The sequence below is a fragment of the Peromyscus eremicus genome, chromosome 7 (assembly GCF_949786415.1).
Source record: "Peromyscus eremicus chromosome 7, PerEre_H2_v1, whole genome shotgun sequence".
Lineage (NCBI taxonomy): Eukaryota > Metazoa > Chordata > Mammalia > Rodentia > Cricetidae > Peromyscus > Peromyscus eremicus.
Genome location: NC_081422.1, coordinates 20,255,922 through 20,393,278, shown reverse-complemented (window position 1 = coordinate 20,393,278; position 137,357 = coordinate 20,255,922). Strand labels below are relative to the sequence as shown.

The window sequence follows — 137,357 nt, the reverse complement described above, 5'->3', positions numbered from 1 at the left end:
TCGGAGTCTAATTGTCGTGCTAGAAACCCCATCCAATGACTGAGGGATCTGGATGCAGAGATCCATGGCTAGGCCCTAGGTGGAGCTCCAGGAGTCCAATTGGCGAGAAAGAAGAGGGTTTATATGAGCGAGAATTGTTGAGACCAAGGTTGGATAAAGCACAGGGACAAATAGCCAAAGGAACGGAAACACATGAAATATGAACCAATGGCTGAGGGGTCACCAACTGGATCAGGCCCTCTGAGTGGGTGAGACAGTTGATTGGCCTGATCTGTTTGGGAGGCATCCAGGCAGTGGGACCGGGTCCTGTGCTCATTGCATGAGTGGGCTGTTTGAAACCTGGGGCCTATGCAGAGTCACTTGGCTCGACCTGGGAGGAGGGGACTGGACCTGCCTGGACTGAGTCTACCAGGTTGATCTCAGTCTGTGGGGGAGGCTTTGCCCTGGAGGAGGTGGGAATGGGGGATGGGGTGGGGGGAAGGTGAAGGAGGCAGGAGGGGGGAGAACAAGGGAATCCGTGGATGATATGTAGAACCGAATTGTATTGTAAAATAAAATAAAATAAAATAATAATAATAATAATAATAATAATAATAATAATAATAAAAACAGCAGGCATTTATTATCCTACACTGCTTTAGGAGTTGGCCACACTCAGCCAGGGGATGACTGTCTAGAGCTAGGATTCTCTTGGGAACCTTTCCATTTATAATGCCCTGAGCCTGGGATGGGAAGACCTACCTACAAGTCTGGGGCTGGTACACTGAGGGTCCCTAGCACCTCTCCGTTCCGCAGTAGGGTCCCTCCTTATGGGCCTTCTAGCATATAACGACCTGGGTCCAAAAGTGCTTGTTTCAGGTGGAATTGTCAATTTCTTTTGTGATTACCTGCTCTTGGTGACCTGCTTCCTGGTCACCACATTACTTCTAGCATGCATTCCCGGGGACAGCGAGGAATGCTGTCTGGGATCCAAGAGCGGGACTACAGACCTCAGAATCAAAGGACATATAGGTTGTTTGGAAAGTTCAATGGGCCTCAGTTTCTTTCTGTGTTAAGTGCAAATAATAGTTTCTGATAGAGTTCTTTGGAGGGTGGGGAATAGCTGGGCTGAGGCAGGACTCGTCTGGTGAACACTGGCATACTGTCAAAGCAGAAGACAGAGCAAGACTAACTTTCAGATGGCATTATGCTGGACAGCTTTGAACCTGAAAACCATGGTTTTTTTGTTTGTTTGTTTTTTTCATTCACAGTGTTCTATTGAATAATCAGCCAAATCATAAAACTATTACTTCCCTCTTTAAAGTAACAGTAAAGTCACTTTGAGATAGAAATATTGCCATTTAGTAGTTTTGCTTTTCCCTGACCTTATCCTTGATCAAAATGAAGTGCTTACACTTATTGCCAAATCTCAATGGTGGACAGGCACCCATCAATTGAGTCCTTACAAGGAGAGGGGGTTAAGAGCCATAGAAAGTTGCCTTTGGCCTAGTTACCAAAAACAGTTGTATTTGTATAAGACAGGTCAAATTTTGTTCCATAGTCACTTTAATTGTCACACAGTTAATTTCATTAACTCTTGGTTTAGAAACATTAAAATAACAACAGTGTGACCCCGCTTAGAAAAATGTGGGGTGCTCAAGTACTGGAGTGTTGGGATGTGGCTGGACTTTGGGAAGGGCCTAGAACCGAAGACTAGTGGCAAGTGGCATTTTCTGATTCACACACTCTATATCCTCCCCCTGCTCCTTCCCTCCCTTCCTCTCCCCTCCCTCTTTCTCCCACTCTTCCCACTGTGTGGGGCATCTCCCTCCTGAGCTGATAGGCCTGCCCCACCATGTTCCTTTTCTGAGTCGGATCTCCATGCTTGCCCAGACTAAATGCTCACCCAGTACAATAGTATTGTCTGTCCGTCACAGACTTAGGATTTGTGGTGGGGGCTGTCTTACACAATATGTTGCTATGCTAGACTTGAGGGCAGGACTAGGTTTTGTTCATAGTTATCCTCAACATCAAGTCCACTGAGCAGTCCCTAGTAAGTCCTGAAGGCACAAGTCAATGTTTTTGTTGTTGTTTTGTTTTCTCTTCCTTCCTTGCTTGCTTCCTTCCTTCCTCCCTTCCTTCCTCCCTCCCTCCCTCCCTCCCTTCCTCCCTTCCTTTCTTCCTCTCTCTCTCTCTCTCTCTCTCTCTCTCTCTCTCTCTCTCTCTCTCTCTTTCTTTTATAATCATCACTTTTCCCAACTAACAAGGCCTTGAGATTCTTGAGCTAATTAGCAGGCCAGGTGAGATTGGATCTTTCAAACACATTGTGATCATTTGAAATCTAACCAAAGGGCCAATACTGATTTTTGCAAACAAACTTCTCCCATACAATTTCTCTTTTTTAGTGCAATATCCTCAAATGCATCCTATGTAATAATGGATTGGGGGGGGGAGGATATATAGAGACTATAAATGTATACGAATACGGAGAATATTGAAGCCTTAGCATTTACACACAGCCATTATATAGATTCATTGGTTTTTATCTAAATAATGCTTACATGGATTGAACAAAAACAGTGTATTACTTAGTATCTTCGGACCAGAGACACACAGGGGCTCCACTAACCTATTCATTTGAAATACTAGAGAAAGTAATTTGGGGGTGAGTTTCTGGAAGAAAATTGAAGGCAAGAGGAAATAAGCAGTGAGCAGTCAGAGTTCACCCTTTCCGGCGGGAATAGAAATCCATCTTGGCTTCATTTTTATCAAAGCTTTGCAGATTTTCCCAGCTGGATAGAAATGATAGAAGTGTATGCTCCCTCCCTCAGGCTAGCATTGAATGACCCCACCAAAGTCACAAACTACCCTGGCACATCAGAGGGCCAAATGTCCCAGGAAGCACCCACAAGTCCTTGGAGAAGCCCTGATTTCTTCCCTCATAGTGGATCATGTGAGCTTTTAGAGGGCATTCTCAGGCAGGGAGAACTGAAATCCTTGGCAACAATAAATCTGGGCTTTCCATCCTGAAGCCCAGGGCCTCCCACAGATGTCCTGAAGCTTATCTCTGCAGGCATCCCAGCAACACCCCTACCCTAGTCCCCAATCTCCACTTCTGCACCCCAGGCCTTGGCTTTACCATCAACTACTTTTTTTTGTCTGTTTCCAGGAAGGCTTTAAGCCAGGAGACTGACATGCACTGCTGACGTCTTGTTCTGTGCACATTCCAACTACCTTTCCAACTTGGTTATATAAACATCTCCTCGCTCAGGTTTATTTTCCAAGCCAGTGGGTTCCTAGCCATGGTGGTGTCACAACACACTGGGGTGTTGCAATGGGCTGTCAGTAACGGAAAAAGTCATTTGTTACTAACAATAGTTTGTCAGTCTGCAAAGGGCCTATTTATAAATATATAATTAAAGGGAAGTCAAGTTAATCCCTGTAAAATGCTACACTCTGTTGCTTTGAACATACTGTGAAAGCCCATGATTGTAGCGATGGCCACATTTTCAAAAAAGCAATTTTGAGTTTTTAAGGGAAACTACAAAACACGGTGCCTGCCTTTTATGAATGCTACACTTCAAAGCAAGTGTAGTAGTATCAAGGGCATAGTCATGGAGACCTGTTTGAGTCTACTCTTGACTAGCTGTGTAACCTCGAATGAGTTACTTGGTGTCTCTGTGTTCCTGCTCTGCAATACTGGGGATGACAGCATGTACCTTGTAGATTGCTGTGAGAATTGCACACACTCATGTGTGTGTGGGACTAGAACAGTGCCTGCACCCGGGAAAGGCTAGCTTTTGAGCGTTACCATTTGGAACAGTGAGACTTCCCCCTTCCATTTCTCCTGCTGTCTGATCAGTTTGTCTATCTTTGGGTGTGAAGAACAAATGCACATTTACTGTGTTTACTGCGTTGAGTCACACTGCACATGAACAGGTGGGCTTCCTCAGCCTGGGGTGCTTTTCTTTTGGGGATACTGAGAGCTCCTCACATCTCTCCCTTGGCTGTCTCCTGAAGTGTTCTGTGCTCCCGACTTTGGGGGAAAAAGACAGAAAAACAAAACCTGAAGACTCCCTCCACTGGCTCTCGGCTGTGTCTTGCTTCCTTTCTCCCTCCACAGCCATCACTTTTAGCTCTCCCTGTTTCTGGCCTGTTGCAGGTAGGGGTGAAGGGTAGAGTGAGCTCAGGTTGCCAAAGCTACAGCCCAGCTAGGGTGGGCAGAACTCTTTCTAACAAGTGCTATAAGCATGTGGTTCTGTGGGCTGATGACCTGGCCCATGTGCTGGGGATACTCCAGAAGAGGTTCAGATGGAAGGGGACAGTTGCCAAGACAACCCCCGCCCCAAGATGTGTGAAAGAGAAGAGGACCCAAATGAGGACTAGTGTGAGACACGCTCCTCTCAGACACGGGAAAGCCTCTTCCATGTTTCAACTTGCCATCTGAGAGGCAGCCATTTGTCGTCACCCAAAGCTGTAGGTCTCAGTCTGCCCACTTGACAGAGTCACTTCAGGGCCATCTCAAGGTACTGGCGTGAGGGCTGGGTGTCAGCTGCTCTCAGGTAACTCTCCTGTTTCAGAGATTTGAGGATAGAATATAGGCACTGTTTTAGTTGTTTTTCTATTGCTGTGATAAAAACCTTGATCAAAGCAAATGAAAGAAGAGTTTATTTTGGCTTGTATGGTTGGGAAGAAATGCTGGCGCTAGCGCGGGGGGCGGGGGGCACGGACAGTGGCAGGAGGTTGGTTGGTCACATTGTAACCATACTCTGGAAGTGTAGAGTGAACAGGAAGTAGGGCTGGATATAAAGCATCAAAGCCCACCCCTGGTAACACACTTCCTCCAGCAAAGCTCTGCCTCTTAAGGCACCTTGCCAAAAAAGCGTAACCATCTGAGGATCAAGTGTTCAAATGTGAGTCCATGGGAGATATTTCACATTCAAACCACAAGTACTCATGGAAATGCTGTGGGTACCCTAATTACCCCTTCCTCCCTGTTTCAAAAAGGGTGGGATACCTTCCAACATCCCTCCACCTCGGGAATATTCTAGTGCTCAGGTTCCTAAATATAAAAATGAAAACAGTTTAATGAATAGTACTTGTTCTAATGTTACCTGCTTTGTTTCCTTGGCAATATTGTCAAGGCCTGGCTTCAGGACCCCTCTTAAATGACCAAAGAACTCATATAGGTATTCACTAGCCACTCCTTTACAACAGGGCTTCAAGAAAGACGATAAAAGATCAACTATGTGAAACTTCTCTCTACTGCTTTTTCCACAGCTAGGAAGACTATGTGCTTGTGTTTTTTCTGAATGTATCGCTCACAGGCATATGAATTACTAAATATTAGTTGAGGAAAAAAATATTTGTCCTCAAGAAACAGAAAACAGAAGGGAAAAATACTTATTAGGAAGTGTGACCTCCAACACTCATAATTGATTTCTTTGCTGTAAATGAGACATTGCAAGATGTTTTTAGTTGCAAGATGTGGTCAGAAAGCACAGCATGTAGCACCCTGGCTAGAAATGCACAGCAAGGTTCCCTCTCAAAGCCTAGGGACAGGGGTTTGGGGGAGATAATCTGCATTTTAAGCAAACTTCCTAAAGTTTTTTTCTTGTTGTCATTGATAAAGATAATAAGAATTCATGTTATTGTAATAAATATATAATTTATTATTATTATTATTGTTTTATAGCCGATGCATGGTCTTTAGCATGAAACTGTAATTTGGAAGGCTGCTATCCAAACTAGGTGAAGGTGGATCTCCTATAGTAGATGCAAACTGGTGAGGAAGCAGCCTGGGTTCAGCAGGTGGCATGGACATCCAGAGGGTCCTCTTTGAGGCACTGTACCCAGCTGTGAGAGAGACTCCAAACAGCATGTCACCTCTGCTCTGGTTTCCAATGAACTGCTCCTCTGCTAACTTGTTCCGGTCCTTCTCTCCATCCACCTTGTCTCCTCTACCTGTGATGTCCTTGTTAGGGTCCTCTGTCCTCCTTATATTTCACTGTAATCTTTCTCCCCACAATCTTACATAGTCAGGGGCTTTGAGAATACATGCAGTTGGCAAACATAGTCATTGAAACAGTCAAATGTCTATGGTGTTGTGATGAGGCTGACTAACTTCTCAGACATTGCTTCTGGCTTGTGGAATAGTTAAGTGTTGCTACCACCACTTCCTTGCCTGTCCTCTGCAGCTGGAGTGGGCTTCACAAAAGTGTGTGGCTCTGCTCTGATTGTCTGAGTGTTGTGCAATATTTCTTTAACTATGCAAAGATGCGTTGCATTTGTTTATATTGTAGAGTATTTGCTTAACTATATTGCTGTGAGATGTTCTGTATGGCAAATGTGTTGCTAATTAGTCAATAAATAAAACACTGATTGGCCATTGGCTAGGCAGGAAGTGTAGGCGGGACAAGGAGGAGAATAAAGATGGGAAGTGGAAGGCTGAGTCAGAGAGACACCGCCAGCTGCCACAATGACAAACAGCATGTGAAGATGCCGGTAAGCCATGAGCTATGTGGCAAGGCATAGATTTATGGAAATGGATTAATTTAAGATATAAGAACAGTTAGCAAGAAGCTTGCCATGGCCATACAGTTTGTAAGCAATATAAGTCTCTGTGTTTACTTGGTCGGGTCTGAGGGGCTGTGGGACTGGCAGGTGAGAGAGATTTGTCCTGACTGTGGGCCAGGCAGGAAAACTCAAGCTACACTATATAAAGATGTGTTGTATATTTTTAACTATGTAAAGATGTGTTGCATTTATGTTGCAGAATATTTGTTTAACTATGCAAAGATGTGTTGTATTTGTTTAACTATGTAAAGATATGTTCTATTTATGTTGAGTAATATTTAACTATATAAAGATGTGTTGCATATGTTGCAGAACATTTGTTTAACTATGTGAAGGTGTGTTGTATTTGTTTATGTTGAGGAATATTTGTTTAACTATGTGAAGATGTGTTGCATTTGCTTAATTATGTAAAGATGTGTTGTTGTTTTACCTTGCCTGTCTAAGGCACTTGATTGGTCTAATAAAAAGCTGAATGGCCAATAGCAAGGGAGGAGGTATATAAGGAGAACTTCTGGGCAAGGAGAGTAAGGAGGAGGAGGAGGTTTGGCTGGAGGGAGAAAGAAAAGGAGATGCCAGGGAGACAGTGGGAGTTAGCCAGCCAGACACAAAGGAAGCAGGAAAGTAGGACATACATACAGAATGAAAGAAAGATAAAAAGCCCTGAGGCAAAACATAGATGAATAGAAACATAGAAACAGGTTAAATTAAGTTAAAAGAGCTAGTGGGATAAGCCTAAACTAAGGCTGAGCATTCATAATTAATAATAAGTCTCTGTGTCTTTATTTAGGAGCTGTTTGGTGGCCCAAAGAAAATTCCAATTACATCTGGGCTGCTCCCAAGTGCTGGTCTTGAGGTATATACTCAGTAAGTCTCTCCGTCCACATGTAGCTCCCATGAAAATATAACACTGATTAAACTTTGAGGCTAATACTTCAGGATTGTGTGTTATGTTTATTTCATCCTGGGAGAGAGGAAAGACAATAAACACATGTCTGTGTGAGTTTCAGGGCTACAATAAGCTGCCAAGGGAACCACAGATCAATCTGTGTCAGCTCACCCACAGAACTATTTCAGATCCAGCCATGAGTAAACTCTGTTGCACCAAGCAAGCCACAAAACTGATGCATCACCAGGAAGGACCATTGTGTCATCTGGTCAAGGGAATCCAGAGGCTCAACTTGATTTTCTCTGACTTTCACACTTTAAACAAGTGATAACTGAACGAAGTCCGGAGTCAGGAAGGGCACAGACCTGTAAATCCCATCAAGTTACTGTGTTCATCTCTAGTCATCGCACTGTCTCCTCTACTCAATCCTCAAGCCTCGGTGGAAGCTCATGGCGTGTGCAGTTATAGGACCTAGGATAGAATCTGGGGCCACATGCTTAGTGGAAACAGCTGATTTTCTTGACTGTACTGTAAAAGCCAACTGCTTTCCTCCATCCAAAGGCCTTTCTCAACTCACAAGAGTACCAGCAGGGTCTCCATTCCTCCCAAGACTTCTTCTCAAAGCTCATGCAAAGTGTTCCTTCCCAAGGCTGCTGGGAGCCTACTGTGGTTTTCACTGCTCCACAAGCAAGGAAAAGGCCATTGCCACATGATTCCACTGAACCTTGCACTTTGGCTCTTCCGAAGTAATATTGATTCCTCAGTGCACAATGGCCACGGGCCAGAGGCAGAAATCAGTGGGTATAACTGATGCTAGTGAGGTCTCTTCTGAAAAGGCAAGTTCTCTTCCCCATCATTCTTCCCTCACCTGCCGTCTGCTACAACACCTAGACAGTGGCAGCACAGAGCTTCTTGGTAGGCACAGCAGAGTGTTCCCTCACTCAGCAGTGTGCGCACTGGGTCATCTGGAGGTGGAAGTGAATCATCTCCTGCTGTCTCTTCACATCTAGTTGACTGACAGAAAAACAAGATTCCTAACACAAGCTGAGGTGAACTGAACACTTGCTTAGTGGGCAAAATAACTAAATCTCTAAACACCTTAGTTTTAAAATATATCTGCAAGACGACTTAAAAATAATGTCTAATTTGAAATGAGCAAATGCTTTGGGAGGGTGGACTTCCATCGGTCTGTGGCCTACTCATCCAAAGTCTTTGTCAGAGTTCGGCCAGGCAGGACTGGTTTGCTTACACTACAAATATGTACTATGAACTACTGATGAGCTTTCTGTTACAACAAATGTGGAGACAATCAACGGGAGAAAAGGTTCGTTTTGGCTTAGGTTGGAGTGGTTGCAGTCCATGATTGGTTAGCTGTGTTGCTACTGGCCTGTGGTAGGGGAGTCTATTATGGTGAAAAGACATGATCGAGGAGAACTGTGCACTTCCTGTTCAGGAAGTAGCTTGCTTGTTAGGAATCATGCTGCGGAAGGTTGATGGGCAGTCATAGAAGATTCAGAGACCAATTTAGGTGCTGCTGGAGGCTTTGATGGATTATACAAGGGAAGAAATGACAGATGCCAATGAGCAGAATGCCCGCATTATGGATTGATCAAGTTTGAGGAATGACAAGAAGGAAAAATGACTTCCTGGATTGAGAGAATGGTTATTTGCTGAGATAAGGACAGTAGAGAAAACACAGGGTGAGATTTGGGCATTTGAGTTACCAAGAGAAATTCTACTAGAAGTACTGAGTGGACCTGAATGTATATGGGTCGGAATGTCAGGGGAGGGAATTGAGGATACAGGTTTGGATATGTGTAGCAAAGAATGTGATGGTTTATCCTCACTGTCAATTTGAATAGACTTAGAATCACCTAGGAGACCAAGATACACCTCTTAGTGTGTGGTGAGGGTATTTACAGAAAGATTAACTGAGGGGGAAACACACATCCTGAGCCTGATCCCATGGGCTGGAGGCCTAATTGGTTCCTCTTCCTCCCATGATCAGGCTGTCATGATGCAAATAGCTTTCCTCTACAGCACACTTCACTGCCAATATGTATATATCTACTGCAAAGTCAGAATATTGCCTGGGGGAAATGGAGTAAAAAGAGAAGAGGCAACTTTCAAATTCTGGGGAATATTAATACTTGTAAATAAGAGGTACTTTCAAAGGAGAACAGAAAAAAGCAGACAAAGGGATCACAAAACCTGAGAGAGTGGTTCAAAGGGACCACAGGAAGTGATCAGATGCCATGGGAGAGAACCATGGGAAGTAAGTAATCAGATTCTAGGGCAGAAGACGATGTGTTCCTGTGAAGCTGATAATGTGGAGGTTGTTACGGCCTTGGAAGAAGAATAGCTGTAGGACATTAAATGTAGATGCCAGGGTTCCGTGAGCCTGGTGGGAAAATAAGTACACAAATAAAGCAGGTGTAAGGAGCTCTGCTGAGAGCATCTGTGGATGAAGGAAGAAGAGGATGGTAGCCTTGAGGTATTAGCTTGAAGGAAAGTGCTAGTTAAGACAGGTGACATTTGACCTTGCTTGAAACTTGGAATCACCCAGAAGAATCTAGAGGAAACCAAGCATCTAGTTGATAGAGTGAGACACAAAGATAATTGGATGCTGTAGATCATCAAATAGAAAAGAGTTTGGATATGTAGAAGACAGCTCTTCTTTTTATCAAAGAGAAGGAGACCAAGGATGACTCTGAGGAAAGATATGACAGTTCCTTCTGAAAGTGTCCAGTGGCATGGAGGAGGATGAGAGAGCATCTTCTAGGGATGAGAGGCCTGGTGACATGTGTAGGTATAAAACATTAAGTGGACATTTTCTACACCTGTAATGGAGAATGGGGTCAGAAAAATATAAAAGGTAGTTGTTAGGGTCTAGTTGGTGAGAGAACTGAGAATTCATAGGGGTTCCTGCTATGGGATGTTCTGTACGTTAAATGTGTTGCTCTGATTGGTTAATAAATAAAACACTGATTGGCCAGTAGCCAGGCAGGAAGTATAGGCGGGACAAGGAGAGAGGAGAATTCTGGGAAGTGGAAGGCAGAGGAGAGAGACGCTGCCAGCAGCCGCCATGACAAGGAAGATGTAAGGTATCAGTAAGCCACGAGCCACGTGGCAAAGTATAGATTTATAGAAATGGGTTAATTTAAGATAGAAGAACTAGATAACAAGAAGCCTGCTACAGCCATACAGTTTGTAAGCAATATAAGTCTCTGTGTGTTTTCTTGGTTGGGTCTGAGTGACTGTGGGCCAGGCAGGAAAACTCTAGCTACAGGTTCCCACCTTCTAAGTTGTGGCATTTCCCTAGCATTCCTTAGCTGCATGGGTGCAGATCTCAGAGCTGTGCAGTGAAATTTTGCCATGTGGGTGAGATGAAACCAAGCAGGGAAGGAAGGATTCTGGCAGAGTTGCAGTGGTGGGTCTGCCATTGACTCAGAATAAAAGATGATGGCATCACTAGATTGGATAACTTGTGTTGTACAACACAAAGGCAAAGGCAGATTGGGGTGGTTACAAGGTACAGGATGAGAGCATAATACTGGGCAGATGAGAGGGGTTAGGGATGCAGGCCCCAGGAGAAGGAAATGGAAGGAACTGTTTATCAGGAACCTAGAGGGAGGATGAGGTAGGGTTTGCTACAGTGAGTGAAAAGTGGAGAACAGAAGGGCAAGTACTACAAATGAGGGTTTATAGCATCTTTGCAGGAGGCAGAAAGGAATTCTGGGAAAGTGTCATGGTGGAATGTGTGAGCCTGCCATAGGTTTTAGGGGAAGATCACAAACAAGGGCTGAGAGTGTTGGGTCAGACTGGATCTTGGGATGAATGATGCAAAAAAACATGGGGATATACCTGCGCATGTGCAAAGCTTCCAGGCACTTCTCCTGGTACAACTTTCTATTGGTGTGACAAAATAACCTGAGGTGATTTAAAAGAAGAGAACTTGCCGGGCGGTGGTGGCGCACGCCTTTAATCCCAGCACTCAGGAGGCAGAGGCAGGGGGATCTCTGTGAGTTTGAGACCAGCCTGATCTACAGAGTGAGTTCCAGGACAGCCAGAGCTACACAGAGAAACCCTGTCTCAACCTCCTCACCCCCTCAAAAAAGGAAGAAGAGGAGGAGGATGGGGAAGAAGAAGGAGGAGGAGGAGGAGAAGGAGGAGGAGGAGGAGAAGAAGGAGAAGAAGAAGGAGGAGGAGGAGGAGGAGGAGAAGAGAAGAAGAAGAAGAAGAAGAAGAAGAAGAAGAAGAAGAAGAAGAAGAAGAAGAAGAAGAAGAAGAAGAAGGAAGAAGAAGAAGAAGAAGAAGAAGAGAAGAAGAAGAAGAAGAAGAAGAAGAAGAAGAAGAAGAAGAAGAAGAAGAAGAAGAAGAAGAAGAAGAAGAAGAATTTTATTATTTGAGCCCAGGGGCATTTGGTTCAGTTTCTTCGAGGTGAGGCAAATCAGAACATCATGGTAGAAGCACACAGGGAACGGACCCGCCCACCTTGTAGCTCTCAGGAAACAGAGGAAGGGCTAGGGATCCCACTGTCTCCTTCAATGGTCATTTGGAGATATCTTTTGACTTACTTTGCTCCCTATTACCTATTTTCAATACCCAGCCCCTACCTCCTCAAGAGTTACTTCCTCCCGATAGTGTCCCTAGCAGGGACTATGCCTTTAACCCATGCACTTTATGGGGGCATTTCAGATCCAAATTGTAACATTAGATACCTGACCCTGAAAGCTTTCTGTCCCATCTCACAATGCAAAATGCATTCAGCCCTTCTCCGAGAGTCACCGAAGTCTTAAAGTTTCTAGGATCACTCAAAATCCAACCCAAAGTATCCTTTGAGATGTAAAGCAGACTCTTAGCTTTGAACAACTGTAAATCTGTAAAAATAAGTTCCATACTTTCAACATACAATGGCACTGGGTAGACTCCTATTACAAAGAAGAGGAGTAGAATACCCATAGCACAGGACCAAACCCCAACAGGGAAACATCAGATTCTGTAGTGCCATGTCTAACATCCAGACCAAAGGGATTGTTTGTTTGTGCTGGGGGGTGCTCATGTATATAAAGAGGCCAGAGAAGGATGCCAAGTTTCCCCTTCTGTGCATCTTCCCTTTAGTCCCTTTGGTATAGATTAACAGAGAAAAACCCTCCTTAATAATAGTACACAACTGGTTCTTGGCTAATGCACAAAAGGGAACCAGACCAGAACAGAAATCCTCATCAGCTTATATGGTTTCATAGCCCCAAGTTACAATTTTGAGTTATTAAACTTGTTTCAAGGAGACAGATTCCAAGGCTTTGTTATTTGGAGTAATGGGGAGATTTACCATGTAAAATATTTGCCGTAGTTATCTCCAGACAGATCAGGGCTGCCTTTGCCAGGAGATGTTACCCAGGGTTGTCCTGTCTGCCTGACAGAATTATGCTCTTCCTGAGAAGAATGACATTGATTTATCATTCTTAGTTTCTTCTGTATTAACTTGAGTCATGATCTCTCATTGAATATGAAGTTCTTTTTTTTTTTTTTGAATAGTTGGGGTTTGTTGTTGTTGTTGTTTTGTGAGTGCTGGGGAGTTAAATCCTGGTTCTCATTCTTGGGCAGCAGATGCTTCACATGCTGAGCCACCTCCCCAAGGCTGTGGCCTGTGTTCCTGACACCTCTGTTACCCTGAACTGTCTGTCACAGCTGTGGCTTCACTCAGTTCCATGGATTACCTTCTCCCAGGCTGCCTGCAGGAAGCTTGACCCTGCCACATACTCTAGGATTCCTTGGTTTTTAAGAACTCTGCATGAACGCCTCCATTACCCCACAACTCACATTCAATTATGCTCCTAAAATCAGTACAACTGGATAATGCCAACTTGGACCACAGGCCCCATGCGTCCAGATGGCTGATTGTGCAGAGGCACATGCTTGGGGACCAGTGTCCTTCTCAAAGCAAAGGTTTATGAATGTATAATTTAAGCTTGGGCAGGTGGAGCTTGCTGATCCCTGAGATGCACTCAAACACATTTCCCTTCTCTCAGTGCAGAGTGCTTGGTTGCTTGGCTTCTTTTCAATAGTGTTAATTACTTCAGTAACCAGAATTTAACAAGCCATCATTTAGTTCAAATTGTGAGTTTTTCAAATACGTTTTGTTCATGATTTTTAGTGTAAATCTGGCTAGACATAGTCAGCAATATCCATGGCAGTGTTTGCATGCTGTGGTGCCTAGAATTTTCCTCCACCATGTAAACAAGTCCATCACCTTTTTAAACTAACCATTTTACAAAGTCTCATGGCACAGACAGAATATAGTCAGGCTCATTGCAGAGTGTCACAAACTTGACAATTAGTTCCATTCTCGACACTTGATCTCCTTCTGAAGCTTGATCAGTACAGACTTCCTCATCTGCATCTGTACTGGGGTTCTGGTTTTCTGGGCTCCCATCAGAACCATGTGTTAATATTTGCAGTATTTCAGGCTTTTTCTGACCTATTTTCCCAACCTTTCCCAAGTTCCTTCCACAAGTCTGTTTCAAAGAATTATGAACTTTATGCTCAATGCAGGCCATATTAATGCCCCATTTTCGGACTTCCTTTGTTTATGTTGGTCAGCTTTCTGTTGTTACATAACCATCTGAGATAAACAAAGGAAGAAAGTTTTTATTTTGGTACATACTTTCAGAGGTGTCATGACCATTTGTTTGGACTGTTCTGTGCCTGAGGCAAGGCTGAACATCCAAGAGCACATGATGGAGCAAAGCAGCTCATTTCATGACAGCCAGGAAACAGAGGTGGCAGGGGATGTATGCCAATGTTCCCTTCAATCACACCCCTACTTCCTAAGACTTCTATCAGATTTTTTTGGGGGGAGGTGCTGTTCTTTAAATAGTCACCACTTTGCAGCAGTTGGGAAGTCAAGCCTTTAACCTGTGACCCTTGGGGAGGCAAGGATGCAATCCAGTACAGACCTGTGCACTGGTAATAGGAGGCTGACCATATATTTTGAGAGAATTAGCCCTAATCTTCCTGTAGGCAAGTGAGAGGAAGGGTCGGGATTTGGCAAGAAGTTCACCGAGGCAGGCTAGATGCTAGCAAGTTCTGGTCCAAAGAGACTAGAGGTGGGTGGACTCTCGTCTTCCATTATTCCCAAGACCACCATTAGTATGGATGAGTCTCAGCACTCTAGATGTTGTCCGATCTGGGCAGATCTGGGAGCAATGAAAGTCACACCATGGGTTGCACATTCTGAACATTTCATGGCCCATTTATAAGGTAACTCATTCAGTCCCTTCATTCCAAACAGGATTTCCGACAGTCATATTAAAACATGCTATCTGACAAATACAGATGAAGGGCTTCAGAAATATGCTTACCCCTGCTTATTTTGATTTGTCCACAGTCCTCTCTAATCACATAAAATATATGCCTAGGCCAAATTTCACTTCCCTCCAAAAACTCCATCATGTCAGTCATCATTTCTTGTTTTGAATTTTGTCCTTATGTTCTAAATAATACACTTTGTTGTGTGAGCATATTTTGTTCTATCTTATTTTGCCTCACCAATTAAACCTTAGGCTCTTCCGGGATAGAGATTTGGCATATGAATTTTTAATGTCTGTAATATGTGCTAAGGCACTTGGGACCTGGTAAGCCCTCAATAATTGGAATTACACTTTAGTTTAACAGACACGCTCCTCTGCAATAGAGTGATTGACTACACGCTATAACTAAGCCTAATAATGAACTCTCTAGGGAAAACTCATGGGAGTATGAACAGTTTAAATTACAAGGTCAGATACAAGAAAGACACAAGATAAAATATATGAAAAGCAATAAACTAGCAATTTATATATTTTTCTCCCCACTTTAAGAAAGTGCATTAAAACAAACACAATGACAGGTTAATGTTGGAGTTTTGCTGAAAGCCAGATGCTACACAGATGGACCTTTCTGTACCCATGTAGGCTTCAGTGAAGTGCCAGGATTGTTCTGGTTCCTCTCTCGGTGGAAGCAGCTGTTGAGCCAGGAAACCACTAGAGTCTGGAACTAACTTTAGGGTACTTCTTTAAAATAGAGATCAAAGGATGTGGCTCAAGAGAATAAAAAATAAATACCAGAGATTCCATATTTGTCTGTTACCTATGAGTAGGGAAATGAAGGGGAGCATTTGGGAGATCCAAATAAGAGCCTTTAAATGATAAAAACAGAGGCCAATTCCCAGCTCGGCCTTGCCTTGATCCCATTGACTTTCCTCATTACCCAGTTGATGTCTCCCTGACACCCACACTGAAATGGCACTAAGCTGCTTCACTCTCTGCATTACTCTTGCGTTAGGGTGTTATACTTTTAATCTTTGTTCTGTGTTTACTTCGGTAGGATATAACTCCACCACCACTCCTAAAGTGACACACAGTGTTTTCAATATAAAGCTTTTATTTCAATGGGAAAAATATAGTTTTATAGTGAGAAAGGGATTGATTTCTGTTCAGGGATCAGATTCGGGGATCCTTTCTTGAGTAGTAGTTCTTTCTGGTACCTGGCTGTTTGTCTCAGACTAGTATTTCTATACTGTCACAGTAGGAATTGTCTTTCTGGTATATCATTAAAGCATACAAAGGAAGCATAGTATCGATTCATAAGATCATGCACATATTATTTTATATTAATAGAATGTAGCTTTCAGTTTGTGAGTTTTTTTTGGGGGGGAGGTGCTGTTCTTTAAATAGTCACCACTTTGCAGCAGGCACTGGTTTAAGGATACTCAGATGAATGAACTGTATTCTGGCTCTTCTGGATTTTATGAAGATTAAATCAAGTCTGGCATATCTCTGAAGACGCCATGTTCAGTGTATCACCTTCCCTGTGTGAAACATCCTCCCTTGGGAAGGGGCAGGGCAGCAGGAGTGGCCTGATATTTTGTCTAGGCTTAACGATTCATGAAATGGACACTATCTTGTATAGTAAGGGAGCCACAGTTCAGATCTGAGAAGCTTGACACCCAAAGAATTGAGGACCATTGAAGTCTAGGGCAGCCCTTAATCTCTTGCCTCAGAATATCTTGGACTGTCAGCTCAAGTCTCTAGCAGGGCAAAGCATCTTCCTCTTCCTTATCATTACCCAGTGCTCTGGACACTTAACAACTGCTTTGCCCAAGTCCCTTTGAACCTTCATAGAGCAACATATAATTGCTAGAAACTCTACCCTTTCTTCCTTTTCCTTCCTTTCTTTCTTCCAAGTTTTGCAAACCTGCCAAACTTGCCAGATAGGTATTTTTATTCTCCTTATCACAGGATGGGACAATTGAGTTCAAAAAGTGAAGGGCATGAATAGGAGAGTCATGCCAGGCACAGAAGCAGGAACTTTGACCTGGTTCTAGAACGATCACTTTGCAATTTTTTTTTTTTTTTTGACAGAGTATTGCTATGCAGCACAGGCTGACTCCAAACTTGAGATTCATTTGCTTCACCTCACCCCAAAGTATGTACCACATTGCAAGTATGTACCACAGTGCCTGTTAAAACCATGTTTAAACCAAAACCAAAACCAAAGCCAAGCAAAACTCCCCGATTGCTCACACGCTGCCTTTGTTCAGGGTTGCTCATCACAGAAGAGGAACTAAGATCTGCCCCAGCCCTACATGGTCCCGCTCAAGTCAGTGGAGCAAATTTTCAGCCAAGTTCTGAGCTCGGGTCCTTGATGCAGTTCAAGAGGAGAAGGAAAAAGATTTGGTTTCTTCCAGAAACTCAAACCATGTGGAGAAGGTGCAACAGCTAGGGCCATCTTGTTATGAATGATTGTTCGATTATGCTATTTCCTGCACTCATTCATTCATTTACTCAACAAGGTAGTCATCTGATAGAAAGGTACCAGCTAAAGGGAAGTTGGTTTTTGTTTGTTTGTTTTTTCTTCCCTGCAAGTTCCCTTACAGAGTCCAATATTCTTAGGAAGCAAGCACACAGAAACTTTTTTCTTTTTGTATACATTTTATTTGATTTTCCTACAATATATTTTGAACCCCCGTTTCAGAACCCACCTACCCACCTAATTTTCTTCTCCCACTCTCTTAAAACAAAAGCACCAAAACAAAAATTAGAAGACCAGTATGACAAAAAAGCCAAAACATTTTGAAACAAAAATTTCACAAAAATATACCACAGAGTTCGTTTTCTGTTGACCAACTACTCCTGGGTATGAGGCCTGGCCTGGAGCGTAGCTGATACACCCAGTGACACTCTTATTGGAGAAACTGATTGAGAGGCAGTCCTTAGCCGAGAGACAAGCAATCCAATACTGTATCTCCATGTGTTTCCTAATTAATAAATTACGCTAATGATGACTTTATTGTTGTCTTTGGCAGACACTGGGTAAAGTTTCTTTTAATCTGGTGGGTGATAAACTCATTATCAACCCCAGAAATTACACTAGATTGACCGGATATCTTGTTTCACAACACAAGCCTTCTGTACGGCACTGTCAATCATTTTTTACAGAAGTGTCTTAAACAGTTGTTCCTTGTTTCAATACATATTTTAATATTCAAACTCAGGAAACTTACGAAGTGTAATACAGCGTTAAGTCCTTTCACAAAATCCATTCTTTTTGCCTGAGTTAATGAATTCTGATATTAATAAAGTCGTGAGCAAGAGAAGCCACAGCCACCTGAAACTCCTGTAATTACAATGGAGAAAACCGGAACCATGTGACTTGATTTCCAAAATCCAGACTTCTTGGAACAAGCTCACTTGGATAGGAGCCAATCAGTCTCTCCACTGCAATTCTCCAACGCTTTGTGCAAATAGCGCTGGGGTGGAGGCAAGGAAGATTAACTTGGGGTATATTCGGTCTTTTCTTTCCTTTTTTCCTTTAAACTTTCCCCGGGCTTCTTCATTTACCCCTACACTTGGCTATGAGAAGATTCGTTTTCAAGTCTTGCCATCTTAGCAGTTTCCATACTTTCTAGTAAGGAAGATAGGATGCAGCAGGGAAAAGTAACATGTTGATAACCCTTGCTGACAGTCCCTTTTCATTTATGCCTTTAGTTGGGGTTCCTATCTAGGCTTTTCAGTTCACACTCCGCTCCAACCCATCGGACACTTTCAATCCTCAGTCCGGCGGCCCCAGCTTCTCCTCCGTGAACCAAAAAGCTTGCTGCTTTGAACAGAGGCCACACTTTACCCCGTTAGTTTCACGCACAAGCCTAACGCACAGAACTCCGGAGCTCACGCCCTGAGACCTTCCGTGGCCACCCGGTTCCCTCCACGCGCGACCCAGCGCCACGCAGCATCGCAGCCAGACCGCTTGCCCCCGAGGGCGCACGGCCGCTTCCGGGAGGTCGTCCACGCCGCTCCCCCGGCCGCCGGTCCCGCCCCGCTCGCCGCCCGCGCGTGCGCGCTTGCCGGCCCGCACGCGCCTGGGCGCGCGCGCTGGAGGGGCGGGGCCGCGCCGCTCGCAGGTTGTCCCCGCCCCCGGCCCGCGGCGTTCCGCTGTCGCCGTGGCAACCCGAGAGCGGCAACGGCGGAGGCGCGCGAGTCCGGCGCCGCCTCCCGGCCGCCCAGCAGTAGGCAGCGGCCGCCCGGCCCGCGCTGTCCCCGCCTCCCGGCCCGCCCTCGCCGGCCGGAGTGAGCGACCGCCAGTCCGCGGATCCCGGCTCCTGTCCGGGCGCGCGCAGCTAGCGGGCGCGACTATGCTAAGATGGTCCTGCAGGCGCGGAGCAAGCACCGGGACGCGGCTTCCAGGCCAGCCCGGCCGGCCCGCGCATCACCGCCGCCAGTGAGCGGGGCATCCGAGGTGGGCGCCGGGGAGCCGGGGCCGGAGCGCGCGCCGCCGTCGCCGGGGCGCAGAGGCGCGGCGGGCAGGAAGGGGCCCCGCGCGGAGACCGCTGCGCCCGCCCCGGACGGCCTCGCGGGCCGCCTGGCGGCCGGGCTGCGCTGGGCGCTGGGCCTGCGGCGCGGGCGCGGCCGGACCTGGAGCACGCTGCTGCTAGGTGAGCCAGTTAGCAGCCCTCTCCGACTTTACCCGGGACGCTCCTGCCTCCTCCCTGCTCCTCCCGCTCCTTCCGGGGGCCCAGCTCCGCTCACCCTCCGCCCCGCTGTCCGCCCGGGCTTTTAAATACATGGCCCGGAGATCGTGAGCTGCTGGGCTGGCGGCGGGCGGGCTGGTCCGCGCGGAGGAGACCGGGCTAAAGCCTGCAGGGACAGTCCATGCACTCTTTGCCTCTGGCGTGGCCGCTATCTCGGAGGATGGCTTGTTTAGGGATGGGAGCGATTCCTGGAGCTCGAAACACTCAGGTTCCTGTCTTAGAAAGTTGCCAAACTTATAATTAAATTTTAGCGTGCTTTTTTCCTTCTTGGCCACAAACCCTGAGGGTGGCACTTCGTGGTTCTGTTCACTTTCCAGGTTGTGTTGTGTTTTGGATGCCCTGCTGGCATCTCTCTTCCTTCTGTCCATGCACCAAATGGATGGGTTGTAACTGTCTAAAACAAATAAAGTTGAAGCATTCATGTGTGGACCGCCTTCTGGGTTCGTTTTCTGATTGACTTTGTCCGATAGGGCAAGTTTATTGAAGTTTGAATTAGCAGGCCTAATTTTTTCCAAATCCCTTATTAAGAGCCTATAATATTTTTGCCACAATAGGCTTTGCCTATTGAATTATTTAGTTACTGGTGATATTTTGTTACTATCTTTTCACTGTTCCTTAGTTGACATTTAAATGTTTGGGGGTGCTTCGAGCCTTGGAGTTTGGAGTTCGATGGGCCAGCCATACAGCAAAATCAGCCATCCTGTGGGGTAGCCTCTACCGCAGCCACTTAGGCACTGAAAGCCAGACATGATTCTGTGTTTGTGGGTTCAAGAAGGCTGACACTGTTACAAGGATATTTCCTCTTTTTATAGTTGGGCCAGGATTAGGCAAATGCATCATTTTCATCATGCCTCCCTTCAGTAGCTAGCTTGAGAACCTGGCTGGTGTACAGGTTAAATTCACCTTGGGGAGGCAGCGTGGTACAGTGGATGAGGTTGAAGGCATTCAGAGCTAGTGCACAGAGCTTGAGTTTGGTTTATGCCTCACTTTGAGAGCCTTCTCTGTTACGTGGATAGCCCATGCCCTACTTACTCAGGGATGTCCTGAGGAGCAAAACTAAAAATTCGGTGGGTGATGCAGGTTTGTGTCTAAATCACTTAGCAGCATCAGTTCCTATTGTAAAAGCAAGTGCACAATCCTGATTTCCGATCCCATGACAGAATAGATCTCCAGCTTTCATGAATGGCTAGGATAAACAACGATTGAAGTGAAGTAGTGGATGGATTGTTTTTATTTCAAGGAGAGACAATAATAGATTTTAAGTGATACTGCTTTTTTCATATTTTACGGTGAGTTTCCTTTGGATTTTCTTATATTGAATGGCTTTTATTTGGATTTAGCAGTGCCCTTGCAGACATACAGTTTTGTGCAATATAGCATTTCTCTTGATTTGCTCTTTTGACATTGTAAGTGGAAGTATGTTGAACCACAGTCTTAGGTTTTCCCTGGACAGAGGTCACCAGGCATGTGGAGTTTGGAGGGACACCACAGTCTTTGTCCTCTTGCTTGAACATCTGCCGTGAGGCCACACAGCACCTGGAGAGAAGGTTCTGGTGAACGATCAGACGTGCTGTGCTTGGTTCAGTTCTGGCCCTGTACCCTCAAGACTGCTACTCAAGCAGTAGTGATTCCTTTCTCCCACCATGTTGCCAAAGCATCAGGAAGGCTCTCATAGGGCAGAGGGATTCCAGCCATTTCTGTGTCTTCGCAAGCTGCTTCATTTCCTCTGACTTTACCTTCCCAGAGTGGGTGAACTTTGTATTTCAGTGTGGAACTTTAAAATGGCTCCTTTGTCTTCCGTGTTGAGAGGCATTGCATATCACTTGTTGCTTGAATTAACTGCAGTTGCTCGGCTTTATCAGCTATGTATTGGGCTATGACAAAGTAGCTTTATTACTGTTTAAGAATAAATATTCTTCACTTGAAACTCCATGATAGTGGTGCACGTTAGAACTGGTTAGTTTTTCTTCATGTGTGCTGGGCACTGATAAACCACTTAGCAAGGTTGCCTTCTCCACTGTTGAACAGTGGTGACCTTTTAGTAAGAATATATGCTTTTCTTATATATGGATGTTACTACTTATTCAGTGGTGACAAAGAGGTCTTGAAATGTTTATTTTTGGGAGTTTCAATCCGGTTGCTCCCAGCTACGGGAGGCAGTGGGGGAGGGAGAACCTTGAAACTATTTTTCAAACTTTACTGACCACAGTAAATAATATACATGGCTTCTAACGTGCTCCCACCTTGGAGAGTGCACCCTAGTACATAGGGTGTCTGCATAGATTTCCGTGTTCAGGCAGGAAACGTTAGTAATTGAGTTGTTTTCAGAGTCATGAATAGGTTTGAGAAACCTACAAAAGGTGTTAAGCCATTGAGGTACACTGAACAGTGGGAATGTACTCATCGGGGAGATGCGAGGCTTGGCGAACCAAGGCTTGGTCAGGAGGCATGTGTGCTTGGCTGTGCCGAGAGAGCCAAGGGTGCCCGAGAGGAGATCACAGTCTTCCCACACTCCAGCTTGTAGTGCCTTCCACTCTCAGATCTGCTGAAGCAACTATAGACTGGGGTCAAGGCAGAGAGGCGGAGAGTGGACACTAACTAGCAAAGGCCAGTTAGTATTACCTTTCAGTAAGGTTTTTTTTTTTTTTCTCCTCCTTTCCCTTTGTGCTGGTTGATTTCAGCTGTCAATTTGACATTACTTTAGAATTACCTGGGAAGAGAGTGTTAGGAATTATCTAGATCTGGTTGGCCAGTAGAGGATTATCTTGACCGTTGACTGAGGTAAGAAGACCCAGCCAGTTGTGGTCTGTGCCATTCCATCCCTAGGCAAGTATCCTGAACATTCTAAGAGCGGAGACGAATCTATGTGTTTGTTCTCTCTCTGCTCCCGACAATGAGTGTGGCGCTTTCCGTTCTTGAGTTGACTGCTCTGCAGTAATGGGCTATCGCCTAGGATCTGAAGCCACGTGGACCTCTCCCTCCCCTGTGCTGCGGTTTGTCAGGATATTTTATGATAGCAAGAGAACTGAACGAGGACTTCCTTACTGTCTCCTGCCTTTCTTTCCACGCCTGCTTCAAACTCCTTGGATTTCCGAGCCACATATTTAGCTTTTTGACATTGGTTTGGGCATGTGTAAGATGAGAGAGCTGGATTAGAACAGCGATTCTTTGTTTGTTTGTTTGTTTGTTTGTTTTTTGTTTTTGTTTTTTGAGACAGGGTCTCTCGGTGTAGCTTTGGAGCCTGTCCTGGATCTTGCTCTGTAGACCAGGCTGGCCTCCAATTCACAGAGATCTGCCTGGTTCTGCCTCCCGAGTGCTGGGATTAAAGGTGTGCATCATTACCACCCAGCTTAGAACAGAGGTTCTTAACCTGAGCTGCACACTGGCAGTATCAGAAAACTTGAAACATCCTGTGAACCACACATTAGACCACTTAATGCCTGGGAATGTGGAAGTGGGGAAGCACATTGGAGGAAGTGGATTTTAAATGCTGGGGATTGATTCCAGGGCTTCATGCATGCCAGGTAAGGCCTGTACAACCACTGAACTTTCTAGAAGCAGATTGGCAACTCTGGGAAATGGAATTCCTTCATGGCTGCAGCCTACAGAAACTGTAAATGTATACCCCTCCTTTTATTTAATTTTTTTTCATTTATTTACTCTCTCTCTCTCTCTCTCTCTCTGTGTGTGTGTGTGTGTGTGTGTGTGTGTGTGTGTGTGTGTGTGTGTAGGCACGTGCATGTGCGTGTGCTCGTGCATGTACATGTGCCACAGTGTTTGTATGTTAGAGGAAAACTTTCAGTAATCATTTCTTTCCTCCTGAGTGGGTGCCTGGGCCAGAGCTCAGGTTGTCAGGCCCGGTGGTAGGTACCTTTACCCACTCAGCCTTCTACTCTGCTCTGCCCACTTCTTTGAAATGGTCACATGAACTATCCAAATGCTACACTTTCTCTTAATCTCTGTAGTGTCTTCAGAACTGGAGCTGTCAGTCAGTTGCCACTGCTGGTACAGCTACAGCCTCAGAGTCGCCTGTATCCTGACCTTTGTCAAAAGAAGGAAGAAAGCTGTAGTAATGGGAGAGGGCTCTGGTCCAGGGGTGAAAGTGAGAAATATTCCTATTGAACATGCATACCAAACATGCTCGGGGTGCAAGACTGTAATGTAAGATGCCATTTGTAAATTATTAAGAAGGTAACTGTGGTGGTTTGATGTGTGTTGACACACACATACAGATGTGTGTGTCACTGGGGAGTGGTGCTACTTGATTAGATTAGGAGGTGTGGCCTTGTTGGAGGAAGTGTGTCACTGGGAGGTGGGCTTTGAGGTTTCAAAAACTTTAGCCTAGCCCAGTGTCTTTTTCTTCTGTGGATCCAGATGTAGAACTCTTAGCTCCCTCTCCAGCACCATGTCTGTGTGCCAACATGCTTCTGGTCATGTTGATAATGGACTAGCCCTCTGAAACGGTAAGCCAGCCCCAATTAAATGCGCTCCTTTATTAGTTGCCGTGGTCATGGTGTCTCTTCACAGCAATGGAACAGTGACTAAGACAGAAGTCATGTCACTCTCTTACACTTCAGACCCTCTTCCTGTGGCAGCTGCAGCGCAGTTGAGCCTCATGATGTTTTGTGTGGGACCATCCTGTGTTTTGAGGGACTGTTGTGTGCCTTGCAGGGGGATAAACAGAGTCCCAGGTTCTACCTACTAGAACCTAGTAGCACTTCCCCAGTGGTGGCACCCAGAATGCTTCCCAAGTACTGCCAAGTGTAAGGGGGAGGCAAACACCACTTTGGAACCGTTATCATCAAGGCATGGCTTATGAGAGCCTGGGATTAGCCAGGGACAGGGAGGAAGCCTGTGAAGGCAGAGTTGAGTCTGGGTACTGGGAACTGGGGTGGGCCAGCAGGAGGTGAGGTGGTGGAAGCTGACCTGCATTGGAAGCCTGTTGCTACTCTCCTCCAATGCCTCCCATTATTTCCTTATCTTTAAGATGGGGATGGTAGATGCTTTGGTTAGAGTACAAGAGTAAATGAGATAATACATGTAAAATAGTACGTCTGGTTCCTTTGTATTCCCCGATTTGAATGCCTGCTGTGCCAGGTGCATCCTGGGAAGAAGATGGACAAGAAACCTGTACTGCCTACCGTTGTGGAGTTTGCATTTGGGAAGTAAGGATAAGTGACTAGTTAGTTACACCTTGTAGTAAGTGCATTGGAGGAAAGGGAAGGGCTTCTGTGTTGGGGAACGTGAAGCAAAATGAACAAAGGAGATCCCAAAGCCGGGGAATATCCACTTTAGTAAAGCCAAGAAAGGCTTTGGGAAGGGGCCTTGTAGTTGACCTTCGCCAGAGGGTGGAGAAGCGGTGGCTTCTGTCTCAGAGCTGAGCCTGTGAGAGTTGTGTGGAGGATGAGAGGATGGGTTCTTGATGCAGCCAAGGGCATGGGGGAGGAAGGAGCAGGTCTCACCCTATGAGGGAGGAACGGTGGCCTGCGGACCAGATGTGGAATAGGAGTGAGTTTATATCTGTTGCAGTGGGAACCCCTGAGGAGTGTTGAATAAGACAGGGGCATGCTTACATTTTAATTCTGAGAAATCTGTGCTTGGAAAATAAAGCAGGCCCTACCCCCAAGGTGGGTCTTGTCCAGGACCCACAAGAGTCATTGGCATGAACAGAGGGCGTGGCTGTGGAAATGGCAGAGGAGGGAGTAGATTTCAGATGGATTTTTGTGGTAAAAACTGGTGGACCTTGGGGTGAATTGGCCTTGGTGTGAGGGGAAGCGGGGAGGTCTTCCTGGAGGAGACAAGAAGACTACAGATGAGGACCAGGGCAGGTTTGATGGAGAAGGGCAAGGATTGTATCTGAACACACGACTTGTGAGGTGTTTGTGGGGTACCCAGTTTGAAATGTCATGTTGATGATAGGACAAAAGAACGCTTGTGAGTGGAATAGAAAATAGTAAGTTTTCAGCAAACAGGTGGTTTTCGGCATCAGAGTAAGTGACTTCCTATTCCACAAATAGCATCTTATGCTGGGGGAGGGGTCTCTTGCCCTGCCCTGCTTTGTACCCAGTGCTGCAGATGAACTCATTTAACAGTAGACCTGGGTCTGACCATGGCATCGTAACTATTGTATTTATTAGAAGGGGGATCTGAGGTACATCGGAGCTTAGTAACTTAACTTATGCAAGGTCACCCCTGGAATTTTTAAGGTCAGGATTTGAACCCAAGTCCCATGTCTTCTGAGTTCATGTTCTTAGTTGTTATGCAGTGTTTCATCTAGTGAGCCTGTAGCAAGAGGACAAATGGAGCCTCGCAGTAGCCAGTTCTAAGAAGCTGCAGCAGTTTTCAAGTAACACGTGTGTGTTTCTCCTGTTGTTCGAATCTTAGATGGTCTTTTGATAAAAAATCCAGAGCCAGATATCAGGGTGAAAGCTGAAAGATCAGAGAAACAGAACAGCCAGCCACTAGTTCTTACTTCTACAAAATCCTTAGCCTAAAAAGAGTGAGTTCCTGTTTCCTCATGCCTTATATACCTTTCTCTGTCCTGCATATTACCTCCTGGGATTAAAGGCATGTGCTTCCCAAACAGAGGTATGAGATCTCCAGTGCTGGGGTTAAAGGTGTGTGCTACCACTGCCCGACCTCTATGTCTAATCTAGTGGCTGGCTGGCTGCTGATCCTCAGGCAAGTTTATTAGGGTACACAATACATTACCACATTCTCCCTTGTTTCTTTCTTCAGAAGGAAGGAAAAGGGATCTGATTGACAGATACCGGGATGAAGACTAGAAAGCAGGCAGGGTAGTGAGTGGTCTGTGACTGTAGAGAAGCTGAAGGGCCAAGCCCAGGGAGCCTTGTCTCCTGTGCTGATCTCAGGCAAGAACTTGGACCCAGCCAAGCAAGCAGCTGTGAACGTGTGCTGTGTTAATTACCGGAATCCCATCAAAGCCAGAGAAAAAGTCGGAAATTTGGGGTTTTGAAACCTTTTTTCTCCTTTCTAAACTAGGCTTCTGGTTAATTCTTAAGAATATTTATAATCACCTAAATATGCGTTGTTATTATCAAAAAAGGTGCTGTAAATAGGAAAGTCTCCGGGAATAAAGCGCTCGTGAGCACAGAAACTGCATACAGTCAGCTTATTCCAGTTCTTGTCAGTATAAGGCTGTGTTATTTACTTGTGATTTATTTTTTTGCTGATAGTAGGACATCAATACTGAAAGTAGATAGAATTTTAATTACACACACACACACACACACACACACACACACACTCTTAGCTCTTGCTAAAGTCTAGTCATTTAAAGCCTTATCCTACTAGATTGTATTAATAATCCTTAATGAGTGTAAAGGTGTATTAATGTCTCTTGTAAGTTTAATTAATGACATTTGCATTTCATAGACTACAAAGCTTACTATTTACATATTTGGTTATAAATCTATGTTGGGGGCTCATCTTTTGCCCCTAGCTATAATTTACCATCAGGACATTTCTAAGAAAGAATTTGTTAGTTTTCTTTAGTCCTTCATTCCATCCCTTACTAGTAATCAAAACTAGTAACAGTTACATCCATTTCAAGATCCCCACCTTTAATCCCATGAAGAAATCACTCCTCTGTGGGTGATCTTTTATAATGCAATCAAGAGTCATTTAGTAAGAGTATATTTTTAAAGTAGAATTAATTTTGAGACTACATCAGTATACAACAGTTGTGGAACGTGCTTTAAAAATACTTTTTATTTTCTCAGCATTATCATGATTGAATGAAAAAAGAAATAGAAGGAGGACGTGGCTGCTCCTAAGGGGTTGAGGTTTTTTATTATAGTTGTAGGGGAGAATACAGGCAGAGGCAGAGTCTGGGAGAGTCCACAGTGGACATGACCAACAGCCTAGACCTGGCTATTTGAGAAGAGGGAGGAAAGAGAGAGAGAGAGAAGGGACCAGGAGCAGTGGCCAAGAGGGCAAGAGGCCAAAAGGTAAATAAAATAGGGGCTCATAACAAAAATGGCTGGGTTATATAAGGAGAGCAGCTGGGGAAGTGTAGCCCAGCCCCTGGGCTGGAGAGTTCGTGGTAGGAGGTGGGATATACCAGCCAGGATGTTATAATAATTCAAATCTGCCCAATTATGTGACTGCCCCGCTCTCATTCTCACTCTATAGTAATCCTGGCTCTGGCTTTGTTAACATGCTTACACAAGCCTCATTGTGCTCTGTTGTTTTACTAGCTAAACGCTGTTTTTGGAAGACCTTGCTTTTCCATTCCTCACCCATCTTTGATGGCTACAGAAATGTCCTAAGTATGTATAACTTAAATGTTATTGTTGAGGATTTTACCTATGGGGACATCATTCTTGAGTTCCCTGCATGTGCTTTGGGCTTGAAGCTAATTATTTGTTAGTCATGTTGATCAAATTGTAAGGGTTCAGATCTGAAGGCTTACACAACAGTCAAATGCACATCAGTAAGAAGAGGACCTCACATGTCCTGAGTCCTGTTAATTCTTCTTTAGAGAGAACAGAAGTTTCTGTTTCCGCTCATTCTGAGAATCATTCTGGTTCCGTACCCTCAGGTCTCTTCATGTGCCCCCATTTTCATTTTGACTTCATAATTATTTTTTTAAAAATGAATAAATTCTGAATTTAAAAAATCATAGTTGGTTGTCTGGCAGTGCTATTAAGTAAGATAGTTAATAAATGTCATGATTTCTGAATCATTTAAGTTAAAAGATAAGCTAGATCTTGTGATACCCAGGGGCAGTTTGCAATTGGAAGGGGTTTCATTATCGTAACATTAGAGTGGCTTATCAGGAAATAAGCTTGTTAAAAATTGCTAAAGAAGCCGGGCGGTGGTGGCGCACGCCTTTAATCCCAGCACTTGGGAGGCAGAGCCAGGTGGATCTCTGTGAGTTCGAGGCCAGCCTGGGCTACCAAGTGAGTTCCAGGAAAGGCGCAAAGCTACACAGAGAAACCCTGTCTTGAAAAACCAAAAAAAAAAAAAAAAAAAAATTGCTAAAGACTCACAGTCTTTCTGCTTCCTCCTCCGCTATGATCCGTGAGCCTGAGGTGAAGGACTTGTGTTGTAGATGTGTGTTTCACTTGGCTCTGGGCACCAGCCACATGGTCACTTGATAATCTGCATTTGATTAGTTGTGATTTTCTGTAATGGTTTCCATCTGTTGCAAGGAAACATTTCTTTGATGAGGGGTGAGGACTACTTTTACCTCAGTATAAGAATAACTAGTTAGAATATAGTTAGGGATTATGCCGATATAGTAAACGATGGTTGTAGGTTCTCCTTCAAGACCCATGACTTTGCTAGCCTTGGGAAGTTGGCTGGGTTTCTAGTACCAAATGACTTCCTCTTGTTGAGTGGGGCTTCAGTCCAGTTAGCTGTTGTTTACCACCTAGATATCTGTGCCACTATTGCTCTTTAGGTATGCTATTGTGCCACGCTGGTCATCGTTTTCATTTAGAGGCATCTTAGCTGAATAGGACTATTGGTTGCTTTCCTCTCTTGGAAGCTTGCATGGTGCCTTTGATACCATGAAAGCTGGTCCTGAGGGAGGAAGCTTTCAGCTCAGAAGCATCTTGGATCCCCCAGGTCTTGTGTCAGTCCTTAACATCATATCATACAAGTAACTTTATGTGGACCTAGAAGGTTATATTTGTATATTTAGGTGTGTGTGTGTGTGTGTGTGTGTGTGTGTGTGTGTGTGTGTATGCATGTCCTCACACCAGTGCTTGTCTTTGTGTCTGTTCCTGTATTGAAGAGACCTGGGTTCCACACTTTCCCTACTGATTTACCAGATTTCACGATTTCCCTCTGTGTGCTCAGAAGCACATTATTTGGTTGTATACTTTATTTGTTTATTTTTAAAACAGTAAAATGCTTTGTGTTTTGCCAATGAGAAGGAAGTTACTTTATGGAAATTATCAATGCTGGTCCTGTTTGATTTGGAAATATTTGTGTTCACATGAGGCTAAGACTTTTAAAGGAAGATGGAATTCACTACCTATAAACATGTCTTGTGTAATCATGAATTGCCTACTCTAGTATTTGTACATAAATTCATATTTGAAGTATATGCAAGCCGACTTTGTACGCTTTTCTGTTTAGAATCCCGGTCATGCTGTCTGGGGTGGTGGCGTATACCTTCTGTGCTCTGTTGTTTCATATATTCACTTTTGAACACATCATTTTGTCTTTGACACTGTTGAGATTTCTAAGGCATTTCTCTGTATGCCACTTCACTCTTCTGGCTGATGTGTTCAGTGTTTTCATGTCTGAACCTGGAGTCAGGGAAACCTGAGCTCTCTTGCAGGGTTTGTTGGATCCTTGCTACATGAGACCTTGGGTCTTTGGGGGAAATAAAAGTCACAAGTTCTTTAGATGGACTCCTGGATCACTTTTGCTTAATACTGATGAGCAGACATTAAATACTATCATTATAATTAAGAGTGTCTAAGTTTTTTTTCAGCTTTTGTCAATTTTCCCTCAGTGCTAAATGGATTAGAAGACTAGAATTAACCAAAGTCACTCCTCAGCCTGCACCACTGTGACTTCTACATCTTCCTAGAAGTGGTTTCTTTAAATTAGACTGTGAATTTTAAAAGCAGTTTTGCTTCTCATTTTGAGACTTAATGTCTTTATTAGTAAATTGAGCTTATGCCTTCTTTTCCTATTTCAGAATAGAACATTCCCCCTAGCCCCAAAGAGGGAACAAATGAAATGGATCGAACCTATCAAGGCTTTGAAGTTGTGGAACAGGAAGATAAAAATGAAAATAGAAAATAGGCAGAAAATCACTGTTGCATTTCATTTCAGAGAGTATGAAGTCCCGTGCTAGTGGGAACAGCTGTGGGTCATACATTAAGCGCTGCGAGTTGAGATAACCAAACACCTCCCCACCCTATTCTATACTCTCTGCAAATGGGACTCAGTGGCTAAATCAGTGATGTCTTAGAAAACGTCAGTGTTTCTTCTTAGCAAGGGCTTTCTTAGAAGAAGGGAGTTTGAATTTTAACTCTTTTCCTTTCTTATTTCTTATTTGTGGCCACCAAGTTTTAACCATTTCTCACTCAGACTTACCTTTTGAATTTGTATTTTCATGTTCCCAATCCCTCTTTGTCACACTCTCCAGGCCTCCGAATCTTACCTGAATGCATTGTCACCCTGGTCTTGTCCCTGGATTTGCTATCATAACTACCACTTCTCAAAGTGTGAACTGTATGAATCACTTGAGGGTTTGTTAATAATGTATGCCTTGGAGTCCCTGTACCTGTTGAATGCAGATCTTTGCAGAGCTGGGCCCAAGAATGCTGCAATGTGGTGATGTGCTCCTCCCGTGGCTGTGCTCCAAGGCCACCTAGTAATGTGGAAGGCTGCCAGGGAATGATAGTGAGCTGTCTGTGTCTACCTCTGGCTTCTTAAATGTTGATCGTTGGCTGGGAGGCATGGTTATGGCCTGAGATTGAGCATATCCACCTAGCTGCCAGGTAATAATAAATCAGTACTGGCCTCCAGGACACGTGGAGTACTAAGGGACCCGAGTACTCACAGTAGACCTTATAAAGAGCACCTAGCTTTTGCCCCAGGCATTCTGTGACAATCAGCCTTGATCAGACTGTCACAGTCGCTTGTTTGAATGGGAAGTGTCTCCCACAAGCTTGTTGTTGGAACCCTTCTTCCCCTATTGGCGGCTGTGGGAGATTGCATTTTCCTCAGGAGGTGGGTCTAGCTAGAGGAAAATGGGTCGTTGTGGGATGGGCCTTGAGGTTTATAGCTCCCGCCGCAGCCAGGTTCCAGTGGGCTCTCTCTACCTCTAGATGCGTCATAATTGGCTGTCACTGTCCCAGCTTCCCACTGTGAAGAGCATCACCTCAGACCATAAACCAACATAAATGCTTCCTTCCTCAGCTTGTTCCTCCATACATTTAATCACAGTGGTGAGAGAGGAACTAAACATGTACAGTAGAAATTCCTAGAAATTCAGACGGATGACTTGGGCTAGTAATGTAAACAGGACTAGTTAATAAAACTAACTAGTTTTATTTAGTTATTTAGCTGTTTTATTTATTTATATTATTTAGTTAATGTAGCTATTTTATTTTAATAAAGATGTCTAGTTTTATTTAGTTCTATTGGGGATTTGAATGCAATACCAGGGTTAGGAACACTGTGAGTCTATGCTGCTGTGTTCTGCTTTCTCAAACACTTGTTTTCTGTGTTAGCTATCTCAGTCCTTCTTACATCATGATACATACAGAGCATGAGAGCATCATACTGTACAGTGAACTGAATGTACATTTTCTTCAGAGCCCCAGTAGTTCATCAGGAGGTGATTGTTCTAAGGGATTCCAGCTCCTTTCCTTTTGGCCCACTGGTGTGGAAGCTCTGGTTGTTCTACACTCCTGATGTTCTTGGGGTACAGGGAGAGTGACCCACTGCACATGTAACAAGCGAGACCTCAGTAGATGTTAGTGCATTGCCATTATTTATTCCCATGTGATGAGGATTCTTTTGTCACGTTGGATCCAAGTCCACATCTAGCTTGATTGTATTTGTCTTATGGCTGTCTACTGTAAGACCACACTGTTAGGTCTCAAATCCAGGACAAATGGCTAACTGAGGTGCCTGTTAACACATCCAAGTGATGCTGGTCCTCAGGCTGCAGTATTACAGGTACCTGTTACAGAGTCACCCTGGCAGCCATACCCTGGCCCCTACCCCAGACCTCTCCAGCCTTTGAGCTTCACACAGTTTCTTTGTTTTCTGTATAACCTAGACGTTTTGGCTACCTGTCCTCTTGGCTCCTGGTTCCTCATTTGGTCTCTTGGTTCCCCTATACTCTCTTGTCCTCCCCCCACCCCACTGCCCAGTCTTTTCTCCTTGTCTAGTTCAGTGTAGACTCTTCCAGATGCCTCTGGCTGTTTTCTCTCTCATATCTACAATAAAACCTTCTCCTCAATCATACCTAGGAGACTCATGTCCTCATTTTTCATTCACACACCAAGCAATATGCATGTCTTGACCTTCTTTCCAGGGTCCTCCTTTAATAAGCTGTTTTAAGAAGTCACTGATGCACCTTCTTAGATTTCTATCATTCTTAGTCTTCACTAGTAGGTCTGCTTGAGTGTTTAATGTGTTCACTTCTTCTGGGAACCTAAATCTTATCCCTTGAAAATTTTATCCCCGAGGACCAGGTACTTGCTGATTATTTCTCGAGTGTTGTTCTTGGTTTCTTGGATGTGTTTTGCACATCCACAAGGCTTTTAGACATTTGTTGTCTCTGAAGCATTCATAGCCTAAAAGACCTGCTTTCCCTAAATTTGGGTCCTAAGGAGTATGTTTCTATCAGCTTAGGACCCAGAAACTGGGTTTTGTTTTCTAAATACTATAGCTACAATAGTGGGAACACACACACACACACACACACACACACACACACACACACACACACACACCTATGTACATGTACACTCACAGGCAGAGGGAGTGGTTTGACTTTGAAGGATCAATTCAAAAGCCCAGTCATTTAAGCTCCTAGCATTTTAGGAGGTGGTTGCTCAGTACAATCAGAGTGAAGGGTGTGTGGTGGGGATTGACTGGGAATAGTCAGGAATATGTGTTATGGAATATTATTTTGACTATGTAAAGATGTGTTATATTTGTTTATGTTGTGGAATATTACTTTAACTAGGCCAAGATGTGTTAATTTATTTATGCTCTATTTGTTTATCAGTGTAAAGATGTGTTGCATTTGTTTATGCCTCATTTGTTTAATTATATAAAGATTAAGGCACCTAATTGGTCTAATAAAAAGCTGAATAGCCAATAGCTAGGCAGGAAAGGGATAGGTGGGGCTGGCAGGCAGAGAGAATAAGTAGGAGAAGAAGAGATGGAGAGGGGACAGGAGAGAAGAGGAGAGAATGAGGAAAAATAAGAGGGAAATAGATGCTTGGGGCCAGCCAAGCGGCTACTAGCCAGTCAGATAAGGAGTAGGACATACAGAATGAAAGAAAGGTAAAAAAAAACTCCGAGGGAAAACATAGATGAAGAGAAACAGGTTAATATAAATTACAAGAGCTAGCCAGAAATGAGCATAAGCTAAGGCTGAGCATTTGTAACCAATATTAAGTCTCCATGTCATGATTTGAGAGTGGTTGGTGGTCCAAAAGGAAGCCTGCTACCTCTATTCTGTATGTTCAGTGGTTTAATTACTATGTGGCGAGGGGACTTTTTTTGGGGGGGTCTAGGCCTTGCCAGCTTGTGGGGGAGGCTGGAGGTGTGTGAGGAGGGAAGAGAGGTATATTTGACTGATGTGTAAAATGAATGAAAAAAATTTCTTAATAAAAAAAGAAAACAAAGCCTGGTACTAGTATGGGCCTCGTCATGGGAGCCATATGTGGAAGTCATGGGTTTTCAAGGAGTGGGTGAAGTGCTTAGATCTGTACATTCAGAACCTGGCTTCATGTTCCAGGATGCTTGTTGATGTAGAATAGGGAGGCCATTTACAGAAGATTTCTGCCTCTACAGAGAAGTGAAGGCTGGAGAGTGGACCCTTAAACGTAAGGAGCGGCTGGTATTAGAAATGGTGATAAATAACTGGTCAAGGTTGGTTCAGAAACCTTGTCTAGATGGTTGTAGGAATGCCTTTAACCTTGTAATGCCAGTTTGTCATTTGAGGACTAATGAGACCAGCATGCTTTCATGAAAATTAACTTCAGGAATAGACTGTGTTGAAGTGGAATTAGTATACATTTCTTCATGTGTACATTGTTACAAGATATGTTCATCAAATGCTCACAAATGGGAAGGAGGGCGCTCTGCTGTGTGGAAGGAGATCCATGTGCCTCTGGGGAAAGACCTTTAGGGCCCAGCTTTTAATCTGTAGAGTGAAGATAAATACAGGGTTGTTGTGGAGATCAAAAGTATGTAGAGGAGATTGGTAAATTTTGCTTTTGGCTTTTGAGACGGGCCATCTTTGTGTAGCCTGGAGTATATGAACTCCCCAGTGGGGCTGAGCATTTAAGAAGGAAGACTTGGCTGCTTCCTTTCTGCTGCTGACCACTGTGGACCTGACCTGGGGCATGGCCAGTCGATTCTCTCCCTACCTGCCTTGACCTACCTTGTCTCTGGGAGACCATTAGGACCTAAAGAAATAGCCCTCCCTGAACTTTTTTAATTATACATGCCCTTTATTTCTTACATATTTTTGATTTAGGTAATTCACTATTGATGATACACAGATAATTTTTTGACTTTTTATTGCTTGAGAATTTCATAGCTGCATATAGTGGTATAATGTTTTGATCAAATTCACCTTCCAGTCCCCCTTTCCATTCTTCTCTGCTCCTCCCCCCATCCAACTTTTCCTCTCAACTTTATGTGCTCTGTTTAAAACCCACTTTCTCCATTCAGCACTGCCAGTGTGGGTATGCATTGGTGCAGCATAGTCTATGGAGGATGGGCGGCTTCCCTGAAGAAAATAGAGTCTTCCATGGCAGGTGACCTTTGCTAGTAGCTCCACAGTTAGGGGTGGGACTTTATGAAGTCCTCCCTTAGCCATGCTGGGATTTTGATGGACTGAATCTTGTTACTGTCTTGTGCATGCAGTTACTACCTCTGAGTTCTGTGTACAGCAGCGTGGCTGCAGACATCTGCTGCCCCTGGCTATCCCATGTCTCTTTGGCAAAGATCCCTGAGATTTGGGGGAAGGGGATGTAGTAGAGACATCCCATTTAGAGCTGACCCCGGCATAGTCTCTTATTCTCCACATGTTGACCAGTTGTGGGTCCAGGCATTAATCATTATCTGCTGTAAAAAGGAGCTTCCCTGATGAGGGTTGGGAGACCTACTAATCTATGAGTATAAAGATAACTTGAGAGGCATTTTATTACTCTGTTCATTTAGCAGAATAATAGTAGTATGTTTTTCCCTAGGGCTTATTACCTGGCTAACCGCAGGTTCTTGGCCCAGTTATCTTCTTGTGGATCAGGCTTTAAATCCAATCAAAAAGTGATTGATTACTCCCATAACATTGTGCCACTCTTTCACTGGTGGCATGTCTTGCCAGGGCAGTAATTATTGTAGCTTGCTTACAGGTTCACAGCTGGGTAAGACCGTTGATTATGTAGCATGCACAGCATCTTCCAGCACTGTGAAAGCTACCCAGTAGGCTGAAGCTTTCAAGTCAGTCCCAGCTTGGTCTATCCATGCCCTGTGTGTGACTCAGTATGTCTTTAGCGCTTAGGTCTTTCCATCACCAGTATAACCAAGAGCAATGCAGTGAACTGTAATGTTTTGGGAGCATCGGCTTGAAAAGAGGTAACTCCTACCTGGCACATGCTGCCAGACCCCTTTCCACCAGTCCTTGGACTCTTGAGCTGTGGTTGGAATGAGGAGTCAGCATCGGGCAGGTGAGATGTCACTTTGGCAGGAGCTACTTGGTTGCTGAGAGGATAAAATGTCCAGTGGCTTGTTTCTCACACCTTTGGCTGGCCCAGAAAGCTGAGGCAAGCTCAGGGCAGCAGGATCCTGGGTGCCTTGCTCACTGATATGGCAGAAAATCCCAAGGTTTGGCCCTTAGCTGCCTCCACTGAGCTGTCTAATTTTCAGAGAGTAAATGGAGAAAAGATTGCGTATAGGTGTGTGTCTAACAAAAGGTTCAGTTTAGCTTCTTTCCATCAAGGACAGGATTTGGGTTAGTTCGTACCCTCCCATCACACTTAGTTATACAGAGTAATTTCTGACTTATTCAAGCCCCAGCTGTGTACTCAGGCTAACAAGTACTGGAGTACCTTCAGGAACTTTGTTCTAAGCTCTCATCTGCAGGGGAGTTAGGCCCTGTGGTGCTTAGCTGGAGTCTAGTGGCAAGGAGAGACTCGGTTTTGTTTGTAATGTTTCCCCTCCAATCCCTAAGACTGAAGATACAGTGTAACATGGAATCTGGTGCAGATTCCTTAGTCATCAGGAGTTAATATAAGATCCTAGTGTCTGATTGAGCTTGGATGTGGGCAGTATGGATGCTTCCCGCCAGATGGGGAGGGCTTTCAAAACCATCATGGTAGGGAGCGGGGGGGGGGGGGGGTCCTCTGCAATTGCCTTTCCTTGACCTTCTTTGAATTTCTTTTTTATTTGAATTTTTTTTAGTGTTTTTTTTTTTTTAAATAAAAACTCGGTTACTGAAAACACAAAAAGCTTCTACTTGTTTAAGTAGAAAGAAATGGAGTTATCTATTTGTTAGACACCCTCTACACACACACACACACACACACACACACACACACACACAGAGACACAGACACACACACAAGAGTGGGCCTTACTATGAACATTCACGCACTAAGCTAGTAAAAAAGGTTGTGATACTTTGTGTATTTCACTGGTAACCCTGGCCTACCAGTCAGCATGGCTCTTTGTCCTAAGGCACCCTTACCTACTGATCCTGTTCCCCTGCAGTCTTTTGTAATCGTTTCCATCCACTGGTTTCTGTACAGTATCTGGCAATAGTAGGACCTCCCACACTGCCGAGTGAGTGAAGGAATGAAGGAACACTGTAGCTCCAGCCTGAGCCTTCCTTTGGTGTCATGCTTAGCTGCAGTGCTTCTTCGGAAGGCTCAGTAACCTCTCCTGACTCAGCCTGCTTGAGTCTTCCCACAGCTCAGGCACTGTAAGTTTATCCTGGGAGTGTTTGTGGGGGTCCACAGCCGTCTGGCCCTGACTGTGCTGGGTCTCACTTGAAGTGCTTATCTGTGAGGAGAAAGTGTTTCTGCTAAAATAGTAATGTAACTTTCTTTCTTCTTTCAGCTTCTTTTGCGGCCTTGTTGCACTGGTAAGATTGTTTTTCTTCAATGATATGTATTATTTAAATGTTTATAACTTACCAAAGCTATAGTCCATGTATTTAAAAGAATAATTTCTATATCATAAGGATGAATGTATCTTATTTATACCACAATACTCTGAAAGATTAATTTAATTGATAAGTCAGGATCAGAATAATAAAACTTTTATATAAAAATATTCATTATTAAAGAGGCTATATTTGATACTGTAATTTGCTTAACATTAATATTGTGTGCATGTTGAGTGTTAGATTGATGTTTTTAATCTTCTGAATGGAGCATTGTATGAATTTGGTGAACTAGGCAGTTTCTGAATGGTACCCGATGGCACAGTCAGTGTGATCTATATTTTTATAGTACATCACTTAAAATATTGTTATGGTTCATTTTAATGTTAAAATCTAATTGGAATGTGTTTTCTTGTGGAGAGGAATTTTAGTAGAATTGTAAAAACCTGGTAGAAAACAAATATAAATACAATCATTTTTGAGTTTTATTGCAAACTGTCTACAATCTGTAGGCTTTCCCTTTTTGCTTTTGGAGTAATTTACAGCTGCACACTCTTGACTTTGTTGTTTTAATGTTTCCAGGAGCCACATAACACACCTTTTTGAAAATGATCGGCATTTTTCTCACCTCTCAACCCTGGAAAGGGAGATGGCTTTCCGCACCGAAATGGTTCGTTTTGTCTATAGTATTTCATTGTAGTATTTTGGGACTCTAAATATTTTAAAGTTTTTTTAGCATGAAAAGTTTCAACAAGACATTCCCAGGTAAAAGGAGTAGACAATTCTCCCTCCTCATTTTGTAGCTTCCATGACAGATAACCCATGGTCATCCATACCTTCTTAAACACCCATCTCTGTTTAAAGGGAATTACAGTTGCTCTGTGCTAGCACATTCAGAGTTCCTCAGAGGACTTTCTGTTGTTAGCAGTTTCTTAGCACCATCAAATATATCAATATCAAATGTTTGAATGAGCTGATTGGCACTTACCAGTAGCTGTTGTTCTGAACTGTCTACACTTGTGTTGACCTGCTGTATTGCTGAGTCCCAGCATCTCTAAATCCCTTTCTGTTTCGTTTTTCTGCCATTTATCTATTGAGAAACCAGTACACACAAACACACACACACACACACACACAGACACACACACACACACAGACACACACACACACACACACACACGCAGCACGCGCACGCACACACAAGCATACATGTATGCACGCATGCACACACACATCGTATACATATATATGTTTAGTAGAAATTGTCCACTGTAACTCATGTTCTCACTGTGTTCCTGTCTCCTGGGTTTTTGAAGGCTGATGGAAGATGTGACTCTCTTTCTGTGAGGTACTTCCAGGTGCTGCTGGACACTTTTTATTGTAGTGTCCTCACTGAGTCCTTCTCAGAGCCCAGCCATCCTTGTAGTTAACTCATCTTGTTAGAATAGACAAACTTGTTATTTTCCTGCACAGTTAACTTGTAACTCTGTAAAGAATTTTCCTACATCTGGCTCCAATTTCTTTCTGAGGTTTACTTCGTGGTGGAAATACAGGAAAATGATCAATTCTTTTATTTACCATATTTTTTCATAAAAACAAATTGATTGTCACATCTTCTAGTTAGAATCCGTAGACTGATTGGAATGTATCTTGTAACCTTTGGTGCCTGGAGCTGGCCAGTCTCTTGCAGTTGGCTGTCCTGTCCCACAGTGTGACCTCACTAGTGTTTCCTTGGTGTCCAGGACTTCTTTATTTTGGGGTGCTGCATGACTGTTCCTACCCAGGGCTGGCAGCAGCCAGTTTTCTAGGGAGCCTCAGTTCTTTTCAGTTGCAGACAGTGTAGATGCCAGGAGGTCTGTGCTGCTGGTGTTCATTGCTGCTTTTTGGTGAGTAGCGTTAGCAAACATTATTTGTTTGTTTGTTTATTATTTACAAAACAGTAAGTCCTGAATTTATATTAAGATTTTAAAATTAAAATTTAGGGTTTGATCTGTTTTACTTGATATTTAATTTGTTTTAATATGAGACTGTTAATTTCAAATTATTTAATAGGATAAAAATGTCAAACTCATTACTAGAAATATAATTATTAAAAGAAATCCAGGGTTTTCTCGTAGCTTGTCTGTGCTCCACTTAAAATGCCCAGTAGGATTACTTGGTGTTCTCTTCCAATTTGTTAAATAACTAATGCCTTTTCTTTATTTTTGTTACTTAAATATTTAAACTTGTATGTTTTATAATTAAATAAAATGCTATATGTTTCTAAAATGAAACTCACAGAGCAGGGTGGATAAAGTAGTTCTGGGCCCTGCCTGAGCAGGGTGGATGCCGCAGTCCTGGGCCCTGCCGTGACAACATCCATCCAGGTTGGATAGAAACAGTGGGGATCTGTTTTTGTCAGTTCCCGAGTCTGGAAAGGAGTTCAGCAAGGTGGGCTTCCCTTTGAGGGCTGCTGGGGTTCCTAGGCGTGTGCTGCATCACTCCTCCGTTGCCTTCATCCTTCATGTCTGCCTTTCCATGCCTTAAAGCTCTGCTCAGTTTAGAGTCACCTGATCTGCTTTGTCTTTGCTTCAACTTGATTACACCATTAAGGACCCTATTGCCAAAGGAGGTCATGATCACCTGTTCTGGCCTACAAGAAAGTTTTAGAGACCTTGATAACTTATACAGTAGGAAATGTAAGTTTAGAAAGGATTATGTGTGAACTAGTGCAAGGCAGAATCAAACTTGCCCCTCTCCAGACACCGGGTAGTGGGAAGTCACCTTCTGTGTTCAGAGCTTGGCAGTTGCTGCTGCTCTATTGAAACTGCAGAGAAGGTGGCATTTGTACTCTGCCCATCCACATCCTTTACGATGCTCCTCAGACTCTTGCCTAAACTTCATGGACTGTTAGGGAGTTTATTTTAATTTAATTTATTTATAATGAGGAGGAGTCTCATGTATCCCTGGCTGGCTCAAACTTACTTTGTAGCTGAGGACGTTCCTCCTGCCTTTATTTATGGGATTGCAGTGTTAGATGTGTAGAGTGGTGGGCATCGAACCCAGAGCCTCCTGCATGATGGGCAGGCACTCAACCAAGTGAGCTACATCTTCAGCCCTGCCTCTTCATTTTTGTCTAATGTTAGAAACCTTTTCAAAGTAGCATGTCAGACAAAACTTCCCCATTTCCCTCAAAATACAATCCCCCAAGACCCCCGCTCTGCCCCCGGCCCCAGTGCCAGCTCATTTGCTGAGTTGCTGTGGGGGAAATGATCTGTAAAAATATTGTTTAATAGGAATATGTATAATGCTCAGTCTTTTTAAAAAACATTTGGATATTTGAATGTAAATCTGGAGGAAGTAAGATTGATATCATTTTGTGTATTCAATAGACTTTTCATACATGTCATGTGCTGAATTACATGTATATATATTTAAATTCTGAAACTATTTTTGAAATTATTTTTCCACATAATTATTTTAATTAAGATGAAATTCTTCTAAAATATTTTTTACAACCTAAGAATTTATAAGTGACTAGAAGCCTGTGAAATTAATTGTGACTATTACCTGCTTGAGTGCTCAGTTTTCAAGCGCAATGTATTTTAAATATTTGTAATCTAAGGAGATGAATAACTGTGCACTTTTTGTTGTAACTGGAGCGAATCCTTCTTTCAGGGGCTGTATTATTCTTACTTCAAGACTATTGTGGAAGCACCGTCATTTTTGAATGGAGTGTGGATGATAATGAATGACAAGCTAACTGAGTACCCACTTGTTATTAACACGTTAAAAAGGTTCAATCTTTACCCGGAGGTAAGTTCTCAGTTGTGATTTTTTATTAAAAAAATGCCTTTAAAAAATTAAATATGATTCTAATGCTTAAGTTCTGAGTCACCATACTAAGTTTTATTTCCCTTTTTAATAGAGAATATGCACCGTGGGGAAGGAGTTTATTGGGGGGATTTTGAATCTTTGAGAGCTATAATTGTGATTGCATTCTTGGAAAGTGAGGGACTCTTGTGTCATTTACCAGATAACAACCCTTCCTCTGTAGGGTCACATCCTTCCTCTGTAGGGTCACATCCTTCCCTCTGTAGGGTCACATCCTTCCTTCTGTAGGGTCACATCCCTTCCCTTCCCTCTGTAGGGTCACATCCTTCCCTCTGTAGGGTCACATCCCTTCCCTTCCCTCTGTAGGGTCACATCCTTCCCTCTGTAGGGTCACATCCCTTCCCTTCCCTCTGTAGGGTCACATCCTTCCCTCTGTAGGGTCACATCCCTTCCCTTCCCTCTGTAGGGTCACATCCTTCCCTCTGTAGGGTCACATCCCTTCCCTCTGTAGGGTCACATCCCTTCCCTTCCCTCTGTAGGGTCACATCCTTCCCTCTGTAGGGTCACATCCCTTCCCTTCCCTCTGTAGGGTCACATCCCTTCCCTTCCCTCTGTAGGGTCACATCCTTCCCTCTGTAGGGTCACATCCCTTCCCTTCCCTCTGTAGGGTCACATCCTTCCCTCTGTAGGGTCACATCCCTTCCCTCTGTAGGGTCACATCCCTTCTCTGTCTAGGGTCACATCCCTTCTCTGTCTAGGGTGACATCCTTCCCTCTCTAAGGTTCTTTTAATCGAGAGCATTTTGGGGGGCAGGGATAGGAGGAAGGTGGGCTCACCCAGGAGGCAAGGAAGGAAGACTGTGATATTGGACTTTCATTGCCCTTCCTGCCTTCATTGGACATACTTCTTAAGCATCTTCTAGGCCCTGGGCTAAGAAGAAGCCACTTCCTTTGTGATTTGAAATCAAGATGTCTTGTCAAGACCACGTCTTCCTTTTACCTGCTTAGTACGTGGTACGCAATGGCGCCCTGACGGCTGGGCTGTCTGCCTAGGTCTCTGCTCTGCAGCTGTTCTTAGTGGGTCTGCAGTCTTTTTTTTTTTTATTTTTTATTGAGAGGACTTCACTTCTGGATCAATGACTTGGTTGATTATTGAGTAATCAGCATGCCTGCCCTCCACAGTTCAGTGATTTCCCACAAAGTACTACTTATGAGTATTTTCTGTGACTGTATGCAAGTAGACTTTACAAAAATGGGATTACAAGGTGTGTGCAATCTTTTTATGTGTGCATTTTGTCTTTGGGGATATTTATAGCCACCTCTCTACCACCTCCCTTTCATTGTGTCATTTTTAATGGCTGTGTGAGTGATCTACTATTGTCTCCCTTAGCCCATTTTTATGGACATCTTAACTTTTCAAACTTCTGACTATTATAGATAAAGCTGCAGCAAATGTCCATGAATCTAAATCTTAATCATACACAGCTGCCTTTTTAGGTTCTACTGCTGTGGTAAAACACTACAACGAAAGGGAACCTGGGGAGGAAAGGGTTTATGTGGCTTATCTAATGGCCATAGTCCATTGAGAAAAGCCAAAGTAGGAATTCGAGGCAGGAACAGAAGAAGAGACCATGAGAGAATGTGCTTACTGGCTTGCTCCCCATGACCTGCCCAGGAGTGGCACCACCCATGTGGCTGGGCCCTCCCATATCAATCATGAATCAAGAAAATGCCCCCAGACTTGCTGACAGGCCAGTCTTTTGGAGGAATTTCCTCAATTAAGAGTCGTTCTTCCGAGATATGTCTAGAATTGTGTCAAAATGATAGAAAGCACCAGCAAAACATTTATTCATGGTTTTTAAAACTATAATTTGTGGATATAGCCCTCCAGTTCAGGAGAATATGTCTTGTAATGATTTGGGGGCCATATTGCCCAAAGGCCTTCCACACAGGTTGTACGGATTGAATTCCTGCCAACAGCAGTTTTGGAAATGTTGATTTGCATCCATGCTGATTTTGATAGACAAGGAAATTATAACTACTTGATGCATTTTATTCATTCATGTATATGTATGCATTTTGGTGCTATGTAACTATCCATTTCTATTTTAAAAAAGAATTAATGTTCATGCCTCCTTGTCTGTTTCTTTTGGGTTTCTTAAAGGTTTTTTTTTATACATAAGATGTTATTATGATATAATAATAAAATATTTTTCTTTTTAGCTATGGATACATATTTTTCTATGCAACATTTTATGACCATGAATCTTTTAACTTACTACTTTTAAAAATGCATGTAAAATATTTATTATTTATATTTCTATTTTTAACTTATGTGGAATTTGTGTTGGTGGGTTTGTAGAATAAGTTTTTTTTTCATACCGGTCTTCTATATAACTTAACACTGATGAGAGGCCCATTTTCTCCCCACTGATTTCAAGTAGTGTACATACAGTTGACTGTCCCCTGTGTCTGGATTTGGTGCTCAGTATTGCCTCATTTGAGGTCCTGAAAGTGGGCTCTGAACTGGAGATTTGCTTGCCGCAGTGTGTCAGGGAGTGAGTGCCCTTGGGTTCACACTGAGCCAGGCTGATGGAGCAGAAGGAGTTATAAACAGGGTTGAGCTGTGATGGAGCCTCATCAGAAGCCCCGGGAAACCTCGTGGGCTCGCTGGCAGGGATAGCTTTGCAGTTGGGCTCCCTTTGACAAAGGCCCCTGGACCAGCATTAGTTCGGTGGAGTCTGTTGTAGGATGCAGTCTTCCTTGTGTGACCTTGAGTATGGTACTTTCTTCAGCCCAGAGCAGTTCTTAGAGTTGACAGCTGTCAGCTGCCAACCATCTGGGCAGCTGCTGGGGCAGGGAGTGCCTCTGCCTGGAAGGCAGATCAGCTGTGTCCACCGCCTCCACTATTCCATGGCTCCATCTGGGGATGCCTCTGCCGATGCCATGCTGCTTCAGTTATTTTCAGTGGTAGACTTTATGTTCATTAGGACTTTCCCCTTTTATTCTTCCTTTTACTTTTCTAGAATAATTTGAGGTACTGAGGTTTGGAGTAGGATTGTTTTATCTTTATGAATTAATTTGAGATGTGATTTTACATCTTGAAAAATCAGACATAGTGTATATATATATATATATATATATATATATATATATATATATATATTTGTTTAGGCCTTTTATGTTCCTTGGTAGAATTTTATATGTTTTAAAAATGTAAATGTTGCAAGTTTCTTATTTTATTTTTTCTTCCCTGTGTGTCAGCAGTCAAAGACTTGTGTAGTTAAGAGTCTGTGTGGGAGAGGCTGAGCCTCCTGTGACTAGATAGAGAGGGAGCCAAACAGATGAAGCATAAAAAGAAAGTTTGACAATTATAAGAATCTCTAAAACACATTTAGTAATGAAAACTATTTCTTATGATATCTTTATTTTCTTTAAAAAGGTGGTCTTAGCCAGCTGGTACCGCATTTACACCAAAATAATGGATTTGATTGGTATACAGACCAAGACATGCTGGACAGTTACCCGAGGAGAAGGACTTAGTCCAATTGAAAGCTGCGAGGGTGAGCTCCTCTGCCATGTTGTCTAGTTGTCTGTTGGAACGTAGTACCCTTTAATCTTAGTGGGAAAAATAACAACCATTTCATTGGATTCTTCAAGTCACACATTTGGGCAGGCTGGTTTGCTTCCATGGTAACAGGGTAATCTCATGGCTGGAAGAAGTGGGCTGAACTGGAAGCTGTTTTAGTCACATCCGGCCCTTGGGCTGAGGTGGTTCAGGTATCACCTGGGATGTTACATGCCATCTTTCTGTGGACTTCGAGCTTTTTCATAGCAAGGTACTTGCCACAGTGTAGCAATGCTCTTCCGAGGTAACATCACTGTGGTTGTTGATACCCCCTTCCCAGAGGCTGTGGTGCTGCCTCTGCCTTACTCTCCTGCCGTCTAACCCAGCCCAGCTCACCCGCCCGCCACCTCCTTAGCCAGGGTATCAACAGGTTTGCAGCCCTGTTTCAGAGCAGCATATCTGTAATAGTCTCCTCATCATTATTCTGCATTCCTGTCCTGTTTTCATATAGAAACCAAGGAAACCATTTATCTGGCAACCGTTTCACAGTAAGCACAGTTTAATGTAAATTGCTAGACTCATAACATAATTTGTAGCTAGAACATATGTTTTGTTTATTTTTAAAGGATTGGGAGATCCTGCTTGCTTTTATGTTGCTGTAATTTTTATGTTAAATGGACTAATGATGGCATTATTCTTCATCTATGGCACATATTTGAGGTAAGAACATTAAAATATGTGTTTATAAAATATAATAAAAAGCTTTTAATTAATAATTATTGATAACTTATTGCTCAGTTTTAATAGTGTTCCTAAAATGTCTATTTGTGATTATAATAGGATTTCTTGTTTATCTGATTTCACTGTTGGTATGAAAATCACATTTCAGATAGTTTTAGGGGCTTAAATAGAGTGTGGTGGGCATATGTGTTAAATGCTAAGATTCATAGGCATGTGATCATATGTAATAGGCATCATTTTCATAAAGTATTAGGAAGCACCACCTATATCAAATGATAATAGCAGCCTCTGCTTTGCTGGTGTTAAATAGAAGTGTGCTCTGCACAATTCTGTTTCCTGTCTACCTGTCTTCGCAGTCAGACAGTGTTCCTGCAACTTAAATAACAATAGTGCTTGAAGGTTTTGTTTGCACATTTCCCTTTCTAGTTTGATAATATATTGCAATATATGTCTCTGCTTGTCTGAACTATTGTATTTCATTTGTGTGTGTGCGTGTGCATATCTGTGGGTGCACATGTATGTTGGGGTGCACATGCATGTGTGTGGATGTCAGAGGAGGATGTTGGATGTCATTTCTTAGGCACTGCCAAACTTTGGAGACTAAGTCCCTTGCCGGAACTTACCAGGTGGGCTAGGCTAGCTGACTATCAAGCCCCGGGAATCCACCTGTCTCCTCCAGAGAGCCAGGATTACATGCTACGATTATCCATCTTCTTTCATGGCTTCTGGTGATTGAATTCAGGTCCTCATGTTTGCAAGGCAAGCACTTTATGATGAGCCGTTCTCCTCAGCCACTTGAGCTTGTCTCACCTTGAAAGAATCTTAGATATTTCTTCCTACTGCTTGCTGACTGTCTGTAGTGCAGGACTGTGTGCATACAAATATGATTTTCATTTGGGTTAGTGGAAAAGACTTAGGGTCCCTTACTGTCCTATTACCTTCTTTGCATTTTCAGTTATAACTGCTTGAAGACCTGTTTTTAGCTCAGTGTTTGAGTATATAGAAGTTACTTGATAAATACTTATCAAATGAAGCAACTAGATCAGTTTAAAGGTATTTACATATCCATTTAAAACACAGACACCTTGACCATCCTTAGGAGACTAGATTTGAGTAAGCTAAACGCAAACTTGGTGTTACTGCAAGGCCGCACGGATAGTTCTACTCTTTTGTTGTCGGAAGCCTTTCTCCCCCTTATAAGAGTCAGCGTTCACACTGATTTCTTCCCATGCTTGCTGGAACTTCTGTACGTAAGGGTCTGGCACTAGTGCCACTTGCCTTGGACAACTTCCTTAACCTTTAGCCCTAACCTTTCATGATAAACAAACACTCTTCTCCATATATGGGCAATCATGTGCACTTGTTCAGTCAACACCTAAGGTACATGCTGGGTAGCTTTTTTCTTAAGACTGTGGGCTGTGACAAAATGGGAGCAGGCAGGGCGGGAGATGAGGATGGGGGCATAATGCCTATCAGTGAAAGTCTAGAATCCCGAGGTAGAAGAAGTTTGTTCTGATTGAAGGGGCACTTTAGCCCAACCCTGAAGAATAAGAGGATTTGAACAGGTGGAAGTAACAGGAAAACACCCCGAGGTTAGGCAGAAATAGGGCATGTAAGATGTGGAAGCAGACAGCGAGGTGACAGTTTTACCTGAGGGTTCATGTTCTCAAGGGGCTAGGGGGCAACTCAAGTTACAGCCGTGGGTGGGCTGGATGATGAAGGCCTTAGTGTGGGGCTGGTTTCAAACTTATTCCAAAGTGAATGGAGTAACTTTGAAGTTTCACAAGCAGTGGGCCATGATTCAAGCTGAGCTGTGATCTTAGATGACCCCTAACTGCCATCTTCCCCAGAGGCACACAGTGAACCCCAGCACAGCATCACACTACAGAGCATCACCTATAGGAAGCTTTGAAATCAATTTTGTAGGTTGGTACTCCAGTTTTTTTCCTGGAGAAGAATATTTTAGGGACTGGGAAACAGCTCAGCTGGCACAGTGCTTGCTTTTCAAGCATGGAGACCTGGGTTTTCACCAGAACCCACACGTATTAGTCATTTTTCTGTTGCTGGTACAAAACACCATGACAAGGCAAGCCATGGAAGGAAGAGTTGACTTTGGCGTATGATTCTAGGGGGCTAAGGGTCTATCCTGGCATGGAGGCGTGGTAGCAAGGTGCAGGCAGGGCAGCAGCAGGAAGCTGAGAGAGCAGACTGGAAGTGGGGCTGTGAGGCAAAGGTATAAATTCTCAAAGCCCACCTCTAACTCCTCCAGCAAGGCTTTATGATCCCCACACAGCGCCACCACCTGGGGACCAAGTTCTCAAAGGCCCAAGCCTCTGGGGACATTCTTATCCAAACCACTCTGCCTTGTTAGGAAACAAGAAGACATGCAGGCAGGCAGGTACATCCTAGCACTGGAATGTGGGGAGGCTGAGACAAGTGGATCCTGATGGCCATTGGCCAGCCACCTTAGCATCCTCAGCAATTTCCAGGCTGGTAAGAGATAGGTGAAGAGAAGCAGAAATACCACGAACCTCAGAGACATGGTAAACCACCTTCCCCAAAGGCAAGGCTAACTTTGAAATGGAGGAGGGTCCCTGTCACCATGCTCTAAAGCCTGCTGTCAGATGAGATGGAATATAGTTTCTATGATGTTTCTCTTCTGCCTTCTCAGATCTGTGCAGCTTAAAGGTTAATTCCCAGCTTGGCGTATGGGCATCTGGGGTTTCAGGCAGTATGAGGTCTACTTTGTGGTTCCACAAACCACAAAGGCAGCTGGAAGATGAACATGTACTGGTAATGCAGGCTGTGGTGGAGAATCAAGCTTGGGCAGTACAGAAGAGGTCAAAGGCAGCAAAGCAGGCCGAGCTGAAGCAAGCTGCAGGACTTGACCCTGGGAGAAGAGCAGACCACTGTCCAGACAGATTCGGACAGATTTGGACCCTCTGAATCTAAATTGCTCCCTCACCGCCACCTAAAACTGTAATGTAGACATTTGGAGGACTGCAGCTACGGATAGAGAAAGCATTACAGCATAGCCCAGCACACACAGACACAAATATAACATGCTTAGGTTTACTGACACCATTAAAGATGGGATAGTCTAGCATCTACTTTAAACATGTGTGTGTGTGTGTGTGTGTGTGTGTGTGTGTGTGTGTGTAAATTCCTTTCTGCAATTTGAAATCCAATGTGCCTTAGAACATAGAATAGAAAGTTCCTCTGTGCATCCCTCCTGTCCCCCATCATTTTTAGTCCTGCCCAAAGGTGTCTCTGAAGATAGATGGGAAAACCAGCCCAGTTTCTCTGCTCACAGTCTCTATTTAACGCCACCCACACAGAAACTTCTTTGACAAGTCTCCTGTTCACGTGTGCTTTGACTGGATGGCTGTAAAAGCTCCATGTCCCCGTTCTTGACTCGGTCAGTTTGTCGGAGCTTCTGGTTAAACTCAGGAAACATGAGCCTGTGCTGCTGGGCTGCTGTAAAGTCAGTTACAAAGAACGGGATGGAGAGATGTGGGGGAGGCGTGTGGAAAGCACAGGCCTCCTTGCTCTCTGATTGTACCACTTTTCATGAACCTTCTTCCTCTGCTTGGCCATTTGGAAGCTTTCTAAACTTCATCTTTTTGTCATTTTGTGGAAGCATTGTCGTGTAGGGAAGATTGAGTGACAGCTGTCAATTTGACTTTTAACCACTTTTCCAAGCCTGGGTTTTGGTGGTTGATAATGAAAACTCCTAAACCCTCAACTCGGCCTTCACTTCCTGTGACCAGTCCCCGTCCCCAAGCTGTCAGTGAAAAAGGAACCTGTCACTTTGGAGAGTGCAAGGGTTTCAGTGACACAGCATCCTCAACTCCGAGGTCCTCCCGCACTTGACATCCCCACAGAGCTTGGAGCTCTTAGCGTGGTGGGCCAGAGGATGACCCTGGGGTGTGAGACGGTCTCACTGGCCTAGAACGTGCCAGTGAGGCGAGGCTGGCTGGTCTAGGGGTCAGCCTGGCTTTGCCTGCCCAGCACTGGCATTACAAGTCTAAGCACTCGAGTGCGGGCTCTGAGGACAGAACTCGCTCCTCCTCCTCCAAGTGCTTTTCCAATTAAACCACTCAAGCTGTCTCTGGCTGCCGGTTGTACTTCTGAGTGTTGGTGTTAACTGCCATGAAGTGCTTTCAGAGTTACTGTGTTTACAGTTTGCTAATGTTTTCTTATTTGAAGGTTAGATTAATTACTTTTCTAATATTTTGACTGGGATAAAGGTGCAGAGTTTTTAAAATCTGATTTAAGAATAAAGAGGATGCTATAAAAAATTGTCATAGGAATTTGTCAATATGAATTGTGTTAGGTAGAGAGAAATAAAATTTAGATTTTTGTCTAACCGACGAGAAATTTGCAGGACAGACTAAGTGTATGATACCTTTTCAAATGTATGTTTGTTTTTAAAATAACATGACAGTGCAGATATATATTTTCAGAAGCCAGATGACTATTGCTTTTCCTCGGAAGTGGAAGTAGAAGGGAAATAGAAAACAGTGATTGGGGCTGGCTCCCAAATTTGACTTAAGGAGACAAATGAGATATATTTTCCAAACATAGCCTATAATCCTTTTCCTGGAAGTCTCAGTATTTCAGTATTTCTCCTAAATACCTGCTTCTGATTACTCTTCAGGCTGTATGTTAGTTCATGTTCAGTAGGGGTCTTGGTATTTCCATGCTCTAGATTCACAGTACCAGGAGACCATATCTAAGGATAGAGTTTCTCCTCCATAGTTTCTTTTTGGGGAAAATTCATACATGCCCAAGGCATGAACTTCTTTGATTGGTGACTACCAAAAGTATTTGTTGTTGGATTCCAGAGCAGATATCAAGCAGGCAAACAGCTCTTGACAGTGTAGCATGGCTTCAGTCCTGTGGTTTGGAGTTAACGCTGGTCATTGTGCACTGAAAGGCAATTGGCCAGTTTATTGTGGAATTACTATCTCCTCTGCAGTGATGTGCTGGGGAATGTTTTGCAACTGGCAGTCTGGAAAAATACACAGACACACACATAAAATTCATTAAAACTTACCAATGGAAGACATGTACCAATTACAGTGTTATTGAGGCAGAGATTTGTTTTCTTTTTGGGATTAATGTGTCAGAAATGTTCTGACTGGTACAAACAGAAGATGGCATGCAGTACTGAGACAGAGGCTTAGGAAGCGAAAGGTGGGACACAGGGCGTTTGGGCCTGACAACTAAAGATAAGAGTTTGAAAGCCCTGTAAACAAGAGGGCATTTATGTTCGCGTTCCATTGCTCTCAAGCCAAAGGTTCAACTTGCAAAGACATTTGTTCTGCTCACAGCTCTGGAGGTTCCACCCATGGCAAAGTGGCCACATATAAAAGGCATGGTGGAAGTGGATTATTCTTTATCATGTAAGCCTTACTAGAACTTACCACCTTAGGAAGTATTTGTCCGGTGGCATCCATTCTGCATTGGTTTCCATTCTCTCCACGTAGTCTGATCATTACTGAAGACTACTTTCATATTGAAGAAACTCATTTTATACTGTGTACTGGCTCTTTGTGGTGGTAAACTCACTTAGGCCTATGGTGCCTCTGTGAGACAGATGAGCAGATTCTTTAGATGAAGCTGAGGTTTAGATAATAGGAAGTAATTTTTCTAAGATCTTCTGAGAGCTGTTCTGTTGCAGTGTTGGGATTTGAGTGCAGACAGGGCTTCAGAATGTGTGTTCCACAGTCTTTGTGTAAGCACATTTTAAACATTCTTTCTACAGAAGTTAAATTATCTATAGCTTAATTTATTATTTACACATTCCAAGTAATGAAAGAAAAATAACTATCTATTTGATTTTCAAGGAGAGTAGTATTTTATTTTTAAAAAGTTTCACCTAAAGTACTTCAAAGATGAATGGCATGCAGAAGGATCTGGACTTTCTGTTCATCCCCCCACCTCTTCATAGTTCATTTCCTAAGGTCTCCGCAGTCCCAGGACTTTGGTGTTCTTACGTCAAGATTTGTACCTGCCCTTCTGTTTCCACTTGACGCCTGCAAGTTGACTGTCTTCAATATTGCCATTTATCAGCATCTGTTTTTGCTGTTCCCACACTGTCATACAGGGGATTTTTATAATCATTTGAGTGGTTTTCTCATTGATTTCCTCTTCTTGGAATCACTATATTGACTTTTTAACTACAGCAAAGATTGGGAAAAAAAGGTGACATGCTGTACGCCAGCATTTCTTGACCTGTGGGTCATGACTATTGGAAAACACTTAAGTCCCACGGTCTTAGGAACCGAGACACTGCTCAGTAGCAAACTTAAGTTATGAAGTAGTAATGACAATAAAGCTATGGTTGAGGGTCCCTAAGACCATCGGAAATACACGTTTTCTAGTGGTTATGGCCAACGGGTTGACACCTGCTGCTGTATGCAGTGCTTCTGTGGTTTTACAGGTCCCTTGTGAGACTGTACCTGCCCTAGGTTCATTCTCCCTTTATCACCCAGCCCATGACTCCATAATTTTCCATGGTATGGCAATTTGTGTTTGCCTCAATCTGTTTTAGGGATAGTTTCTCTCCTAATGGTTTTAAGCCAAAATTAACCAACATTACTATTTGGGGGGTATTGGTAAATAGGAATATCTGCTTTGATACCATCTGGGGTATTTTCACGGTTTTGTTTCTCATAGTCATTTGCATGACAAATACCAGTTGGCATCCAAATCAGTGTGTCTGAAGAACTGACCCGGGTGGATGCATAGCCGGCAATGTAGTCATTACACATTGAGATTCACTGACCCGACCAGAAAGATTTCAGATTTGGCATTTTTAAATTTGGAACATTTGCATAAATGTATAATGTCGTACCTTGGAATGACATCAAAATCTAAAAGTGGATTTCATTGTATAAATAATTGCTTATTAATTTGGTTTCCCTGGTTTTCTGTATTCTGGTTACTCCTCCTTCAATTTTACAACTGAACTATAAGTTCATATTTTTCACTTTTTATTTCAGCCCTTCTGCCCCCACCCAGCCCCCTTTTGTGTTTCTCTTCTGGAACTCCTCCTCTTATGCTGCTGCTGCCATCTAGATGGACCTTTTCTAGGCTGCCCACATGGCCGTTCCCCAGGTCTCTGTCTCCACCATCCTGAGAATTCTTCCCTCTGGGTTTGTCTTCACCTGGAATTCTATAGTGGTCTCTTGATTTTTGAGAATCACTTTTTCAAGTAGTTCTGAAACATCGAGTAAACCTAGAGATCATTTTAAAATTGCAGATTTGAACACTCCTTGTTTGACTTTTTTTTTCTCTTGCTGTTTGCCGTATTACAGAATTCTATTCTTCCTTAGGCATTGAAGGTTTGTTTTGCTGTCTTTCAGCCTCATTGTGTGACACTGTTTCTGGGAAGGTGTGAACAATCATCTGTCTACTCTGCTGGGTAGGGAACTGACAGGCTAACATAAAGATACCAACAAAATCCAATTTGGTAAATCAGGGAGTTTTATTGGGATTACTTACAGGAGTATGGATGAGGGGTCACTTACAGGAGCAGGAATGACTCAAAGACAGCTGCATTGCCACAGCCCACCCCAGCACAAGTGACAGCTCACAAAGCCGGGAACGCTCACTGCACAGTCTGCAGACAGCTCATGCTGGAGAGCGACCTCCCCAGGTCACTCAGCTGATCTGTGCTTCTTCCGGGCAGCTTATCTGAACTGCCTTTTCGGGGAGCTCAGCTTGTTTCTCAGCAGTCCTTACATTTATATATGTTTGGGGAGGTGGGGACCTGATGAATCTGATCAGTTTCAGGGACTTTCTGAGGTCTTTCAGTTGTTTACTTTCTGGGCTCAATGAGCTTCCCTGCAGGATGAAGCTTCTTTCCAAGATGGAGGTTTTATCTCTCAGGGAATTGCCTCACAGCAGGGATGCCTGCCATCAGTCCCTCTGACTGGTTCCCCTTTCCCCCAATATGTTCCCATGCATCCATCTTTTTGTCTTTATTGTCCAGAAAGTCTTAATGTAGCAGATGAGAGTTCATTCTGTCTGTGGGAACTCTGGACTCTGCATCTTGGACAAATACTGTTTTCAGTTTGGGTGAATATTTTGTCTAGTGGTGATTCTAAGATGACTTTCTTCTTACCCATTGTTTTTTTCCATTTTTCTCAAAGTCCAATTGTTTGGATATTAGAATTTTTTAAATTAAAAATTTAGGGTTTTTCCTCCCTCATTTTCTCTGTTAGGCTTTCTGTTCCTCAGTAAAATTTCAACTTTTTAAAGAATCTGAGTTCGAATTTTCTTCTGGCTCTGTGAGTGTGTGTGTGTGTGTGTGTGTGTGTGTGTGTGCACTCATGTGTGAGTGTGTGTGTGTGTGTGTGTGTGTGTGTGTGTGTGCTTGTGTGTCGTTTCTTAGGTCTAGTCTGCCCCTTTAATTGTAGTTTGCTTCCACACTGAGAGTGGCCCCAGCGTGGTGACCTTTAGTGCAAACAGTTCCATTTTAGAATTAGAGTTTTTAGAACCTGAGATGACACTGTTTAAGGGAGTGAGACTTTGAGACTAGCAGCCTCGTGAGGCTGGGAAGCTCTCTGTGGAGGAGACCCAGACTCCTTTTGTCTGTACATCTTCCCTTATCAGCCCCAGCAGCCTCTACATATGGAGAGAAAGGGGAAAGGAGGAACTTCATTTTTAACCATTTCCTCCTGAGTGTTTGTTCTATTAACTTGGCCTGTGGATACCTGCGTAGTGCTACCCACCACAGGGAACAGTGATGGAGGAAGGCTGAGTGGAGGCATGCTCGCCCAGGAACTCTCCTGTTCCTCTTTTGCCTTCGTGTCTTGTACTGAGCTAGCTTTGTGAGAACTGACAGTCTTTTTTCATGCATTTCTGTCCATTTCTTATCTGCTGAGTGGGGTCTCTGGCCACTCTGATCTGCCCCTGTTGCTTTCCTCCTTAAGGATATTCATTTTCTTGTGTCTCAGCTCTCCATTGCTTCTTTGTTTTGTAGATGAAATTAGCAGAAAACACTCTCTCTTTGGACTAGGAACCCCCCAGTCAGAGCACAGTGTGTTCCTCTCCAGTCCTTCGGTTAACTTCCCTGGTCACTGCAGGTCAGAGCAGCTCACTTGGTGGCAGAGAAAGTTTTAAAATGTGGTTTTATTTCTAAATGTGTTACTGAAGGCCCAAGGGCCCAGATCATTCATCTATATATTGCCCATTTGATTTTCTGTCCCTCTTTACCTCTGAAATGAATATTCATTACAATCTCCCCACAATCCAATCCCAGGTACTGATCAAAAAATCTATTCTTTTGAAGCTCTGTGGTAGAATAAAATATTTCTTTTATTACCTATTTCTTATTTCTCCACTGGTTCCTGTCTATTTTAAGGAAAAGTTAAATTTCTCATGAGAATATATTTACCCAGTTTTATGTGACAATTTCTAATTCTTACCTTAAAGCAGGCATTTATTGCTTATCCAGGCAGGATTTGGTAAAATGTGTCTTAAATAGGTTGCGTATTGTACCATCTGAAACCTGGCCAGTTGCAGACTTTTCTGAATGTTCTAGTAACTTGGCCTACTGTCATCTTTAATCCACCCCATTTGGCATAACAGTTGTATATGAATATTTAAAGTATTTCCCTTTGGTATGCATAAAATGATGAATGTTGTTGTTAGAAAATACTAGCATCTTTTTTCCTTAATCCTTTCCCTTATATGTCTTCACTGTCTGAGCAAATGAAAGAAAGACCGTGCCTGACTCCTTTGAGGTGCCTGTGGTCTTCCTCTGCCCTTGGCTCTGTAGTCCCGTGGACCCTGTCACTTTCCTCGGCATCCCAAGTCCTCCCACTCTCCTCTTCATCACCATCACTTCAGACCCCAAACCCTCGGTTCACTGGTTCCCAGCTGCTCCATCAGCCCTGCTCCTCAACACACTGTCCCGTACACTGCGTCCGTGTGCTCATTTCACTTGAGAGTCTGACAGAGACATGGTAGCTGGGCCACAGATCTCAGATGGGGGAGAAGAGGGGAGGGGTCTGGCGGTTGAGCAGGGGCCAAGTCCTGCAGGACATTTGAACATGCTCTCATGTTTGGATCGGAAGTTGAGAGCGAAATAGAATGGCAGTGACCTGTTGTTGAGGACAGTGGTGGCCTGTTGCAGTTCATGTATGATGTGCTATGTGGATGATGGTGACCTGAGGCAGTTCATTATGTTTAGAGAAAGGAAACAGGCATGGGAGAAGGAGGCCTTGAGGAGGAAGAGGATGGCATCCTGGGCTAGTGCGTGGGTGTGCTATGAGGGAAGAGCGTGCTGCAGAGCTGGGGAGAGTCTTCAGGGAAGCAAACACACAAAGACATGACGGGTCTAGCAGCATCAGGAGGAAGTCCCTGGGAAGAGGCTGCTGAGGCAGAGCAAGTGGGAGTTCCCTGGTTGGAGGTTGTGGAGGGCACAGTGGACGGCCTGTATGGGTGCTGAGACTCCACTGACCACATGCTGTTGACAATGAATTGTCTTCTAGGTCTGGGCAAGTGACTAAGGACAATAATGACATGTCCCACAGCAAGTTTCCAAAACCAGTGACCACCAGCAGCCTTTTGATTGTGCCTTTTATGTGTTTAATCCTCAGGTGCCATCTATGAGTCTCTGCCGTGGGCAAGGCTTGGTCTGGTACTAAGTATGTGGTTCCTACCATGGTGAGAGGGAGGTTTGTTTAAATGCTGGTGGATAGTTAAGTTAAAGGCATTGACTAGTTGTTATATATAAGCTGGAGACCTGCACAGCGCCAAGCAGAGAACGTTTTTTCTACTTGGTTGTCATTTCCTTCCCTTGCTTTTACTTTCTTCTTTAAATCATTATTATTATTGTGTCCATGTGTGTGGGCATGCGCCTTGGTGCATGGATGGAGGAAAACCACCTTTGTGTAAGCTCAGGGCCTTGAACTCGGATTACCAGCCTTGAGTGGCCAGAGCCTTTACCCACCGAGCCCTCTCGCTACCCGACTTTCTTCTGTTTTGCACCATTGCATCCCATAACTGTAGGGAGAAGGGTCTCTTCTCTGAGCCAGACCAGGAAGGTCTCAGAACCTTAGTTCCCAAACTAGGAACTGAAAATTCTCCATTCAGCTTCCATGTTTTTCTCTTTCTCATTTATTAAGTATTTACACAAGAGAAGTCATTCCAAATGTTGTTTACTATAGTTTTAAAAACTCTGAATGTGCTTTTCTTCTCTTTAAATGTTCTATTTTGTGTTCCATCATTTTCCCTATGTGTTTCTATAGTCTGATTAACAAAAACCCATTAAAATTTGATAATTGATTCCAATTATCAAGGAGTAAGAAAGATTATAGAATTATTAAATTTTAAAACTATGAAGTATTTTTAATGGGTTTTTAAAATTTTAAGCTTTAATGCCCCTCTTTACTTTTCTGTCTAAGATCATCGAGGCTCAAAGGGTAAATAAAGAGGCTAGGTAGATGTCAGCTGGTAAAGCTTGCACAGAATGCTGATCTGAGTTCAGATCACTGGTGGCTATGTAAAGGCCAGGTACTGCAGAAGCACACATCTGTGATCCCCAGTGCAGGGGAGGCAGGGGTGATGGAGGGTGCCTGGAGCTCACTGACCAGCAGGTTTGACAAGCTTCAGGGTCATGGAGAGACCCTCTGTCTCAAAAAAAAAAAAGTTGGAGAGTCACAGAAGAAAAACCCAGTGTTGACCTCTGGTTGCCACACACATATGTACACATGTGGACACACACTGTGTACATATACATAGACACATACATACACGTAGACCACATACACAAAAAGATGAGTGAAATCTATGAGTGTTCATGACTGATGTTCAGGATCTTAGCATGTTTTATAAATTTGCACAGCAGTGGCCTTCATGCTTTCTGACAGTTGGTGATATTACAGAAGAGTTTTTTTTTATTACTCAGGAATGCTGAAATATCAACTATAATGGAGAAAAATTTAAACAATTTTAAATATTCTGATTACCACACCTTTTCTTTTTTATCAAAGTAAAATCTTTGTGGCAGCCTCCAGGCTCAGAATGGTAGTTTAGTGTAAGGGATATTAATTTTGACTATTTGCAAGTCACATCATTAAACAGTGTTCCCAAGTCAGACTATTCCTTACAGACAGGCAGGCTGTACTCCAGCTCACAGCTTTGTAGGTTGTGAAAGTGGGTCAGAAAACCTGTCTCCCTGGATAGTTAGGCACAGAAGACAGATGGTGCCAGACTGGAACCTGTGCTGTGTGGATTGGTGAAGTGGGGGGTGTTCTTTGGAGATTGTCCAGTCATGGAGCCTCACAGGCTGGTGGCAGCCGAGTGAGGATGGACAGCTAAGGCAGCGCAAGCCTGAGATTTGTTCAGGCTTTGCACCTCTTACATGTTCCATCTACCTCTTCTCTTTCATTAAGAAAAACTAAAGTTAGAAAAGTTTAGTTTGGGTTCTGTTTTGCTCAAGGGAAGTCTTAAAAAAGGTATTTTATATTAAGCTCTTAAAATGTTTTCTTTGTCTTATGTGTTTGACTATTCAGAGAATGAGTTGTCTCCAGAGCTCAGTGCTATAGGGGTGTAAGAAGTACCACATTCTCTGTTGGGTCAGAATGCTGTATTTTTTATGAAATTGAGCATTTTGGCTATCTACTTCAAATCTCTGGCATGTTTTCCTTGGCTTATGTGATCTGTCACATTCTGAAAGTGTGAAAACAACCACCATGGTTAGTAGAGTTCACCACATTCTCTGTGTTTATAGAAGGATTAAGTTTAGTACCTGACTGCTGTATTATGGGCTTATAATTTTTTTGAAGTAATATAATTAGAATTGAATAAATGGGGAGTGGCATATTTAGTGATTGAGCAGGCAGAATCACATGTATGTGTGTGTAATATATATGTATTTACATATATATGTGTATTTACATACACTTGAATTACTGAATTTACATACTGAATTGTGATGACATTGAATTTACTGAATTACTGGCACTGAATTTATGTACAACTTATGATGGACTGTTTATATATATGTATGTATACTATGGACTGTTTTATATATATATATATATATCACAAGTTGTATATAAATTCAGTGCCATTTTGATGGAAAACAACATTTGTGTGAAAAGGGGCCTGTTAGACTGTATTCTGTGCAGAGTAAGTTGCTGGTAATCACCTAAGACAGTCTCTCTGTGTGACTGGGGTTGGGGAACTTTCCTTAGATGTATTAAAATAACCAGAATCTTACAGGATAAAAATGGTGCCGCGTGACAGAAAAGGATTACAGAATTAAATCAGTTAATTAGACTAGAAAAGACTCTAGCATTGCAGGAAATTACTGTATGAGAAAGGCTAGATTGCATTTCTCTGAGACAGGGAGATGTACTTGCTTGGTATTTTAGCATGAGTGGAGATTTCAAAGAAAATAGATTAGAGCTCTCCAGATGAAAGATCTAAATGGAAATCAATGGTACTAGAAGAAATTGTAGTTGTCTATCTATAAAATTTTGAAATAGGAAAAAAACTTTCCCAGACCAGGCATACAGTAGAGAAGAAATAGAATCATTGGCATACTTAGATACATCATATTCTTAAAGTTCTAGCTGAATACTCTATAAATTATGTCTAAGTAATTTGTGACATGTGACAGCCAAACATTTGATCCCCACAGTGTTTGAGTAGAGAAGCATGCAGTCATAGCGGATGGATCCACAAGGACAGTCACAGGCGGTTCATCCTGCAATCATAGAGGATGGATCTGCAAGGACCTTTACACAGCGTTTGAGTGGAGAAGCATGCAGTCATAGTAGAGGGATCCACAAGGACAGTCCCAGGCAGTTCATCATGCAGTCATAGTGGATGGATCTGCAAGGCAGTTACAGGCAGTTCATGGGAGAGAAGTGTGCATTTCACACTGAACCAGTACAGTGGTCTCCCATACAGACAGGGAGAGAAGTAAACATCAAAATAACAGTGTGGGAGCAGTCCACCTGTCTGAAGGTGGACTGGGGAGGAACTGATGTAGTGTTTACCAGCATGCTTCACACCTCAGTCTGTCTAGGGGAAGAGAAGCACAGGTATGTGCAGTCCCAAAATATAGGCATGGTACATAGCATGAGACTGAGAAACAGTTGCACGTCCATTCAAAAGTAGATGAAGAAATTGCGGCCGGGCGGTGGTGGTGCACGCCTTTAATCCCAGCACTCGGGAGGCAGAGCCAGGCGGATCTCTGTGAGTTTGAGGCCAGCCTGGGCTACCAAGTGAGTTCCAGGAAAGGCGCAAAGCTACACAGAGAAACCCTGTCTCGGAAAACCAAAAAAAAAAAAAAAAAAGAAATTGCAGTACTTTGGGACTGCAATATTTCACATTGATTTAAAAAGATGCCTTCGGTAACAAGTATTGATTATGAATAATCTTCATAATAAATTAGAAAAAGAACAAATGTCAGACAGATGAGGATGATACCCTCACACTAGAAATTGTTCACTTCTAGAGAATGGTTGGTTTGGAGGGAGAGAAGGGTGCAGTGCTGTCGTTTAACTTTCTTTCTAGAACTTTCTTTCTTTTCTTTTTTTTTTTTTTTCAAGACAGTTTCTTGTATAGTTTTGGAGCCTGTCCTGGATCTCGCTCTGTAGACCAGGCTGTCCTCAAACTCACAGAGATTCACCTGCTTCTGCCTCCCTAGTGCTGGGATTAAAGGCATGCGCCACCACTGCCTGGTAACTTTCTTAAATGATTTTGTTCAGTGATGTCTTTTTCTTTTCTTTTCTTTCCTTTTCTTTTCTTTTTCCTGAGTGTGCACATTTTGCTGGTGGCAAATGAGGTGGTCGTTTTTGTTTTTTTGAGACAGGACCTCATACTCTGGCCTTAAACTAAGCAGCCAAAGCTGCCATTGGACTCCCGCTCCTCCTGCCTGCCCCTCAGGTGCTGGAATCATAGATGTGTGTCACCTCACCCAGCTGACAAGTGTGTTTAAAAGAATGTGTTTTGCATTTTGACTAGCTAGAGTTTGGAAGCAGTCAGCTATTTTATGAATAAGCACAGAAGAGGTCTTTAGTGGCCAAAGCGGTCTGGTGGTGGAAGGTTATCATGGAACCATATTGTGAGGTTTTTCAGGATTGACCTACATTTCTGACTTCGAGTTGCATTTTCTTATCCTCTTCTGCAGTGGCAGCCGATTGGGAGGCCTGGTCACAGTGTTATGCTTCTTCTTCAATCACGGAGAGGTAGGTCGTCAGAAGGTACTTTCAGAATCACTCCTGAAATGCAAGCTTCTTCAAATTAATGTCTTTATGTTGAATCTGTAATAGTGTTCCTTAAGCATTTGATCTTTTTATTTTGACCCAAAATTTAAATGCTGGTGGTCTCTTAAGTGACAGGAGTCTCACTGATGTGAGCGAATGGTGAGCCTGGTTTTGAAGTTGGTGTCTCTTACGTTAAAGAACTTATGCACTTTTAAATATCCTATTCAGACTCTTTGCTAAACCTATACATTTGCAAGTCTTCAAGGCAGTCCAAAGGTAGCAACATTGTCAGGTACATAGTCAATGGATCCATGTTGCCTGGGTTCAAATCCCAGCTCTTCCATATAGCATCTATGCCACCTGAGCAAGTCAGTTAACCTGTCTCTGCATTCCCTTGCTTTGTAAATGGGATCATGGTGTTAGGCATCTCATGCAGTTATTGCATAAATCTGATGAGCTCATATGAGTAAAGTGCCTAGTACAGGCTTTAAAACATAAAGTGCCTTATACTTGTTAGCTCAGATTAGTAGTTTTATTCATTATTAATAGTTTTCAGATCAAATTCTAATAAATTCATATTTTCAATCAATTCCTACTTCTAAGTTAATCATACTTGTAAATGAATTTTTTAGTAATATGTCCATCCAGAATTCTCATGGAAATGTTTGTATTAGGGAGGAAAAGGATGTGTGAAATGTCTGCATCTTTTATGTTCATGCCGCAAGTGTCTGCAGGCTTTGGACGTATACTGGTTTAAAGAGTGAGGAATGGTACACAAACTGTAGTCAGAAATGGTCTGTTAGCCAATTGCTAATGGATTCTCACCTGATACGCACTCACTATTTAGAATTACAGAAACGCAAAGTGGAGTGGCCTTTGGTTAGAGCATGTGACACGTGAGTGCAGCAGCAGCAGCAATGCATTTGGTATAATGTGAGTTTGTGCCAAGGAAAGAGAAGGATTCGCCTCTTTCCTGACTGGATACTGCACATTGTAATAGCCTGGACTGTAGGATGTTTTGAAGCTGATTGTATGAGAATGATGTCCAAAATGGGAAATAACTGCTTAATAATGCAAGAAAGGAGCATTGTGTCTTAAGAGTAGGATGCTGGGGCACGGAGTTATTGAATATGTAGCTCCAGATGTGGTGAGAAAGGCACTGTTGTTGAGCACAGAGGGCCCTTGTGCCCCTCACGGTCCCTGAGCTATTAGTTCCTCTCCTTATGTTTTTCTTACAATCTTCATGCTCAAGTAGCAGAAACATTGTTTCTTACAATTTTCAATTTTAAAAGTAGAATTCAGATTAGTTGGTTTTTTTTTTTAGGTTGATGGATTTTTACTTTTGACATTTTTCAGCTGTTTAGTTTATTTAAAACATGCTTAGTTAGATATCATTTTCTTAGGAAAAGATACATGAAACAATTAAAATTACTTTTGTTTTATGGGAATGACCAATTAATTGTTATGTTTTCTTTAGCTATCTTAGGACAAAAATGTAACATTTTTATATGACATTAAAATTTAGAGCATACAGTACAGTTTTGATAAATATTGGTAAGAATGCAGGTAACTAAAAACTTACTATAATTTTGTGTGTCATATGGCTTCAGGTTATGACAGCTTTAGTCCCTGTTTTTTTCTAATCTTTTAAAACTGTTTCTAGCTGGGTGTCCCCCATTCATCTCAGCAGTCAAGGAGCAAGAAAGTGGATCTCTGGCGTTTGAGGCCAGCCTGGTCTATATAGAGAATTTTAGGCCAGCCAGGGCTATACAGTGAGATCTTGTCAAATAAATAAGTAAATTGTATGTTTTTAAAGTATCTAATTTTTATATTTCAGAAATCATCTACTCTGTTTATACCTATTCATGTATCTAGTCATTTTTGTAGAACCTTGCTCAGTGAAATTGCTATGGGCTTTTAATCAGTAGCTTTCTTTTAAAAATTAATTGTATTTGTTTATTCAGTGAGTGTGGGGGGTGCATATGGCATGGCATTCATATGAAGGTCATTGGAGAGCTCTCTGGCATCTGTTCCTCTCACCCTGTGTGTGCTCTGGGGATCAAATGTCGGCTGCCAGGGTTGGCAGCAGGAGCCTTTACCTGGGGAGCCATCTTGCTGTCCCAGTACTTTACTGTCTTAGAAGAGATATTTACTCACAGAGTGAGTTATTCACATACTGAAACATAGTCGTAGCTTGTTAGTTACTTTTAGGTTCTATTTTCAAGTTAGTTGTCTTAGTAGTGGATCTAAGATAGTATTTGGTATATTATAATTTTTTCCCCACAGATGATATGACAAAGAAAAATTTTGCCCTAACAGAGGAACTATAAAATGTATAGGTCAGAGGATGTTGCTCAAGAGTAGAGTGCTTGCCTAATATTCTCAAGGTACTGAGTGTGTTCCTGGCTTACCTAAAATAATGTGTAGCATGAATGGATTAGTACAGCTTTTAAAAAATAAATAGAAAATCCGGCAATCTGAAATGTGAAAATGGAGCATGGGGTTTTCAGCATCATGAGTGGCAGCACTGAGGGTCTGCATTCCAGGATAAGACAAGTAGACGAGTTTCTTCTTGTTGATTATGTCACCGTGGGAAGAAGCTACAACGAAAGCCAACCACGTGCTGCTTTTTTAATTTTTTTATTTATTTTTTATTTTATAATTTAATTTAATTTTACATATCAGCCACAGATTCCCCTGTCCTCCCTCCTCCCGCCGCACACACCCTCCCCCTCTTCCCCCAGCCCACTCCCCATTCCCATCTCCTCCAGGGCAAGGACTCCCCTGGGGATTCAGCTCAGCCTGGTAGATTCAGGAGGGAGGAGGGGACTGGACCTGCCACGCGCTGTTGTTTTAAATGTTTCCTTGTCATAAGACCAGAAATGTGTGCTGTAGGCTGATGCTGCAGCACACTACTGAAAAGAATGCCTGGGGACTGCTCAACCTTAGAGGGGACATACAGAGCCTATCCCATCCCCACAGCTCAGAGATCTTCCAGGAAGAGCGGGGAGAAGAACTGTAAGAGCCAGAGGTGCTGGATAGCATCAAGGAAACAGTGTTTGCAGCTGCTCCAGGGCAGGTGAACATGTGAACTCACACTGATTGTGACAGCATGTGTAAGCCTGTGTAAGCTTCAGCCAGACAAATCCCAGCGTAGAAGAGAGAAGATGGGCAAGAAATCCCAGCCCTAGCTGAGGAGCTACCAATGTTCCATAGCTTCTGGGAGAGGGAGAGGCAGGTTTTTATGTTGTGGTGCCCCGTAGACAGACCACATTCACTGGGCAGGCCCCACTCACTCCCCAACAGCCTGTATGGCACACACTGGACTTGACGGGGTGGGTGGGGAGGAGGGGAAGTGTGATTGTGGGAGGGACTAGAGAAGTAGGTGAAGATGTTAAACATACGTTGTGTGAAATTCTCAAAGAATTAATAATAAAAATGTTCTGTGAAACAAAAGATGAGCCGGGTGGCAGTGGCGCAAGCCTTTAGTCCCAGCACTCGGGAGGCAGAGGCAGGCGGATCTCTGTGAGTTCAAGGCCAGCCTGGTCTACAGAGGGAGGTCCAGGACAGGCTCCAAAGCTACACAGAGAAACCCTGTCTTGGAAAAACAAACCAACAAAAAAACCCAACAACAACAACAAAAAAGAAAACCAAAAGATGACGCAGCATCAGTCAGCAGAGGGGCAGAGTGGGTCAGGTTTACAGGGGAGTGGCACCCATGCTGAACAGATACAGTGGGAAAAACAGAAAGTTACAACTGCCCGGGTTGGCCTTCAGCTGGCAAGGTGGTTGTCACAGGTTGAATCTGGATTAATACCACAGAACGATCTGGCAGTAGGAAACCAAATCTCATTAGCTGGGAAGGAAAATGACAGAGAGAAGGAAGAGCACGTGAGGATGGAGAGTAAAGGAGCTCACAGTGTTCATCACAAATCCGCTAAAGGGAAAAAAGAAGTTGTTAAACTTACTTTGTCAGAAACCTTTATACATGAGAAGAGTTAGGGAGGAAAAAAATGGGGAGAGTACAAAAGAGTCCCTGTTCAGGGCTGGAGGAATAACTAAGGAGAGGATGTTGGCCTAGCACCTGCAAGGCTGTGGGTTCAGTTCCCAGCACCACAGAGAACCAAACAGAAATAACTAAGTACTGTATGTTCTTCATCCTGTGTACCTGTGTCTGTGTGCGTGTCTGTGTGTGTGTCTCTATGTCTGTGTCTCTGTGTGTGTGTCTGTGTTCATACCTGTGTCTGTGTGAGTATCTGTGTCTGTATGTGTACCTGTGTCTGTGTGCGTACCTGTGTCTGTGCCTGTGTATCTCTATGTCTGTGTCTCTGTGTGTCTGTGTCTGTGTCTGTGTTCATACCTGTGTCTGTGTGCCTGTGTATCTCTATGTCTGTGTCTCTTTGTGTGTGTCTGTGTTCATACCTGTGTCTGTGTGAGTATCTGTGTCTGTATGTGTACCTGTGTCTGTGTCTGTGTGAATACCTGTGTCTATGTGTATCTGTGTCTATGTGCATACCTGTGTCTGTGTGTAGGAATGTATGGATGCCTGCAGAGGCCAAAAGAGGACATTGGATCCCCTGGAGGTGGAGTTACATAGAGGCAGTTGTGAGAAGTCCACCATGGGTACTGGGAACTAAATTGTCCCATGTCAGAGAAGCAACTGCTTTTAACTGCTGAGCCATCCTACAGCCCTGCTTTAGGTTTTATCTGTTAGAAATTCCATGTGAGTGTGTAATAAAATATTTTAGCCTTTTCCATGAAGTAAAAATTACTGTGCATGATTAATGTTTTAGATAAAACATACTGTCATTTATGAATAGATTCACATATAAATTAAAAAAAGCCTTTAGAAAGTTTCAAAATTTCACTTTAGAAAAGCAAGTGAAGGCATATGAAAATATTGTCTTGTTGGCCATATCTGATTCACCCTTTAAACTACCCACAACATATTTCTTATTCATGTCAGTTTCTGAAATTTATTTATTTATCGTTGAGAACTTGAGTAATCTACATTATTCCCTTTCCCCTCACCCATTCATGTGGGTGTCCTTTTGTGTCCCCTCCCAAGTTCATGAATGATCTTTAAGTACATTGTTGTGTGCGTACGTGTGTGTGTGTGTGTGTGTGTGTGCGTGTGTGTGTGTGTGTGTGTGTGTTGAGTCCATTTAGCATTGTTTACATGTCTATGTGTCCAGGGATGACCATTGTCATTATACAGCCTATTTGGGTGCTCATCCCTGGCGGAAACTGACTGTTCCTATCTCAGCAGCTACTGGCCAGGTGCACTTTGTCTCTGGTGGCCCATGTGCAGTTTCCCTGTCCACAGTGATGTGTCACTTAGCTTGCCACTGTGCTTGTCCTATCTCGGGCAGCCACACTGTTGAGATTTTGTGGGTGCATTTCCCCTCTTATGTCTAGAGGAATTTCTGTCCACCGTTCCATAATTTTCCTTGAGTTTTAGGTGTAGGGATTGCATTGCGATGTGTCATTTGGGGTTGGGTACCTGCAGTCACTTAGTTCTGTGGGTCTCTGTGATAGTTCCCATCTGTTGTACAAAGAAGCTCTGTGAGGGGTGAAAGCTCCACTTGCCTGTTGGTATAAGGATAAGGCTGTAGAATAGTTAGAAATTTTAGGAAAATGGCAGTAGTAGGTTCTCTACTCAGGTCTGTGACCTTTCCAGCTATGGATAGTTAGCTCGGTTTATATTGCCAGGCATGAGTTCCTGCCTGTTGAGCAGGTCAAGTTTAATTAGGTAGCTACTGTTTATACCCAAGATGAAAGTGCCACTAATGCACCATTGTGGATATCTTTCCAGCCCAGTCTTTGCTGTGGTTCACAGACTATCACTGGGTAGGACTTCTGATGGCTTCTCTTCCTTGGCAGCTTACATAGACCTTCTGATACCATGAGAGCCAGTCCTCAGTGAGGAGGCTTGGAGTCCTCTTGCATCACAGTTCCTCCAGATCTTAGGCCAAAAGTGTGTGGTGTCTTCAGCAATAGGGTCTTAACGTTCAAGATCTGGAAGGTGACCGAAGGCCATGGAAATAATAATCCATATTGGTTTTGGAGGATCTTGTATTCCTCAGACCAATAACTTGAGGGGACATTTCCTGTGCCTGGGACTGGAGTTTTTATTAGGTATTGGAGGTAGCACCATCACCCCATGTAGTGTAAGTCCGTTAAACACACATATACACATGTATACACACATATATTAAGTTAGCTTATAAAATGTTTCCCTATGGCTTTCCCAGATACCTTTAGCGTCCTCTCTCCTTCTCTCTGTCCTATGTTACTATTATGTTCCCATCACTTCCTTTGTAGCACCTGCTTCCTACGGTCCCCATCTCTAGAGCTTGTTCCTTGCCTCTTTGCATCCTTGAGTTTCTAAAATTTGGAGCTAGGACCCACAGATGTGAGAGAACATTCAGTCTCTCTGGTCTGGGTGACCTCACTCAGTGCAGTATTTCTAGTTCTATCCATTTGCCTGCAAATTTCATGATTTCATTTTCTTTGCAACCAAATAGAATTCCATTGTGCATATGTACCATACTTTTATTATTCATTCATCAGCTGAAGGACATTTAGGTTGTTTCCATTTCCTGGCTATTTTGACTAGAGCAGCAAAGGACTTGGGTGAGCAAGTATCCCTGGAGTAGGAGATAGAGTCTCTTAGATGTTGTTAACTGGACTGTGATTAAAATATAAATCCTCGTGATACTAATTACTTGTTGACATAAATATTTTGCTTATGTAAGATTTGGAAAACAATTCTTAGGACACTGAAAACAATTTTGATAATCTTCATAATATTCTTTCATGGTGGGAAGTTATAATATCCCACTATGTATTAAATGGAATCACTAAAGATTTAGTAGCTCATGATTACTAAACAGGGAGATTTATTTACTTTCAGTGTATGTTTTTTAACTGGAAACAGTAATTATATGGTCTATGTATACATTGTACATTTAGTCAAAATAATTACCAACTCTTATGATTAAAGGTATTAAAGTACTCTTGGAGCCATTTTGAGATACATAGTGTGTTGTTCGCTGTGGTTACAGCGGTACAGCAGACCACCGACCTCTTCTAAGTATGGCTTTGTGCCTTTGATTTGCATTTTCCCTTTCCCACACACCTGTCTCCTTCCTACCCCAGCCCTAGGAGGCACCAGGTCTTTCTTCATTTCTCTGAGAATATTTTGATTTCTTATATAAGTAAGATCATGTTTACCTTCATTTTTATTTACCAATTTTTTTTTTTACATTTCTTTTAAAGTTTTCATTAGTGTGTGTGTTCATGTTCATAACGCATATACCACATATGAAAGTCCAGACAACTTGCAGGAGTTGGCTTTCCCCTTCTCCATGTGGGTCTTGGGCGTTGATGTCAGGCCATGAGCTCAGGATCGGGCATCCTTTACCTGATGAGCCAGCTCACTAGCTCTTCATTTACCAGTTTGCATGTTTGCTTTCTCTTACTGTTATGTACACACCTTACCCTGACAGGCATTTTCCTGCTCCATTTGGATATGAGATGCAGGCCTGATGGCATCTTGCCATAAATACCTTGATATATATTGCCTAAAAGCTGCTACATATCATGACTGACGTATGTTGCCTAAGAGCTACATTATCATGACTCATACTTAAGAAATTCAGTGATAATATATTATAATCCACAGTCAACTTCCCACAATTATCCCAGTCAGTTCCTTTATGCTCTTGGTTTGGATGCAGAGTTTAAGACCACACATGACTTTTAGTTGCCATTTGATGTAGAGTGCTTCTTCTAATACAGTTCTTCTGTCTGTTCAAATGAATGGGCATTCTTTCAAGAATTCACACATACTGTTTTGTGAAGGCTCCATGATTTGGATTTGTCTGTTTCCTCGCTATTGGGTCCCGATTAGACAATTTTTGAAGACTATAGCAGATACATCATTTTTATTGCAATACATTGAGAGGCTTGTGAGACCAATTTGCTACATTATTGGATTTCTTCAAGCAGTCCCATGATTCAGGTGGTGGAAGTCAGTTTATCTGTTGGAAAAATACTCTTGTTCCTTTTTGCAACAGTAAGCTATGTGGGTCTTGATGCTTTGAGATAAAGAATGTCTCGTTTCCTTAAAGTGTCTTACCAAATGCTCACATCCATTGATATCACCGCCTGAGTCATTTACGCTGTTGACCATTGACAGTTTCCTAATTCTCTTATTTTATCTGTGATTAATAATTGGTGCTCTATAAAGACATATCTTTTCTTTTTTTACTGTTACTATATATGTGGGTTCTTTTTATATGTAGGGTTCTATAACCTGTCATCATAATTCTTGATGTTCAAATCATTACAGATTCAATGATAACCTTGACTTTAGATGTTATATGATTTACATATATTAATATCCCATTCGGTAACTGTTAAGCTGAGCAGATTTTACATATGTACCCAATTATGTAGCCACTCTCTAGACCAGTGGTTCTTAACCTTCCCAATGCTGCAACCCTTTAATACAGTTCCTCATGTTGTGGTGACCCCCAACCATAAAATTATTTTTGCTGTTACCTCATAACTGTAATTTTGCTACTGTTAGGAATCAGATATGTAAATATCTGATATGTTACCCCAAGTGGTAATGACCCACAGGTTGAGAATAGCTTCTCTAGCAATATACAGATAGTTTTAGCCCTCAGCAGGCATTCCCCTGACTCTGTCAAATCTATCCTCCTAACTTCCTCCAAGGGGAACCCCTGTCTCTGTCATTATTGAAGGTTTGGTACTTTAGAGACTTTACAGAAATGGGTTCCTACTTTCTTTTTGAAATAGTGTTCTTTAAAAATACCTTACATGTATATGGTATATCTTAGTCATATCTACCTGACCTCCAGTTTCCTCTAGAATCTTCCAGCACATCTTCCTTCCTATTTCATGCTTTCTTTTTAATTATTATTGTTTTGTTTTAGTCCACTGAATCCAGTCAGAGCTTCCCACAAGTACATGGGGGTGGGACAACCCACTGGGACATTGGCCACCTAGCACCCTCCAGAAAGGCGACTTTCCTTCCCCCAGCAGCCATCAGCAGGCCGGGGCTGGCTCCTCAGCCAGGTGTGGGGCCTTGGGAGCCCCTCCCACACCCCTGCTGGGATCTGTGACTGGGTTGTGCAGGTAGCCTTAGCTGCTATGGCTTCCTGTGTCCAGTAGCTAAGTCCCGTCCAGAAAGCTGTTGCTTAGCACTCTCCAGTCCTCTAGCTCTTGTACTCTATGCTCCTCTACATGATGCTCCCTGGGCCTCAGAGGTTGGGATGAGTTGATTTAGATGCCCCATAAACAACTGAGTGCTCATAGTCTCTTACTCTCAGCAGTTTGAACAATTATGAGTCTGAACTAACCATTACCCACCACAATAAGAAGCTTCTTCTGCCAGACTTGAGCATAGCACAGATTTGTGGATGTGAACATACATATTTATAAGGAAGTTTGATAGGACGAGCATTTAGTTTCTATCTTAGGCCCGTGACTTCTGAAGCCATCAGGTCTGGTTTTGTTTATAGCACCTAATGGTTGGTTAATCCCGTGGTGGTCATGCCACTATTGCAGCAGTGGGCACACTTGGTCCTTGCTGGCATGCAGGTGTTGGTATTGCAGCGTACAGGTTCAGCACTGGGTAAAGCTAACTTCTGGCTCACCATGCATCTGGAACTTTCCATTTGAACCTGGTGGGCTCACCAGGGTTACACAGCTAAAGACATTGACTGACCTTTTCCCAGGACTCTCTAGTGCAACAGAGAGAAGGGCCCCTGAGCCCCTCCTGGATTCATGATTGGTTATTGACGGGCCAGTTTTGTTCAGGCAGGGCGGGCAGCCATAGTTGCCATGGCCATGCCATGCACAGAAGAGAACTTTTCAGTCTTTATCCTTGTCTTGTGGCTCTTAAGTTTTTTTCCGCACTATCTTCCAAGATGTTCTCTGAGCCCTAGCAGAGGTGAGATAAATGTCCTTTTTAGGGCTGAGCAGTCAATTGCAACTTTATGGCAGCCATGTATCTACATTCATTGCTGTTCATTGCATAGAGAAGCTTCTCTGGAAAGGGCTGGGGGGCATTTCACTTCTTTTGATATGTTCCTTCAGTCTTTGAACACTTCGTGGTACAGACGCTGCCTCAGGATAATCTTGTCCCAAGCTACAAAACCAACTATTTTCACAGACTCTCGTATCCTATTGGGGAAATGGTATTTAGAGATCACAGTTTGCACCGGAAGCGCTTGCATCCCTCCCAGCACTGAGCATGTCTCTCAGAACAGTCTTACTCCTCTAGCTGTTTGGAAACATAGCTTGGATTGTTGTAACCAATACTGACCCATTGTGGCCATTCTACTCTAAGGTATATCTCTAAAGGAGATAAAACCTTTATCAAAAGTTACCCATACTCACGTGTTCACTACAGCACTAGTCACAACACCCGAGATACAGGATCAACAACAAATGTTTATTGATGGACAGAAGAATAAGGATGATATGATATTCATGTACACTATACATCTGGAACCTCGTGTGCCTTTTCCACAGCAGTACCTCTCATGACCCAGTGTTTCTGTCCAGAGAAAACCCAGCAGCCTGTTTTCAATGTGCCATTTGAAGTTCATGTGGGAAAGACTTGGTGTGTGTTGATAGCACCCTTGCCTTGTACCCACTTGGTACCTGGAGCAGGTGTCTTCTCTGACCTGTTTTTTTTTTCAGTGCACCCGAGTGATGTGGACGCCTCCTCTCCGGGAAAGCTTCTCATACCCGTTCCTTGTGCTTCAGATGTTGCTGGTGACTCACATTCTCAGGTAACTTTCACTGATTCTTCTGCTGGGGGTTTATTTTCCCTTAAGTAACTTAAATTAGCGGCTCGTAAGTTTTGTTTGAAAAGATGCCTTGTTTCCTTAATAAAAATTAACATAGTAAACTAAGGTGATCTTGTTATATTGAATTAATAAAGATAATTTTAAAGTATTTTTTTTAAATTAACTTTAAAGACTACTTAGTACCAAAGAGCTTTCCTTAGCCTACCCTCTGGTCCTCTTTTTCTTTGGGTTCCATGGCAACTGCTCAAGATGAGTAAATCCACTTTTACTTCTACCTCTCCGTGTATTTCCTAGTCTTTCTCTTTTACCATGTGGACTGCCAGCGGAAGGAGAGGCTGGCCAGGCTGAGCCTCATCCTATAGGACTCAGACCTTTGGAACAAGAAGATCCATAGAATCATCGTTTAACATCCATTAACACATGGAGTTTGTCCTGAAACTCGTTTAGAGTATGGGTGTAAGATAGTAGTGGCAGAAGGAAACAGCCTACATAGACCGAAGGTATGCTAGGAGAATTCCCGTTAGAAATCCAGGAGTGACTTAGACTTTGTTCAGAGACCAGACAGCTTTAAACACCACTGAGAAAGTAAGAGCAGCTTCTCTTTCAGTGGACACATGCTAAGTGTAGATATGCATCGCCTTGATCCAGAGTGTAAACATAGAGTAGGGTCTGTGAGAGACAGAGGTCCGAGCCTGTGAAAGTTCGAAGCTGTCTTGGTCTGAGAACTCCCCTCAGTGGTCTGCTGAATTTGGAAGAATGGCGGTGAAGTTTGCTGCAGGAAACCCTTTGGGCACTTGCCTCTGTAACGTACTTAGAAGACAGGGCCTGTACACAGCCTCCTGTGTCACATGTAGTCTCATCAGACAGACCTTTCACAGGTCCAGTGGGTGGTGGCTTTTATATTGTGAGCTTTTAGAAGTCCACGCACCTCCAGCATTCCACTAAGTCCACGATTATTGTAGGTTTTGGTGTTTCTTTAGTACCTCCAAATGAGGTTCGGCTCTGTCCACTTGCTTCTGGGACTGAGAAAGGACTTGCGTTCACTCTGGAGGAAGTGCTACACTGCAAACCTATCTCCAGCTCACCTGTAGAAGCCATTTCCACATCCACATGGCCATTCTTGACTTTTCCCTCCTGTGTGTAGAGACATTAGGCTGCTCAGGAGTGTCTGGTTACTTCCCCTTTTTCTGCTTCTGTTAAGTCTGATGAGGACAAGCCTCTGATTCTTCTCCCTCCCTCCCTCACCTGAGCTGTGGATCGGTGGCAGCTGAGAGAATGAATGAGTGTAGATTGGTGCTTACAACCTTCTGTGTGGGGCAGAGGCCCCAAGCTGCAGGTTCTGACAGGGCTGTACCCTTCCTGGGGCCTTTCAGAGAGAATCAGTTTCCCTGATCTCCTAGCTCTTCTTTGTATATTGGCTCCTTTTAAATCATGAAAGCCAGCAATGGAGACTGGGCTCTTCCTTCCCCACATTCACTCTGCCCTTCTCTGCTGCCCTCTACCTCCAAGAACCTTGGTGCTTACACAGGGCTCACCTGGATAGCCAGCATCCTCTCCCTGTCCTTAGGTTGGGAGATTAGAAATCTTAACTCCACGTGCGTGTCTGCTTCCCCTCTGCCATGTCCTGTAACATCCTCTCATGCTCAAGGATTCAGACACATTCTGCCCAGGGCTGCTCCTGTTGCAGTGGCCTGCTTTCTCTGTGGGTTACTCTCTGAGTTCTCATCAAGGTTCTTCTGTGGCATTCGCTCCCCACCACCTTTTTCTCCTGCCTCTTTAATAGTAGGAATACTTTAGAAATGAAGTTAGCAATAGGTTTTATTTTAGCAAATTGGTTTATACAGTTCAGAGTTTTAAGTCTTTTTGAGCATCCAGGTTTACAGAACTCACCCCCAGTGCCACATTGTTCGTTTTTTTTCTCAGTTGTTCTTAGTAATGTTTATGTTTTCATTTCTGCTGTCCAGAGTTAGTGGTGTATCGATCACTGCCAGCTGGAATTCCTTTGGTTTCTTTTGGTTCTTATCTTCTCTTGAGTGCATTCTGTACCCAGCTGCCAGATTAGTGCTACATTCTATCCCTAAATCCATAATTTCCCTTGTTACCTATAGAATGAAAATCGAGCCTCGCATTCAAAAGCAGTAGAAAAACGCTTTATTTTACAGAGTGGTATTTGTGTCCCTCGACTGTGATCTATTGTATTAGAAGTGAGTGTTCACTGGGGTCCAGCACGTGCGTATGCACAGGAAGCACATGGGGGAAGCAGAAGCTTCACAGACCAGAGCCCTGTTCTGCAGGGTGTTGCAGATATTGTCTGTTTTTTCTACTTCATCAAAAGTGCTGGCTTCCATCTTGTTACTTGATTGTAAAGGTTGTCTGGAGTTTAAGAATCCTTGGGTTACCTCCTCAGGAAGGCACCAATGGTGGTGTCCCCGCACTGCCTACTTCTCACCCCAGGGTGTTAGTCTGCACACTCTACTGTGAAGACGATGGCAGACTTGGGGCTTGCCATCGGCTCATACGTGGGAGTAAAGGCTGTGTCTGAAAGTCTCCTGAGGTTCTAGATGGTAATGGCGGCTTCAGAGCAGCCCCCTCCCTTTGCTGCTGCTTCTCTTTCCCAAGGTGCAGCTGCAGAAGACTGGCTTTTATGCTACTTCTCCTCACCCACCCTTCCCCAGCATCCCATCCCTGCAGTGTTGGTCCACACACTGCTCAGCTCCCCATCACCCACCCTTCCCCAGCATCCCATCCCTGCAGTGTTGGTCCACACACTGCTCAGCTCCCCATCACCCACCCTTCCCCAGCATCCCATCCCTGCAGTGTTGGTCCACACACTGCTCAGCTCCCCATCACCCACCCTTCCCCAGCATCCCATCCCTGCAGTGTTGGTCTACACACTGCTCAGCTCCCCATCACCCACCTTTCCCCAGCATCCCATCCCTGCAGTGTTGGTCTACACACTGCTCAGCTCCCCATCACCCACCCTTCCCCAGCATCCCATCCCTGCAGTGTTGGTCTACACACTGCTCAGCTCCCCATCACCCACTCTTCCCCAGCATCCCATCCCTGCAGTGTTGGTCTACACACTGCTCAGCTCCCCATCACCCACTCTTCCCCAGCATCCCATCCCTGCAGTGTTGGTCCACACACTGCTCAGCTCCCCATCACCCACCCTTCCCCAGCATCCCATCTCTGCAGTGTTGGTCCACACACTGCTCTGTTCCCTATCACTCACTCTTTCCCAGCATCCCATCCCTGCAGTGTTGGTCCACACACTGCTCAGCTCCCCATCACCCACTCTTCCCCAGCATCCCATCCCTGCAGTGTTGGTCTACACACTGCTCAGCTCCCCATCACCCACTCTTCCCCAGCATCCCATCCCTGTAGTGTTGGTCTACACACTGCTCAGCTCCCCATCACCCACTCTTCCCCAGCATCCCATCCCTGTAGTGTTGGTCTACACACTGCTCAGCTCATAGAAAATGCCACTTTTGTCATTTCTCCTAGACACTCCCTTCCTTCTCCAACTAATGAATCTGTTGACTTACATTTTATGAAGTCTTATTATAAATTCACTAAAATATAATATGAAAAAGAAAGTAATGACTGTATTCACCTGGCCTCCCTCCCTTTATTTGGCAGGGCTTTGTGGTTTTGCAGTAATAATAGATATTTACTTTTTATAGAAAATTATTATAATTGAGAATCAGAAGGTATAATTTCCAACCCACTGGTTCATCTTGTGTGCAGATTATGTGAACCCCAGATCATGTTCGAGATTCTAATTGGCAGCAGTTTAGAGCTATGCTGGACTGTGTTGTAGTTAAACCTCCTGATATTTATCTTTTCAAGGGCTACAAAACTTTACAGAGGGAGCTTGATTGCACTCTGCGTTTCCAATGTCTTCTTCATGCTTCCTTGGCAGTTTGCCCAGTTCGTGCTTCTTACTCAGGTAAGGTAGGAACATTTTTAAACTGGAGTCTTTGAGCTTGGTGCTTCTGATTTTTGTGAGCTCATCTGTATGAAATTGTAACCAAGATTAATTTTTTATTTTTATATTTTGAGAATTACATCTATGAGTACTGTACTAACTTCATTCCCCTACTCTTCCATCCAACTGCTCCATGTCTGCCTTTCAGATTCATGCTCTTTTGTTTTTTTGTTGATGATATATATATATATATATGTATATATAAATATATTGTATATAAATTATATATATTTTTGAATATATGTATATATATAAATTTATAAATACAACCTGCATTACTGATGTATACATGTACTTAGTGCTGACTGTCCATCTGTCTTCATCCCTGGAGCAGACCGATTCCTCCTGTTTCATGAGTCTTAAGTTGTAAGATTTTTCTCATTCATTCTTTTAAAGAAAATTCATAAAGAGTATGAATCTTCATGAGATTTATTTATTATATTACTTACTAGTAAAATTCAAGTTTATTAGAATGCTTATCTTGTTATTCCATAATTGTTAGAGTGCTGGAAAGAAAACTAATGGTGTGCCCGAAGTACTTCTTTTGAGTAAAATGTGTTTCTTCTATGATTAGTCTGAAGTATTTCACTAATATTCATGCTTGTATATCATTTATTTGGATCAAATCCACCCCCATCCCCTTCCCTTGGATTCCTCTCCTCTCCTCTCTGCTACCACTGTCCCCTCCCAACTTAAGTGCTTGCACACTCACATGCCCCCCTCTCCTGCACTCTGCCCATCTCCCCAACTGAGTGCATTTGGTTCTGTCTGTATGTACATGAGTGTGCAATCATCATCTCAGGGCCCCAAATCCCTGAAGACAGCTGACTGCCGCTAGTCATCAATTGCCAGTAGATCTTCAAATAGGGGTGGGACCTCCAGAACCCTTCTCAATCCATTGTGGGATTTTTGTTGGCTCTCTTAAATCCTTACATGCAGAATCAGTATACATGGGATAAGAGAATGAACAGGCAATAAGTTCCTGTTTTATGTGGCTCCCTGTAACAGTCCACAATTTATCATCTTCCTATGTATTCCCGCTTCTGTCTTTTGGGTTTATAAAGCAAAGTAGCCCTCTGAGAGAGGAGGGTTTTTTAGGCTTGGGTTTTTTCATACTTACTATTTATGAAATTATGCTTGCCTTACTTACATAACACTGTTGGAGGGATGCTTTTAAATATTCAGATGCCTTGCCTCAGAAATAAAGGCATATCTGGATTTGAGTTTTAACTATTTACTATTTTCTTAGACAAAACAAAAGAAATAATCAAATACCCCAGAAATACAAAAACAGTAAAAACAAAAACTAACTTTTCTTTGTTCCAGATACATCGTTTTGAAACATAGGGAATGGAAGTCCCTACTCTCCTAGGTCGGTTTAGCATCAGATAGTAGTGTGTTTAAGTACTCAGCCAGATGTCAGTGAGGTCAGCTATTTTGATTGCTTTTATTTTTTGAGGCAGAATCTCGGTGACCACAAAGTGATGATGCTCTAGCTTCAACCTCCTGGTTGCTGGGTTCCCAGCTGCTCCTTCCAATGGCCCTCTTAATTACTCTTTTTATTATTTAAAAAACAAAAAGTAGGTTGGGTTTTATGTACATCATCTTTGATCTGATCTTTGAGACTTTTTTTTCTTTAGTTTGATTCTACTTAAATTCATTTTATGGGCTGAGTTATCTTTGGAATCCCAAGATTGAACTTGTAAGTGATCTGTGTGTGGCTCTGCTCCAGCAGTGAGAAGGGGTTTTAATTGCTTACAGGTAGTGGGCTAGCCTTCATTAACTGTAGAGTTGAGGGGTATAGGAAAGGAGCTGACTTATCCTGCCTCTCATGTGGCTAATGCAGAACAACACACACCTGCCCACAGTCATATCCTCTTAATCACCCTGAAGCAGTCCACATGGGTTGCTGAGGAAAAGAAACCATGGTTTTCTTATTAGTAGGAACATTTGCTGTAGAGGACTTGGCAATTAAAAAAATCAAACAAAAAAGCTTAGTAGTTGGAACAGAGGTTATATGTAAATTTTTACCTGTTAGGCAGTTTTTCCTTGTTTGTATGTGGAGAGGTGCAGAATTTAGTTGGAGTGGCTTTCCCTCTGAGAAAGGTGGAGAGACCCTGTCTGACATGATACCTCTCTACATGAGCTGGAGTATCATTTAATCGGTGAATCCATCTAAATCTAGTAATTTGTGATGAATCTGAGATGAATCTGAGAATTTTAGAATTCTTCATAAGTAACAGAATTTTCTTCAAATGGAAAAGAAAGTTTATGTATTATTCTTTTAAATATAAAACTTGATAAATTTGTAACTAGCATGTGACATTTATCTGAATTATTCATAATGCTAATGGAGGTGACAAACAGGAAGACTTAATGTGTTTTTACATAAATATACATCACCTAATTACTTTTTAGTTTACTGTGGTTTCTGCAATTATGTCTTGTTGGTCATGTTATAATTACACTTTCAAGTGTTTGATTGGCTAGAGTACATTTTAATTGTATGTGTTGACAGTAGAGTCAGCCTGATATTAAAATGAGTGCTGTTTTGGTCAATCCACAGAGTAGATACTTCACATAGTTGCATATTAGGAGAGCTGTGTGAGTGAAAGATCAATTAACAATCATATTCAATAATAAATTGGCAGCTGGAAAGAAAACTAAAACACTGCATAAAGATAATTTGAAATAATAAAGTAGTCTTTTCTTTATTCTTGTGACTACTTTTTATGTATGTATATATATGATTTTTATTTTTAACATAATTTTTTTTTTATTTCAGATTTCATCATTATTTGCAGTGTATGTTGTGGGATACATTGATATTTGTAAATTACGGAAGATCATTTATATACACATGGTAATGCTTTTTGTTTGTTTTCTACTTAGTGTGGCCATAATAAACTCCTGACTGATGTCCGATTTATTTATGAAACTAGTTGTAACATGATTCTTTAATGACCATAAGTATCATTCAAACACTGATACTAAGTCAGAAGCTCATTTTTTAGTAAAAGGGGGACCTGTAGGTCCCTGGCCCCTGTTTTGGGTAACTGTTGCCTTACTTGCTGACCTTGACCTTGATATCATCCCTATGCTAATTCCCTGCCGGATTCCACCCTCCTGAATGCTTAAGGGAAGTTCCTTGTCTGTGTATCCTGCATAATGGGCATTAACAACTTAAATGCAAGATTGTAAAACATCGGTAGCGAACTTCTGCCCTCCGGGGTTCTCCCATTGTGCTGTAAGCCTGTATTTAAGACTTCCTCCCTCCTTCAATAAACGGCATTCGGCATTAAAAAAAAAGAAAAGAAAAAAGTTTTAATTTGGATTTCATTATCTTATTGGCCGTGGGCCAGCATATGCACCTGTGCAGGGGGGTATGAAGTGGTGCACTGTCTGCAGGTGGAGCCACCTCTTCAAGTGCAGTGGATATCCACTCACTGGGCATGTGAGACGCGCACAGGACCAGAGCTGCAGAGCACTCAACATTCATGCTTCTGACCTAGTAGAGAGGGAAAAGTGGAAATATACTGCATGTTAGAAAGCAATTAAAAACTAAATAATGAAAACTTAACAGAGTAGGGCATAAAGGAGCACAAAGCCAGGGAAGTAGATGGAGGTTATGAAGGAGCAGGACAGAGAGAGGAGAGCAGACAGGCAAGTGATATTACAGAGGACACTGGTCTAGGTTGGTGAACAGCTAGAGGAAGCCTCAAGCCTGGTGGATGCGGCTGCATTTATCTTCTCTGCCGCCCTCCTCTTACACATCAGTGAGTGTGTTCTTCCTCCAGTGACCTTGATGTTGTTTCACTGGACCACAATTGCCTTTCCTTTTCTTACACTTGACACTCCGGGCTGTTGATATGTTCACTTATAGGAACCTTATGGATAAAGATACAATATTAATGAGCATGAGGCTACCATCCTAACAAAGCATAGAGTACTCTCACCTCTCCAGGGGGTGACCACTGTCCTCTCTGAGCTGTCATTGAGTGGCTTTCCTTCTGTTTTGCTGTATGGATATTTTGAAATAATCAACGTGCTTATGAACTAGAAACCTAGTTTTTCAGGCTGATGTAAATGGCTTTTTTTCTGAGACTGAAATTTTCTCTCAGGTTTCTGGGATTTGCATGTTACTGAAGTTCAGAAATGTCCACTGCTGTGTATTTTCCATTGTGTTAATAAAACAGTTTATTTCTCTGTTTCCTTGTTAAAGGATGTGGGAGTTTTTGCTGCTAGTTCTGTTCTTTGATTAACAAGTAATGGTGTGTAGTCTTACCATGTCTCCTGGGGCATGTGGCTAGGCATTTCTGAGGAGTCCTTTCCTAGTGCTGTGTTTGCTCCATGCTAAATTATTCACGTGTTCAACTTTACAACTGCTAAATCAGTTTTCAGACGGTGAGAGTATTTAACATAGTAGTATATAATGGCTCATGACACTCCATTTTATTTAAATATAATGTCTGGTTATATAAAATAGTATAGTGCAATTACAGTTTACATTTTTTTTCTGTGAATCTGCATCTTTGGTGTGTTTAGTCACCCCCTGTTTTCATTTCTGAAACTTTCCTGCTCAAATCTTTTTGCAAATTTTCTCTTCTGTTAGAGAGAGATGGGATCTCTTCACTTCTGAGCAGTATAATCCATTGTTTTTATTTTGTTTGTGGCATGAATTACTCCAGGTTCATTCCACTATTCTGTGGCTTCTTTTTTAGCATGCTGTCATCATGCTTTGACTACTTTTCAAAAGAGATGAGTAACAAGTTGTAGCTGGAGTTTTCCTGCCTGGCCCACAGTCAGGGCAAATCTCTTTCACCTGCCAGTCCCACAGCCTCTCAGACCCGACCAAGTAAACACAGAGACTTATGTTGCTTTCAAACTGTATGGCCGTGGCAGGCTTCTTGCTAACTGTTCTTATAGCTTAAATTAATCCATTTCTTTTAATCTATACCTTGCCACATGGCTCGTGGCTTACCAGCGTCTTCACAAGCTGTTTCTCATCGTGGCGGCTGGCAGTGTCTCTGAGTCAGCCTTCCACTTCCCAGCTTTATTCTCCTCCTTGCCCCGCCTATACTTCCTGCCTAGCCAACGGCCAATCAGTGTTTTATTGATTAATCAGCAACACATTTGCCATACATCCCACAGCAACAAGTTTCATGAGAAGCTTTCTTCTTGTGCCAGATGATCCTGTGTGCTATTCCCTCTTCAAGCTGTATTATGGTGAAGTCACATTAAAACAAACAAACAAAAAAGCCTTCATTTGCAGGGCTAGACATCATTTCTAACTGTTATAACATTTTTACTTCTCTATGAATTCTAAAGTTTAAAGTGAATTGTTTACTTTTATTTTCTTAAATATACGTATTTTTCTTCCCAAACTGATTAATACAGTTTTGTTTTGTTTTGTTTTGTTTTTAACTTTGAAGTCAATTCAGAATAAAAGGCAAGCATTCCAACCCATTGGGCTGTGACTCAGTTACATGGGCAGCTGTGGCTGAGAGCTTTTAAAGCCAAAAGTCCATAAGTATTGAAATGACAAGATTTTGTTTATTCTCTTTCTTGGGAATATGATACATGCTTTTAGTAATTTACTAATTATCCTGTCTTCCTCTGTTATCACTTTACCTATTTCTAGATTCTTAAAGTTATATTAAGAAAAATATATAGAATTATTTCCCCAAAGAACTTTCCCCATGTCTTACTTGGTAGAGGTCATGTAACAGAATGTGCCCTCTGAACAGTTGGAAGTGTGCGGCTGGGTGGTCGTAATGTTCACACTGGTTTGCTAGCGGCTGGGTGGTCATAGCATTCACACTGGTTTGCTAGCATCACGGTCCAGTTCAAGAACTGTCTTCATTGTCTAAATTGAAACTCTGCATCTGCTGCATATAAGCTTTGTAGTCTCCATCTCTTTAATCTAGGGAAACCACCATTGTACGTTCTGTGTCTGATAATGACTATCCTGTATGTCATGTAAGTGACATGGTGCAGTATATGTCTACCCCTGGTTTCTTTAATTTAGCATAATGGTCTCATCTTGTATAATATTAAAGGACCAGCCTTAATATTATACTTCCCAGGGGCTCAGGAGAGAAACTATGAATGGCGAGAATTATTTTTGGGAAAAGAATCTAAGTACACCAAGCTCTTATTCCAATCATTTATTCTTCCAAGTCCTCTTCTCCGTCCTCCCATGCCCTGGGAGTCCTGGTATATATACACTTATAAGTAGTAATCCCTTGGCAGTGCAAATCCAGGCTTCCGGGGTCAAACAGAAGGGTGATAAGAACCACATAGAGGGGCAGTAATTGTCATTTGCAACCGAAAAAGGAAAGTGACTAATGGGGAAATGAATTAACTAAGGACTAAATTTTGGTAATATCTAAGAATGTGCTCAACTATAATCTTAAAAGTGATTGGTAGAAAATGTTAAGAATCTGTAAGTTGCTAGGTCAATGGGTGGAAATAAAACTGTCTTCTTTTTTCCTGTGGCTCCTATCTGTCCAAGCTATCTGCCGTTTTCCTGCAGGGTGGGGGAAAGTGTGCTTGGTCGCTAGGCAACCTGTGTAAAGCTAGATGCCTCTGGTGATAGTTAAAGGGAGATCTGGAACCAGAGGTAAGATTTGGGAAAGGAGAAAGTTAAGCTTAATTAGCACATCCGCCAGGCCCGGGCAATTATTTACCAGTGTAAATCTTTTCCTTCTCTGACAGATGGTCTGTTCTTAGAAAGTCTGTTAAGTTTCTCAGATAAGATATTTTTGTCTAGGAGAATGGTTCTGGCAGGATGTAGCTAATGATGATAATTACAGGGAGGCTAGAAACTGGGATTCTGGCTACGTGCTGCTATTAGCACAGAAGGTTATCTAAATATTCCTAGAAGTGGTTAGGTATGGAATTAGAGGTCTATAAAGTTAGTTAGAGGTCTATAAAGTTAGTAAGGCTGTAAGAAAAGGAGGGTCAGAGCTAAATTGTGTGAAGCTATTACTTAAGGTCCACCTGACCTAGGCGGTGTCTCCATGTGGAATTTACCTTAATTCAGAAGACTTATTATGTGGTGGTTTGGACTGTTGTTCCTGTTAGTCCTTGAATGTGGCTAAGGGAGATATCTGATTCCAGTGCTGAAAGGAGAAGAAATGGATGGGCCTAAGGGAAGGAAGTCTTTCCTGAGGTTGTTCTTCAAATACCTCGAACGTATATGTACAAATAGTGGTCAGTTCACATTATTAGCAATTCTTAGGAAAAAAAATCAATTGGGAAAGCTATGAAGGCACACATGATTTTTATAACAGAAGACAGCTGATATATAACAAGCCAAATAACACCAAATGCTCCTTGGAATTTGGCTTCCTCTGAAGGAATTCCTTGATCCCTTCAGGTAGTAGCTTTGCCATAACCAGCTGAGTCCTTGTAATATATCCCTGCAGCCCGTAGCAGTTTCAAGTTTATTCTGTGTTGTAGTTTTGTAGTTTGTAGTTTTGTAGTTTGTAGTTTTGTTTGTTTCTATGGATGACCAACATCCTGTTGTTCATATGTGTGTGAGGTGTCTGCTGTGGATTGCTTCTGGACTTAAACTACAGCAAAATGCTTCTGTGAACATGAGCATCTCTTTGTTTTCTGTTTTTTAGAGTAGAATTGATCAAGTGGCAAACCTATTTTTATTTTTTTGAGTGACAGTGATACTGTTTTCTACAGTGATGGTACCATTTTATATTCTCTGCAATAAATAACATCTATTTTCTGTCTCTAAAAAGTAACTGAAACCTATCTAATGGGAATAGGATGTTTTAATTTTCATTATTCTTGTTTTAATTAAAAGATTGCATGTTGTAGAGCAGATTTAGGTTTATGGCACAGTGGAACAGGAAGTGTCCTCTGCATGACACCCCTAACAGCTGTTGTCCTGCACCAGCATGGCACTGTCCTCACAGCTGATGAGCCTGCATGGACATGTCCTAAGCACCCAGTCTGTGGTCTACATCAGGGCTCACTCTCGGCACCGTGTATGGTACAGGATCTGATGGATGATGATGCATCCTGCAGAGCAGTTTCACAGTTCTAGAAGTCATCAGTCCTCCCTCCTGTGTGCCTGGTAACTGCTGTCTTTGCGTTGTTTGGCCTGGTGCAGAATGCCATGCCTTTGGAGTCAGGTAGCCCATAGCCATGTACAGATCCACTTCTTTCACTTACTTAAACAGTTCAGTTTACTCTACTGTGCCCTGGTAGCTCATGTTTTCATAACTGAATAACATTTTGACTTTTTTTGGGCTGCGTCATGGTTTACCTATTTAGTTACTGAGGGACATTTTGGTTAGTTCCAAGTTTTTGTAGGTATAAATAAGCTGCTGAAGCATTTGCCTGCAGGCTTTAGTGTAAATTTAAATTTTAAATTCATTTGGAAAAGTATCAAGGAAAGTGGTTGTTGAATCACAGGGCAACAGTTTATCTAGTGTTTAGAAAATCGCCAAACTTTTCCATAGTGGCCGCACCATTTTGCATTCCCACCAGAAGAGAGAGGGAGAAAAGGAAGGGAGGGAGGGAGGGAGGGAGGGAGGGATGGAGGTGGGAGAGAAAGAAAGGGGACCCTGCATCTCTGCACCCTCCTCTGAGCCGCTTCTCAGCCATTCTGATCCCTGTGTCCTTCTTGCCCCACTGCATGTGCTTGAACGTATTGTTGGTCTGTGTTTCTGCTGTGGTATCAGGTTTGTCAGATCTTTTACCGTCTTTGTTGAATTTGGTTGTTCATTTTCTTATTACTGAGTTTTAATAATTCTTTATTAATTTTTTGTATCATTTTGGACAACAATCCTTTAACAGATGGTGCTTTTCTCTTCTTTCTAAAGCTGGGTACTGGGGATTGAACCAAGCCTTATACATGTTAGTCATGCTCTGTGTCAGAAGCCCAGCTGCAGCCCCAGCTCAGATGCACCTTTTACAGATACTTTTCCCTTAGTCTGTGGCTTGCAGTGATCTTGGCATTGACTTTCTTGGAGTTGGAATTTTTAATTTTAAAGATTTATTTATTTACCTATTTGAATACTCTTAACCAGTGCTGCATCATTTTCTCTATATAGAACTATATATGTTTTGCCTGTGTGTATGTCTGCATCACATGTGTGCCTGGTGCCTGCAGAAATCAGAAGAGGGCATTGGATCACTTAGAACTAGAGGTACAGAAGGTTGTGAGCTGCCATGTGGGTGCTGGGAACCGAGCCTGAATCCTTAGGAAGAGCAGCTAGTACTTTTAACCACAGAGCCATCTTTTCAGCTCACATATATTCATTTATTTATTTAAGTTTAAGTATTTATTTGTATGTGTTTGTGTATGTAAACTTGTGTCTAGAGATCTTGTGCACATTTTTTATTTAGTTCGTCTTTTCAGGTGCTAGCTTAAATGGCAGTGTGTTATTAATCTCAGACTCTTGCCGCTACAATGGAACCTAGTTGCCTTGGGACAGTAACCCACGTCTCATCTTGCTGCAGTTCCTTGTTAACTCCGGTGTTGTTGGTTGTGTTGTTTGCGATGATACTTTACAAATCGCCATGTTACCTGCAAAGATACCTGATTTCTTCCTTCTAGCCTTCACATCCTTCCTCACTGTAAGATGTGGGCTTTTTGAGAGGCAGTATAGGGAGAATGTACAGCCCGGCTCCTGATCTTGGCCAGAAAGCTTCATCACCCCATATTAATGCTGATGTACACACATGAACTTTTGTAAATCTTCTTTGTTGAGTTTAGGGATTTTCTTTGTTATTCCCAGTTTGCTGCAGATTTTTTCCTTTAAACCTTGAATGCATGTTGAACTTGGTCAGGTAATTTTTCTTTACCTGTTTTATTCTTCAGGCTGTGGATGTTACAGACAAATTGGCTTTCAAATGCTGAATGCTACTGCCCAGGGTACATCTACATGGTTGTAGTGTGTGTCTTTTTATCCATTGTCCAATTTGATTTGCTGATATTTTGTACTTTTTTTGCATCTGGCAGTAGTTTTATTGTAATGTCATTGTCTGAGTTAGAATGAGAGTAATCTTGTGCCCTAGAACGGGTTAAGAAGAGTTTTCTCAGCTCCCATCTTCCAGAAGAGAGTGTAGAAAGCTGGTGTAATTTCTTCCTAAGAACAGGGTACTCTGGCATATTTCATAACAGTACTAGTTTCTCCTCCTGCTGGGAGTATAGAAGGATTTTCCTCTGTGCTTTTTGCTCTGAGAGGAAAAAAATGACTGAATTGTAAGCTCCCCTTCCCACTGGGCCCACAGCAGCTGCCATCACTCTGTACAGTCTCCTTGTCTGGGATTGCTTCCACGGGGGTTTGTGCTCCCGGGAGCTGAGGTGCACCCGCCCGTCTCTTCCATTCTGAGGCAGCTTTCTCTGTGACCTCCATTCTCTGCACAGACAGTAGTCAGTTGGTTACTGGTCTTCCTGTTGCTAAGACCCAGCAACAACTTCTAAGCTCTCTGTGTGCGCCTCTCCTTGTGGAGTCTCTTAATTTACATTTCTTTGATGGTTATAGTAAGCATTTTGTTATTTGGTTCTTAGTAATTTCTATATCTTTAAAGGTGTCATTTCAAGTTATTCATTCATTTTTGAAAGAAGTTTTTTTTGTTGAGTTTTAGGAGTTATGCATATATTATGATTATGACTACATCTGTAAGTTGACTTTTGACTCTACTGTCCTTTATCCTTTGATGACCATTAATTTTTGGATATTCCAGTTCAACCATTTTTTCCTGTTTTCTATGCTCTTAGTGTCACACCCAAGGAAATATTATGAAATCAAATTATTGGAAGCTTTGACAGCTTTACCATTCCAGCTCTTACCTTTAGAGGTTCAATCTGTTTTGAACTAATTACTGTGAATGGCACTAGATAACAGTCCATGTTCACGGGAGTATCTAGTTTCCTAAGCACTGTTTCTTGAAAAGGTTGTCTCATTTCCATTGTCTGATGTTGGAATTCTTGTCAAAAATCATTGGTTCATTCATTAGAGGGCTTGTGTCTGGATGGAGTGCAAGGTCATTGGTCTATTCTTTGACTTTATTCCTGCCTTACAGCGTTCTTTGTACTTTGGTTTCATGTCAACCTTTGAAACCGGAGTCTTAGTCTGTCCCCTGTTCTGTTTCTCTGTTGTTTTATCTGCCCTGTGCCCTTTAGATCCTACATCAATTTTTGTTTCTGCAAAAGATGTTGGGTTTTCCTAGATACTGCACTGAATCTGTAGATGCCGGCGTGTTCATGGCATGTTAACAGCATTCCAACAATAAACATGAGCTGCCTTGCCATTGTTCATGTCTTTATTTTTTTCAGTGTCAGTTTATAGTTTTCTAAGTGTTGTGCCTCCACAATTAAGCTAACCACCTGATGCTGTTGGCAAAAGGGTTTGTTTTCTAGATTTCTCTCAGATTGTTTCTTGTTAGTGTGTGGATTTTTTATGTGTAACTTTACGTTCGGTTACTTTGCTGAACTTTTAACAGTTGTTATCCCACCTTTAGGCTTTTCTTCCTATGAAATTGTATCTGTGAACAGACACTTTACTCTTTCATCTCCACTTTGCCTTTGATGTCTTCTTTCCCATCTAAGTGACACAAGTTTGTAATGGCCCATACTGCCCCTTGAGGGAGAGATTTCAGTTTCTCACTGTTGGCTTCATATATGGCCTTTAATATGAAAAGGTTCAGCCGTCTGTCCCCAGTTGGTTCAGTGTATTGTAAGTAGATAATGTTGAAATCTGCTGAATACCTTCCTGTATCAATTGAAACAGTTGTACCTTTTATTCTCAAGTTGTAATGTATTACACTGATTGGTTTTTCAAAAATATAAATACATATTTTGAAATGAAATCTACATGCAAATGGAAATATATCTAGAAAATATATCTAGAATAAAATATGGGCTTTTCATTCTTAAAAGCTTTTTAAATGATAAGGAGGTGAATGGTAAATATGACTAACATAAACATTTAATAGTAACCATAATACAAAAATAGGACAATGGAAAAATGAACTGGGGAAGCCTTGTCGTGTGTATGTTTCATAAGGAGCTTTGTCCTTTGACACCAGCTAGAGCCTGAAGGAAAACCGCTAAGCTCACAGAAAAAACACAGAGTAGAAATAAGCAGTTCCCACTCACACTGCATATGTGGCCTATGGCAGGCGCTGTCTCCTGTGCTGTTACAGCAGCAAAGGGGAGGCAGTGGTGGATGGAGCATTTGCCCATGTATACTGGAATGTTTTGAAGAAGAAGTATGTGCAATGGGAGTCAGAGTGTGTGCCAACAGAAACGCTCATCCAGTTTGTGGGGAGAAAACTGTCACATCTGTTTGTACAGCAGTTTGTCAGTATTTTGTCTTTTGTTTTTGAAATGGCTCTATCAGCTTTTCTTGAGGTGGTTTATCTACAGGAGTGTATTGAGCGGTGCGTAAGATGCATCCAAAGTTGGTGACCCCTCAGCCATTGGTTCATAGTTCATGTGTTTCCATTCGTTTGGCTATTTGTCCCTGTGCTTTATCCAACCTTGGTCTCAACAATTCTCGCTCATATAAACCCTCCTCATTCTCGCTAATTGGACTCCCAGAGATCCACCCGGGGCCTAGCCATGGATCTCTGCATCCAGATCCCTCAGTAGTTGGATGAGGTTTCTAGCACGACAATTAGGGTGTTTGGTCATCCCATCACCAGAGTAGGTCAGTTCGGGCTGTATCTCGACCATTGCCAGCAGTCTGTTGTGGGGGTATCTTTGTGGATTTCTGTGGGCCTCTCTAGCACTTTGCTTCTTCCTATTCTCATGTGGTCTTCATTTACCTTGGTCTCCTATTCCTTGTTCTCCCTCTCTGTTGTTGATCAGGCCCTCTGAATGGGTGAGACAGTTGATTGGCTTGATCTGTTTGGGAGGCATCCAGGCAGTGGGACCAGGTCCTGTGCTCATTGCATGAGTGGGCTGTTTGAAACCTGGGGCCTATGCAGGGTCCCTTGGCTCGGCCTGGGAGGAGGGGACTGGACCTACCTGGACTGAGTCTACCAGGTTGATCTCAGTCTGTGGGGAAGGCTTTGCCCTGGAGTAGGTGGGAATGGGGGGTGGGCTGGGGGGAACATGGGGGGGGCGGGAGGGGGGAGAACAAGAGAATCCATGGCTGATATGTAGAACTGAATTGTATTGCAAAATTTAAAAAAAAAAAGATGCATCCAAAGGACCTTGTCATTTGGGCTGAGGAAGAGGAAAACGGGGTACAACCAGAAGGCACTTAAGTGTTGGGCAGTACTCAGGACAGTTTAAATAAGCTGTGGCTCATCTGTAGAGTGAGTGGGACATGCTTTTCAGTGGCCACTTGTGGCTTATGAATGAAATATAAACTAGAATTTCAAATGCTGGTGTCTGGGAGGGTGCACAGGAAATGGCTGGGGATGGCTGTCTTGGAGTGTGGGGCTTGGGATGTAGAGTGAGCGGAGTTTTGCCTGGTAGACCTTTGGAGTACTTTAAATCCATCCATCAGGGGCATATACAATTGGAAAATGAAAGTCCACATTCTTCCTATGCGTCTGTGTGCACTGATTGAATTTCTTTTGGATTTTTACAGATTTCTCTTGTGCTTTGTTTTGTGTTGATGTTTGGGAACTCGATGTTACTAACATCTTACTATGCATCCTCTTTGGTAATTATTTGGGTAAGTATTCTTTTGGCTGTTTTTTTTTAACTTTATTTTTGAGAAGTTTATGCATGTATACAATGAAGTATGATCTCAGATATTCCCCATATCCCCTCAGCATGTCTTCCAAGCTTCATGTCTCTGTTTTTTTTTTTTTGTTTGTTTGTTTTTTGTTTTTTGTTTTTTTTTTTAATTGATAACTTACTATGTTCAATTAATCTGCCTGGCTGTTTTTGAAACAAATAGTGTCAACTTCTTTATCACTGGCTTGGGATGTGTGAGTAGCTTCTGCAGGGTCATATAAAGTGTGTATCAACTCTGTCTCTACCCTACAGAGCAGTGAAGTTCTTAGTACGATAGCAGAGAAAGTAAGACGCAGTGATGTCGCTATCGGAAAGCTCAGAGCCGCGCCCCTCCGTCCCGGGTTGTTTTCCCCCTCAGCTTCCCTTGCGCCTTGGGTTCATTGCGGGAGGTTTCTGTGCTCCCTATGTTTTCTTTTCGTCTTCAGTTTCAGTCTAAGTATAAAAGTTGTCTTCAGTGTAGACTTCCGTGCACACCTAGAAAATGACTTTGATTCATGGGCTTTAGAATTACAGTGTTTGCAAAGCAAAGTTCTTCTTCCACCTGTGGGCTGTGTACTTCCGCTGAGCCTCTTTATGACGACACACACATCACACTTCCCCATTGGAGTGTTCCCTGCCTTTTGAGTAGTCATCGTTTGAGTCACTTGATTTCCAGAACCCATTAATAAATTTGCAGAGCCTTACGTTCCTGCCTCACAGAAAACTAGTTTAAAATACCCATTTCCAAGACGTGCTTTTTCCAGCCCAAGGCACCACCTGTAGCTGATGCATTATTTATTACTCTGTAGCTGAAGTATAATTAGCCATAGCCATGGGCTTGTGGTGATGCTGTTTGCAATCCTAACCTGAGAGTTGCTGTTGCTGTGCCTTGGGATTAAGATCGACAAATTCTCTAAGATATTTTTGACATGTTTGAAGTCTGTTTTTCTCACTGGAGGTAATATGGTTTAGGATTCATGTACCTGGACAGACTTGATTTAACACAGAAATATTTTGTTAGGACAATAAAACCTCAGGTATACTTCATCACATAAGTCAGGAATTTTAAGCTTAAAGGAAATCTTATGCTTTTATGAGCTATTTAAATTTCTGAAATTGTTGCATACCTCTTGATTCATAGGTAAACCAGATAGATAAAACAGAGAATGAATCTTTTATATAGTGATTTTCTTTTTAATTTTACAAACTCACTGACAATAGATTTTTTTTAATGTGGATTTTTTTAAGGTATGCTTTGAAATCACTAACTGTGTAAATGGATGTGGGGTGATAATTGTGAAAAATCCACAAAGCAAAGCAAAGGACATGAATGTGGGAAAGAAATTTGTAGGGAGAAGGGATGGGGACTGGGAGAGATAGGATGGTAGAGTAATTAGGATATAGTTTATACATGCATGAAAATGGCAAAAACAGATTTAAATAATAATCAATATGTGCTGGATTTCATATTCTTCAAAGTCTCAGTTATCCAGAATAATTGTTACCTGAACGTCGGAGCTTTCTTTTGTTTTCCTATGCAGGGTATGCTGGCAGTGAAACCACAGTTCCTAAAAATGAATGTATCTGAACTTAGTTTATGGGTAAGAATAAACCTACATGGCTTTTTTTTTTCTCTTCTCTAAAATATAGCATTGGTTTTGTGCTTTATTTTTAAAGGAATTATACACACAGTGCAGGGGCCCAGTAGCTTTGTAATAAATATGAGGGCTGTGTTTGAATGTGCAAACTGTCCTTTTCATTAGGTAGGTGAAGAGCCTTCTGGGCTGAGTAGTCCACTGAAGTTTTATTTATTTCCCCACGTTTCTTCTGAGGAGCAGCCATGTGTAACAACCCCACTGTAGGAGGCAGGCTGCAGTTCTTGTTTACATCTCTGATAAGACATAAATACATTTTGCTAGAGAGGTCATATGTTCTCAGTTTTATTTTTAGTTATAATAACCCTTGGTTTTGGAGCAACATGCTGTTAAAAGGCATTTTCCCTCGGAGATTAAGATATTGCTAACATGGCAATAAAGTATTTGTTCTGTTCACTTCACCAGGCTACAGAAGGTGGAAGCGATGTTGTTTGTTTATTTTTCTTTTGTAGGTTATCCAAGGGTGTTGTTGGTTATGTGGAACTGTTACACTCAAGTATTTGACTTCCAGAATCTTCGGCATTGCAGATGATGTAAGTGTATTTTTGCTTAAAATTGAAACACTTGAAAAGGATCCAATAGGCAGGGAATAAATTAATGGAATTATTAGAGTATCATTACTTAAGCCAGATTTCAAAGTGAAGTAAATATTATTTTCCCTCTATAACGTAAGAAAGAAAATCACAAAAATGTGATTATGTATATAGTTTTAATCTCCAGAATTAACACAGCCCCCTTTTAGTATATTTCTGTGTCACAGAGATGTAGAAGATATAAAACAGGAACTCTAGACACTAAGGCCTAACATTTAAAGTCTGCCTAGCCATTTTCTGACTTTTTCATGGTCTCTTTTTAAAACCAATGAGACAGTGTCCTCAACGTCATGGATAGAGATCTGCCCTCCCATCTTCTCTGTGGTCAGTGTGGGATGTTTAGATGTTATTATTCAGTTAGAGCCATGTTAGACTTAAGAGATTTTGTTTTGTTTGGCTAGGACAGAGAATAAAATGATAAAATGTTTCTGATTTATTATCTTAAGGATTCTTCTTATGAATAGTTGCTTGCTTTATGTGTGTGTGTGTGTGTGTGTGTGTGTGTGTGTGTGTGTGTGTATTTTCATGGTGCTTGTGTGGGTGCCTACGAGTGAGCAGAATTGGACACGAGGTATTCTACCATCTCTACCTTACTGTCTTGAGGCAAGGTCTCCCATGAACCTGGAGCTAGTCTGGGGGCCAGCAAGCCCCAGTGATCCTCCTGTCTCACCCTTGACAACACTGGGCTTATAGGCAGGTAGTCTTGTGCTTTGGCCATGAGTGCTAATACCCCCTCAAGCCATCCCCTGGCCTCACTTTGCTTACTTTATTTTGATGTTGTGATCAGCACATTCTAAGTTAGGGAGGGGCCTCCCAGCAGTTATAATAATGAAGATAATGAAGGCTGTGGCAAGCAGGTGTAGAAAGTTCAGGATGCTACAGGAGCCCACAGGAGGAGAATCAGGAATGGACTGGAGAGGGAAAAGGTAATGGAGCTGGATGCAGAATGTAGGAAGGAGTTGGATAAAATAGCTCCAGTCCCAGGCATGTGGACCCTCATTTCCTTTCTGTTGGGAGACAAACCAATTAAGGCAGTGATTCAGACTGAAGCCAGTGGTGACATTTCTGGTGTAGCCTTATGTCCTAGTGAAGTGAAACAACCGAAAAGTACAGTCAATGCAGATTTCCACCCCGGAGATGACAGGAGTGTGGCAAGTGTCTCTACACTGTAACATGAGGAACGGCAGTGGCTCCTGCGTTCTGAACGCGCTGTTGCTGAAGAAGCAAGTGCCAGCCGCTCCGCCCTGGGAAAGGCTGTGCCTCCCCTTCTCCGCTCTTTGTCCTCCTGGAGGAGCCTGGGCCTGTCCCTGCTCCTGTCACTTCTCTCGAGTCTGAGGAGCTTATAGTGTTAGGGTTCGAGGATTCCCACTTGCAAGTTTTATGTGGGTCTCATTTCATCAGTGATGAATTCAAAACAAAACCAGAAGCAAACAACAGCAACACAACACTTGTACTTCACAGGAAAGGCTTTTTCAGCAGAGTTTTACAGTTAGCTTAGAAAGGCCACGTCTCACATGTGAGATCTTGTAGTTTACCTGAATTGAGGAACTTACTGAGGGTAGCATGGGGTCATTAAGCATTAGTTGGTGTTATCATGGTTGTTACTGCTGTAATTGATTGTGTACACATGCATGCACACCATTTTCGTCCTCGTGGATTCACTGATGGTGCTTAGGTTGCTAGGTTGGCGGATAGTGCTGCTGTGCGCTGAGGTGTGAATAACTCGTTAGTTAATTTTGAACGGTGATTTGAGAGATTGCAATACATATCTTAGTTTAAAACAATCCACTTAGGCTCCTGCTGGCTTAATTCAGGTGGAATCTATAGTACCTCTCCTTAGAGTCTGCTCCTCTCCCTTTGAGCCGTTACTGTCATACATTGGCCATCGGTGTGTTAGTGCCCGCAGCACAGGTTCTCATTATTGCTTCATGCACTCTTCTATCTTAAACGAAGAGAAAAAGAACAAGGCGGGTTATATCGCCTTTTGTATTTATCAGCATTTTCTGCCATTTTTATTGCCTTTTCTTCTTGTGTTTGAGGAGGCTTGTTTACCCATAAGACTTACCCATAGGACTTAATTTTCTAATTTTTCATAAGCCAGGTCTCTTAGCAATGGGTTCTGTCGGGTTTTGTTTCTGTTCCAGTGTTTAGTCTTGGTTGGTTGTTGTGGGTTTTTTTTTTTTTTCTCATTTTGCTGTTTATAGAATTGTTTGTTGACTGTAGTTTCTTTAAAACTTCTGTCCTTTATTATTTCTGAGAAGCCAATCAATATTCTTTAGTAGATATTGATAAAATCACATCTTTCCTGCCTTCCATGCCCCTTTGCCTGCTCCCTGAAGGTCCACACCACCTTCTGGCCCATCAGCTGTGGGCTTGTGGAATGCTTGGACTCTCTTGGATCCTCGTGTACATGTGTACACTTCCCAGTCCTCCAGGGTTGTAAAGATCCCCCATCCCTTAGATGGTTGTCTCGTCTCTAGCTTCTCACCGTAGCCTTGACAGCTAGTCTGCCCATCTTCTGTTGACGTCACTGGGATTGAAGCAGTGGTTCTGGAGGGAAGGCTTTTTATCTTTCATTTCCTGCTGTTGTTGAAGACAGCACAGATGTTTGTTTCTAATCTGCTCCAAATCAAGTTTTCAAAATTGGGCCCACCACGCTCACAGAGACCATGCCATTGACCTGGCAAACTAAAGAATCCATAGTGGTGTTGATGGTGGTTGGGACAGCCACACACTCCCATTTCTTCAACCAAAGTTCATTTTCATCAGAAAATACAACTTGGTGACGTGGTTGTTTGTGACACTTCTGTCATGTTATAGTTGTCTTGGGGGAGGGAGTTTCTGACTCTCTCTTCCATATCTACAAGCTCCCACATTCACTGACATCTCACATGGACCCAGTGTTGTGCTCCTGAAGCAAATCTCATTTGCTCATTGTGTTCTTCTGTAGACGGAGTTTCTCTGTGTCTTGGCAGCTGCTCCCAAATAACCACTCAGACTTATTATTAACTATAAATACTCGACCATTGGCTTAGGCTTGTTGTTAGATAGCTCTTATAACTTAAATTAACCCGTTTCTCTCCATCTGTGTGCTGCCCCAGGCTTGTTACTTCATGTATGTACTTTCCATCCTGCTCGCTCTGCATCTCCTCTCGACTCCTGGGACTCCACCCTTCTTCCTCCCAGCATCCTCTGTCTGGCTGTCCTGCCTAGCTACCTGCCAGTCAGCTCTTCTATTAAACTAATCAGAAGGTGCTTTGGCAAAGAAACATACATCTTCACAGTGTAAAAAAAGATTATTCCATAGCACTGTTCTTTCTTAATAGTGCTGAGTTTGGCTGGCTAGTGTTTTAAGAATATTGCCTTTAATCGTGATAGGTATTAGTCATAGTTTTCTTCTTGTAATGATTTTGTCTTCAGGATAGTGATAGCTTCCCACATTTTTGAAGATGGGTTCAGTCTCCTACTTTCAGAGAGCATTTGAGTAGAGCTGCATTTCCCTCTTAGATGTAGGCAGACAGCAACACTAAAGCCTACAGTGTTAAGGATTTTCTGTGTGAGGAGGTTTTCAGTACAAACTCGACTTTTTTGGGAACTTAGCCATCTGGCTGGAGCTTTGACAGGTGTCCTCAGGGCCACTTTGCCTGTTCCCTGTGTGCTACTGAGTGGAGCATGCTTTTAGAATTGCATGTGCAAGTTTATGTGTGAGTGTGTGTGTGTGTGTGTGTGTGTGTGTGTGTGTGTGTGTACTTATGTATATGTATGTATGAATGTATGTCTATGGGAAATGGTCTTTTCTTATTAAACAATTAAATTTTCAACTTCTCTAACTTGACATTCTACATGTATACCATGTATAGCATCGTGTGGGGAAGGGTTGGTACACTGTGGAGGGCTGAAAAGCAGCCTTTCCTCAGATAAATTGGTTGTTTCGTGGCTGGAGCTCTTCACATCCATTCTCTGCACTTTGCAGTGGCATGCAAAGGTGACAGTCACCTGATGTGCAGTCCCTGCTGAGTTCCTCCTTCCTGCCTGCAGCTGTGTGTCCTCTGGCCACCCCTCCCCACTCTGTCCTCTCCCACACCGGTTTTAACCACCCTTCTTGTGAGAGTCGTTTTTGTAGAATCCGTTTGCAAGATCGAGCATGTAGGAAAATGTGGGGCCCTTTTGCTTTTTCCATTCTTACTTTCTGGTAAATTTGTCTTAATTATTCCTGTAAGTAGTGCTTTTTGTATACTTTATAAATTTGCTTTTTGTGACTTTCTACATGATCTAAAGGTTTATTAAATTTTGGCCTATTTAGTTTCCAGTCAAAAAGACTCTTATGGCCATTCCTAGATATTTCTAGTTTTACTACATTTATGATTAGAAAAAATTTATATGAAATTTCGACATACTGTTATGACATGCTATATATAAACACTTAATTTTTTTTACTGTGCTTAAGGAAAATGTGTGTGTTCTTCCTATAAAGTTTATAGTCTTTACTTATGGACTAATTAATTATATTGTGCTGATTTATGTTAAATTTTATCTTCTCTTGCTCCTGGAAAAATGCTTAACACTTCCAGTGAATACCGTCAGCTTGCCTATTTCTCCTACAGCTGTCAATTTCATAGACATACATTTGGTAGTCCACATACAGGCCTGTGTCCTTTTGTCTTGCTACTCGTTTCTCAGCAAAGTATTGTCTTTTCACTTTTCAAGTTTTCCTGAATCCCTATGTGTTTTTTATCTTGAATTTTATTTATTTATTTATTTATTTATTTATTTATTTATTTATATTTATTTGTGTGTGTGTGTGTGTGTGTGTGTGTGTGTGTGTGTGTGTGTGTGTGTTTTGGGAGGGATGTGGAGGGAGTTCTTTCTTCCCACTATGGTTCTGGGAGTACACTCTGTTCATCAGTTTGCATGGCATGTCCCTTTGCCTGAATCTCTCTGGCCTTTGAACTTAATTCTATGAAATGCCTCGGTTACCACCCTAGGTTTTTGTTTCAAACTTATGTTGTTTATTTTCTTTTATGCTTTGGTGTGAACCTATCTTTGATAGACAGCATAATATTGTATTTGTTCCCTTAAGTCAGTTTAAGCATCTGCCCTTTAATTAGATAATTTAAACTCCTTGTGTATATGGCAATTGCCTTTTGCTAGGAAGTTTTGCTTCATTTTCTCTTCTGTCTGGCAGCTCGTGTTTCATCATGTTCCCACACCCTTCTACTCCCCTCTCACCAGCTCCTGGGCCTCTTTTCCTAGGCTTTGAAAGTTTGGTGAATGTCTGATGTCTTCAAGCCTTCCTTTTCTCTCTATAAAGTGAAGGAGGCGAATGTGACCGCATGCATGCCCTTGTTGGCCGTCAGTCAGAGGCGCCTTTTCTCCCATGTCTGCTACCTTTAAACTGTCTGCTAAGTCCCTTCTCAGAATTGAGAATCGGCCTTAAGAGTTCCTGGGCTCATACCGCCTGGTAGAGAGCAAGGTGGGCCTGGAGAGCTGTTTTCCCAGGTTTAGCACCAATTTTGTTCCCCGGGCTTCAGCCCTCTCCTTTTTCATAAAGGGTGTCCTGCTGTTTCAGGATCCTCGTGCACTGTTAGCTTAGAAGAAGTCTAGCGGAAGAAAGCAGGCTGGGGAGCTGTTTTACCAGGTTTAGCACCGTGAACAGAAAACCTCAAGGGTAAAAGCCTTGGGCATTGTTGAGTGGGCGGTAGTACACATTGGTAGGAAGCTTTGGGAGCTGTCACTTGCTGGCAGAACAGGGGGCACAGCTGTGAGGTTGGAGGAACAGAAGAACAGAACTTTCTTTAACATAAAAGCCCAGATTTGGAACAATGGACTTTTTCATACAGTGAAAACTATTTTTAGATACTGTTAAGATTAAAATGCATAATTATAATGTTTGGCTTAGTATAATGATTCCTGACTTTATTTCTTTCTAGGCTCATATTGGCAACTTATTAACATCAAAATTCTTCAGTTACAAGGATTTTGATACTTTACTATATACTTGTGCAGCAGAGTTTGACTTTATGGAAAAGGAGGTAAGCTCTGACTTGGGATTGCGTTCCCTTGGCTTCAGCCCTTCCGTTTCCTAAAGGATGCCATGCTGTTTCAGGGTCTGCATGCACTGTTGTCTCAGCTTAGAAGAAGAAGTTAGCAGCTTAATGCAAGCTTTACCCATTTGTATATTTATTTATGACCTTTTCCATGTTGGTAATTTGGAAATATGCATTCAGAATGCCCACAGTGCTTGGATGGGTGAGCACCGACATTTCCCCAATTGCTTCTTTTCAGAGACAACATTACACAGTTCAGTCAGGTTCTTGGGCTTGTATGCTCCCACTCACTGTGTCGATATTTGAACGATCTCATTGCATTTAAATATCAATGAGCACAGGTTTTTCATATTAACATTTCTCCTTTGAAAACTTGATTCAGATATTTGATATTTATAGGAAAACACGAGAGTAGGTAGTGGATTGTAAGATAGAATCCTGCAATGTGAATTAATGGTCTTGAACAAACACGTCCTAGTCTTTGTGTTATAGTCTACTAGTTTCTAGTAGTATATTGCAAACAGATATTGTGAAGACAAAATGAGATTTCACATACTAAGGTGCTTTGATCTCCTAAGTGAAATATTATTTTCAATACTTTACGAGGTAGTTTGTTTCAACAAGCATGTTTATATTAGCCTTGGAAGCACCATCCATGTCGAATTCCTTTATTGCTGTTTACACCTGATACATTTTCCTCTGAGGCTACATCTGTGTAGGAATATACTAAACTGGCCATCACTTTATTGGCATATTTATTGCTCCTATAATCCCACTCTGATAATTCCATGTCCTGAGTGCCAGGTCAGCAGCCTTCAGTGTAGACTTATCTATTCCTAGTCAAGTGTGTCTTGATGGCTCCAACTGCGTGTTGGTCTTCGTTCATCCTATTTATGATGTTGATACACAATAGCTGATAAAACTATACAAATGATAGTGAGAAAAATCAAAGGAAGAATATCTTGTAGGGTCTTAAAATACCGGTTTATGAGAAATGAAGACTCCTTCAAGAAAGTGGTAAAGACAATAGAAGGTAAATATAAGCAGAGACCTGAGATGTTGTAGGAGGGGCTGGAGACTACTGAGAACATCGTGCATGCTACTGTAACCCAAGAGTGGTCATTGCCAGGTCTAGTGAAATAAATTGTGTGTTGAGGCATGGCACAACGTCATTCAGCTTCAACAGAAAGCCAGGCTCTGGTGTGCCATTCCTGTCTCCGTGTGCATCTGAAGTCAGGGACAGTGCTGCCGAGGCAGTTGAGTGTCTGTCACCTGAGGGAGTGCATTCCTTTTATAGTACATCAGTATAGTAGGGAAAGAGACAAACCTTGAAAGCTAGTCCCGAACAGTTCAAACTGACCTGGAAAGATGCTTAAAACATGTAATGGAGTAAACAGAGGAGATCTTTCCAGAATTGACTCACAAAAGTGAAAGAGCCACATCCCGACAGTGGCTCACGTAGGGAGATAACTGAGAGGTACATAAGACTGTGTTACTAAATACATTTTTATAAATGTATCTGTTGATGAAATATAAAAATTAGCTTTGTTATCTTCGTAAACATCAGTCATTATCCAGTGTATATTTGTGTAGAAGAAGAAATACAATGGGAAAGAATATACATAAAATGCACAAGGTAGCTTGTTTCATGTAGATAAGTACTGTTTGCTTGGGATGAATAGTGAGGTCTGCAGTTAGACAAATAGTGTGTGAAGAGAAGACTCTCTTGTTGCCTTTCACATGAGTTTTGGGGACTGTATTTTTAGTGTTTTCAACTCAGCACTGGTGAAATGTGTTTCTATGGAAACATGCTTTAATTTCAGTGATGGGAGTCAGTGGATAGATTCGACTCTTGGTTGATGAATGTTTGTATTTCTCTACTTATGCTTTTAGAAATTCACCCATTTCATCATTTGAAAAGAAGTTTTGTTTGGCTAAAACATTTCCTTCTAACAAATACCCCTCAATTTTAGACTCCACTGAGATACACGAAGACACTGCTGCTCCCTGTTGTTCTGGTCGTGTTCGCTGCGATTGTTCGAAAGGTGCGCTCGCCACGGAATGCCCTTCCCAATTAAACATCTTCTCGTTTTTGTATAGTACTTACGGATATTTGGCTACATGATAATAGCATAGTTTTGTACTGATTTATTGAAACATTCTGTATTTTCTTACCTGACGGCCTTTGATGAATGCTTACAAATCTTAAAGATATTCTGCTCCCTGCTAATCTAAAATAGACCCAGGAAAGAATGGCTTAGGTTCTGATTGTGTTTTGGAAGTCATGTCTAGAGGTCATAGTTGACTGAGATACAAGTTGATCTACCTATGTCTATTATTGGCTGGATTTTAATGCTAAGTAATATTTCCAAAAATATTTAATATTTAGCTGTTTTTATATGATAGATGAGCAGTTTGCAGTTACTCCTGAATGGGGTTTATTATTAATCAAATAGAAGACTTGGGAAGTTGCAGTGTATTGATGAACTGGATAACTTGCTTATGCTCCAACTTTGCTTTGATAGTGAAATTCTAAGCCCTTGTGTAAACTAGGCATGAGAAACATCAATCTTCTGTGAAGAAAAGCAGGTGTGGAACTGTTTCTTAAGTAACTTGTGAAGGCTCTAACTACATGAGACCTAAGAGATGAGATTAGCCTGCGATCGAAGAAGAGATGACAAACCCTAACAATTTCTTGATCTCTAGTGATTTGGGTTAACACAGCATATTTATCAGTGGGGTAGTCTGTACTGTGGTTACTGTTCACATTGTGTTTGTACTGTGCCTTGTACTCCCCCAGACTATTTCCCCACAGCATATTTTGATGTGTTACTCAGCCAGTGACCCATGGGGTAGTCAGACACTGCCTTGGAAGATCACAGGTTGTTAGTAGCTCCTTTTGTGCCCATTGTCACCCCAGACTGTCTCAGCTCCCTCCTCCTGTACCAGACACCTGCTGGTCCTCAGCGTGGCGCTCAGCATGTTTCAGCTTCTGCCGCTTTACTCGGTTCCATTGTGTGCCAGGTGCTGTACCTGCCTTGCACTTTTGCATTGATTCAGACATCATAATCCTCAAAAATGATCAGATATTGACTGTCAAGAACCTATTCAGACTACAGTGGCCCGGCATGATAGCACAGGCCTTTAATTTTCGCACCTGAGAGACAGAGGCAGGTGGATGTCTGTGAGTTCTAGGCCAGCTAGAGCTGCGCAGTGAGATGAGACTCTGTTCAATAAAACAAAACAAAAAACTGCAGCTTTGATGGCAAGATGTGATGGAGTATAGTAGGTCAGATGAGCGAAGCGACACTGTTTAGTTTAAAGAGCAAAAGATTCAAATAGAAGCTGAGTAATTAGTTTCAAATATTTAAGAGCCTACCATTTGGAAAATAAGACTATGTTCCTTTTAGTGCCTTAGAAATATGGTCAATGATCAACTCCTGGAGATAGGACTTTTGACCAGGATGCATAAGACCAATCAGGGGAGTATTAGAACCTCAGGCAGCAGCCCAGTGCCTCCTCCAAGGGTTAAATAAGGCGTGTGCAAGATGTTGTCTCTGAGCCCCTGTGCTGTTTGTGTGTGTGAGTAAGGGAGGTAGTGGCTGCCACTTCTGTGGGTGGGAAGGAGCAGGAGCGTCAGGGCCAGCAGAGCCACCTAATTTTTCTCCCCCTCAGGAAGACCATTTCATCCTTCTGAGCGCATTGCTCACGTTCTAAATGGGTATTGTAATTTTCCTAATAGAACTGCTAAATTAGACACATTTAAGGACTGTGCTAGTACAAGATAATCTTGAAATTATTATTTTCTGAGTGATCTCTTATCTCCATACTTCTCATATTTATATTAAGAGTTTTAACATTTATTTTCTTTATAACAGCTTTTCTAAAGTCTTTAAAAATCCATTTTCAGATTGTTAGTGATATGTGGGGTGTCGTAGCTAAACAACAGACACATGTAAGGTAAATATGCACTTAATTTTCTTACTTCCATTTATTGACTATTTGCTACAGTATATACTTCTATGCTTACATGTTGTACACTTCATAAGTGATGATTTCTGTTGTCACTGTTGCCCTTCCTGTATCATTGTCAGTTCTCATCCGGAGAAGCCTGACCATGGCCCCTCACATCCCCTTTCTTGGGGGGACACAGCTTTGCCAGTTCAGCAGAGAAAATTAATTACTCTGTTTGGTGGCCAATAGGTTGCCATATTGAGAAATAGGGAAGTATAAAACTAGATCCTTTCCTTATTTTTTACTCAACTTCCCTAAGAAGCAGTTTTAAAACATAGGTAAGCAAATGTACCTAGAAATTGACAGAGAGAATGTATTTGTAACTGAAGAAGTGAAAGGCCTTTCAGCAGGATACAACACTTCTACACTGGGAAGGTTGACAAACAACATCAACCAGAAGTACTTCAGTTTGATAAATGTTGCCAGAAGCGTTATTGAAAGGAAAAGGACAGTTACAGTGAATATTTGTGATGTGTGACTCAGGATTGATGACAGCCAGGGACACATAAAGAACCTAGAAAAATTAATAGGAAAGTGTTGAGACACTGGAAATGAATGGAAGACACAGAAAAGGGAACCACAGGAAAAGTGAGTTTGCCTGTTTCCTCTCCACCACACTTGTGCCCCTAGGACCTTCTTGTGCACTTCAACAATGGGGAGTTGTCCCTGTGTCTGGGGTTTGCAGGAGTTGAACTCTTTGCCCATTTCTTTCCTGCTCTCCCTTACAGCCTGACTCTTTCCATAGCCAATAGGAAAGAGTAGTAGTTGAAAGGGTGAATATTTCCATATGACTCATAGAGGCTCAGAAAGGCCTACAGTCTTGGTGATGAAGACATTTTGAATACAATTAAAGTCTTTCTACTTAACAGATTAGTAAGAATTGGTAATATCTGGTGCTTGCATAGCTGGGAGAAATGGGGTGTAGTTGGTTGTGACAGGAAGCCATACAGTGGGCCTGCCTTTCAAGCCAACAGTTCCCCAAGTACAGGTACATGCTCCGGAAGTATTCACATGGATGGAGACAGTGGTCAAAGGTTGCTTAGCATGGTGTTGTGTATAATGAGGAAAGTTAATATGGTCAAAATATGTATTAGTACAGAATGGCATTATGGGCCAGGTATAAAATGAAATGTTTTGCCATCTTTATGGTAATAGTTCAATCATACATCATTGGATTGTTTTTTAAAAAGTCAAATAATATACATATATGGCAACTATGCTTTTAACTTATACGTGTGTGTGTGTGTGTGTGTGTGTGTGCATTTTCTTTTATAACTTGAATTTCCTCACCTTTATCAGAGCTTTGAAGCTCTGATAACACATGGGAAAATCTTTTATGTCATTTAGAAACAGTTGGCTGTAACTGTGCCTTACTCATGTGTAGATAAGCAGGAAAGGGGAAATTATTCTGGTATATAATGTCAACATTTCTCTTCATCTGAGGTATTTTTTATTTTTATTTTTGGAAGAGTTTGGAAAAGCTTCAAAGTTAGAACCATAGTGTGCAACTCTGGAAAAGGAAAGTAAAACTTTTCATGGAAAAAGAGATTTGCCTCATCAAGAAGAGCTTTACTACAGAGGGAATTTCAGAAAACCTAAGCTTCATGAGGTTTTCAGTTCAGTAGGGTTGAAGCTCTCTTGTGGAAAAGGGAATGGCATGTTGACATTTCATTTTGCATAAGAACAAAAGTCGTGCCATTATAAAAATAGAGAGGGGAAGAGAAAAGGCTACATTTAATTTGGATGTGATCACCATTTAATGCTCTATTCGTGGCCCTGGAGATAAAGGAGAGTAACTATGCCCTCATGTAGAAACTGCATCAGCTTTGAAGTCATCCTGAGTGCAGGCCCGTCTGGCAGGAGTGCTGGGCTTGGCTTCCTTGCCATCTGTGGGTATGATGGACGATTGTAGCCTGTTAACACATTGGATGCTCAGGAAACAGAGAGGGAGTCTTTGTTTGGAATGAGTGAAGAAGGGACATTCTACCTCCTTCCTGCTTGGCCTGTGTATTTGCTGAAACCAACACACACACATTTTTTGAGACTAGATTCCCAAATCAGATTGTGTTCTGCCTGGGTTGGGAAGGATGATCACTGATACAGATGTTCATCTGTGTTCAAGCCTTGGAAACAGCTCTGAGTTTCTCAGTGTTCTCTCTGTCAGAAAGCTTCCAGATCTGTCTCTCCTCTCTGACACCTCCACTCCCCCAGCAGATGGTCTCAGAAGCTGTGAGCTTTAGCTCTGCTCTTAGGTTTATACCTACCCTAACAGTATGCGGCTCTTGTCATTGTCCTGTTTAGAATCATATCCAGACTTTGGCTATTCCTGCCCACCCTTACCTCCTGTCACCACTGCCTTCCTGGATTACTGCCTCCTGACTGCCACTTGACCCCTCACCTCCCGTCAACCACTCCTCTCTCAGTCTTTGCCTTCTCTCTTCTTCAAGCATGCTGTCTTCATGGCTGGCCCAACAGAACCCCCCTACACTGGACCTTTTGATCCTGTCTGCATTTTGCCCCCTGGGTCTCTCAGTCTTTCTGCCTCAGACCCCACTAGGATATCACTCAGTGTGGATGAGACTAAGGAGCATGTACCTCTCTGGGTACTCATGTTCCTGTGTGGTACACCATTTCCTGTTCTCTACAGTTCTAGCCACTGGGAGACAAAGTCTTATTTGCCCTTTTTTCCCCCTCTTTGACATATATAAACTGAGAGGATAAGGATTTGTTCTGTTTTGTTGTTCTTCTATCTCCTGTGTGTTCAGTACTCAGTGAACTTGAAGAGATGGATGGATAGATCCATACCCTAGACTCTTGCAGGTCCCATTTTAATGGGGAAGGGGAAGTGAGGTGATATGCCAAAAACAAGTGTGAGCCCTGTCTCCTCTAAGATAGGCAGTGGGATAGGCATGACCACGGAATGGGCACTGGTGTAGGACACAAGCTTCTCTGGTAGCTTTAGGGTCAGTTAGCCTATGAGCAGGTCATTGCAATCAGGAGAGAACAAGGAGGAGGTAGCTGTCCAGGGAGAGAAGTGGGGTCATTGGAGGAGCTACATTGCAGATGATGGATTGAGAGCATTGCAGAGGGACCTCATCCGTTTTAGACTGAAGCAAAGGAGTAGACAGCTTGCTGGCCCTTTCTATAATTGCTCTTCTTGCTACTGTGGGAATTGATGGAGGACCAGGAAAGATGAGGGCAGGACTTGTCAGTCTCTAAGCACATAACCAGATTTTTAAAAAAAGAGCACGTTCAAGCAAAGCCAAGGGCAGATGTTAGCCCTGTTTTGATGTTAAACCCCTAGTGCTGAGAAGACTGCACGTGCGGCTCCTGTGGCCCTGTCATCTCTACTGCAGCAGTGGTACATAGAGCTCAGGGCTCACTAGGGCACAAAGCAGGTACATGAGCTATGAAGGCCTCAGAGTTCTTCACTTGGTGCCTTGAGTGAGCTGGTGTGCACACCATATGATTATTGGCATAGTAAATGTGTACCTAGTCAAATATACATTGCCATTTTAAAAACAAACTGTCTTAAATGGTTGTACACTAGTGTTGGGATAAAACTTGCAGTTATTTTGATTTACTGATATGTGTCTGGGGGAATACTATAGAAGTTGTCGAAAGCTCATATTTGTAGATAAAAGAACAAATAAAGGAAGAGAGTGCCTCAGTAATGAGCCATTTTTTTCTCATTTCAGAAAACACCAGTTTGATCATGGAGAGGTAAATATTTAACATTACTAAGACTTTACTTATTTTTATATATATTTGTGGATTCTGTTTTATACTCCTGATATCTAGGTTTATTGACATTTATCATTAATTTATCTTCAAGATTCTTTGGTGTGTGTGTGTGTGTCGGGGGTGGGGGGAATGTTAGAAGCTGATTGGGTGATCTTTTGCTGAAATGATAAACACTTTGGTCTGTGAGTGAGTCCTTACAATAATAGCGGTTTCTAGAACCCAGTGTATGTGAGGCAGGTGTGTGAGGTGCCATTGCATGGTGGAATGCCACAATTTTCTCCACCTACCTTGTCCTGAAGCTTCAGAGGTGTGACTGGCTTCTGTTTCCACCTTCCTGAGACCGGTCAGCTTCCACCCAGCTCAGGGTAGAGCACTGTGGTTGAGTGGCAGTGGCCTTCTGTGCCCTGACCACTTCCATGCCCTGGTCTCCTGGCAGAAGAAAGGCAGATCCAGAAATCAGGCTGTGTGAACCGTAGGCTTGGCTATGAGCACAGTTGCACAAAGGCTTGACTCAGTGACTCTCTAAATTGAGGCAGCCTGACAGTACATTTTAACCATTTCTCTATGCCCATAGATTTTAACCATTTCTCTATGCCCATAGATTTTAACCATTTCTCTATGCCCATAGATTTTAACCATTTCTCTATGCCCATAGATTTTAACCATTTCTCTATGCCCATAGATTTTAACCATTTCTCTATGCCCATAGATTTTAACCATTTCTCTATGCCCATAGATTTTAACCATTTCTCTATGCCCATAGATTTTAACCATTTCTCTATGCCCATAGATTTTAACCATTTCTCTATGCCCATAAATTGAGGCAGGTGATATCTGTATGGTCCCTCCCCCTACCAAGCCAGGTCCCAGCTCAGAAAATGGGGTGTGTGTGGGAAGCTGTAAGAGCCAGGAGTCAGGGAGGACAGGATAGGACCCCTGCGATCCTGAACACACAGTGGATGTGGTCACCTGCACAGGCACTGTGCATTCTAGCATGGACGGGGTGGGGTTTCTGAGCCTTCATCCCTAACTGAGAAGCTCTTGACAGTTGATGGCTGCTAAGGGAGGGAGGATCAGTTTTCTTTAAAGATGTGGCCCCTGGTAGGTCCACAGTGCTCCAGCAGATGCTCTCAAAGCCATGAGAAGGTGGGGGAGGGAGGGAAGAAGGGAGGGGTGGATGTGTGTATGTACAGGCAGCACAAATTGGACTCTGGGTTTTTGTTTGTTTTCTAAAGGAGGATGCAAAGTTACAGTGTGGAGTGTTTGGGGATGTAGATCTGAGAGGTGCTAGAGGAAGAAGTGGGGAATGATTGTGTTCAAAATGCCTCATTTGAAGTTCTCAAAGAATTAGTGAAACTGTGACATAGAGTCATTTGGGAAGTCATTTCTGCATGTCCAGATGAACGGTATATTCTTGATGTGACAAATGGTAGACATGGGCCCCTGTCTTCCCTCCCTACAGTTGGTCTACCACGCTCTTCAGCTGTTAGCCTACACAGCGCTCGGTGTCCTGATCATGCGGCTGAAGCTCTTCCTGACACCGCACATGTGTGTGATGGCGTCTCTGATCTGCTCCAGACAGGTAACTTGGCAGGGACGGTGAGTGCTACCAACTGGTCCTGAACTAGTGCTGGCTGGTAGCCTTCCTTACCACTGCAGCTCTTCTCTGGTTCTGTACACAGCTTCCTAAAGCCAATGGCCCATGCTGATCATGGCTGCTCTTCTGCCGTGTAAAACTGTCCTTGGCAAACAGCAGGTGCCAAATCACTGCAGACTGGGTCACCTGTAATCAGTACAGGTGCTGATAGAAAGTACAGCTCAACTATAGAATTTTTTTAATATTTATATCACAGAATTTCTAAAAATGGATTTCAAGTTATCTTTCAAATTATATTGTCTTATTCAGATCAAGTTTTAGAATGTTTTTTGTGGTATGTACATTTGTATGTATGTCCTCAATTTTACTCTAAAGTTTAATCGTCCTTGACTATTTACTCTTATCTGTCATGTAATTATATTTAGAGATTTTCGTTCCTCTGTGGTACTGCTGTCTCATCAGTCAGCCCGCAAAGGTGCAGAAGCATCGCCTCTGTTAACTGCAACGAGGTTTACGAAGCTTGAAATCCAGCTCCCAGTCAGGCAGGGATGCCCGCAGAAGAGAACAGTGGACAGTGCTGTTACTTAGTGTAGACTGCCGTGTGGGCTCCAGGCTCCTATCACCATGCACACACTGTGTTAGAAAGGCCCCAGCTCCCTCATTTCTGTCCTTTAGGCAGGGTTGGGACAGGAAAGAAAGCTGGTAGCAAGTCCTCCATCTTGACTCCCATCCCACTGATGTGTACCATGTTCTGCACTGGGTTAAGTTTGCTCCTGCTGTGGTACTGGAGATCAAACCCAGGCTCACAGGCAAGTGCTCTACCTGTGAGCTGTGTCCCTAGCCTGTCCTGGACCCACTTATAAATGGACTCTCATTTTTATTTGCCTGGACCTTGTAAATCAAGCAGGTGATCCGGCTCTTCCTGCAGTGCTTCTTGGGCTGCCCCTCCTGGGTAGAATCGTTTTGATGCTAAAGGTCATTGTTGAAGGACTGTTTGCTGGCTGGCAAGATGACTTAGTGACCTGAACTCAGTGCCTGGAATTCCTGTAAGGTGGAAGGAGAGAACAGCCTCCACAGAGGTTGTCTTCTAACCTCTAACCCTCCCACGGTGGAGTTCTTCCTCAGGATGGTTTTCGTCCTGGAACACACTGCTTTGCCCTGACAGTGACCGGTGTTTTTGCTGTGATTTCAGCTGTTTGGATGGCTCTTTGGCAAAGTACATCCTGGTACTGTTGTCTTTGCTGTATTAGCAGCAATGTCCATTCAAGGCTCAGCAAACCTACAAACCCAGTGGAACATTGTAGGGGAGTTCAGCAATCTACCACAAGAAGAGCTCATAGAATGGATCAGATACAGCACAAAACCAGGTAAAAACAAGAACACCCTGTTACTTTTTATCTAGCCAGGATTCTTTTCCTCCATAATTTTATATGTTACCACAAAATCTTATCCTTGTTTAAAGGATCTGTTACTACTGGCTACATGGCTTAAAGGGGGAGTCTATATAACCTTAGTAATTTATTTTGCTATTTTAGTAAATTTAAATTTATAAAAGTTTTCCAAAGTTTTAGGTGCTACATTTAGCATGCTTTTGTTATATTTCTTCCCTTAATAGAATTTCAGTAATAGCCTTCCCATTCCCACTCACTGGTGACATGCTCTTTAATCCACGTGTCCCTATGGAAACTTACTGTCCCAGTGTGAAGTGGCTGACTCTCAGAGCTACTTGATACTGTGAAATCTTCTTAATCAGTTGGATGCTGCTCCCTAAGATACTGAGAAGAAAGGAAAGGGAAGGGAAGGTGATAAGCACTCCTCAGCGCCGATGACTGTTCCCCAAGCCCGGCTGCAGATCTGCACTCTGCCAGCTTCCTGGCTTCATTCTGCTGCTGCCCTTGAACCTGTAACTCGTGACCCCCCCTGGGCCCCAGGCGGCTCTGTGACTTGTGACATAGCTAGGCTGTCCCGAAGGGAACCCCTGCTGATGCTTTCCCAGCGTGTTCCTGAGACCATGTCGTTGCTTCCAGATGCAGTGTTTGCAGGCGCCATGCCCACCATGGCCAGTGTGAAGCTCTCTGCTCTGCGGCCTGTGGTGAACCACCCTCATTATGAAGATGCAGGTCTGAGGTTAGTGTGCAGATGCATGGGGAAAAGGGCAAGTGCTCAGGCAGATGGACGCGAGCGAGGAACCCACAAGAGTGGAGTGTTTCACAGAAGATAGGGTCAACAGGGTTATTTCAGAGTCATTCATGGGGAAGGAGATGCTGAAATAAGATGGCTAGGCTAGAAACAGAACTGTCTGGGCTCAATGGTGCAGCAAAGCTGTTTTCTTTGTGCTGTTTCCTGTTCTGCAGAAAGAAAATCCGATCAGTTGTCCAAGATAGCTAGGCCTCCTCATGCCGTCATCCACAGTTGTCCTACACTCCAGTTTAAGGTTTTTAGTAAAGCCTCCTCCTTAAAGGCTTTTTTCTTGAAATCTGAGGAGTCATTTGGAAGAGAATCATTCAGTGGGATTTCTGCTCTGCTTTTATGAAATTGTTTGCTGTAATGAGCTTAGATATTTTTTGATGATATAAGACTTGTTTTTCCCATAAATGATGCCTTGCATTCTCCTAGAAGAGGTGAAGATTTAATATCAATGTACTTCCTAGAGGAGATAAAGTTATTCATTTCCCAAATGATCAGATGAATACTATTAGTATATTGTTTTGCATAACAACAGGGTATAGATTTTATAAATAAAAAGCTTTTTCATTAAAAAAAATCCATTTCAGTGAATGAATTTCCAAAGCAGTTTTATAGAGTGAGTTTTTCTTAAATCTAGAAGTCAAGTGGGGAGCCTATGGGCTGTGCCCTTGGCCCTTTTTAGCATTGCTGGGGTATTTGCTCTCAGCTCTGTCTGCAAACAGGGTTGCTGGACAGTTAGAAACAAAAGCAAATGAACAAAGAGAAGACAGAGTTTGAAAATGTGGGCTTGTGTTAGAACCACGCCCCTTCTTCTAGGCCCCACAGGCGAATTCTGCCTTCCAGTTGTCTGCTCACTCTGACCCCCTTGTAACCTCCTCCAGGGTGTCTGCACCTCTTCCTCCTCTGGAGTGTGCTCGCTCCATGCCATGCTTGCTTCCAGATAGTGTTGACTGTGTCCTTTTTAGTCTTGAAAGATTGTTTGCCTACTTATTTTTTTTTTCTTGAAGAGCCAGAACAAAAATTGTGTATTCGATGTATAGCCGCAAAGCAGCTGAAGAAGTGAAGAAGGAATTGATGAAATTGAAAGTGAATTACTACATTCTAGAAGAGTCATGGTGCATAAGAAGATCCAAGTGAGTATCCATACAATTAATAGTTTATAGTATGAGTCAACACCCTGTACATAATCAGACCTTTTTACTCATTATAGAAATATACTTTTAAATAGTGATATGCATGTATATATTGCCTAAAACTAAAATATACCCATTTTTAAATAGGTAATTGTAGATGAGTTTTTATAACCTTTTACATTTTCAAAGAAAACTTTCCTTAATTCTAGCAATGGAAGTTAAATAAAGTTAAAATAATTATATTGAGAAGGAAATCATGCAGATTCTCACTGATGCTTTTTTTTTAAACCTTTTTTTTTCCTTTAATAATGAATGTTGCTCTGTTGTCCAGCCTGGCTCTGAGCTGTCCTTAACTGATGCTTCTAATTCAGCCTTCTGAGGATCTAGGCTTATGGACATACACCACTGTGTCCAGCATCACAAATGCTAGTGAAAGATGGGGCTGGCCACCGAGGGGACTTGCAGAATGCCAGTAGCAGGTGTTACAAAGACAGATGGGGCTCCTAAGCCATTTCTTTGCCCCTTCACTTTTCCCCAGCGTGTTGGGCTCTGGAAAACCAAGAGTACGTTTATGAATTCTCAGTTGTCATGTTCTCTACCACCCAAAGTGTGGTAACAGTTCAGCCTTGATGTGTGTGAGAACTTTAAGGGTGGAAACCAAAAGCCCAGCCTTACTATTCTAGGTCAGAGGTCCTCAACCTTCCTAATGCTGTGACCCTTTAGTACAGTTCCTCATTTTGTGGTGACCCCCAACTATAACATTATTTTTGTTGCTACTTCATAACTGTAATTTTACTGCTGTGATGAATTGTAATGTAAATATCTATATTTTCCGATGGTCTTAGGTGGCCCTATGAAATTGTCATTCAATAACCCTCATAGGTCATGATCCACGGGTTGAGAACCACTGTTCTAGGTGTTCCGCTCTGTAGCATCCAATGTTAATAAGGCTATTCAAAAAGGTGCGCTGGGACCTCTAAGTGGGGGCTGTCACTGGTAGGCTCTCTGGCAGTTGGAAGCAAAGTGAAAAATTATGTCTTGTACACAATGAACATTTACAAAAGGGAGATAGGCCAGTATGGTGTTGGCTTATGGCAGCAAAGTGAGAAGGGACCAAAGTGTACACCCAGGAGAGAGGCCTTCAGTAATTCATAGCTCGGAACTACCAGCTATGAAATGTGCAAATGGCTCTTTGTGTACCAAGACACAGAAAACAGCACATTGTATTGTTGTGAATCCCATAATATCCTCAGTTCTCTGAAAGCAACACAGAACTGCCCCGTTCATTATGTGTGAGTGGGAACATGGGTCAGAGCTCTAGCAGGATAGTTACATGCTGATGTCCATAAACAGTGCTCTGAGAAATGATAGTCAAGGCTAATGGATGTACTTGCCAAGTGGTGAATGTTGGGCTGGATAGTCACAAAGGATAAGAATAAATGGAACTTGGACTTCCTAGAAATATTTTCTTCTCATTAAGAAAAAAAAAAGAACGAAGAAAGGAAGGGAGGGAGGGAAAGAAAAAAGGAAGGAAGGAAGGAAGGAAGGGAGGAAGGAAGGAAGGAAGGAAGGGAAAATATAGAAAGAAAAGTAACTATGACAAAACAGCCATGGTCAACTTTCTGTAATTTTTTCTCTCTTTTTCTTCTTTTTTTATTGTTTATATTGGGGATTGAATGTAGGGCCTCATGAATGTTATTAAAGCAGCACTTTTTCCATTTTCTTGTTTTGAGATATCATCTCAGTAATTTGCTCAGTCTAGCCTTGAACTTGAGATAGTCCTACTTCAGCCTCAGAGGTAGGTGGGATTATAGGCCTGTGCCACCAGCACCAGCTTTTCTTTTTCTTAAGATCTTCCAAAGCAAGTAAAAATAGAAGACCAGACTAGCCTTGAACTCACAGAGATCTGCCTGCCTCCCAAGTACGGGGATTAAAGGTGTGTACCACCATGCCCATCTACTTACATTATTATTTATAAAATATATTATTGGCTGTGCATGGTAGCATACATGTAATCCTAATTTTCCTGTACTCTCAAACCTTGGGACTCTGAGACTGGAAGGTTACATGTTTAAGGCTATCCTAGGTCACATGATGAGTCTCTGATTTTTGTGGGGGTGGGGGGGAGTACATCGTATTTGAGATTTAATTATTCATTTAGCTAAGATGTAAGCTTACCTCTGTAGGTCTCAGAAAGTCCATATATCCAGAAATGAGCTCAAACTGGGCTGTAGGAGGATTTCTGGTGGTTTAAAAAGCCAGCATTCCTCAGGAAGTTGTGAAACAAGTTCACATCTGCCAAAAGGAGTCATTTCCCTCACCTCTGTCAGAAGGGACATATGCCTCTGTTGGCATGCACATGCGGTTGTATACGAAAGCCCATGCTGTGCCTGCGGGCTCCCTCACTGTCTTCTCACAAGTATGCTTCTCACCTGCTAGACATTTCAAAGTCCACACGAGCATCCTGGCCCTTCTCCTCAGCTCCTGTTCTTTCTACCCTGTGTCCCAGCTCAGTATCTATTCCCTCACTATTCTTTCTCTTGCTCTTCTTGTTCCTCTCATAGGTAGTCCCAGCCATGTCCAGTCTGCCTTTTCTCTCTCTGCTCTGGATTCTGGATGTTTTTTTTTTTTTTTCTCTTTTACCTACAATTAAAGCCTTAACCATGCCTTGGAGTGGGTGTATTGGCAGTTTATTTGATGTGCCCCCCCATACAGTCACAATAAGACTTTCTTTTAAATTGACTCATTTTAGAGTATAATGGATACACCTTCCCTGTGAACTAGGCAGATTTCATCATCTTTAAAACTAATATTTTTTGTGCATTGTGCCTGGTGCCGTAGATATTTAACTGCCCTCAATCTGCACATTCTGAGTGGCAAACCAGTGCATGGGCATCTTCCCCCTTCACACAGGTGTGAACCAACTCAAACCAGTGCATGGGCATCTTCCCCCTTCACATAGGTGGGAACCAACTGAGGGAACATAACTATGATAGCACATTCTTGACAAGTAACAGAGGCTGAGCTTCCCAGGGCCTCTGAGCTGTTGCCCTGTATTCTATATGTCTGTCCTTATATACCCTGTTGCTGTGTTTCCCATGTCCTAAAAGGGGAGCTATGGCAGCTTACAAAAATAAAGGATTATGAGATTTTACAGGATATAATGTAAGTAGGAGAGCTGAACTGAGACGAGGTGCGTGGGCAGTGTTCTGTGCTGTGTGCACTTGGATAACATGCATTGATTTTAACATGTGCATTTACTCTTCTAGGCCTGGGTGCAGCATGCCTGAAATCTGGGATGTGGAGGATCCAGCCAACGCTGGGAAGACACCCCTGTGTAACATCTTGGTGAAGGAGTCCAAGCCTCACTTCACCACAGTGTTCCAGAACAGCGTTTACAAAGTCCTAGAAGTTATCAAAGAGTGACTGCCATGTGCCCCGGCTACAGAGACCGCATCAGTAATGGCTTTACTGCTTTGCCACTAAGTCGTGTATCGTTTTAACTCAGATTGCAAAACCTTTAAAAGTCTTTCAAAGTAACTGTTTTCAAATGGAAAACATTTTATTTGGTCAATTTGTCATTCTGATTGTGAAAATGACTTACATCAGATCAATTAGTTACTGTTTCAGTGCACCTGTTAAAATTTGCTATGCAAATGAGTATATGCTTGTACTTCATTTAAATATTTGTGTTAGAGTGAACAAAGCCATCTGTGTAGAAATACATCATGGGTCATGACAAAGATGAAGATGATATGAAAACATAGTTCTTTCTGAACTGTTGAGGGCCTGTTAACCCACCTGCCTTCTTACTTACCTCCTGGTCTTACCTCTGGACACTCGGGTGACTCTGTCCCAATCTTGTCAGCCCATCTTACCATGAGTCCAGGTGCTGCTGGCCTCTGGGTCACCTGCACATCTTACTTCCTGGTGCTCTTTTGTTCTGTATGGCGCTTGTGAATCAAGTGTTCCTGCCCATTGTTACCCAGACTCCTGGATGTGGTGGGAGGAACAGCTCTTTAGTTCCCAGCCATGTGGCATCTGCCTCTTCCCACACAGACTTTTTTTTCCCCCCAAATAAATGCTATCTTGTCTTTAGGTTGATTAGCAAGTGCTTATTCTTGGTTAAAAAAAATTAGTAAATGTGTATTTTTCTCATTTTTAGTATTAATCAAATATTATATTTTAATATTTTTAATCCATTTAAAATTTTTTCATGATTAATTACAGTTTTAAGAAAAGCTATTTTGGACAACCTCAAATATGATGCATCTAGATCCTAATATATATAGAGACGTAGCTTATGGTAGACTGTAGTATATGGTAATTTTTCTTTACTATTAAGATAAAATAAAACATAACTAACTTTTCTGTCAAAATGTAAATGAATAATGATAATAGAATAGTTTTTCTATTTTGCTTTCAAAATTGCCTGTCTTTAATAAGACAAAGCCTTAAGCCTTATAATTTTACCTAAAATAAAAAATTCAGTATGAGGAATGAGTATGTTCAGTCTTCCCCATTTTTTCTTGCTTGTTTTTTTTTTTTTTTTTGATTGTTTGTTTTTTGAAAAATTTCCAAACATGCTTTGAATTTCTTATATAAATTTTGTTTCTTAGAAGTTAATTTGTGTGAAATGGGATTCTTCAAAACCATGGATCTTCATTGTTGTAAGAAATGGTTTTCAGGTTTTAAATTCTAAGCAAATTGTGACCATGGCTGACTACACATTTAATTACAGTCTTCTCTTTATTAACCACAGGCTGATTAACCTCAGTGTGGATTGCCCTTGAGACCGGAGTCCTCAGGGATGGCTTCCGGTGCCCACTCCTGGCAGCCACAGAAGAGCTGTTCTCTTTCTGCCTTCTTACCAGAGCCCAAGGACAAGCTTGTCTGGGGGAAGCGCAGGCTTGCTCTTATTGGTCAACCTGCAAAAGACGGCATGTGAGACTGAGTGTGGCCTCACTGTCCCCAGAGCCAGCCTCACCTCCCAGGGTCTCCCTCCCTGGAGCTGCCCAGGCACTGTCATTCCCAGTGTCAAACACTCGGACTGTGCTTCCTCACTTGGAGCTTAGTTTTGTTTATAAGCTTTTACCAATTCAGTAAATAGAGAAGTGGCTGGAGATTGGTGGGTTAGGAGTTTCAGTGATGGTGCAGTAATGCAAGGAAGTGGAAAGAGGGCTGTTGAGGTTGGAGGAAAAGAGTGGGCATGGGTGTGAGGGGGGTGTGCACGCCCTGCTTGTCTGCACTCATTCTGCAGCCTGAGATGGCTGGTGTGTGTATACAGCAGTTAGATTTTTTTTTAATCACCTTTTTAAAGTTCTTTTCTGTCCTTACCCTCTAACAGTTCCCTTCATAATAAGTTCATGTGTAATGATTGGAAATTCTGTACAGAGAAACAAAACATTAAAATACTATTAGAGCCAGTTCACATGCTGGGAAACATTAAAAGTAGTCTAAATTAGTTCTTTGCAGAAGCCTTTTGTAACAGTATTTCTTAATGTAACTCCACCAGCAACCTCCGCTTGTATTTTAGGCAAGTCAGCTTGGAACAGAGGCCTTGGGGGTCCACTGCACATTTAGCCTCCAGCACATCCAGTAGCAGCCGGTGCTCGGCGGCATAAACACTTTTATGGCGACATGGAGCAGTAATAGATTCTGTGTAGCTGACAATGCAGCATTAAAGCTCAGTATTTTGCATATTTTTAGCATTTACAAATATTTTTGCTTTAGTGTGAGGAAAGTAAGGAAAGACAGGAGGCGATTGAAATAGTTATTATTGTGACATTTGAAAAAAAGCTGGGTAATACTTCCATAAAAAAATAAGCCTCTAAAATGCCTGACAGAAAATGTGTGCTGTTAAAGTAGGCCAATAGCATTAAGGAGAAAATAAAAGGATGTGTCTCAAATAAAGTGATAACTGCATAGGAGTATTGTATTTTTATGAATTTTATGCCCCTTGTTTACATGTACTATATATGTTAAATAAAAAATACATGAAAAATGTACAATGTGTTTTCTTTGCCCACTATTTTCCTTTGCACCCTGACTGTGACCGTGCACATTTTTATTTCTAGTCAGATGGCCATGAACTGGTCTGCACCAACTTGCAGGCCTCTTTGAAAAAGGATAGTCACCACAGGGCCCATTGTTGATGGTAGATGCTAGAATCATCCAAAACTTTATTATGTGTATGGTCAAAGCCACACATGTTCTGTTGTCCTTTTCCGCAACGGACATATGTGTTGGTATAATTAGAATTGCTGACAGCTTTCCCCATACATTATACCACGGACAATTTGCTATAAAAGATTCCTCAAATTATAGTCCATATATGTGTGCATCATTGTTTATCCTGCTCGGAAGGAAGGCAGTTTAGTTGTGTTCATCCATATAGAACTGACTTTCTAACACAGCTGCATTTTGATTCTGACATCTCATGGAGAATAATGTTCTCAAGCTAGTAGTGGCCATCAGAGGCACCTGCAAAGTCTGCAAGTGGCCCTTCCACAGAAGTACCTGCAAAGCCTGCAAGTGGCCCTACCATAGAAGTACTTGCAAAGTCTGCAAGTGGCCCTTCCACAGAAGTACCTGCAAAGTCTGCAAGTGGCCCTTCCACAGAAGTTTCTCACTTGGCTGGTCTAAGATGGGGACCCCAGGAGTTAACATTTTTATTAGCATATAGTAGTTATACATACAAAATGTCACTTTGACATTTGCATACATGAGTATGTTTGGGTCACTTTCACCCCTCCATTGTACTCCCTTGTCCCCTTCTACTCTCACTGATTCCTTTCCTCTTCCAAAAATGTCCCCTTCTACTTTGATGTCTTTTATGTGTGTGTGATTCAGCATATTTATATGTGTTTATAACTTCTTAAGAGCATGGGTGAGGGATTGATTACAAGAGCAGGGGCAGTTCCCAGAGGCTAAAGACTAAAGAAACTGTCCCTTTGCCAGCCTAGTAACTGCCTGGAGATCTTCAGGGGTGAGTGGGACCTCTGGAGCCCTTCCCATAGCAGTTGTTAATTGCCTCTAAGTAATCAGGGAGAGGTGGGCCCTGTAATCCTCCCTCCCCACTCCATGACAAAGTGATGGGTCCAGTCTTGTGTAGGTTTTGTCAGTGATCACAGCTGTCAAGAGTTGAAGAGTGTAGTGGCCTTGCTAGGTCCTGAAGATGGTGTTCCATGTTGTAAACCACCCCCAATCTCTTACATTGTTTGTTCCCCTTCCTGTTTCACATGTTCCTAAACCTGGGAGGCAGGGATATAAATGCCCCATTTATGGATTAGCATTCAGGAGTCATTTATTCTCAACATCTACCAGTCTTGAGCTTCTGTAGTAACTGCAGCCCAGTGCAAAAGGAAGATCCACTAACTGCAGCATTAGTCTATGGGCATAATCCTATTCAGAAGCAAATTGACAGCTAGACTGTGTCCATTTAGCAAGAGCTTCCCCATGAGAGCCTTTCCCAGCCCTGGCTTTTGACTAGACTTGCAGCACCAGGCATGTGAAGCAATTTGCTCAACAGCCTGTCACTGTTGCACCACTGGGCCTGCCTTGGCCAGAAGCTCAGCCCTGTAGTATACAAAGGCCATGGGCATGGACAGGAGCATTCTCCCTACCAACAGCTTGCACAGTATCTTCCAGCACCATAAAATCTTGTCAGCAGGAATGTGGGAGCCCAAAGAGGTTTTCTAGTGAGATCTGAGTTTGCTTTACCCAGCAGTGCTGCATAAGGGGATGACTTGACCATGTGCATAGTTACCAGGTGTTTGGAAGGGTCTACACTTGGCTGTGTGGTATGCTTTGATCTAGCAAGGAGGGGGTGTCTTTTGCTCTACCCCTTGACATTGTTATAAAAAGCCCCTTTGAAGAGACAGGAGGGGCCGGTTGATTTTGATCAGGTCCTCTCAAAGATATCCTGTGTTTCTGTCTCTTCTCTATCTTTCTGTCTAAAATGTTTCTTATTCCTCTCTCTTCCTCATAGGAATCCTTTAAAAAGGTGGGAGCTGGCCTCTCACAGATGGTGCCTGAACAGGGACTTACTTGGGTATGGAGGGGGTTAAGCACGAGTAGGAAAGTACCCCTTGGGAAGCAGTTGGACATGTCTGGGTTTGTAGTAAAAGTAAGGGCGGTATTTTATTCTTCGGGAGCAAAAAAATGTATATAGAAAGGATTAGGCTGCAGCGAGTGTCTCTGTCTAGGTTTCTTTTTTATTTCTATTAAAATTAGATAAAAAAAATATAGGGTTAAGTATAGGAATATTGGAGAAGAAGGAACTTAGAGTAAGAGTAAAATTTCCCTAGTACCAAAATGGAGCAGATCTTTGAAGATTCACTTGTAGAAAGTTTAAAAACTGGAGGGGTTGAGGTGGAATACAACAAGTACAGAGGTTCTTGGAGTTCATAGAGTAGCTGTGTCCTTGGTTCTCCAACTATGGGACTCTGGACGCAGATTCCTCAGGGAGAATTGGAGTTGAAATGCAAAAATACTATGAGGAAAACTGGCCAGAAAAGATTCCTGTGGAAGCTTTCAGCTTGTAGGCATTAATTTGGGACAGCTTAGATCTAAGCCCTGAGACATGGTGGAATTTCCCTGAGGCATACGCGCGGGTGAAACAAAACCGTCTGCTCCGCCAGAAGTGCCTGAAAACACTTTACAGCACCGAATAATCAGGGTCAGTTCTCTCTTGGCCATGAAGCCAAGTTTAGAGAACAGAAGTCTTGGGATGAGACAAGGGAGGAACTGGAAGGCTTGAAAAACTTAGTAATTTCTCTTACTCAAAAATGGGAAGCTCTTCAGGTCTCACTTTCCTTCTGTAGGGACAGAATTAGACTCACCTGAGGGAACATCTATCAGAATGGAAAAGCTGCCCGTAATTGCCCTAGCACAAAAAAAAACCCCTGGAGCATTGCAAACCCTCACTGTTAACGCTGTGTCTCCTCTTCAAGCCAGCATTTGGGAGGCAACTAGGAGAGGGTCAGGGAGCAAGCACTTCTGAGTTTGAGTGCATTCTGGGGACACTGGGGTTCCTGGGGTTACCAGGCAGCATCCTCAAGGCCAGAGTAATGGCAGAGGTGATATGGGACCTGGGGGAAAGCTGCTGGGTGACAAGACACTGGGTGGGATGATCCCTGGCATGGAGAAGGCAGCAGAGGCTTTGAAATCCTCTCTGCAACTACAAGAGCAGGGTCTAAGTCTCTAGCAGTAGCTGCAGTGGCAGCACAGGAAATGCTGAGGCTGCATTTGGCCATACAAACAAGGCAGAAATGGGATGCAAGCCCCTACCCCCAGAACAGAAGGCAGCATCAGGGAGTCTGTAGCAGAGAGGAAACAAGCAGGGACAAAGAAGATCTACTGAGGAGGAAATCTCTCTGAAATGTCATTTCAAGTACTCTTTTTTTTTTTTTTTTTTTTTTTTACTGACTCAGTGAGGTGGTGGTGAGAGCCCTGAGGGGTCCTCTCTTCTGATGCCAAGTGCTGGTCTGTGAATGTGGGCAGGCACAACTCACTCCAGGGACAATGCCAGGTGAGAAGTTTGATTGAGGTAGTACACCTGTCAAAGGATAATGCAGATGTCCCAAGACAAACTCAGGGAGGACAGAAACCTCCCATGGCAAAAGAGCAAAAGCTTAATCTTTATTGTATAAATACAGACCATGAAAAAAGAGCCCTTTTAGGTCAGGGTAAGTCTAGACAAGCTTTCAAATGTTCCCCATAATAGAGCAGCAAGATGCCCAGGGAAATATAATGTGAATGAATGTTCCAATTCCTTTTAAACAACTTAAGGAGTTAAAAATGCCACTTTTTTCAGCCCCAAATGTCATTTTTCTAGCGAGGTTTGTTAGCCTTACCTTCTGGGAACTGGAAATAGATGAACAAAGTTTGCCTGCCAGGAGGCAATTAAAATGTTAAAGCCTCTTTGAGACCCTTTAGAAAGCAAGGGAGAGTGCTCCAAACACCAGGAGGTTGCTTTGGGTGTGGAAAAAAACTTAAGGGCAAATAAGGAACCTGGGTTATGCCAGAGATACAAAAGAGGGACACATTGGGCTAATAGAAATCTATCATAGACAAGGCATCATTGAAAGAGCCGATGACAGTCTTAAGATGCACCTTTAAGAATTAAGAGGGAGGAATTATACCCTCAGTCACCAAATGAAGCTCCATGGCTGCCTGAGCAATACATGGAACAGAGAAATGTCAGCTCTGATAACACCATAGCTGCTGACAGAACCAATGTTCCTGATATTGAAGTCCCGTCCTGCAGTTGGGGGAAAGCAGGAGACTAAGGAGGACCCCAGACTGCTGAAGGGACAAAGGTCTTTTCACCATTTAGGAATGAAACAGAGTCTGGAGCCACACCGCTTCTGTTTACTAGCAGCAAATTAATGTATGGCCCCTTTAAGAGTCAGTTCCTGAGTCCTACTAGCTGAACAGACAGGCAGCTCAGTTACTATGGCGACCATCCTCACCCAGAATCAAGGTTCACTGGAAGGACTGTCATAAAGTGCTGCTATAGCAGGGAGTAGCATTTGTTTGAATTGTGGCACTCAGGGGAGCTGAGTAAATGAGTAAAGGGACAGCCCCCCAGCTGGTGATCATCTGCCACTGTGTGCACTTCTGTTGGTTCAGGATCAGATGGGAGGGCCTGGTGGGGAAGGTTGGGGAGTGGCATCGTCCTGAGCCCCTTAACAGCAGCACTCACCAAATTCTGAGGCCAAGGGAGTTGGATATAAAGACTTCAGAGCCACTGACGAATTAGACTCTGATTTCAAACTGTTAGTGGAACTTTAAGGATGTTATCAAAACTGACTCTGAACTTCAAACATCAGAAATGAAATAGTTTTGAGTTCACCTGTAATTTTTACTGTGGTGACTCACGATTCATGTACTCTCTGTCTTGTTGGAAGAAAATGTACATAGTTCTGTAAAGAGATCTTTTTTAGATGTTTGCTAAAGTTTACATAGTAGCCCTTTAGAGAGTTTGCTTTTGAATGTAAGTTTGTAAGAATTGTAAATATGTATAGCAATATTCATGCTAGTTGTAAATATGTATAATAATATTCATACTAGAATTATGTTGATATTAATGAACCATGGTTTTGTAAAGCTAAGGAAATCTTTAAGTTTGATGCAGTTTATTTGATGTGTTTACATCAAGGGTTTATTGATTTAAAAAAGGGCTTGGCACAGCTAAGGCTGTTATAGACATCTTAGAGCCATTCTAAAAGGACATTTCATCTTTATTATCTCTCTTCTCCTTTACTGGGGGTGTCACAGCCCTAGAGATTGCTGGGTTGTTCCAGATACTTGCAAGCTCTTAGTAGGGACCTGAGTCAGAGCTGAGTTAAACTCTGTACCCTCTCCTGCCAGAAGCTGGTAGTCAGAGACAGGCAACATTCTTCTTGTAAGCTTCTGACCAAAGACAGAATATGCTTGACAGATAGTATATCTCTGTCTAGCTGAAGAAGATGACCTAGGGCAGGCACAGTTCATCTGGGGAGGCTGAGGGGCCTTTTATTATATTAAGAAGGGGGACCTGTGGGAGCCCACAGAGGTTTTCTAGTGAGATCTGAGCTTGATTTACACAACATGGCTGCAAAAAGGGATGACTTCACCATGTGCATAGTTACCAGGTGTTTGGAAGGGTCTGCACTTGGCTGCATGGTGTGCTTTGATCTGGCAAGGGGGAGGTTTTTTGCTCCACCCCTTGACATTGTTATAAAAAGCCCTTTGGAAGAGACAGAAGGGGCTGATGGATTTTGATCCAGGTCCTCTCGAGGCCATCCTGTGTTTCTGTCTGTCTTATCTCTGCTATCTATTTAAAACATGTCTTAGTCCTCTCTCCTCCTCATAAGAACCCTTTAAAAAAGTGGGAGCTGGCCTCCCACATGGGAGGACACTTCTAGCTCAGTTACAAATTGATTTCTACATGTCCTTCAACCGAAGTATTGAACAATAATGGAGTCTTACCCCCTAGCTATGGTATACAGCCAGTATCAAGGGCAATTGGCCTGTACTATTTTAGGTACATCAGAAGCATTTGTGGTCAACAACCTATGGGGAGATATTTCACCTCTGCTACTGGGTTTTTTATTTTTAACATTTTCATACATGTATACTATGTATTTTGATCAATTCCACTCTACATAACTCTCTACCCCTTTTCCTTCCTCTTGCTCTCCCTGTCAGTTGCCCTTTTGTCATGTGTTTGTCTTGGTGACTCAGACTTCCATTGCAGTTGCATTCAGGAGCATGAATAACTTAACCTGAGGCTAGATCACTCAAGAAATTTGTCTCCTTCCTGCCAGCAACCATTAACTACATTTATAATCTCATGGGAAGATGGGCCTTGTGATTCCCTCTCCTCTGTGACAGTGTTGATGGGACTCTCACATTCACAGCTGAGAGTCCAGGAATGCAAAGAAGAGAGTGTTCCATCACATTGCACCCCTTCCTCCAGCTCTTGCATTCTTTCTGGATCCTCTTTGATGGTCCCCACGCCTTTGAGGGGGTGTGAGTGGTGTCTGTCCTGTTTGGAGAACTACTACTTATAAACACCTATTCTTAGCTTGGCTTGTCTCTTGCCAGCTTTCCTTAACTTTAAATTATTTCATCTACCTTTTGCCTCTGGGCTTTTACTGTTCTCTTACTTCTGTAAATCTTACTCTTACTCTTTGTCTTGCTGTGTAGCTGGGTGACTGGCACCTGGAGTTCTCCTCTTTCTCTGCCTACTTATCTTTTTTTCTCCCAGATTCCTCCTTCTATATATCCTCTCCACCTGGCAGCCCTGCCTATCTTTTCTCCTGCCTTGCTATTAGCTGTTCAGTTTTTTTTTATCAGACCATCAGGTGTTTTAGATAGGCAAAGTAACACAGCTTCACAAAATTAAACAAATGCAACATAAACAAAAGTAATACACCTTAAAATAATATTCCCCAACACACAACTTCCACCATTCAGTTATTCTTAGCACTTTGACCAGTCATAAATCTCCAGAGCAACGATCACCTATTACAAATCTATACTTTCCTGACCAAAGCTTACAGCAACACTGACCATTTCTGTTGCTATGATCATAATACTTGACAAAGGCAATTTAAGGAAGAAGTTTATTCTGCCTCATAGGTCCATGTTGTAGTCCATCATGGCAGGAAAGTCACAGCAGTGGGAGCCAGAGCTAGCTGGTCACATTGTATCCACTGTTGAAAAGCAGAAAGGAACCAGTGCATGCTTAGCTCCCTCTCTCCACTTTATATGGTCCATGATGATTCTCTTCCCAGGGAATGGTCCAGCCCACAATTAAAATGAGCCTTCTCATGTTACTTAGCATAAAATCATGATAATTCCATAGGCATGTCCAGAATCTCATCTTCTGAGTGATTCTAGGTTACATCAAATTGACAGTTAACACTAATCATCACAATGGTCATAATCCAAAAATATTTAGGCAATTTAATAACCTTATAGCATCTGGGAGCAACTTTACCCACCCATTTTGCTGAATCCTGAGGCCTCCCTAGGGGGAAGGGGTGAGAAGGCATGGTGTCAATGACACAGACACCAGGAGTCAGTTGAAAGCAAACAGCAAACTCATTTATTCAATAACAGGGAAGGCCTTACATACTCTCCTCTCAGCACTTAAGCTGTGTCCCAATCTGGAGGCATTACGTGGTTGTCCCTCATTGGCTGGGCATGATCAGGAAATCTGACAGTGATCAGGAACTCTGACAGCATCTGTTGGTAGGCCCTCAGGCAGACTCCAGGTTGGCTCATAAGAAAGTCTGTTATGTTCATGCCTTGGCAACTGCTTTGAGCCAATTTCCTCCACCCTATGGGCCTATCGTACTACACACCCATACAAGGTACCTCTGCTCAAATATTTTTAATTTCATTTTTTAATTAGCTTAAAATTAACAGGTTTCTCATGGACTTTATACATAGTTTGCTTGACCTGTTATTTGCATTTCCTACCAGTTAGGTTATGATGATTTTGTCCAGGATCCCATCCTTGAGAATGTTTTCACTAATGGATGGCAATAAATTAGCTCAATGGCTGACCTATAGAGAGGCATTCCATTCCTGTCCACTTACACCCAGACCAGCCCCTTGGAACCAGAGCTAACTTTCTTTGTCCCTCTGACACCTACGAACTGCTGTGGGATGTCTTTCTGTATGCTGTGAATATGTGTTGCTGTTTGGTTAATAAATAAAGCTGCATTGGCCTATGGAAGGACAGGATAGAGCCAGGCAGGAAAATCCATGAGAGACAGTGAGAAGAGGGAGATGCCAAACCACTGTCCAAGGAACAACATGTAATGGGATGCAGGTAAAGCCACAGAACACATGGTATTACACAGATTAATAGTTATGGGTTGTGTTAAGCTATAAGAGCTAGCTAGTAGGAAGCCTGAGCTATAGGCCATATAATTTGCAATTAATACTAAGCCTCTGAGTGATTATTTTATAAGCAGCTGCATGACCATGGGGCAGGGCAGGACTGGAGAAACTTCCCTTTTGGTGCTCAATGTGGTAGCAAGAATTTCTACCCAAGACCTGAGAGAACTTAATAAGGGATTCTAAAATTGAGCTCAAAACAGCTTCCTCCTTCAGGTCTCATGTAGGACTTCAGTACAGAGACGCTATGGTACAGAGACACTGCAGCATTTGGGCTTGGGTGCAGCATGGCGGATTCCTGCTTCAGTACACAGAGGCATCTCCAGGCTGTGCAGCATGCTTCATGGTGGATTTAGCCTTTACTCGTATAGGCAAAAAGGGTTTATGGGCCAGCTGCATGCTACCTGGTGTTAGCATGGACCTCAGAGTTGTCAGGGTAAGTGTGACTCTTCTGGGTACCTCCACCATGTTGGGGAGGTGTTGTGGGTGGAGTCAGCAGCCAGGGCTGCCTCTTTTTGTCCTAGACAAGCAGTTTAACAATTCAACATCTCTCCTGCTCAGAGAAGGTTTATAGATACACAAAAGACAGATTCAGATGGAATAAACCTCTAAATGGTTTACAGTGTATATAAAAATGTACACAGGCTTGAAAGAGGAAAAGGAGGTTATATAAAGAAATATATATATATATATATATATATATATATATATATATATATATTATATAAAGAAATAGATAGTTTTAAAAAACAAAGTCTTGCCAGGCAGTGGTGGTGCATGCCTTTAATCCCAGCCCTTGGGAGGCAGAGCCAGGCAGATCTCTGTGAGTTCAAGGCCAGCCTGGGCTAGAGAGGAGAGTGAGTTCCAGGAAAGGCACAAAGCTACACAGAGAAACCCTGTCTCAAAAAAAAAACAAAAAAAATGTTTTTGGAAAAAAGTCTTTAAAGAGACAGTAAAAGTAATATAAAAAGTAAACCTTGTAAAGATGGAAATTACAGAGAGTCTGGATTATATTGTCTTTGGGATTTTTAACTGCAGAAAGACATTTGATTGTAAAGGCTACAAAGTTAAACTGATATGTATATTTTAAAGGTATCTTGACTTCAAAATGTATGTCTAAGGATACATTGCTTTGGAAAAGAGGTTCTGCTGTTGTTTTCACAGAAGAAAAAACTGTGGATTGTTTCCAGGCTAATATGATTTGATCAACCAAGACCACCTGAAAGGTCTTTGCTGATAGCCATTGCCCAAATGATCTAACATCCAAAATCAGCTTCAAAGCAACTGGCTGAGATGATCCATCCTCACAGACTACTGCAGTCAATATTTAACTATAATTCTTAATTTTCTGAGGATCCCCATATGATTACTAGAACCCCCAATCAGCAGGAAGTAGTAGGAGAAGCTATGCCCAAATTCCCAAAATATTGTTTATAAATGTTTATTTTCATTTAAATGGGATTAATTATAAATGCAATCACTTTCCAAAGAAAAAAAGGGGATATAGATATGATAGAATAAAAGGGTAGATTATTGAATCTACTTTTAAAGAGCAACAACTTATTTGAAATGTTTTACATTGCTATGGATTTTAGTTTATTGATACAAATTTAAAGTTAATTGTGTTATACTATATGTATATTTCTACTCTTTTTTAAAATATTATGCTTATGCAACTCATTTAAATTGTGATATATAATTAAAAAATACAGATGAATGGTCATCTAGGATAATCAAACTAAAAGTCATGTTATTTAAGTTTTTATGTATATAAAGGTAGATTTCAATTAGCTAGGTAATCTTCAAACACTTCAAAGACTTACAGAATATGGCATTTAAAATGTTTTAAAACTTAGACTTTTCTGGATAATGAGACATGTCTCCTCCTGGCAGCACCAATTTATTTCAAAGAGGAAGATGGGCATAAAAGACACTCCATATGGAGTTTATCTTCTTCTTGGTACAAAATAGCCTGCTGGGCAAAGAACTGCTCTTGTCTAGACTGCTTGGCAGTATGTTATATAGACTGGACATGCAGGACCCATGAGAAAATGACCACTAAATTTTGCCAAAACAAGGTGGGATGGTCCTTCAGGTTCCTGCTTCCCAGAGGAGACTGCCAGACATTCTGTAGGACACCGGGAGAAGCAACTGAAAAACTCTAGGCCTGTGGGCTGAAGATGGATACTCCAATGTTGTAGAGGAACTTTGGGTGACTGTCCAGGCAGCCAGCTGTCTCTGTCATTTCCAGAATTTTGGAAGTTGCTTACAATGCATTTCCTGTTTACTTAGGTAATATTATATCCTTCTGGGGTCTTTGGTGGAGTTGAAGACTTGATAGTTACAATTATAGTTTTCCTTAGTCATGATAAAAGATAAATTAGATATAAAACTTTAGATTCACAAAAATAGAACAGATGGTAGAATATTTTCTAATTTTGCCAAATATAGACTAGATATTATAACTATAATTCCTGCTTAATAACTGTTTTCCTATATATAATTTTACTATGTTAAAATTAAAACCTTCCTTTTTGGTTAGACAGAAAAGGGGAAGTGCTGTGGGATATCTTTCTGTATACTGTGAATATGTGTTGCTCTGATTGATTAATAAATAAAGTTGCATTCGCCTATGGCAGGACAGGATGGAGCCAGGTGGGAAAAAACAAAAGAGATAGTGAGAAGAGAAAGGAGAGTAGAGGGAAAAGCTAAACTTCTGTCCAAGGAGCAACATGTAATGGGATGCAGGTGAAGCCACAGAACATGTGGAGATACATAGATTAATAGTTTTGGGTTGAATTAAGTTATAAGAGCTAGCCAGTAAGAAGCCTGAGTTATAGGCCATATAATTTGCAATTAATATTAAGCTTCTGAATGATTATTTTATGAGCGGACCACGGGGCTGGGTGGGACCGGAGAAGCTTCCAGCTACAAGGGACTTTGATCTAATTGGCACGAATGAGATACATTTGTAGCAGAGCACTGGTAAGAGTTATGCATCATTTAAGTATTTCAGTGCTGTAAATGAGACTTCCTTGTTACTTCAGAGATGGAAAATGAGCAAAAATATCTTGAAATGGAATTAGCCTTTGAAACATTACTTTGTCCAGGAGAAACAGATAAATTCAGTGATGTGTCGGAATGTTAACATTTTGGGTTTTTTTTTCACTTTATTACTTTTTTTTGCCTCAGAAATATTCAATCTTCTCTCTCTAGTCGAAGGCCACTGTGAATCAGTACTGGATCATCAACCACCTGTTCCTCCTGCCTTCTGTAGTCCTCTGCCCAACTAGATGTTCCTCATGTAAATCTGTAAAATAATTCTCAGCACAAAAAGCATGGAGATACCTTTAAGCTTCATTGTGTTTGCAAATTATTTCACAGTGCTGCATTGGGAGAAGGTGGAAGAGGTACCAGAAGGTTCTAGAAACTTAACTTCCATATTTCCTCCCATGAATTCCAAATAAGGCAACTGAGAACTTCCTTCCTTCTTTCCTTCCTTCCCTCCTTCCTTCCTTCCTTCCTTTCTTTCTTTCTCATTCCTTCCCTCACTTCTTTCTATTATAATAAACTTTAGAAAGCAATACTGACACTGACTTGACTTTCAAAGCAACTTTTTTTCTATGCTTAATTATCTCTAACCACAAACTAATTACACACAATGTTGTTAAATGACTTTCAAATAAATGGCAATGGTGCCTGGCATTCTCTTAGGGAAGGCATGCTGTTTTTAAATACAATATAATGTCATTTAATCAATGTACTTAGGTATGGTTTTCTTTTGTGGTATACAAATTTAATACTTGGGGAAAAGTTTAATTTAGCAAAATTAACCTCATTTAGTTGTTAGGCTGATTGTTTCAACAGCTTTAATCCTTGTCAAGTAATTTTTAAAAGACATGAACATTTTGAGAAGATGCATGGGAACACTCTCTGGTAATGCTTTAATGATGTCTTATGTGGTCTTGTCCCTGATGGTCTTCACTCTTGCTCTCCTGGTATCTGTTTATTGACAGCATCCTTCTGGTCCAGGAAAGCCTTCTTCCCGGGTGCAGCTTGGAATAGGCTTCACCCCTTCTCCTTGTTGATGATTTGAGCTTTTCCTAGCAGATAACCCAAAAAAATTTCTCAAACTTGAAATACTACAGCATCCCAGAAAGCTACAGACTGAGATTTGGAATCGTTTTAAATCCCCCAGGAGACCCTAACATCTTTGTGTTAACTTTTTGTTTTGTTTTGTTTTTGAGACAGCCTTATTATGTAGCCCTGGCTGCCTTGGAACGTGTTATGTAGACCAAGATGAACTTGAACACACAGAAATCTGTCTGCCTCTGCCTTCTGGGGTTAAAAACATGGGATATGTGTTAGTCAGGATTCTCTAGGTAACAAAACTTATAGAATTAATTTCTATATATAGAAAGAGGATTTATTAGGATGACTTACAGGCTGTGGTCCAGCAAATCCAACAATTGCTGACTATGAATTGAAAGTCCAAGAATCCAGAGGTTTCTCAGTCTGTGAGGTTGGATATCTTGGCTGGTCTTCAGGACATACTGGAATCTCAAAGAAGTAAGCCCCAATGCCTGTGTAGGAATAGTATTGTAAGCATGGCCAGAGCAAGCAGGCAAAGAGCAAAAGCTTCTGTCTTCTATGCCTTTACATAGGCTTCCAGCACAAGGCATAACCCAGATTAGATCTTGATTAAAGATCTGGATTAAAAGTGTGCCCTCTTACCTCAAAGATCTGGATTAGAAGTAGATCTTCCTACTTCAAATTAAGCAGAAATACATCACAGGTGTGTCCCCCATTTTTGGACTTTAGTTAATTTCAGGTGTAGTCAAGTTGACAACCAAGAATAGCCATCATAGGCCACCATGCCTAGTGTGTGCTAACATTTTAGAAACTGCTTTCGCTGCTTCATTTTTGGATTTCTATCCATTTTGGGTCTGTGACGAGTCAAAATAGAAAGATATCTCTCAAGTACATTTTTTATTAATAGTAATTGATGGGGTTGCATATTTTGCTCTGTCAGCAAAATACTTAGTGAACAAACATGCAGACCAGAATTGGATCCACAGCACCCAAATTAAAAAAAAAAAAAAAAAAACCTGGGCACTATGGGAAGGTAGAGACAGGAGGAATCCTTGGGTTGGCTAGTCGGTCTAGACAAACCAAAAGTTCTCAATTAAATATCATGTCTCCAAAATAAGGTAAAGAACAAATATAGGAAGACACCTGACATTGACCCCGGACTTCTGCATGTATCTGCAAACACATGAATACAAACATGAACATGTGTGTGCATGCACAAATTGATTATTAATTCTTCTAGTATTTCTATTCATCATGAAACCCACAAATAAAAATTGTGGTGCGTTATTGAAGAAAGAATCCATGTACAATTACAGCTTTTGCACATGACAAGGGCTGAAGAAGGAGGGAGTTAAAATTTTAGTCATTTGTAAGCCCTGACTAGTGTGATGGGTAGAAATCCAAAGGAAAAAAAAATACTTATAAGTTACTTTGACAATTCAATATGTAGGAAAAATCAACTTCCTTCTCTTTGCATATTTTCTCTTAGAATATGCTTTTCTTTACCAGTGTCTACTTGAAGATGCAGCTCAAGTGTCCCTTCCTTTAAAGCCTTTCCCAACTGCCTGTCCAAGTGAACTGAGCACTCCCCATGGTCTCATCATCCATGAGCTGTGTACACTTACCAGCATGACTTTCCCTGTACTACATTGCATCCTCACAGAAGGAACATGTGTCTTATCTCACTGTGATTTCACATGCCTCCTAGCAATGATCCTGGCAAGTCATGAAGCTTAATGATATTTTAAATAAAGTATATTTTATATACACAATGTGGTAAATTATAGGGGATATAAAATTTATTTTTCAAACTAAGAGAAATGGAGATTTGTGTAGGCTAGCTATGGAGAATACTGGAAAGCAAGGTGGCCAAGGCAAGTGTGTCTGTCATGGGTCCATGAACCTGAGTGGACTGTATGTCTCAGAACTGCAGTGGCTAGCTGAGGGAGGGTACAATGTGCTTCTGACTCAAGTGTGGAAAAACCTGGTTATGTGGCTAGAATCAGGGAAGAGGCATTTCTCAGAAGATGAGAAGAGATTAGCATTAGTTATTACTTGAGACTGTTAGGTAAAAAGACAGTGACCATACAACAGTTCACATTTTTATAACAGCAACTAAATTGGGATCCTGGATTTATCCTGTACAGACTGTGAGATAAGGCATGTGTCTCAATTTGAGCATAGTTTCTTGTTTGTCAGATGATTTGCCTACTAGATGGTAATTAGAAACAGAAGAGGCAGACAAATTCACAAGCACAGCAGGGACTTCTAACATAACTCTTTAGAAGTTGATGCAATATGATTGAAAGATGAGTAAAGAAATAAAAATATATGATGTGAATAATAAGCAATCTTGACTTAGTAGCTAGGTGTAGATAGAACAGGAGCACTGAACAGATAAAGAACAGGCATTCTATGATGTGGTTTTCCAAGAACTGACAATGGAACATACACCCAGGAAAACATGAATTTTGGGCCTATTTGTTCACAAGTTCAACTCAAGCACCTGCTATCAGTTGCAGAAATACGAAGTAGGAATTCAGCTGGCTATGACAAAGCTATACCTGGAAGAAGCCAAGAGTGTTTCCAGAGGATAAAGCCAGGTCTTACAGAGTCTTGGTGATATTGGCTTTTGAATATTAGCCGTTTCCTGCTCTGAATTTCTCATGTGCTCCTGTAGTTTCCTATTCCTAGAACAATATGTTTGATCATTCATTGGGCACAATTTCCCCTCTACTTGGGATATTTGGATAACTTCCCCCAACTGTGTTGATGGCAAATCCCACAGTTAAGACCCCTCTTTTCAGGCTTCTGTTCCTTCATTTTTTTAACATTAGACTCAGAAATCTGCCTTTCTGTGATTACCATCATTAGCAAGTATCTGGCTAGGCCATCTCCAGACAAAAGTATTTTATTTGAGATACCTCCCAGATTTTCTAAGGACAAACTGCAGATAAGATAAGCATCCAGACCACCTACTAGTCTCCCCGAATTAAGGCAAATATCCATACAGAGACAACCACCAAGGCCAGGCGGATGTTAGGTACAAACCTTTGCTTCGTGTGCAAATTAAGCTTAACCCTCCTTTCTCTCATAGCCCAAATGGTGTCTCTAGACTTCCCCTTTAACAACTAACTCAGAACAAACAGGCTTTAACACACCAGGTGCATCAAGCTTTGACACAGGATTCCTAGCTACCTAGCAGACTTGCCCTGCCCAAGCAGAAAGCAGTGGAGCCAGAGAATTTCAGATTGTATGTGTATTTAAACTGGACAAGGGAGAGAGGAAAAAAGGATGAAGATGGAAGGAACTTAAATAAAGCAGTGAGAGGACAGGAGAGGAAGGGACAGAGAGGAGCTAAGTATGAAAACAGAATTGAAGCTGTGTAGAGAGATTTTGACTTAGAAGAATAAAGTGAATGGACTAAAGAGCTCAGTGTACTTAGATTCATTCGACATCCCTCAGATTAATTCTCACCACTGGTAGCATCTCTTCTGGAACTCTGGGAAAAGATTATAGAGGAGCTGGACCCCCATAGTCTTTGATAAGCACCTAGAACAATCTCTGGACACACAGGTGCCTGATACTTGTTGAATAAAGGAATTGGTCACACAAAAGGCCAAACAGTACTTCTCAGGAACAAAATTGAGGACTGGAAGTCCTTAAGTTGGAAGTCAATACAAAATGAAGAAACACAATTTTAAGTAAAGCAAAGAAGAATCTATCATAAAAAATCGAAAGAACAAAAAGAACTAGGAAGCCACAAAAAACTTGAGGAATATAAAGTGGGTACAAAAATAGTTATCTTTCTCTTATTCTAAAATACATGCACAAAGCAAAAAACTGATGAATTCAAATGTCTATATCAGGAATATAGATAAATAATTGCAAAACTGTCTATCCTAGTCAAATCTGAAAAAAAAATGAGCACAGATTGGTGAAATAGAAAAACAAATAGAAGAGACCTGCAAACTCAAAGGTGTTCTTCGAAACTATGATCATGAGAAAGGCAGGAAGTTAAAAAGCCAGGAATGGCAAATTTTGGAATTTGCAGAGAGCTAATAGATGGCAAGAAATCAGAAGCAACTTGCACAATAAACTTGGATCAGGCTGCATTCTTTGAAAAATACATGTTTTCAGAACTGAACCAAGAGGAAATAGAAATTGCAAATAAGTCAGCTGCAGCAAAGAAACTGAGTCAGTTTTTCTTTAAAAGAAAAAAAAAGTCTTCCCCCAAAGAAAATATCCAGTCCTATTACGCCTTCAGAACAATGACATACTGGCTAGTTTTATGTCAACTTGGCACAGGCTTAAGTTATTTGGGATTAGGAACTCTCAATTGAGAAAATACCCTTAACAGATCCTCCATTGGCAAGCCTGTGGTTTTTGATTGATGACTGATGTGGGAGGGCCCAGCTCATTGTGGGCAGTGCCAACGCCTGGGCAGGTGTTCCTGGATGCTTTAAGAAGGCAGGCTGAGCAAACTATCAGAAGCAAGCCAGTAAGCAGCAGTCAGCCACGGCCTGTGCATCAACTCTTGCCTCTAGGCTCCTGGTTGTTTGAGTTTCTGCCCTGACTTCCCTCAGCGATAGACTATGATTGAAACTGTAAGCTGAAATAAGCTATTTCCTCCCTCAGGTTGCTTGGTCGTGCTGTTTCATCACAGCAATAAAAACCCTAACTAACACAAATGATGTTGCCATCCTAGTCTAGAGACAAAGAAATAAAGAAACTTAATTTTCAAAACTTTTTATTTGTTTAGTGTGCATGTATGTGTGGTAATGTGTGTACATATACCATATTCTATATGTGGAGGGTAGAAGACAACTTTTGGGGAGTTTGTGTCCTCCTACAAAATGGGTCCCAATGATTAAACTCAGACTATTATGTTTTTTGGCAAGGAACTTTACCAACTGAGCCATCTCATCAGGCCCAGAACTTAGTCTTTCAGATAATCACAGCACTAATAGCAGGTACAGGTCTGGAGAGATGGCTCAGAGGTTAGAACTGGTTACTCTCCCAGAGGACCAAGATTCTATTCCCAGTATCCACATGGTGGCTCACAACTGTCTGTAACTCCAGTTCCAGATGATCCAAAGTCCTCTTCTATAAGTTGTGGGCCATGCACATGATGCAGGCAAAATATCCATGCACATAAAATTAAAATTAAAATAAATATTTTTTTTTTAAAAAAAAAAGCAGACTAGGGTCAGTGCCATGAAGGAAAACTGTGGGTCTCTGATATTTAAGACTAAAGATGCAGATGAGAAGCCAGGGATAAACTTAAAATGTAAAAAAAAAATCAGGCTTTTTCAAATTTGTCTATATATTTAATCAAATCCAAATAAGACTCTTTTATGGTAGTTGGCAAATGGCAAAATGTTTACTGGTGAAATACAATCAAGGTAAGTCCGATGAACCTGAAATAAGGGATTTTTTTTTTTATCAGACAGCAAGTTTCACTGTATCAGCTATGGAAGTGGCATACCTGCATAGGAGCAGAGACAGTTGACTAACAACAGGAAACAGCACGGGAACAAATGTGCAATGAACAAAAGAAGCTGTGTGAATCTATAGAATTAAGTCCTCATTTCCCACATACAAAAATAAAATTCTGGGTGGATTAAATTCCTGAACTCACAGAGAACAGTGTAAGAGTTAGAAGACCAAATAGAATGCTGTCTACCTCCACCTAAGAGTTCCCAAGTCCCTGCCCCAACACTGTGTAAAGAAGGAGCAGTAGCTCACTGTTACTGGTATAAAAAGGAGCACAGCCATCAGGATGCACAGGAGAGACTCACCACTGTACACCTGAAGAAGGACTAGAATAGAGAATGAGGAAAAGTTTAGGAAGCACGCAGGACCCATTATAAAACCAAAGGCCTTGGGCAAATTCAAGAGGCTCATAAACACAACAACATCCAAATTTTCTCTGTTAATGATTTACAAAATAAAACTATATGGTTGCCATTTTGTTGTTCATTTTAATTTTTTCATACAATGATACATTCTAACCATATTCTCTCCCTTCCTCCAACCCATCCCCACTCCTCCTCACCTCCCTACCCACCTAATTTGTAGTCCTCTTTCTACCCCTCTCAAAAATGAAAGAAGGAAAGATCAGCAAAAAACAAACCAAAAAAAAAAAAGTAAAAATCAATAACACAATACCAAAAGAAACAAAAAGTTGCACACACACACAAAAACTGAGGAGTGTTGGTCAGCTACTCCTAAGCATGCGGCCTGCCCTGGAGTCTGGTTGATATACCTAGCTGAAAAGCTGTATGGAAACTGCCACTGTTGAAGGTTCCTAAAATTATACATGTATGAAAACTGTTTAAATAGAGTCCCCATAGAGTGGGGAGACAGTGCCCTAACTAGACATCTTAATGACACCAAGTAAAACCTCCAGTGCCAGGAGTGGTTGACACCTTGTTGAGTCATTGGCCAATGGGGTCCAATAGACAACCCCTATCCAGAACATCACAGGTTATTGTCAAAGCTATTAGTTGCTCTCCATAACCTGATGGTAGAGCCTTATTGCTAAAGACACAACTTCCTTATGTCATCAAACATGGAGAAATCTAGCTGGTGCCCAACTGGAAGCTTCACCCCTACTGACTAGCTTCATGGTGTTAGAAGGTACTCTCGTGACACTGGAGGAGAAAAGTAACCATCAGTTTCACCCAGCGACAAACACTGCAATTTACAGTAGCGACCTGCCCAAAATAGTGATACTAATATTATGAGAGTAACTGCTGTGGTTTGAGTAAGAGTGGCCCCTGCAGGCCCATATATTTGAATGCTTAGTCATCAGTGAGTGGAACTGTTTGGGAAGGATTAGAAGGTGTGGCCTTGCTGGAGTAGGTGTGATCTTATTGGAGGAGGATGTATCATTGGGCATAGGTGTTGAGATACCAAAGCTGATGTCAGGTCCAGTGTCTCTCTCTTTGTTGCCTGCTGCACTCTGGTCAGGATGTAAACTCTCAGCTACTGCTCCAGCACCATGCCTGCCTGGTGCCATGCTCCCCATCATCATGGACTTACCCTCTGAGACAGTAATCAAAGCCCTGATAAAATGATTTTCTTTGTAGCTTAAGTTTTCCTGCCTGGCCCACAGTCAGGACAAATCTCTGACACCCGCCAGTCCCACAGTCGCTCAGACCCGACCAAGTAAACACAGAGACTTATATTGGTTACAAACTGTATGGCCGTGGCAGGCTTCTTGCTAACTTTTCTTACAGCTTAAATTAATCCATTTCTATAAACCTATACCTTACCACATGGCTCGTGGCTTACCGGCATCTTCACATGCTGTTTGTCATCATGGCGGCTGGCAGTGTCTCTCTTACTCAGCCTTCCACTTCCCAGCTTTATTCTCCTCCTTGTCCTGCCTATACTTCCTGCCTAGCCAATGGCCAATCAGTGTTTTATTTATTGACCAATCAGCAACACATTTGCCATACAGAACATCCCACAGCATTTCTCTTATAAGTTGCTTTGGTTATGGTGTTCTATTTATAGTAATAGAACAGTAACTAAGACGGTTACCAACTGCTTTTTAATTGGATTTAAGGCACACTCCATGAGATAAAACCCATGCTTGACACTGCTAAAGTGGTCAAGAACCTGAGACTAGACAGGTCATGGGCATAGGGGAAAACTTGCTACTATTATTCTGCTAAACTTCAAGTTTTCCTCATCAGAGAAGTTTCTTCTTGCAGTAGATGGTAATTAACAAAGAGACCCACAACTGGACAATGTGCAGAGAGTGAGAGACTTTGGAATACTCAATCCTGAATGGAATGTCTTTATCACCCCTCCCCCAAAAGCTCAGGGATCTGTGAGGAAGAGGATGTAGAAATATTGTAAGTGCCAGAGGTGGTGAATGATTCCAAGAAAACAATGTCTTCCATATGCAACAGGATTGCCACAGATATGAACCCGCAAACTGTGACAGTGTGCACAAGATCTTCACAGGCTCAAACCAAACCGAATCCCAGCACTGAGAAGGGGAAGTGGACAAAGTTCACCCCTAATCAAAAAGCAACTTTTCATTGATTCCTTCTGGGAAAAGAAAAATCAGTTTTCTCTAATGTTATCATTTTAACTTGTAAAACTTGTTAAATGTTTAGTGCTGAGAAGCAAGCAGAATAGTGCACATAGTACTGACTTCTGCTGGAAAAGGAACCACTTTGAAATAACAACTACCAATACATTTGAGAATTTTCATTCTGTGGTCCACTATTATTTTCTCCCTCTCTTATTTAATTCCAGAAACATTTCTAGGTCAGGGGACACCTATAAAATATTTTCTGTATTGTGGTTCACAGAAACAAAAAGCGAGAAATTTCCTTCCATGCTTTGCAGGAGCAAAGATTTTAATGGACAAAGACACCAAGTATTAGCACCCAGAAGGACCATGCACAGCAGTATGCAGCTTCAGTAATTCTCAAAAAAAATTAGTTAAAAGGCAAAAGTGTAATTTGCAGAAGAATATATATGCCATGAATTCACTTACAGAAACTTCAACAACATGCAAAGTTAATTTGTATGTGTGGTATTGAGGATTACACCCAAACATGTTAAGCACACTTTCTACAACTGATCCACGTACTCAACCCTAGTGTTTT

General features: G+C 42.2%; 1 protein-coding gene across 1 annotated transcript; it reads left to right on the top strand.

Annotated features, from left to right (window-relative positions):
* The first annotated feature begins 19,021 nt into the window (after window positions 1-19,021).
* Dpy19l1 (dpy-19 like C-mannosyltransferase 1) lies at window positions 19,022-116,243 on the top strand. The gene is made up of 23 exons (XM_059267531.1): window positions 19,022-19,415; window positions 37,314-37,338; window positions 37,942-38,029; window positions 41,017-41,154; window positions 44,614-44,734; window positions 45,366-45,459; window positions 60,644-60,701; window positions 71,460-71,551; window positions 75,419-75,518; window positions 78,343-78,420; window positions 89,132-89,218; window positions 90,804-90,863; window positions 91,370-91,450; window positions 97,441-97,542; window positions 99,531-99,602; window positions 101,468-101,517; window positions 105,270-105,294; window positions 106,778-106,897; window positions 108,105-108,279; window positions 108,940-109,039; window positions 110,107-110,232; window positions 113,502-113,691; window positions 114,995-116,243. Exons 1-22 carry the CDS (start codon window positions 19,124-19,126, stop codon window positions 113,656-113,658), a joined length of 2,241 nt encoding a protein of 746 aa, XP_059123514.1. The 5' UTR covers window positions 19,022-19,123; the 3' UTR covers window positions 113,659-113,691; window positions 114,995-116,243.
* Window positions 116,244-137,357: the final 21,114 nt, after the last annotated feature.

What these genes read in the sequence shown, in the direction of transcription:
- Dpy19l1 (XM_059267531.1), top strand. Translation starts at nt 19,124, where the DNA reads ATGGTCCTGCAGGCGCGGAGCAAGCACCGGGACGCGGCTTCCAGGCCA. An exon ending in ATCTATGGCACATATTTGAG is followed by an intron (nt 45,460 to 60,643) that starts GTAAGAACATTA and finishes CCTCTTCTGCAG; the next exon opens with TGGCAGCCGATTGGGAGGCC. An exon ending in AGTTCGTGCTTCTTACTCAG is followed by an intron (nt 75,519 to 78,342) that starts GTAAGGTAGGAA and finishes TTTTTATTTCAG; the next exon opens with ATTTCATCATTATTTGCAGT.